General features: G+C 44.9%; 7 protein-coding genes across 12 annotated transcripts in view; 1 reads left to right on the top strand and 6 right to left on the bottom strand.

Moving 5' to 3' along the window:
* The window catches only part of LOC150014834 (vitamin D3 hydroxylase-associated protein-like), a 20,044-nt gene extending 10,606 nt beyond the window's left edge, over positions 1-9,438 (bottom strand). The window contains exons 1-5 of the mRNA XM_090269389.1: positions 8,728-9,438; positions 1,636-1,749; positions 1,222-1,371; positions 754-887; positions 1-68 (exon numbers count right to left, since the gene is read on the bottom strand). The exon at positions 1-68 is cut by the window's left edge and continues 139 nt beyond it. Of these exons, the coding sequence (XP_090125515.1) occupies positions 1-68; positions 754-887; positions 1,222-1,371; positions 1,636-1,749; positions 8,728-8,925 (664 nt within the window). The 5' untranslated portion in view covers positions 8,926-9,438. The remainder of the gene's footprint in view (positions 69-753; positions 888-1,221; positions 1,372-1,635; positions 1,750-8,727) is intronic.
* Positions 9,439-18,186: 8,748 nt separating this feature from the next.
* Positions 18,187-36,537, bottom strand: LOC150014833 (fatty-acid amide hydrolase 1). 2 transcript variants are annotated; one of them, XM_090269398.1, is made up of 15 exons: positions 36,165-36,537; positions 28,054-28,167; positions 26,090-26,224; positions 25,728-25,861; positions 25,443-25,649; positions 25,142-25,182; positions 24,786-24,910; positions 23,126-23,251; positions 22,514-22,611; positions 21,282-21,381; positions 20,944-20,984; positions 20,032-20,071; positions 19,456-19,564; positions 18,846-18,991; positions 18,187-18,593 (listed from the first exon to the last, which is right to left on the bottom strand). In XM_090269398.1, the coding sequence occupies exons 1-15, from the start codon at positions 36,357-36,359 to the stop codon at positions 18,465-18,467; spliced, it is 1,740 nt and encodes a 579-aa protein (XP_090125524.1). In that variant the 5' UTR covers positions 36,360-36,537; the 3' UTR covers positions 18,187-18,464. The 2 variants fall into 2 exon arrangements, with proteins under 2 accessions (XP_090125524.1, XP_090125525.1); XM_090269399.1 differs by lacking the exon at positions 23,126-23,251.
* Positions 36,538-48,248: 11,711 nt separating this feature from the next.
* On the bottom strand, positions 48,249-80,642 carry NSUN4 (NOP2/Sun RNA methyltransferase 4). 3 transcript variants are annotated; one of them, XM_090269386.1, is made up of 6 exons: positions 80,430-80,642; positions 76,029-76,372; positions 68,955-69,109; positions 63,736-63,896; positions 49,481-49,605; positions 48,249-48,887 (listed from the first exon to the last, which is right to left on the bottom strand). In XM_090269386.1, the coding sequence occupies exons 1-6, from the start codon at positions 80,520-80,522 to the stop codon at positions 48,611-48,613; spliced, it is 1,155 nt and encodes a 384-aa protein (XP_090125512.1). In that variant the 5' UTR covers positions 80,523-80,642; the 3' UTR covers positions 48,249-48,610. The 3 variants fall into 3 exon arrangements, with proteins under 3 accessions (XP_090125512.1, XP_090125514.1, XP_090125513.1); XM_090269388.1 differs by having other exon boundaries at positions 49,495-49,605; XM_090269387.1 differs by having other exon boundaries at positions 63,736-63,857.
* On the bottom strand, positions 77,404-80,036 carry LOC150014832 (sperm head and tail associated protein-like; the record flags this gene model as incomplete). The annotated part of the gene is made up of 2 exons (XM_090271412.1): positions 77,404-79,307; positions 79,353-80,036. Coding segments are annotated over 2 exons (2,511 nt in total), but the record flags the coding sequence as incomplete, so codon positions are not given.
* Positions 80,643-90,862: 10,220 nt separating the features above from the next.
* Positions 90,863-97,960, bottom strand: UQCRH (ubiquinol-cytochrome c reductase hinge protein). Of its 2 annotated transcripts, XM_090269385.1 has the most exons (4): positions 97,781-97,958; positions 94,428-94,451; positions 93,544-93,705; positions 90,863-91,079 (listed from the first exon to the last, which is right to left on the bottom strand). In XM_090269385.1, the coding sequence occupies exons 1-4, from the start codon at positions 97,832-97,834 to the stop codon at positions 91,047-91,049; spliced, it is 273 nt and encodes a 90-aa protein (XP_090125511.1). In that variant the 5' UTR covers positions 97,835-97,958; the 3' UTR covers positions 90,863-91,046. The 2 variants fall into 2 exon arrangements, with proteins under 2 accessions (XP_090125511.1, XP_090125510.1); XM_090269384.1 differs by lacking the exon at positions 90,863-91,079 and having other exon boundaries at positions 93,466-93,705; positions 97,781-97,960.
* Positions 97,961-98,239: 279 nt separating this feature from the next.
* On the top strand, positions 98,240-116,140 carry LRRC41 (leucine rich repeat containing 41). Its single transcript, XM_090269381.1, has 10 exons — positions 98,240-98,476; positions 102,325-102,411; positions 103,553-103,623; positions 109,372-110,515; positions 113,241-113,501; positions 114,051-114,215; positions 114,312-114,410; positions 114,940-115,062; positions 115,251-115,326; positions 115,438-116,140. The coding sequence occupies exons 1-10, from the start codon at positions 98,278-98,280 to the stop codon at positions 115,655-115,657; spliced, it is 2,445 nt and encodes an 814-aa protein (XP_090125507.1). The 5' UTR covers positions 98,240-98,277; the 3' UTR covers positions 115,658-116,140.
* RAD54L (RAD54 like) lies at positions 116,063-140,577 on the bottom strand. 2 transcript variants are annotated; one of them, XM_090269383.1, is made up of 18 exons: positions 139,966-140,577; positions 139,783-139,869; positions 138,169-138,288; positions 132,500-132,560; positions 131,656-131,791; positions 131,171-131,240; positions 130,761-131,049; positions 130,409-130,533; positions 129,949-130,099; positions 122,855-122,981; positions 121,555-121,629; positions 121,310-121,440; positions 120,660-120,770; positions 120,376-120,499; positions 119,932-120,010; positions 119,435-119,614; positions 116,549-116,712; positions 116,063-116,454 (listed from the first exon to the last, which is right to left on the bottom strand). In XM_090269383.1, the coding sequence occupies exons 1-18, from the start codon at positions 139,987-139,989 to the stop codon at positions 116,244-116,246; spliced, it is 2,265 nt and encodes a 754-aa protein (XP_090125509.1). In that variant the 5' UTR covers positions 139,990-140,577; the 3' UTR covers positions 116,063-116,243. The 2 variants fall into 2 exon arrangements, with proteins under 2 accessions (XP_090125509.1, XP_090125508.1); XM_090269382.1 differs by lacking the exons at positions 131,656-131,791; positions 132,500-132,560; positions 139,783-139,869; positions 139,966-140,577 and having other exon boundaries at positions 138,169-138,230.
* Positions 140,578-141,424: the final 847 nt, after the last annotated feature.

Raw genomic sequence — 141,424 nt, 5'->3', positions numbered from 1 at the left:
CTCCAGGGCTCTTCTTAAGGTTCAAAGGGTTCAGAGTCTGTCCGTAGATGGGGTTGCTGCAGCCAAAGCTGAAGGAAGCAGGAGGAAAGGGGTTGGGAGGTGTAGGTTTAACTGGGGAAGATTGCCCCTTCTCCACATAGAGGCTGACTACCCTCAGGAGTCAACCCAGGGCTACTTCCACTCATGAGCTCCTCCCAGGGGCCAAGATCTCCTGGCTTCCCTTTTGGCTGAGGCGAGAAACCGCTGCTGCAGGGAAGACTCAGAGCAGACACCAATCACACCTCCTAAAATAAGGAGCAAGGAGCCCACAGCCGTGCTGTCAGAACTGGCAACAGGTTCCTCACAAAAATGGTTACGCTAAAGGCTAAGTGGGAGGAGAGAGAATAGGGGAGGAGAAGACCAATTAGAGAGAGAAGCTGGAAGAGAAACAGAGATGCAGCTCTTTAATAACTCCAAGCCTGAGGGCCCTTAGAAAGCAGGGAGCACGCACACAAGGGGGAAACTGAGACTCAGAGGGCACAACGATTTGCCCAAGAACCTCAGACCTTGAGGTCTGCATGACTGGCTCCCACCTCACCTTCTGCTCTGCATTAGGACCTTAAGTTGCTGTTTCAGCCCTGGGCCCAGCCCCAGCCACAGCCACAGCCACAGCCACAGCCACAGCCACAGCCCCAGCCACAGCCCCAGCCCCAGCCACAGCCCCAGCCCCAGCCCCAGCCCCGGCCCCAGTTCCAGCCCACCCATTTCAGAGACCTGAGCAGTGTCTGGGGGATGTTGGTCTTAACGAAGGGAATAGCTCCCTGGGCCTTCAGAACTTCCACAATGACCCCATCCTTGGCTGCTGGCTTCTCCAGGTACTGGGCAATGCCACACGTAGAATCATGGCCCTGCATAGAAGTGACATTAACTCCAGTCCATGCGGGTCAGGTAGAATCACCCAGTGAACAGACTCTCATCCTCACTCCATGCCCATTCACATCCATTCTCACACCCTCTGAGATACAAGAGCTGAACCTTAGAGGGATTCACAGAACATGGCAGTTGAGAGTTTGGGTTTGGGTTTGAAACCAACTGTTGGGTTCAGTGACAGTTGGCCACTTTCTAGCTACGCATCCTGGATTAAGTGACTTGCGCCATGTCACACATTCAGATGCTCATAGGCTCAGTAGCATGCATGCACCACATACATGTATACCTGTGCATGTAAACCCCAGGGCTCACCATGCAGTCATAGGGATCCTTGAGGCTGATGGGGACCCCATAGAGAAGGCCTCTCTCACTCTTCTTGAGCTTCTTCAATGCCTGCAGTTGGTCCTCACATTCCCCCAGGAAATCTGTCAGGCAGTTCACCTCCTCGTGAGCCCTCAATGCCTGAGCAACATTGAGAGAAACCAGATAAAGGGTCAGGGTGAGGTCAGGGAGGGGACATTCAGTCACCCCTGCCTCTCCCCCAACCCTGACTTAGAGAAGAATGGAAGTGACAGATGACTATGGCATGAGCATCCTTTCAAGCTACCTGCAGCACCAGTGTTACATCTACCCCCAAACTCCTCTGAGTAGGACAATGACAGGTGACATACCCAACTCCAGCCCAGAGTCAGGTTTGAATCCTGACCCATGACCCCTGATCCCCACCTCCTCTAAGTAGCTACAGAGGACACTCTCCAGACTCAGCTCTTCTGCCTGCAATTTCTGGGCCAGCTTCACCAGGGGCAGTTCCAGGATGGGCTTGGGGTCCAGGTCTGGCTCCTGCAGAGATAGGGTGGGGCAGGTAGATATCAAAGACTGATTCATTCAGGCCCACTCCCACATACTCAACATCACACTCCATTGTACACACATTTGCACACATATCATATGTTCAATACATATCCATCCCTGTGCTCACCCTTAACATTAAAAATGTTTCTTGGTCTGTCTCCATGTTGGCATGAAAGCCCTACAGGGAACAGAAATTCCCTCTGTCTCTCTCTCCCCAGTGCCCAGCACAGGACCTAGCACAAAGGAGAGCCTGCTCCCTAGTATTGTTATTCAGAAGGGGCATGTTTGGAGTTGGAGTGACTTTATATGTATATCTTGGGACTCAGGGGTTATGGAAATGATGTTCAGTTCTGTGTAGTTTGCCTTCAGGAGGCAACTGGCATCCCACATTCCTTTCTTATCCAGCGCCCCCTGTCTCTGTTGATCTGACCTTGGGAAAGGACAAGAGTCTAGCATGGGTGGCAGGAGAGCTGGGACTCAGTCTTGACCACATCATGGGTCAACTGGGTAACCCAGGGCTGTCCCTTCCCTTTCCATGTCCTAAGTGTGCTCAGAGAGGAAAGGACTAGAGGTCAATCATTAGTAAGACATGTAGGGTGACCACAGACAGGCTCGCCAGCTGCTCTGAGCCAGGTCCTTCAGGGAAATAGGAAAAATATGACATGAGGTCCTCAGGACTCCTGTCAGGGGCAAGCATGACATGACAAGGACTTAGCGCACAATATGCACTCAGGAAGGTGAAGTTGTCTTCCTTTAGTCCTCCTCAGCCTCTTTGGGACCCTGAGGCACAGAGAGAGAGCTGTTTGCCAAGGATACACCCCTAGTAAGTGCCAGAGCCTGGATCCACACCAGGCAGTTGGGCCCCAGTGACCACTCTCTTAGCCATAAATACTGCCAATAGGTGGTTTTGCCTCCTTCATATCTCCCACCCTTGACTCCCCAGTCTCTTTCTTGCCTGGAACTTCTCTGTTTATCAGTTTTCTCAACAGCCTCCTCACTAGACTCCCTGCCCATAGTCTTTTCCCCTCCAGCTCAACCTCTTCACTACAACCTAGGTGATCCTTTTAAAATCTTATAAAATCTAAATCTAACCATAGGTCCCAATTGCCCTGAGAATAAAGTTGCAACACCTTTCTCCTTAGTATGGTTTATAAGGTTTTCAATATAAGCATATAACATGTGTTCATCTTTAGATAAACCAATGCATGTCAATACTTTCCCTAGACCAATTCATTAAATTCTCACAAAAACTCTTGGATAGGTATTCTTATTATTATTTCCATCTCAGCAATGAAAGCAACTGACTCACAGAGAGGTTAACTCTCTTGCACAGATCATAAAGGTAGGGGAGCCTGGACTTAAACCCAGGTCATCTAAACCTTCACTATTACCCTCTAATGGTTCTTGAGGAAGGAAGCTTTTTTGATGAAGCATTTACTGGGTGCCAGGCACTACACTAAGGCCTTCTCCTGCCTGGGTCCCTGAGAGCCCATCTCGCCAGCCTCCTCTTTCTCTGCCCCCTCCCATGTACTGCTGCTCCAGCTGCACTGCACAATCCCTCTACTCACTGTGCTGTTTTGCCATCTTAAAGTCTTGACTCAAAACTCCCTGGCCTGACAAACAGGGAGAAATTGAATTGAAACCAGAACAGAAACAGACTTATAGATACAGAAATATTTTGATGATTGTCGAAGGCGAGGGGCATTGGGGGCTGGGTGAAAAAGGTGAAGGGATTAAGAAGTACAGATTGATCATTACAAAATCATCATAGGGATGCAAAGTACAGCATGGGGAATACAGTCAATAGTATTGTAATAACTATGTTTGGTGTCAGACAGGTACCAGATTTGTTAAGTAGGAAAGATAGTAAACCAAGGCAGGGAGGAGGAGGGAGACCTGTCTTACCCACTAACTCAGCAATCCTGAACCTGGTCCAATAAGATTGCAGGTATTCCAACACCACAAGAAACATCATGCTAGCACAAGAGGAGGAGATCCACAGTGCCCAAAGAAGAAGTTCATAAAACAACTTCAGTTAATTGCCTATCTCTGGTCACTGTTTTACAAGGGGGTCCCTAATGCTTACAGAATGAGCCCATAAGTAACTTTGGGTAACTGCCTCAACTTTAATTAACTGCCTCCTGTCACATATCTGTTTTACAAGATGACCAAATGTGATCTGGAACAAGATATGACTTTGGGCTAACAGACCCCCATGCATACCTACGTTTGGGTAGTCACATCCCCTGGGGGAAGCTGACACCACCTTTATCCACCAGTCAATTTGTAACTTCTTCACCCCATCACATAACTATGTAAGTCCCCAAGACAAAGGACCTGGCCTTTTGCCGCCTTTACCTTGCTCTACCCTGTTCGCTGCTTGCACACTAATAGACTTGCTGATCTATAATTCTTGACTGTGTCAGCAAAAAGAACCAAGTTTTTTCCATAACAGATTTATTGGGGTAGTCACTTCATAAGTTATATAAATGTTTAATCACTGGGTTGTACACCTGAAACGAATATAATACTGTGTGTCAACTATAATTGAAAAATGAAAAAAATATTTTTTCAAAAAATAACTCCCCAGCCTGTGTACCACAAGAACTTTCAGGGGGCCCAGATATGGACCCCTAGTACAGGGAGGGCAGTCAGTTAGAATGCAGCAGCTGAACTGTGGATAAAATATTGAAATCCTTCTGAGTCACTTAGCAAAGTTATTCCCTGAGCATACCACCCCCCTAGTTGCTCCAGCCCCTCCCCTGAGACTCCTCACAGTCCAGCAGTAAAGGGTTAATGTTCAGCCCATGGGGACCCTCCAGGTACAGCCTCTGATTCCCTCAGAAACTGTGGAGGACCAGGCTGTGCTCACCCTTTGCCCTGCCCCCCAGCCCTAAGGATCCTCAATAGGCCTCACCAGGGAACACTTCCGCGCCAGGCTCCCCACCAACATTGCATGTGAGCCCTGATTCCTACATATCTACCTGGTGGTACCCCAGTGGCAAAGTACCCAGTGTCCAACTAAACCCCTGAGACTAGAGCTCCCCGAATTGTCCTTGCATGGCTACTCATGAAAATGGCAACTTTTCAGGGAGCTAGGGAGAGGTGGAGACAGCAAGGCACAGGGCGCTAACAGCGGTCCCTGCAGGCATCTGCTGGGACTGCTCTTCTGCTCCCTGGGCAAGCAATGGGTGGCCTGGATGGGAGTGGGGAGACCCAACCACACCTTCCCACCAAGCTGTTGAGTGAGTGTTGCTTCCTTCTGATAGAGCACATTTACTGAAACTCCTTAAATGTCCACCCATCAAGGACATTAGTTTTACTGCACAAGTAAGAACTATCACATAGATAGTGCCTGTTTACCCAGGCACTACTGTAAACATTTATTAACTTGAGCATTATAATTATAATCATCACCCCACTGTAGAGTTGAGGAAGTTAAGACACAGAGAAGTTATTTGAAATATATACGGGTGGGCAAAAGTCAGTTTACAGTTTTTCATATGAAAAATAGTACAATAATTAATTCTTTCATGTACTCACAACTGTAAACCTACTTTTACCAACCCCTGTAAGAGTCAGAGTCAGGATTCAAACACAGCCAGTACAGCACTCTTTTGTAACTAATTTATTTATTTATTTGCTTTAGATCCTCACCCAAGAATATGTTTATTGATTTGCGAGAGAGAGGAAGGGAGACCGAGAGAGAAACACTGATGTGACAGAGAAACTCAACCAGTTGCCTCCCTGATGCGCTATGACTAGAGATCAAACCCACAACCTAAGTATGTGCCCTGACCAGAATCAAACCTGCAACCTTTTTGGTGTACAAGACAATACGCCAACCACCTGAGCCACCTGGCCAGGTCTAACCCAGCACTCTTAACTACCATGTTATACAACCTCTCACCAAGGCCTGTAAGGTTAGAATAAAGCAATTTATTATGACCCTCATAACAAAGTAATTTATTATGAGTTCATTGTCAACAGGGATGCTTGATTATGTAAAAATCTCAGAGGGCATTAAAAGAGCTAGCGAATTGCAAGTGTAATTGCCACTGTTCAGCAGAAGCTGAGCAAAGACTCAACTTGAGGAATGGATCATTGATGTTGAAAGTCTCTGCTTAATGAGATTGCAAGTCACCTAATGACTCTTAGTTTACTGGGAGAGCTTTAAAAGAGAGGGATATCTTCAAAAGATGATAGCTACATCAAAAGATCCACATAAGTTTCCTAAAAAATCAACAGATTATTTGAAAATGGTTAGAATCATTTGATGAAAGAACTGAGCCTCAACTTATATCACTTTTATATTGCTTTAATATATAGTTTAGTTTATAACAAATCACACCCTCCTGCCAAGTCCCACAGCCCTGTGGATATCTGGCCTTCTCCACACTCACCTGGTGCTGCCTTCTATTCTGGTTTGAAAATCAAAGAAAATATATTTTAAAGTTTTTAGTATACTTATTTTTTATTAAATTTCCAAAGAGGTGAATAAATTTGTTTAACATCATAAAAATCCTCAAGGCAACCAGTTTCCCCCTGAGGTGACCAGAGCCTCCTGATAAGCAGCCTTCAGCCATGAGCAGCTTGTCTGTTTACCCCAGTGAACCCTGCAAATATTTTCTGTGCCCTGGTCAGCATGGCTCAGTTGGTTGGAGTGTTGTCCAGTGGACCGAAAGATGTGGGTTCCATTCCTGGTCAGGGTGCATACCCAGGATGTTGGTTTGATCCCCAATCAGGGCACCTACAAGAGGGTCACCAGTAGATGATGTTTCTCTCTCACATCGATGCCTCTCTGTGCTTATTCTCTTCCCCCTCCCTCTGTCTCCTTTCCTCTCTCTGTTAAGAGCAATGAAAAAACATCCTTGGGTGAAGATTAAAATTTTTTTTTCTATGCGTTCTACAGAAATACTGCTTTATCATAGGCTTTTCTCTGTCTGGTACCACCTATCCTGTTCTTTCTCTTTTTGGGAGACTATACAGCTTACAAGGCTCAGCTCTTTGAAGCCTTCCCCACATGACTTGCAGCAGACAGAGCAAGTCATCCCTCCTGCCAAGTCTTGCAGCTCCATAAACATCTGGCCAAAGCCACCATGGCTGACATAGCTCTGTTTCCACTACACCCCTCCCAGAGTGAGAACATCTTTAAGGCAAATATGAGTCAAATGTTAGATTCATCTTGTTAAAGAATCTGTCTCCAAGGTTCAGGAGAAGGCAAGACCCACAGGAGCATTCTGTGAAATTTTGCTAAACTGAACTGAATTGGATTTGTTTGAACTCCACAAGGGTTTGATCTAACTCTCAGCCTCCCACTTCCCAGGGACCTAGAGCTAGGCACTTGAGGCCTTGAGAGTACTCCTGGCAGAGGGGTGACCTGACTGAGAAGGTGCCCAGAACAGACCTGTATAGCTTTGTTGGGGAGAGACTAGGTGCTGAGAGTCAAGAGGCCCCCAGCCTTGAGGGGAAGCTGGAGACAAGTGGCTGACCTCACCCCAAACCCTTTCCACTCCCCCAACCAACCAGACACACTCAGCACCACCAGGTACCCAGCCCAATAGCTACATATTCCAGATGCCCCACACATATACCATCCAGATGCCCAGACACATACAGAACTAGATGTCCTTACACATTGGACCCATGACCACCCACATACACACTCAACCAAACATTCAGACCCAAACATATGTAGATGTATACACTCCGACCAGTAACATGACACATACACATCAAGCTAGGCACACATACCACAGGCACAGAACCAAACACAAGCCGCACACAGCCTGATGCATACCCAACCAGCACACAATAACATGCCAGCAGGAGGCACCCACAGGCAGACCTTGGTGTTGGCAGTAAAGGAACCTAAACCCACCACTGCACACAGATGGGGCCGCCACACGCACACAGAAATCCTCTCCATCATGCTGATTTGCCACAGCAACCCCATTAGCCCAGATTTCCTCCCCATCAACCAAGAAGGGGCAGCGGCTCTCTGGGGGCAGATTGATTTATCCAACTAATTAGCCCCAATTAATATTAATACACATTCTCAGGAACTGCAGCAGCTCAGACAGAGAAGCTGCCCATTGGGGCCATCAATCACCATCTTGGGGGCAGCAGAGGACACTCAGGAACTCCAGATCACAGGGACAGCACCTCAGGCACTCTCTCCAACGCCCCTGTCCCAGGGCTGCCAGAGGAAAACCACCACCATAACCAAAGTTGGGAATCCTAAGATACCATGAGCCCACCCTTCCTAGAGCCGTCAGGAAGCCCAAGGCCCAGAACGGGGCTGTCATCCTCCAGGCCATACAGCAAATCCAAGGCCCAGTGTGAGGTTGTCTCCGCGGCCCTCCTTCCCACCCTTCTCTCTGCCACTCTAGGCTGGCCTAGCTGACAGTGCTCAGTCACAGTGCTGACTCAATGCCTTGAAATATCCTCATCCGTGCTGTCAAAGCCCTCTTTTAAGTCACATAGCTTCCTGGGAGGACCCCATCTCCAGTGACCCCGGTGCTTTGCATCTGTCAGCTCAGCAAACAGCTGCAGAACCCAGTGGGGTGGAGGATGGGAGGGAGACTATATAGACTAGGGTTCCTGTCTCAGTGGGGTTTCGGGGTGGTCAGGGGCTGAAAGAAGCCTGGCCACCTGCCTCCAATTCCTCCATCAGTTTATTTTATTTCAACAAATAGCCCAAGTGAATACCACCATGTTACTGAGTCATGTGCCAGGCACTAGGAGAACAGAAAACACTATCCCCAACCTGAAAGGACTCAAAGGACATAGATGGAAAGAAACTAACAACACAAAGATCTAGTGTGGGGACCGCTGGGGTGGGGAACTTTCCCTCTGGGCTCCCTGTTCCCTGAAGGGGATGAGGCAATGGGAAGGGTGTGTCCTGAGGTGAGACCCACATGTTGGGGTTGAGGCTGGGGGCTTCAGGGATTGATGTCCACTCACCTGCTGCCGGAGACGCTGTGCCAGGGCTGTCATCTGCTGCAGGGCTACCTCCCTACGCTTCTGTGCCCTGGGGATCTTTCTCCGCGCTGGGACACGATGCCGAAAAAGCAGGGCAGCCACCAGCAGGGCAGCCCCCAGCAGGGTCAGCAGGAGTAGCACCAGCAGAAGCGAAGACTGCAAAGCCATCCCAGGCATCATGGGGCCTGTGCAGATGCAACTCCTGCTCCCTCAGGATCACTTCCTACTTATCTGTCAGCTACCCTACTGGAGCACCCTCCCACATCTGGGAGGGTGTGTGACAGGCCCTGGGGGTGGCAAAACACAACTTCTCCCAACTGATTCTTATCCACACCTGGACTTCCAGGGGACAAAGGCCCCTGTCCCTCAGGCCACTCAGTGCAGGAGGCTTTGGCAGAGACAAGCCGGCAGGTAGGCAGGTGACCAGGCTCTCATGACACCTCCTTCCCATCCTCCTCCCTCATACCACCCATCAGACCGCAGCACTTTAGTCTGACTGCTGCCAGTTTCCAGTATAGTTTCCTGGTGCTTTTAGGATAATTGCCAAGCCCCTTAACATGGCTCACAGGACAGGCAGACCAAACAAGCCAGGTGTGCCCAAGGTTAGCAGCTCACCCCGGGTGCGGTGAGGCTGTCTGGGGCCCAGGCAGAGAAGAAAGGAGGGACACCTGGAGGATCAGGCAGGGCTCAGAAGGCCTCCACCCTAGGGGAAATGATGCAAGGAAGTGAGGCGTGCATAGCCCTCATTCCTGCCCCTGTCATCCAACGTGAGTGTCCATTCCCAACTCCAAAGCAAGGCCGCACTGTTGATCCTGGGATACCAGCTTCCCAGCCTATAGGTTCTCTCTTCTAGACTCATCCGTTTTTCTCCTTGGACCAGGGAGGGCAGTAGAGAGTAGTCTGGGGTGGGGGGAGGTGAGGAGGTGGAGGTGGCTTCCTGGAGGAGGGGCAGAAAGGATGGGGAAGCTGTATAGAAGTAGGGCAGGAGGAACTTGGTATGTGAGCACTTCCACTCTTAAGATATTTCAGCCCAGGTCTCTGTCTCAGAGGGGAAAAGAGGAGCACACTGTCAAAACTGAGGCTGCCAGTCATTGGGACTGGGAGCATGGTGACCCCTCTCTCAAGACTGCTGAGTCAGAAGCAGCAGATTTGGTGGGATGAGGGTCAGTTTGTGGTTGGTAGCGCTGAGCCTGAGCACCCGAGGGTCACCCAGGGCCAAATGTGGAGGCAGCAGTTGACCTGTTGGTCATGACGTAAAGGGTAACCCCAAGATCATCCACCCTCTGACACTGACTTTGTCACCTCCAAGGGGTCTCTGGAACGAGCCCTCCTGTCGGCACATGCCCCACATCCTCCCCCTTCTTTTCTGACATTTCCCCCCACACCCCAACCCCCTCACTGAGCCCTGGAACACACTCTGTGACTCAGCTCCCTTGGCTCACTTGGCCCCTGCCTCACTCCCACAGCACCCTGGGGCTTGTTACCTCACCTTTTCCTGAGTTGTTTCCGTTCATTACCACATCACCCGTTTTATATCTTCGTCACACTTCTTAGGACCTGAAATCACCTTATGTGTTTACTTATCTCTTGCCTCCCTCCTTAAAAAAATAAATCCCCAAAAAGCAAGGACCTCGTCAGCCTTTTTCAAAGTGCCTGACACATGGCAGGTGCTCAATAATGTGTCTTAGGCGGAGGAGTGATGTGCGGGTTGAGCCCTCCATTCCTGCCTTTACCTCTGTGTATCTCTGTTGGCTCCTTCCCAGCAGCATCTATCATGCTTAAGTCCCCACATCTTAAAAAAAAAATTCTCTCAGATCTACTTTCTTCATAGCTACTCTCCATACCTCTTTCCTCCCCTCTTCCAGCCAAGCTTCTCTAGTTATCTACACTTACTGCCCTTACTTCTTGTCTTTCACCTGCTCCTCCACCCAATCCAGTCTGCTTATACCCAAATCATCCCGTGGATCTCCTTTCAGTTAAATCAGCAGCATTTAAAGTTCATCTCCACCCTTCATATAATACATGAGTTCCTTGGCTTCTGTGACAATGCAGATCTTGGTTTAAATGTCACTTCCTTCAGAAGCACTCCCTGACACCCCAGGCCAGATCAGGTCCTGCTTGGTTTACTCTTCAAAAATAAATAAAGTAGTGCTTCTGCTTTATTGCTCTTCTGACAAGTGTTTTTGGGTAATTACACATTTGATGTCTGTTTGCACAGACATCAGGCAGGGACTGTTTCTGCTTGTTTTCCCTGAGCACACCGTGAGAGGAATTCAGTAGATCTGTTGGAGGGATGGGGGGATGGAAGCGGTAAGGAGTTGAGGGCAGTGGCTGGGTGAAGACTCACAGACCACGGGAAAGCCATAGGTTGAATATAAACTGGGAGTTATTTGTCCTTATGGGCACTAATCAAGATGATGTTAGTAAATAGATACATATGAAGAGAAAAGGGCTGACAGCAGGGACAGACTGGGAAATGTCCTGTTGGTGACAATAGAAGGAAGTAATCAGAAGAGGCCAAAATGGGTTCACTAATAACAAGTCACCTATTCCTTTATTCAACAAGCCTTGTTTAGAGTCAGCCATGTGGGTTCAAGTCTTCTCTGTTCAAGTCTTTTGTCTTAGATAAATCTGCAATCCTCTCTCAACTTCAGTTTCCCTCTCTATAAAGTAGAAATAATGATGCCCATTTTTTCCCAATGAGATAATAAATTATTAATTCCATTGCCTAATAGATGTTGAGCCCTATTATTAAGACACAGTGCCTGTTTTCAAACATGTACAGAAGCACATATAAGCCCTTTCAACACACCTGATAGTTGTAAGAGGACAACTATACCCTTGCCTCAGGTAAGTGGGAATTCTTGAGGTAGAGACATAGGAAGAGCATTCCAGGCAGAGCAAGCATGGTGAGTTTAGAGGTGGGAGGTGTTCACAGTGTTCCAAGCAACACCCAAGGGCCACGTGGCAGGATGTGGGCACTCAGGAAGGGGAGGAGACCAGAATGGCCAACAGCACACACGTCAAGCATGGCCTTGTAGGTCATCGTCAAGAGTCTGGACTGAGAGTGATACTAAAGGTCTTAGGTGTGATCAAATTTACATTTGCCAAGGTCATCCATTTCCTGAATATGGTTTCTTGTATCTAAGAGGGCCACCATCAATTCTTTCAACTCCTTGTATGCACATGCCATTCCCCCTTTGAGAGATACAGTCCCATTCCTCACTCTCCTCGAACCTAGACAGGCCTTAATGACTTGTTGGCTCAGTAGTATATGTTAGAAAGAATGTTTTGAACTTCTGAAGTTAGATCACAGGAAGACTCGCGGCTTCTGGGAAGGTTCCTTAGAAAGTTCACTCTTGGAGCCCTGAGCTGCCATGCCAAAAGCTTGAGTACCTTGGTTCGGTGACCATGTGGAGAGGCCCTCAGTCTGCATGGAGATGGTGAAGGCCCAGATGAGCCTACCTACCAGCTGTGCCCACCAAAACATCAGACATGTAAGTGAAGTCATTTTAGTAATTTCAGAGGAAATAATCTGTCAGCTGAGTATCACTGAAGAATGACTCCAGTTAATGTCACATAGAGCAGAAGAATTAAATCTCCAAGTTCTGCCTGAATTCTGGACTTAAGGAATTTTAATTTTTTTTCAAGCTGCTACTTTTTGTTTTGTTTTTACATTGCAATAGATAATCAGGGCACTGAACAATAACACAAGGGAACAATTTTTAACATAATTCCTGTTGAGTTTGACTTTTCAGCTGTTTTAGACTTAAATAGGCATGCTGGTTTCAAAACTGCAGTTAGTTTTCTTCTATCATGTCAAGTTTTTTCTGTACAGCTTATCATAATGTGACCACTCTAGGCTGAATCGAGCCTGGTTAGAGGGAAACACTATTGCTCCCCTATTGGCTGAGAGCAAAGTTCCCTTGAGTGGGGAGGGATGGGAGACAACCTTGGAGATCAGCAACAGATTCATAGTTGTCTAGGCTATTCAGTTACACATGAGACAGTGTGGTGAGAGGTTGTTTTCCACTCTATATAGTGAATCGTATTCCAAAGTGTAGTCCAAGTTCTTGTCTGTATACAAGGAGTTAGCAGAATTTACTTTTTTATTTACATACATACTTATTTCCTTTCCTTCACATCATGTCTGCCTCTGCTATTTCTTGTCATAAGTGCCTGAACAACCCTGATTCATTTTGTTATATCTGTGGCAGTTTCACCATTCCCAAAGGACAAATATCAGCACATTTGTCAGGCAAGCCTATTTTGCATATTTTAAAGTAAAACTTGGTGATCAAGATAAATTTTGGGCCTCTCACAAGGTATGCAAGCAGTGTGTCAAGAGTTTACGGATGTGGACAAAGGGAACACATGATAAGTTGCCATTTGGTATACCTATGGTTTGGCGAGAGCCCAGAGATCATTCAAGTGACTGTTACTTTTGTATAGTGAAAACGTCAGAATAGAACAAGAAAAATAAATGTAAAATAGAGTATCCTAGTCTACCATCAGCTATACATCCAGTGCCTCATTCAGCTGAAATCCCAGTGTCAGTTTTCATTGAACTACGCTCTTTCGAAAAACAGGAGTATGGTGAAGAACTAAGTGGCAGCAACGATGAAGATTTTGAAATTGAAGATGACTCAGTTCGTAAGGGATTGATCAGCATGAGTTGAATGATTTGGCATGGGATTTGGGACTATCCAAAAAGTTTCAGAACTCCTAGCATCAAGACTGCATGAGAAAAACTTGCTTGGAAAAGGAGTGAAGGCATCCTACTTTCGATCAAGAGAAAGTGCATTTCTGCAGTACTTCCAAAGTGATAGTGGCTTTGTGTATTGCTACAACATACATGGTTTAATGGAGGAATTGGGAATTCCAATCTATAACGCAACTGAATGGCAACTGTTCATCAATAGCTCAAAGCGGAGCTTGAAATGTGTCCTCCTTCAACAATGGTAATTTATTTGATGTAGTCGCAACTGTCCATTCAGTTTGTTTTTATGAAGAATATGAAGACTTTAATAAAGAGAGTCATTGATCTGTTGCAATATCACAAGCACAATTGGATCATCTGTGTTGACCTTAAAATGGTCTGCTTCCTTCTTGGTCAGCAGCGCAGATACACCAAGTAGCCCTGTTTTCTGTGTATGTGGGACAGCAGAGCTCGTGAGTAGCATTGGGTGGAGTTGAATTGGCTTCCAAGATCTGACCTCAAACCTGGTGATCCAAACATTCTACAGGAGCCACTTGTTGACAGAAAGAACATTATATTCTCACCTGTGCACATAAAACTGGGCCTCATGAAGCAATTTGTTAAAGCTTTGCCAACTGAAGGAGACTGTTTCAAGTATCTCTTTTTGGCATTTCCTAGCCTATCGTTTGAAAAGATAAAATACCTTAATATGTATGTTTGGTAGCAGAACTTACTACTTGTACACAATTTGACTTACAGTAACAATATATAGCCTTTATATGAACAAAATGACTCTAAATAAGCAGTATATTCAGGTAATTTTTTCTTTATTTTCCTTTGTATGTATATTTTGTATGATTTGGGGGACAAAGGGAGGGTATCCTGTACCTTGAAAAGTTGATGTAATAGAGAAAAACTGGGGCCACTTTTGGATTCAGATGCCAAAAATTAGTCAAAAACAAATGTCAGATATAACTCAACAAAAATTGTGTTCCCCAGTGTAAGAAGATGAACTATTAGAAAGCTATTACCACTACCACTCATCTATCTTGTGAATCAGGCAACAGAAATAGAAAATACACGATACAGAAATAAGCTGAACATCCTGATTTTTAAACATTTTTTAAAAAAGGTCATTCAACTGCCATATAAAGGAAAATTGGTTACTGATCTGGAGATGGGGAAAGCCAGGCAAGAAGCCGTGGCAGTGGATCCAGAAAAGTAGGAAAAGCTGAAAACAGACAGTAGCCACATGACTTAGAGGGTCTTGGTGCCACCGGGGCAGTGGTCAGAAGGGAAGAAGTAGCAGCTGGCTGTGCTGTCACTCCTCTGTGCCTCACCATCATGGGATAGCAGCAAGAGCTCACTGCATAGGCTCTGAATAGACTGACCCAGTTTTCAATCCTAATTCTCTCACTCCCAGCAGCAGGACCTTAGGCAAGGTATGTCGTCTTTCCATAAAATGGGGAGATGCCTACAATTCAGTTAGTAAGTGGATTAAATGACATGACTATTAAGTGCCCAGACAGGTCAGTACTTGGTGTTAGGTCTGTGCCCAGAAGGAAGGAGTCAAGTGGACCAGTTCAAAGCCTTTATTGAGGGATGTTCAAGCAGGCGGGCTGAGTCTGAGCGGAAAACAGCAGCAAGGGGAGGGGGAGGAGGATTTTTAAGGGTGTGGAGCAGACCCCCAGGGGGGTGAATCACCCCTCTGGTCAGCTACAGAGTCCAGGATGTGGGTGAAACAACAATGTCCTCTGGTTAGGGAGGGTTGCTGTGGGAACAGAAAGTCCAGATTTATGGCCCTCGTTCCTAGGAAATGCTCAAGAGGAGAGAGATCAGGATGCCAGCAACTGTGCCTCAGCTGCCTCTGACAATTGGGAACTTCCTGGTTGGGTATATGGCCAGTGACAGACCCTTGTCTCTGACAGGTGTTGGCTCGGGTCCTGCAAGACTGCAGGCCATGGTTCCCAAGAACACAGTGACCACTGACCATAGCCTGATTTGCAAGTCCCAACACAGGTGGCAGGCTTTGAGGCAGGCAACATGGGGTCTCTGGCCCTAACACTTGGTAACTGTCATTCAACATACCCATCCCCCTTTTACCTGATCAAAAGTCACCTCATTATTCCATGGATTAGTTAGGGTTTTCACTAACACAAGCCACCTTCCTTCCTCCTGCCATTGAGCAAATATCCTCCAGAATGTATGCTCCAAAAGAACAAGAACATAGTCTGTCTCATTCATCACTGCGGTCCCAGAACCCAGTACAGAGCCTGGTCCCTAGTAGATGCTCACTTAATGCTCATAGAATTGAGCACCTTATAAACACCATTCCACGTGCGAAGAATAGAGAAGAACAAGACAAAGCTCAGCTCTTAAGAAGCTTGAGTCAAGACAAAAAAGGAAATCATATGATTCCAGATAGTGTATTACAAAGTGTCAGGGAAGCCATTTAACCAGTGGGTGATCAGGAGAGGTAACACTGGAGCCTGGTCTTCCAAGCACAGCAGCTAACACCAACGCTGCGATGCACAGACCAGCTTCAGTGCTCGTGTAGCTGAAGCACAATGAATGAGAGGAAGACACCCCCAAGGAGAGGCTGCACAGGTGGGCAACGCCACTGCACACAGGGCCTTGGAGGACATAAAGACACTGGATTTTATTCTTGGTAGGATGAGAAGCCACAGGAAGAGTTTAAGGAGAGAAGTGACTCAATCTGATATATACTTCTAAGGGATCACTCTGGCTACTATGTGGAAAATAGGTTGGGAGACAGGTGATGATGGAAGCGGGGAGCCAAACTGGGTTATTGCAGTGTCCAGGAGAGGCAGGTGACTTGGATTAGAGCATATCAGTGGAAACAGTACTTGCACAACGACCAACTCCCCCACTTTTCAGCAGCATTTGACCCCTTGATTGCCTTTCCCCCCAGCCCTGTCCACCTGGGGAACAGATGTGTTATGTCAATGTCTACCACCCCCACAAGCCCAGGGACCCAAGGATGGGAGCCAGGCCTGGTTGAGCTCCAGCACCACTAAGCACAGGGTGGGTGTGACCATGGTGAGGCTCCAAGTGTGAATCAATGAACCAGTGAAGGAATGAAGGAGAGGCACCCTCCATTGAAGCCTTGTGTCTAAACACACAAGGATATCCGTAACCAGAAAGAGAAAACTGGGCAGACTGCAGGTAGTTTCATGAAATTATATGAGGCAAAATAACACAGCAGTTACGAGGAGTCAGGGCAAAGTGCAGCAACTACCGGGTCATCCCAATCTAGGTGTTCATGTGGATGAGGCCCTCTAGTCAGCGCCGGTGTGGGGCCTCATGCCAGCACTGAGACTGGCACCACCAAGGCAGGGATGCCTTTGACAGAGAATGTAGGCGCCACCGGCTCTGCAACCTGGAGGGAAAGCCCCTTCGGAGGAGCAGAAAAATTAATATGGAGAAAGACGCCTTCCTTGGGAAGGCAGCTGACCCAGAGAAGAATTTGAAGTAGGTCAGGCAGGAAACTGGGGCCCACCCGCTGGAGGGCTCAGGCTCAGAAACACCTTCTACAGCAAGCAGGGGAGTTAGGGCTGGGACCAGGGAGGAGTGAGGGGGCTCTGCTGGTAGGACCAAGAAGTGTGTCACCAGGAAGCCAACCTTCCACCTCCCAGGCAATGCAGTGCAGTTGAGAGTTGACCTGGCAGACTGAGCTGAGACAACTCGCATCTCAACTGCCAATTCCCAAACCACTCTCTCTCTCTGCTCCTGGACCCCCTCCCTAGCTCAGGCCTCAGGGCCCCTTCCCCAGATTAGGATAATGGAACCACCTCCTCCTCCCTGTCCCACCTCTGTCCATCCAGTCTACTCTCCTAGTTGTACTTGTGTGATCATTCAAGAGTTCTCCATTGCCCTCAAGACAGGATTCAAGTTCTTAAACTGGTCCTGCAAGTCCACCTTGATCTAGCCCCACCTATATCTTCGCTGCTCCTCCCGTGCCCATTTAACATGCCTCCCTCTACCAAACTCCTCCTGGTCTTTGCGCACATTGTTATTCCTTCTCCCTGGGATGTCCTCATCCCCTATCTCGGCCTCTGGACTCAGCGGAGGTCCTCTTCATTCAGGACGCCTTTTCTGATCAATACAGTCCTTGGCCGGCCCTGTGAGCACTCTACCAGATTGCCTGGTCTGGTACTCACCTCCCCGGGCCTCTGGATTCCTCTTCCCAACAGCACCAGCTCATGGTGAGCACTCCAGACTCCCTGCCATTTTGTGCCCAGCCCTGTGCTATCCACTAAGGATAATGATACACAGTAGTGTCTCTGCCATCAAGGAGAGCCAGTGTGCTGAGAGGCAGCCCCCACCCCCACCACCCCCACAGGTACCCAACACGTGGGGCAAGCTGACCACCTACTCCAAGGCTTAGAGGAAGGAGGGAAAGCCTTCTGGAAAAAGAGGAATTTAAGCTGGCCTCCAAGTATTTAAAGGTAGAGGAGCAGAAAGGGCATTCTCAGCAGAAGGAAGAAGCAAAAAGAGGAAGAATTGAAAGGACAATGTCTCTAACAAACTAGGACTCAGTCTAAGGAGAGGTGTGTTGGGGGGTGTGAAGCGCTGGGTCTGCAGGGCCCGCTGAGCAGCCTGTGCCCATCCTGTGTGTGATGGGAACCAGAGGAGGTCTGGGAGCAGGGCACTGACATGCTGGAGTCAGGCTCTGAAGGTCGAGGCTCCAACCCCATGCCCTAACAATGATGGCCAGAAAGTGCACAGAATAGAAACCATTTTTTGACTGTTAGTGGGCCTTACCCATGTGCTACCCACGGGCTGCCACATGGGGAGGGGGTCAGGGCAGAGACTGGGGACGAGACGAGGGAGCAAGGTCCAGACTCAGGGGGTCTTGGCTTCTTGGAGAGGTGAAGGGAAGGAAGCCTCTGCCCCAAGGTGAACATCTCCTCACAGGGTGGCAGCTGTGCCCTGACCAGGCTGGGTGCAGATTGAGTGGGTCCCTCCAGAGCCAGCTGGGAGGCTGGGCAGACAGCATTCAGAATGGCCGCTTTTCAGGGTTCATCAGTCGCTCCACCTCCCGCATCAACCGCAGACACAGCTCTTCTTGCCAGGGCAGAGCTACACACTGCACAGCCACAGGCAGCCCCACGCTCTTCTTCATGGCCTGGAAGGGACACAGGGAGGAGGATGGGAGGTGGTGAGGCAGGATCCCACTCTGGGTCCAGGAAGCACCCCAGCTAGAGAGGAAAGGCAGCACAGTGGGGCCAGGCTGCAGCCTTGCCAGGTCTTGCATTAAAAGGAGAGGCAAGGACTGCATGTGCTTATACCGTTTCCTCCATGGCAGCTTGAGTTAGGCTATGGTGAGTCCAGCGGAAGAGAGACCCAGAGGTGGCCAGGCCAGTGCCCATGACCTCACCTTCCACAGCGCCTTGTCCCAGATATCTCCAAAGTAGCCCCTGCAGTGCTCCATCTGGGCCTCATCTTCAGCGGTCACTGTGGTGACAGGAAGCACCCCCGCTGGGAAGTCCAGGCAGTTGTAGAGCATAGTGTAGCTGACGGCCCCTGAGACATAGCACAAGTGGCTGGAGCAGGCCCGGTGACTTTCAGTGCCAACTGTCCTGTCTGCACTTCTGTCTCCCACCCTGTGAAATGGCACCTGGTCTCCACAGATGGGGATAGGCTCTCTCCCAGGGCTGAGGCTTTTGTGAGGGACAAAACCCCCACCTGGAATTTTGTTCCTATTTTCTCGGCTTATCTAAATCCCACCTAGACTTCAAATACCACCTCCCAAAACCATAGACTCTGTAACTCAAGGTCTCCACCTTGAATAGTGGGGAGGAAAGGGAGCTCGTTCTCTCCCAGGGCACGCCACAAGACTCCCATCTCTCCAGCCAGGCAGACTGTGAGCTCCCCAAAAGCCAGATCCTATTCTACTTCCCAGCAGCCCCACCAGGCACAGGGCTGAATTCACAGAAGAGGAGGGATGGGTGGGGGCAGCAGGGGCATGGTAGGGCAGCAGGCCTCACCTGAGGCCCTGCCTGGGGCGTTCAAGTCCATAGCAGGGCCCAGCATGGGGGTGAGCAGCACATCCAGGTCCAGGGCTCTCCACTGGGCAATCACAGAGTTGCGGTACACCTGGGGAGGGCACCAGCAAGGGTGAAGCACTCAGACCCAGCCCTTAATGTGAACTCTCCAAAGCCAGCACCGTGTGTGTGGGGCTAGAGCCACCCCATCACCTGCCCAGGGGTCTAAACCGAGCCACAATGAGATGGAGGTCCTCAGGGCCCGTAGGCATGGCTGCTTTCAGGGCGAATCAATTTCTCCTCCTCCTGCATGAACTGTAGACACCATTCTTCCTGCCAGGGTGGCGAAGAGCATTGAGAGTAGGAGCCCCGGGCTGACCAAGCCCCCAAGGATGTACATTTGGGGAACTGAGGGTCAGAGAGCAGGGCCCAAGCAGGCCAGTCCAAGGAGGGGAAGCGGGAATGACAGGACGTTCCAGGAGACCAGTGGGACCGGTGCCCAAGAGACCCCACTGGCAGGTGCCCTCTCCACCCCCACCCCCACCCCACCCTCATCCAGACTAGGAGCTCTGGCCTCACCTCAATCTCGTGCTGCAGTTCCCAGAGCTTTCCAGTGGACCTGGCAGAGGGAGTGAGGTCACCAGCCATCATGGTCATAGCCATGGAGATTAGCAGTGTCAGAACCCTACTCTGAACACCTCCCAGATCTCATTCCTGCAGGGACCCTCCTCAACATTATGGAGGCTCTGAGAGGGAAGTAGTGCAGGGCCGAAGGTCAAGGCTCTACTGTCCCGTTGAGAAAATCAGGCCCCAAAAGGGACTTAGGCTGGGTCACTTAGTGACTCCACAGCAGAGCCAGGACCAGAGCCGGCCTGATTCCCAGTTACCCTTACGAGAGCACAGTGCTGTCAAAGGTCTGACATGCCTGGTGATGACAGAAGGAGCCAGTCCACAGGATGTCAGGCCTGAAAATGGGGCAACTTATGCTCTGCTTTTCCTGCTCGAGCCACTAAGGGGCAGGTAAGACTCAGTGCAGCTCAGTTCAGATCGCTAAGAGCAGCATCTCTCATGGGGTACCCCGTAACCCCCTCCCCCAGCCCCACAGAAACTCCTTCCTGGTCCTTGCCACCCATGCCCCAGTCAGGTCACCCTGCTACTCTCCACCACTCCCACACTGTTATCTCCCTCAGGCCCTTGCTTTCCAGCCAGACCTGGACTTTGCTAAGACAACTTCAAGGTCCCATCTGAAGGCCGCAGAGGGACCACATAATAGGCTCTAACTCGAGATCTCCAACTTGAATAGTGTTGGGGACAAAGAGCCCCCGTCCTCAGTACTAATCGAGTTGGAAATGTTAAGTAACAGAGTCGCCAGCCTGTCTGGGCCACTTCCAGCCTCAGAAGCTACTTCCCACCTCTTTTCCTGTCAGAAACCACTTAAATCCAGGTCAGGGGAAGAGAGAGGCAGGCAGCTGGGCAGGAAAATATTCTTACCGAGACTTCATGCCGCTGAGAAAGGCTGCCAGCCTTGGGAGCTGCAGAAGGACAGACACAGAGTCAGTGACTCAGCTTTGGGCCAAGTGCTGACAACAGTCCTCTGCAGGCCAAGCCACCATGCCTCCTCCCTCAGTCGCTCCCCTTACATCCCCAGCTGGCACCCCTTCCAGGATGCAGGCTGACTAAAGGGTAAAGGGCATGCGAGGAGCGGAAGAGTCTGGGTACGAGCTGAAGAGACCATGCCTGCCCAAACCATGAGAGGCTAAGGAGAAGCGGGAAGAGCCCCAGACACTCCCTCTCACCCACCCCACCCCTTCCACTCGCTATGCCCTCACCAGAGGCTTCAGCAGGAAAGCCAGCAGTCCTTTAAACCACCTAGGTAGCTTCAGAACCAGTATCAGGTCTCCCAAGCAGGGGTCCACAAAATCACCTTTGCTGGGAGACAAAGGGTCCAGTCTAGGCACTCCCACCCCAGACATCCCTCCCAGCTTACCCCTGCCCACTGCATCCCCCCATTTTCTACTCAGCAACCTTTGTCCACCTCCCTCCTCACCAGACTCCAGTAACCCCTGGTCTCTAATCCCTTCACCTGCCTCCTTTCAAATGTGTGGTTTGCTTCTGCTACTCCTTCAGAATGCCTGGGCTCTACCCCACCCCCAGTGGAGCTCCCCAAGGCAGGACTCCATGTCGCACTCGCTGGCAAACTCCACTCGGGGCAGTAAGGACTGAGGGCAACATTTCCCTGGCCAGAGCTTAATGCTGAGGGCACCCTATTGATGACACCAGCCCAGAGGCACCAGTGGGGCTATCCAGAGTGGGCCACCTATGATGCTTGTCTTGGGAGCTGTCCCTGGTTCTAGATCTCAGGAAAAGGTCCTGGACAGCCAGCCTGGGCCAGAGTGAGGTGTAGCACCTTCTACTGAAGCCTAGACCACACTCGGCTACTGGGGGAAGTCTAGTCAGCCCAGGCATGTCACCATGAGGCACCTGCACAGCCCTGTCCTCTGTCTCTCTCAATCTTTAAGGTCTGAAAACATTCAAGTGGAATGAGCTTCTCTAATTGTGAGCTCTGCAAAGTCCCTTAAAGCAGATCTGGTCCAACCCACCAACCTTACAAAAGAGAAAACTGAGGTCCTGCTTGAAAGGGAAAGACGTGGCTCAAGTCAGAAGAACCTGGAGTCGCAGCATGATGTCTAGACCCCTGCCCTCCTGCTTGATCCTGCCGTTGTCTCTCAATCTTTCCCAAACAAACAGGTAGTGCCCTTCCCATCTCCTACCTCCCAAAAAGCTCAGCTCAGGGCCAGGCCACAGATGCTCAATCCAGCCTCCCCTTGCACTGGCACCTTTCCAAAGTCTCCCTGGTAAGGTCTGTCCAGGCTCAACCTGCAGTTGGAGATGCAGCGTGGTCCTTGCCCAGGATGCTTAGTCCTATTTTGTGTTTAGCTGAGGCCTGTCCCCCATCTTCCCCCAGGTGGCCCGCCCTTGGGGGTCAAAGCACCCTGCTGCTTTCCCTGGGTCTACCCATGTCCTGCTCCCACCACAGACCCCAAAGCCCATCAATACTCACAAATTCTGTAGGAAGCTGCTGCCGCCATCACTGAATATCCCACCCATCGACAGGGTCTCCAGAGCATAGGGTATGTTCCTTGGCAGGAAGGGAATCAGCTGCAGAGATGGAAAGGTATAAGACTTCCATACCTAGGAACCCTGGGTCCCACCACCCCCATGCTGCCCACGTGGCCTTGAGAATGGGCTGGACCAACTCTGCCACAGAGTAGCTCTCACTAGAGCCACAAAGTTAGCCTTACTGGCCCATGAAAACTCCGTGGAGCCACACATAAACTTGTCTGAGATGAGCAGACCAAAACCTGCTCTCCTACCCCCTCAGGGCCCCGGGAACCTGTGGATAGGGGCACACCATTGTCTGTGGTTGAGGAAGCCCTCCAGCGCCACGCTCACACATCCCTAGCACAGGCTGAGTTCACCATCAATCATTTACCCCAATGCTCCTGATTAGCCCTCTATATTCTGACGCCACAGGGACACAGTTTCCATCCCCAACCACAAAGCAATCAGGGTGCAAGGATGCCAGGAGGGGATGGCGGCTATGGGTGCCAGGAAGGTTTCCCTAAAGGAAGGGCCATGCCACGCCACAACTTCTGGGCTCCTGCAGCCATACCGTGTGGCCTGCAGCCTCAAGCCTCTGCTTGGTCTCCAGCACGGCCCGCTTCATGGCTGGGGTGGGCATGGTATAGTTGTCCGTCTCATAATACCCCACACGCAGGGGCCGAGAGCTTGCATAGACCTGGGGACAAAACCCAAGAGTCAGAGTCTGGTCAGGAGAGGAGGCGAGTCAGGTCAGGAGCCAAGGCAGGGCTCCCAGAGTTTGGAAGCTACTCAGCTTCCACAGCTGCCAGGCTGCAGCCAGGATCCCCTGAAATTTGACTGCCAGCAAAGCTAGCCACTTTCACAATATGCCTTCATGATGGCCCCACAGGGCGGCAGAGCAGGTATGAAGATTTCTGTAAGAGGAAAGTAAGGCTTCAGATCTAGATAGGGAGATAGGCACACAGTGGGCTGAAACTGGCCCAAGGCCACCCAACGCAGAGTGACAATACTAGGACTCGAACCCATGCATCCTGTCTCCTGAGCCAAGGCTCTGCACTGCCTGTTTCAAGAATACGAGTCCTAAGTCCATGATAATTTGTCCCAGACCTCAGGACAAGGACCTCATTTCCACCTGTTCAATTAGAACATCCTCCTCTGCTGGGGCTGGGAAGCTCACCCCATCAGCCCAGATTTCCCACCTGCCAAGAAACACTGAGGCTGACTCTCCTGTCCAGGGGCCTTCAGGCTCTCCTAGGCAGCTGGGGCTGGGTGAGGGAGAAATGGAGCTTACTGTCTACATTAATGTGACTTTACTATCCACTGTCTGCGTCCATCTAACTTGATTAACCCTGACTGCTTTGTACATAAAGTACAAATAATTTTATTTTTCATTCTTTAAAAACCCATCAACTCTTCAATAGAAGTTATCAATTGAGTTTATACTCCAAGATTCCTTAAGTCTCTCACTTTAAAATCCTCACCTTGCTGTGTCCACCAATCCTAAACTATTATTACATCATGATCCTTACAAACCCCCAGGTTGAAATACCTGCCTTAAACCAGACTTTAAAATCTCAACAATATCTCTACTTTGCCCCGGTTCCTCCCATCCTCCACCACCACCCCTCCCCACCCTGGTGCTACTAAGGCTCTGTTGAGGCAGCATTCTCTCTTGACACAGAAATTAATAAACTCAGCTTGGTCTGATCAACAGGCTGTTCGGGTGGTATTCCGGGGAGCCAGCACTCAATTCTGTCCACAGATCCCAGCTTTCTCTGGCAAGGAGATAGCTCTGCCTTTAACTGTCCTAACTTACTCAGCCTACATGCCAAGCACCACAGTGAAGACTGGGGCTATGGGCACAAACATTGAAGAAAGGCTCCTATTTGCTGAGGGTCAAACACAGAGCAGGTGCAGAAGTTCTCTCTCAAGTTGTTCTCAGGGCTGGGAAGCAGTTCCTTGGTCATAGCAGCAGAGGCCAGAGCTAGAAGGCAGGGCCTGTCCTCAGCAGAGATTCCCAGCTGCCAGTCTGAGATTTCTAAGTGCAGGTAAGGGTTCCATCTGGTGGTTGTCTTGGGAGCAGCAGCTGATCCTGGTCTCAGGGCGCTGGGGGTGGTTTTCAGGAGACGGGGCCTCCAAGGCCTGCCCACACTGCCTGGGGGCTGCTTTCTGGGCTCAGGAGCACCAGTCATACTGAACCACCCCCCATGCCCACTCCTACTCCTGCTCACCTCCTCCTTGAAGGGCAGTGGGGGCACGGTGGGGTCCAAGCGGAACATGTCCTCACACAGCAGTGCTCGCAGGCACAGTGCCAGGCTCTCGACGTCCCGGGCCATGGGGCCAACTGAGAGCTGTACTGTCGGGGTGGGAAGGGAGGCAAGAGAGGTCACTCGGCCCCAGTGGGCTCTGGGGTTGTGTCCAAGCAAGGGCTGGGCCAAGGAGTGTGGGCAGAGACAAGGAGGTCAGAACTCAGACCTAGAGTGGATGGGGGGCCAAACTCTTCCCCCAGGAGAGGCAGGGGAGAAGTGGATCAGGCAGAACCCATCCCCCACCAGGGGAGGGACACTAAGGGAACCGCAAACCTCACCTGCCACTTGTCCATAGATACAGCCCTTCAAGCCAATCTTGCTGAATAAGAAACACAAAATGTTGGAAACAGGAAATAGCCAACCTCTCCCCTACTCCACACCCATATAGCAGCTTGGAATCCTTGCCACTTGGAAACTAGGAACCAGGACTAGTGGTGCTGTGACACATCCTCCCAGTGAGGGAACCCCTGCCTGCAGCCCAGAGAGGTGGAAAGCTAGGCCCAGGTCACACAGCAAGGGGCCCAGGAGCTTCCCCCACCCATCTCCTACACCATACCCCACTCACTTCCTACACCATACCTGAGGCGGTTCGCTGTGGGCTTGAGACCGCAGATGCCACAGAATGAGGAAGGAAAGCGGATGCTGCCCCCAATGTCAGTGCCTAAGCCCAGGAGAGAGCCTCCAGCTCCAATGAGGGCCCCTTCACCCCCCGAGGAGCCACCTGGGCTCTTGGAGGGGCTCCATGGGTTTGTCGTCTGGCCAAAGAGGGGGTTACTGCAGTCATAGCTGGAGGAAGCAGGAACGGGTCAGCCATGTCACAGCGGCACGGGTGACCCTGCCTCTGCCCCACACAGGAGACCCAACCTGAACATGGACTGGGGGACGTTGGTATGCACGAAGGGCACAGCACCCTGCAGCTTCAGCACCTGCACCACCACGCTGTCACACTCCGCTGGCACACCCTCATTGATGCTCAAGCCCAGGGTCGAGTCCTGGCCCTAGAAGGATAGACGGCCACCGAGGAGGACATGACTGATGAGTCGGGGCCCTTCAGCAGTGCAGGGTCCGTTCCCACTACCCTCGCACAGGCCAAGGCAAGGCACCCCACGGTGCCTACTCAAGGCCTCTGAGACCTGATTCTTCCAGGGAGCCAAGGGTAACCCGGGCCACAGAGCTGGCTGGCAGAGATGGGGGATGCTGAGGCCTGATACTGAGGCAGAGCTCACCTTGTAGCTGAAGCACTCCTTGAGGCTCACAGGGACACCATACAGCAGGCCCTGCCTTGGGGCCTGGGACAGCTGAGTCTCACAGTCTGCCAGGTAGGTGGTCACACAGTTGGTCCCTTTGTTCACTTCCCAGGCCTAGGGGAGGGAGAAATGAACATGAGGCAGAGTGAATCTGGCCTTTTTTATACAAAAAACAAATTGTGGTAAAATATACATAACATAAAACTAGTCTTTTGAAGTATACGCAGGGAAAGGGTAGTCAGCAGCATGGCCCAATGCACAGAGGATAATCCAGGGCTCAGCACCCACCTCACTGGGGACATCTGGTCCCCACCTCAGCCTGGCTGTCTGTGACCTTCAACCCCAAGATGAAGAGAGAGTGTAGTCACAAAGCCAAGGCACAAGAGGCACTCAAAGGAGTGAGATACTGGCACCAGAAGCCCCCCGGGAGGGAATGAGTTGGGAGGAGGATGACCCTTGGCCACTCTCCTCCTCCTTCAAGCCACATCTCTTCCCAGTGAGGCAGACAAGAACCAGACAGGGGCAGATCACTGTCTCAGATCACACTGTCAGCAAAGAGCAGGAGTAGACCCAAGCTCCAGCCTCCTGGAGCCCAGCCCACTCTCGTCTGGCTCAGGCCCGACGCACATCTGCCCCAAGAACTGTACCCTCTCCCAGGAACTCTTGAATCTGATAATTAAGTGGCGTGGAGGAGTGACCAACTCACAGTAAAGGGGGTGGGGCTTGACTGAAAGTAATGACCCACTCATAGTGGCTGCATGCCACTAGGCCTTGCTAAAACCCTCACACCACTAAAACCCTCACACCACATTCAACAGGACCCTACAGGAAGGGAAGACCAGGGAAGAATGAAGTACAGCTTTCAGTAAACACTCCTTTTCCTGTGAAACCCCTGAGATGAGTGTAGGTCTTGTTGTCACACTCAGGCTTATGAAATCTCTCTCCACGCTACCTAAGGCAGGAAGGTAGGAGGCCAGTTTATAACCAGAATGCTTTCCTGTGAACTCTTTCAAGAAATCATACACAAGTCACACTCATAACGTATTTCAAACATATTTCTTGGGCCCTTACAATATAAAAGATACAGTGTCAAGCACTAAGGTGCAAAGATTAATAAGACAAGTTCTGTCCCCCCAAAAGCTCACATTTGACATGGGAAAGAGAAAGACAAGGCAGGCCCTATAATGCGATGAAAAATGTACTAACTCAGGCTGGGAGGGGAGGAGGATGAGGGAGAAGAGGGGGTTTCTTCTCTGAGCCCTGAAGGCTCAGCTGGGGGGAGGGGGGGAGGACTATAGTACCAAGCAGGGCAAAGAAGAGGGAGAAGAGCCTTCCAGAATAAAAGAACCTCACCCGAGCCAGCACAGAGCATGGCAGGCCCTGGGTGCCAGGGAACTGCCAACAGCTGAGCTACTACTGAAGCCCCAAGCTCCCAAAGGCCTTGGCCAGAGAGGATGCTGGAGACGGAGGAGAAACAGATGGGTAGAGACCTGAAAAGGATGTGGCCAGGAGGCTGGCTCTTGATCATGAAGGGAGATAGTGGTGGAGGACCAAAGGAGATGAAGAGGGGTGAGGATGAGGGGACGGACTAAAGAGAGCCATAGAAACAGAACAGACTAGACTTGGTGACCAATGGGGTGGAGGCAGGAGGGAGAGGGAAATCTGGGCTGAAAGCCAGGTTTCCGCCTAAGACAACATGCTCAGTGTCCTCCTCCCACCCCTACACACAGACTCAATCTCTCTCTCTTCTCTCTCTCTCACATCCAGACACACACACAAACAACACGCACCTCTGCAGCTCTGGCTTCTTTCCTTCCTGGTAGCCCCTGGCACTGTGGTCCCACCATGGCCCTCAGCAGGATGAACTCCAGGCCAGGTTTTCCCCACAGCCTGTGCAGGAGAGCACATAGGAAGACGCTGCCAAGATCAGTGTCTGGCCTTACCTTTCCCATATAGGTGAAGAGGGCAGCCTCCGGGGACAGCTCCCCACTGTGTAACTTGTGCACCAGTTGAGGCAGGGTCAGGGCCAGCAACGCCTCTGAGTCCAGGTCAGGGTTCTGGGGAGACATCTCAGATCAGTCCCCCCCACTCCTGCAGCAGACACCTGTGGCCCATGTTCTTTGCGTCCCCACACCTACTACGCAGATGCTCACTGTCATATGCCAATCCATGATAGACATGCCCATCTGCAAACCTGACACTGTGACCGAGTCAGGGCAAGCCCTTGCCACCTTAGACAGTGCAGATATCTCTTCAAGAAGCTTCCTAGAGGGGACACCCAGGGAGAAGCCATGTTCAGGATGATTTTTAAAAAATAAATTAGAATTTATTAAAATTAAAAAGCTAGGCTCTGTGAAAGATGAAATGACAAAGTGTACACTGGAGAGAAATATTTGCAAACCACATATTCAAACAAGGGGTAGTGTCTGAATGTACAGAAACCCTCAAAATGAAACAGTGAAAACAACCCAATTACAAAATAGGCAAAAGACACAAACAGGCATTTCATTGAAGAGAATATATAGATGGCAAATAAACAGATGAAAAAATAAAAATCACTGAGATATTAAGACACACATACCAGAACACCTTAAACTAAATATGTAAGAACAGTCCCAAGTGCTGGTGAGGCTGTGAAGACACCAGTCACTCGTGCACCAATGGCGGTGAGAGGAAAAGGTACAGGCGCTCTAGAAAACAGCATGGTGACTTCAAAAACCAAACAACAATAACAAAAACCTGCGATTATTACACATCCCAGCAACTCAACCCCAGGATATTCATCCCAGAGAAATGAAAACTTGTGCCTGAAAGGGTATTCAGAAATTGCATATTACAAAGAAAGGTCTGACTGGCCTGGCTCCAGGAGACTTCTGAACCTTTGGAATGTTCTGGCCCAGGCTGATGATTACACCATTACAGACCACCACCATCAACGGCTGCCTACGTGTGCCAGGCACCATGCTGGTGTGCTCTGTGGTTGGTAGAAATCTATTACCATTCTCCTTGTACAGTGAAGAAAGTAAGGTCCAGAGAGGGGAAGTGCCTTGCTTGAGACCATGTAGGCAAACTCTAGTTCTCTGCCCACTCAGCACAGGCTGCCCACTGGCTGTCCACCTGCACCTGACCACCCAACCACTAACAAGGGAGGGGGGCAACAAGAAGATCCCACCCTGGGTGGTTAGGCTGCAGCTGAAGGCCACCTACAAAGGAGGATTTTTTTTCATTATTCCACAGATATGGTGCCTATTCTGTAGCAGGTACCACACAATAATCATGGGGCTTTACAGCTGTGAACAAAAAAGACATACCTTCTTGGGGAGGTTTACACAGGTACAGATTAGTAGTGAGCAGATAATAAGTAAACAAATAAGAATTTTAGATGGTGATAAATAACGTAAGGAAAATAAAACTGGGTAAGGGAAATGGGCAGCATACAGGTAAAGGGTGGTCAGGGAAGAGCTCTCTGAAAGAGAGACATTTGATCAGACACCACCGCCAGGTCTCAAAGGCACCCAGAGTCCCTGGGATCAGCCCCTACCTGCAAATACCCATTGGCTTCCTCCTCGGGATACTGGGCTGATTAGTAAACTGGGCCAGAGGCGATCTGAGTCACAGCCACCAGTTCGCCAGGTGCCTCCTTGTTGCCAAATCCAACAGAAACTTGACTTTGTTTCTTTTGCTCCATGTCTCACTGACCCTACATCAGCTTTCTTCAATTTCCTCCTGGGCCTGGAAATACCACCCTCCCTGACTTTCCTCCTGCCTTTCAGCTACTTCTGTCATCCACTCATTCAGTCAGTCAAACATTTCCTGAGCATCCACTATGTGTCAAGGACTATGTTAGGGACTACGAATTTAGAAGTAACCAAGACATGCAAGTCCCTGCTTTCAGAGAGCTTACATTCAAGAAAACAAACACATCAATAAATAATGAACAGACCATGGTAAGTGTGAGAAAGCAAACAAAGAGTGTTGTGGTAGAAATAAACAGAGAACTGACCCAGATGCTATGGGCAGACCTCTCCTAGGAGGTGACATTTCAGCTGTAATTTGAAGGATGAGAAGGAGCCAGACAGTAGAGAGAGACAGAGGTTCTTTGAGTTTCCCTCTGGGCACCTCTTCTTCCCTCTCTGATGCTGGGAGAAGTCATTCTTTCTGGCGGCCTCCCCTCCAGGTTCTCCACCTACCCAATGGCCTCCTGACCCTCCAACCAGCCTGACCCAACTGAGCTTAACTTCATTCCAAAGGCTTAACTTCTTTGTTGGTAAACAGCTTTATTAGTTCAAATCAAGACACCACACTAGCACATCATGATGATGCAGCACTTACCTCTTCCCTGGATATTTCTTTAAAAATATACAAAATGAGCCCTGGCTGGTGTGGCTCAGTAGATTACCAACCTGCAAACCAAAGGGTCGCTGGTTCAATTCCCAGTCAGGGCACATGCCTGGGTTACTGGCCAGGTCCCTAGTTGGGGGCACACGAGGCAACCACACATTGATGTTTCTCTCCCTCTCTTTCTCCCTCCCTTCCAGTCTCTCTAAAAATAAATAATCTTTAAAATATATACATACAAAATGAGAAGTGAACATTCCCCCAACTCTGTGACCAGACTGCCCAGTCCCTCTTCGGAAAAAAAAAAAAAAGTTAACAGTTTCTGATGAAATCTTAACAGAAAAAAAAAGTTTGTGAAAAACCCACAATGTATATAATTGTTGACATATATTCTACTTTTTCACAAATGGATTATACTATATACACAGTATTACACCTTGCCTTTCTCACCTCACAATGAAAATAGCAAGATTGTTTTTCCCCGATTATGTAAATATGTGGTCCTTTTTTTTTTTTTAAATGCCTAACAGTATGGAAAGAGTAAAAATCACCAGAGGGCCCACCACACTGGACAATTACCACTGACAGTCTGGTCACCACCATTTCCTGCCTGGCTACAAGGTGCCCACAAACCCATAAAGGTCCTGTGCATCTCAACTAGAAGCTATCAGCAAGCTCTCCTCCATTCTCGGCATAAATTTTTAATTCTTTCCTAATGTTCTTCCATGTTGAAAGTTGATGACACCGCTGTTAGCGGCTATTTTAAAGTCTTCAACTAGTTATCAGGAAGCTGAGACATTTTCTCCTTCATAACACACCAAAAGGAAGTCTGCACCTCCAGGAGACTTGGGGAAAATTAACTTTGTACAGAGAATGCAGGAAAGGGTACAGATAACTTCAAAATGAGTGTGTGGCCACTCTGTATGCATACTTTTTCAAGGGAAGGATACTATAGCTATGATTGAATCTGTGGACCAAAAAAAGGGTTCTATGGAACAGAACCTCAGAGGGTGAGCTAATCATAAATTCCTAACTGGGCAGGTCATGGTGGGTAGTCATTCCCTAGGCCTATATAATTTCTTTAGTGAAAGGTTTTAAGCCAGTCTGTCCACAGTTCTTCTGCATCTAGGTTAACACACCTTTGAAATGCCGAAAGTAATACCACTGGAAGGGAGTATTAACTCTCAAGAGAGCATATAATCTTATTAACTGTCCTGTAATCCAATCCCTGCCTTGCTTTCTCCAACCATCCTATGTCCCTCCTTAATTTCAAATGCATAAAAGGAGCTACAAACCTTTTAGTCTCTGGAGCAGCCATTTTCAACTGCTGTGTCGCAAGAATTTTTTAAAATCTGAAATAATTGACTGTTTAGTCAGGAGCACTAACTCTTTTCCCTTAGATTGTCAAATTAAAAAATGACAACAGCCAACAAATAATAGCCATCCAGTGTGAATGCCCTGTCTTGAACCATAAATATATAGGTCATGTGATAGAATTGCATCTTACTGGTCACATCACATAATAAGAGTGTGTCTGATTGGTTAATTCTCGGTACCAGAAATTTTTATAGCCCTGGCCTGGTAGCTCATTTGGTTAGAGCATCCTCTGATTCACCAAGTTTGCAGGTTTGATCCCCAGTGTGGGCACATACAAGAATCAACCAATGATTGCATAAATAAGTGAAACAACAAATCGATGTTTCTCTCTCAAATCAATAAATTTTAAAAATATATTTATTGATTATGCTATTACAATTGTCCCAATTTTTCCCCTTTGCTCCCCTCCACCTGGTACCCTCATTCCCTCCAGGAATCCCCCACTCTTAGTTCATGTCCATGGTCATGCATGTAAGTTCTTTGGCTACTCCACTGCCTATACTGTTCTTAGCGCCCCCCTGTCTATTCCATACCCACCAATTTGTGTTTCTTAATCTCTGTACCTTTCCCCCCGATTTTCCCCCTTTGCCCTCCCAATTGATAACCCTCCAAATGATCTCCATATCTATGGTTCTGTTCCTGTTCTGCTTGTTTGCTTAGTTTGTTATTGGATTTAATTATTGATAGCTGTGATTTTATTGCCATTTTAATGTTAATCTTTTTTATCTTCTTTTTCTTATATAATTCCCTTTAGCGTTTCATATAATAATGGCTTGGTGCTGATGAACTCCTTTAGTTTTTTCTTGTCTGGGAAGCACTTTATCTGCCCTTCAATTCTAATTGATGGCTTTGCTGGATACAGTAATCTAGGTTATAGGTCCTTGCTTTTCATCACATTGAATACTTCTTGCCAGTCTCTTCTAGCCTGCAAAGTTTCTTTTGAGAAATCAGCTGATAGTCTTATGGAAATTCTTTTGTAGGTAACTCTCTGCTTTTCTCTTGCTGCTTTTAAGATTCTCTCTTTATCTTTAATCTTTGGCATTTTCTTTTTTTTTTTTAAAGATTTTATTTATTTATTTTTAGAGAGGGAGAGAAACATCAATGTGTGGTTGCCTCTCATGCGCCCCCAACTGGGGACCTGGACAGCAACCCAGGCATGTGCCCTGACTGAGCCAAGCAGAGGGGGTCTTAGAGTCAGGGAGGTTCAGGCTGGGGCTAAGTTCAGCCTATCTCCTACCTGCCCTTAAGACCTACAAAACTATTGTCATCAAGATCCCAACCCTTTGCTCCTAGACTCCTGAGGTAACTCTCCCTTTCTTCTTCAGTCTTGGCAAAACCAAACGATAATTTCCTGGCTTCCCCTCCTGGAAGAGCCAAGCTTTGGGGTTCTGAGGCCAAGCTCTCTTGCCCCAGGGAGGATGTGTAAACAGCTCTTTGTATTTCAGAGCCAAAGTTTCTGCCCTGGAGGATCCCATTCTTAAAATTAATGAAAGGTGGTAGTTCCAGAGGGAAACTAGATACTGATTTTCATGTCAGGGTGACCGAGGCCAGGATCCTCACCTCCACGCACATGTATTTTCATTTGCCTAGGTCACCCTTATCTGAGAGAATTCTTTCTGCATAACCATTACACAGCTCAGACTGGCCGGGTGCCACCTTTGTTAACTTCATGTATATATACGAGCCCCATGCAGTTCAAGCTACGCAGATGATTTTAGCTCCCATGGCTACCATCCTTGCCTGCCACCGCAGGATGAGAGTGAAGGGGGATGATCCCTTGGCCCCTGTTCTCATTCGCCACCACAAGAATTGAAAGGCAGATCCTGTTGTTCCTGTTCTCGCCCCCAGAAGCCAGATTAAACTGGTATTAATTCCCTCTCCAATGCTCCACTGTCATTTTTCCGTCTCACCAAATCCAAAGTAAACCTGGCTGGAGATGAACTCCTGTGCTTGCCACACTGATGCTTGCAGCTGAAGTGAGAGAAGACCCGCCTTTCTTCCACCCACACTCCTGCCAGAAGGTGGGTTTCTTGCAACTGGGAGTTCTACAGGCAGAAACTGTGGGTGGATTCCTGCAGCTGTCCCACACAGTGTTTGGAGCTGGCAGAACTCTACTGGCTACCTTGGGAGCAGTTGAGTAGATCCCTAAGTGGGGCACCTATGAGTTCAGGCAGAGAAGGACTGCACTGTGAAGAACCTGTGCTCAAGTAGGGGAAGTAACCAGTTTGGATTCAACAGCAGGGCCTCCCAATCTGGGCAGAGGGAACCCTAAAAATTGACTGACTGTAGACTTTTTAGCCAGCTTTATGAGGGAAGGCTGGAACCAAATACATTTTGATTTAATAAATAAATACATATATATGCTGGCCCAAGAATGGTATAGGAGTAAATTCATCCCATTACATCTAGCCATCCCCCTGGCTGGTTTGGCTCAGTGGATTGAGTGTCGGCCTGCGAGCTAAGTGTCGCTGGTTCGATCTTCCAGTCAGGGCACATCAGAGAAGGAAAACTCTGACTCCAAAAAACCTCCGCTGCCTTGCGGCATACCTCTTCAGGGGAAAGGCTAGGGGAGTAAACCCCGACAGAAAATCCGGAGCCGGAGTCCCTAAGGCGGTTTGACGTTGTAGTCAACACCGGCAACTCCTGCAGCGCACCTGAAGCCAAGCTGTATTGACTCCGTCTTTCCCTTGGACCCTTCAGCTGCGAAGAGAGGGGGGGTCTGCTGCATGGGCAACAGCAGACCCTCCATATCACCCTGCCCAGGCTCTGTAGCTTCAGCTTCACTGGAGAGGACACTCCAGCGTCATCGCAAGATGTCGATTCAACACGGGAGGAGACAGATACCGTGTCACTCCTGAGTCGGACTGCACAGCCATTCTCGGCGATGCAGATAGACTCTTAAGAAGCTACACCATCGTCTCTCGAGACGGACGGCTGCCGACGACATCTAGCCAAAACCTCACCACAATCAAGGCCACACCCTGGGCCTGGCTGGCATCCAAGGTCTAGTCTCCTTTCCTAATATATCTCCACTGCTCCTCTCCACTGGAATGAGGCTGGACAGTCCCACTGGGTATCTAGGTTGTAGTTCCAGCTCAACCCCAACTCAAAAATCACTTGCTGCATCTGAGCATCTGTTAGGAGAAATTTTCTGTGACTCCCTCCCAGTCTCCCACCTAGGCACACCCTCCTGCCTCCCGTTGTCTCCATCACCTGGACCACCTTCTTACCTGTCAGATAGAGTCCTATCAAAACACATACCCTCACAAACACTTGTGGCAATTCATTTCTCCCTCAGCACATAAAACAACTACCACAGTTCAGCATTTTGACTTCTGACTAGGGCTGGCATCTCATATACCTGGAGAGAAAGTCCCCTCTTTTAGGTCCCTCCTCTGCCCACTACACACATTGAGCTGATCTAGAAGGAGAAACCCTTGTTGACAGATCACCGAGGGAAGGTCTGTAACTAAACCTGCTCATAAAAGAGGATTGTCAGGAGTTGGCCATGACACCCTGAGCTGGTGAGACTCCCTTTTCAGCCTAGCTCTGCCAGTAACTCCCTGTGCATTTGGGCAAGTCTCTCTCTGGCCCCTCTTAGGCTCCTCGCACACAAACCAATGAGTTTGAACTGTAAGCTCTCCAGATTACCTTGGACATCACTTGGTGAATCCAAAGTCCTAACCCTAAGCATCCTATTAGTTCTCACGCCTGCGTTTTAGTGTTCTAATAGTCAGTGATCTTGAGATTCATTGGCATGGAGCAGAGCTCCTCTTTTCTTTCTCTTTCCTTTTTTTTTTTTAAATAGTCACCTGAGGATATGTTTTCACTGATTTTTAGCAGAAGAGGGAGGGAGAGAGTGAGAAAGAGAGCGAGAGCAAGGAGAGAGAGAGAGAGAGAGAGAGAGAGAGAGAGAGAGAGAGAGAGAGAGAGAGAGAGAGAGAAATCGATGTTGCCTCCTATATGCGCCCCCACCGGGGATAGAACCTGCATCTTAGGCATGTGCCCTGACCAGAATCGAACCTGCAACCTTTTGGTGCACTGGACGACGCTCCAGCCAACTGAACCACACGGCCAGGGCCAAAGGTCCTCTTCTGAGCCAGTGCCCATGGCCTTCTAAGACCTAACCTGTCTCTTTCGTTTCCCTTCCTCCTCTTGGCCCCACCTGGCTCAGAAAGAGTACCGAATGCCTTTGGGCAAGAAGGGATTCCGAAAGTTACAAACCTGCGCTGCCCACACACCTGCGCTGCCCGTCACATGACCCCCTGCGTCCTGCAGCGGGAAGTGCTGCTGGGGGTACTCCCCGCCGGTGTCCCTATATCCCGACCCCAACCGTCACCTGGAGCCGGAAGCGCTGCACTGCCTTGTCCATGCTTTCCAGGGCCACTTGCTGTTTCTGTCGCGCCCGGGCTGCCGCACCCCGCGCCTTCCGACGACCAGACCAGCGCAAGGCCACAGCCGCAGCCACGAAGCAGCAGGCCAGGGCAGCTCCGGAGGCACCGGAGAGCGTAGCCCACAGTTCGTTCAGCACCATGATCTCCTGCTGCCGAGAGCTGCTGAGACCCAAGAAGAACCAGCCCTCGTGGATTCTGCCGCAAAACCCGGCCTGGATCTGCCTGCGCCGGAGGAGCGGGAGGAGAGCTGCGCTGCTGCAGGCCTGCCAGGGAGCGCGCTGTTGCCAGGCAGCAGGCCGGCGGTGCGCAACGGTCAAGGTCTGGCCCAGGTGCACGGCTGCCTTGCTGGAGTCGCTCCCCGAGTCCTCGTGCGCTGGGTCAGGCTGAGCTGGAGGACCGGGAGGGGCAACCGCTTCCTGTGGGCGTCCTCAGAAGCACGAGCGTTAGCAGCGGCAGCGCCGAGGCTCTGCCCGGCCTCAGCCCCGCGCACCCCAGAGGCCCAACTCCCGGAAGACGAGGACAGCCGGTGACCCTGCGGGAAAGGCCAGACAAGAGGACCGGGAGGAGACACAGACTGGGCTCGCGGACCTGATCAGTCGCCGCAAACGGTTTAGCAGCATCTTTCCTGGAGAATCTTGCGTCAGGGCCGGTACCACAGGACACCCCCCCCGACCCCCCGCGCGCGCGAGGCTTGGAGGGTGGGCAGCCCTGGGACCCGCTCTGAAAGTTCCTCTGGGATGCCCACCTGCGGGCCCCTCCCCTTTATCCAACCCTGGGATCCCATGTTTCTGGCCCTGGGCTCTTCATGGACAAACCAACCATCACTTGTCCTTCTGCTTAGCCACCCCGCAAACTGACTTTCCCGTCATCTTTTTCCAGTCCTGGGCCCTCTTGGAGTTCTCACGCAGCAAGCAGAAAGAATGCCTGACCAGGAGTCTGGGGACCTGGTGCCCTTCATTAGGAGGGTGGAGAGTTCTCACGCAGCAAGCAGAAAGAATGCCTGACCAGGAGTCTGGGGACCTGGTGCCCTTCATTAGGAGGGTGGAGGATGACACACACATACACACAGGTGCACACACTTCTCCCATCTAGGCCTCTCTCACAGGACTTTATGTGCTTTATTTCATTTGTCCTCCCAACAGACCTGTAAGGAAGGCATTTTTATTATCAATTTACAGATAAGGTACCTAAGGACAAGAGGGGTTAAGTGACTTATGTGGGTCACACAGGTGGCTGAGTAGGGTTTCCAACTCATGTCTAATCCTAAACCACTGCTCTTACCCATGAAGTACCACCATTACCACCCCTGGAAGTAAGGCCATGTAGAATAGGGAATAGGAAAGTGCCTTGTGACTGGTAACTCTATTTGCTGAAACATTGCAGTAGATCCAGTTCTCTCTTCACCTCCGTGAACCTGTGCCTTTACCTTTAAAAGGGGAATGGTTATAATGCCTACCTTACAGGATTTGCTAGAAGGGGTCTGTAAGGTCCTTTACAAGTGGTGCCTGGCACACAGTAGACCCTCCATAAATGTTTGGTGACTGAATGAAAGGCCTACTGTGGATAGCCTTGAGTGTTATTCAAAGAATCCAGACCTGAGGGCCTTTAGAGTCACTGTAAGGCCCTTGAGCAAATTCCAGAGGGGTCCAAGGTCTTGTGTTTCTAAGTCTTCAATCCCTTTTGAATGCTGCTGAGTTCCAACTCAACACTGATGGTCCTTTATAAGTTTCAAATCCCTGAACCTCAGTTTCCCTAGGAGAGCTGACAGATGCAGGGTGATGGAAACTCGAATGTGAAACTCTTGCAAGGTCACCTCATCTAATCTGATGAAGAAAGGGATTCTGGCCCTTCATTCACCCATCACTTGAGGGTGACCTTGGGTATCTCAATTTTCCCTTTTGTAAATGAAAAGCATTCTTTCTGACCCCCTCTCCCACTCAAGAAGGAGAAAAGATTATGCTTATGGGGATACTGACCATTCTTGAGGCTTAATCACCAAGTTGGGCCAAAATTTGTTAATTTAGGAACTCCATTAATAAAATATTCACTTGTTTGTTTCCTGTGATGGTTTCTCTAATCAGTAGCTTCCTGGGGGCATATTAAACAGGATTTAATTTTACAAAAAGGATCTGGAGGATCTTGATGGAGTATTGAGGTCAAGGCAGCAAGTCCTGGGCTTGCAAGGGAATGAAAAGCTCACTCTCTCTGATTATTAATTCTAGCCTGCATTTCTCCCATGGCCTTTGGTGAATAGTTCCTGCCATAGATATACTAATTATTAGAAAACTTTGAGCTTCTGGCAGAGATTTTCAGAAGCCTTGAGACAGGACTCAGATCAGCAGGGATCAGGACCAGGGCACAAAGAGATTTAGAGATGTCTCTCTTGTTTGGATCCCTGTTGGCACCTAAGTGTCACACACCTCTTGCCCTACTCATTCTCCTTTCCCTTGACATAAAAGCCTGAATTGTGAGCGCTGTTAATATGGATTTGCAGAAGCTTTGAGGGCCCCCCATCTTCTTGAGCTGGCACCTTCTCCTTCAATAAATCTTTACTCCAAACTCTGATGTTGTGAATATTGGCCTTTTGAAGCATCAGGCACACACACCTTGAATCAGTAACAGACTGAGTCTAATGTTCAGGTTACAGTGAGTGGTCACTCCATTCCTCTGAGAGAGGGTCGCAAGACAGTTCACATCTGGCATTCTGTAGTTTAATTCAACGGATATATATTGACTCCTGCTGTGAGCTGGAGAAATTGAGGCATGTGCCAGGTCTCAAACCTGGCCTTGTGGAGTTTAAGGTCTGGTTGGGAAGAAAGAAAAAAAAAATGTATAGACCAAGAAACAAAAGACATGTTTTGGTGGAAATGCAGAGATCATGCTGCATGAACCCAAAGGGGCTTGGATACTGGGACCTTGGGCCAAAGAGCCTTGGGGAAGCCAGATAGCACAGTTTAAATAAAACTTGGCTCTGAAGCTGGAGTGTCTGTTAACCCATCTTTGTTATGTGACTGTGCCCCAAATTCCTTAACTATAAAATGAAGATAATTACCATGTATTAATAATATTACACCCCAAGTCTCTAAAAATCAAATGACTTAACACATGTAACACTGCCAGAACAGGACCTAGCATACAGTAAGCAATCCATACATGTTAATCATTATATTATTATTAGAAAAATAGAAATCTACATAGAGAGGCTTTCTGGCCTGAGAAGCCTAGCTCAGGAGCCAGACTGAGTTCAGATACTAATTTTGCCATGTAATTACTGTGTAACCTTGAGTAATTCACTTTAACTTCTTGTGTCTCAATTTCTTCATCTGCAAAATGGAGACTAATAATAGTGACTATCTCAGAGAATTGTAAAGGTTTTTAAAAGTTTGGAACAGCACCTGGCGCATGATAAAGGCTCAATAAACATTAGCTCATTATTTTAAGCAGAGATGTGATGCAATCCTACCAGCCTTTTGGGAAGGCAATGGGGAGAGGACTGGGAGAGGCAAGCTAGAGGCAGAGGCTATGCAAAAGCAGGATGATACACAGATCCAGTGGGAATGGCTTTCCAGGCTCCTGTATAATCAAGGAAAGTATCTGTGAGTCAATACCACATGATACCACAAGCCTGAACAGCATGTACCTACACTCAGGTGGTATGTGGAAGGGAGAGCTACTTTTTACCTGTAGTCCCTTCAAGCAGGCCTGGTGGGTTCCTTGAGCAGGATGGGGTACTCCCCCCATTAGCTGGTGATTCTAAGCAAGTCGTCCTAATGTGCCCTCAAATGGAAAGACAGGGGTACTACCTTGCCAAGTTCCCTTAGAAGTGGGGGCAGGGCTGTAAGGAATGGGAAGAAAACGCAGAAGGGAGCGTCTCAGATTCCACAGGGTTTGAAGTCTGTCTTTGTTCTGACAATGAGAGAACAATGTGTGTGCCTCTGTTCTCATTACTTGCTCTGTTTCTCTGTTTCTTTTCACTTCTGTGAGCCTCTTCTTAGCACTGAAAGGGAAGTCAGGAGGGGGACACAGCCCTGCTCCAAGGAACTCACAGTCCCACAGGTGAGGACCTTTGCCACATTCAGAACGACTATCTGTGGGGCACTTTATAATTTTCAAAGCACTGTCAGGTCTTTGACCTCGGTTGTCTGATTCCCACTACCACCTCAGAGACTACCTACTACCTCTGAATTAGGGGGAAGTTTGTCTCCTGTGGTAAATTAATTATAGAGATAATCCCAATACTCCACCTCTTCCTGCATCTGTGCTCTTTGCAAAATAATTTTGGCCCTTGCTAGTGCGGTTCAGTTGGTTGGAGCATTGTTCCATACACCAGAGTTGTGGGTTCGATCCGATGTATAGGAGGCAACCAATCAATGTTTCTCCCTTCCTCTCTCTAAAATCAATAAACATATTTTAAAAATAACTTTGAAGGTTCTCCCTTCAGAAGGTAGTCTATTTTCCCACCCCTGTAAGTCTGGGCTGAACTTTGTGACTTGCTTTCACTAGCAGAAAGCAGTGCAAGGAATGTTGTGCTAGTTCCGAGCCTAAGCTGCGAGAGAATCGTTTTCTCTCTCTTCTGGAACCTGCCTCAGCCATGAGGCCAAGTCTAAACTAGGCTGTCTGAGGATGAGGACAGCCCAGGTGTCCCTGCTCAGACTCTTCCTTACATGGGTGAGAGAGCCCAGCCAAGATGAGCAGAGCCCCCTGATTGCAGATACATAAGTGAGCCTAGCCAAGCCCAATTTAACTCAGAACTGCCAGTCAAACCAATAGACTCAGAGAATAATAAACCGTTTCAAGGTGAGAGTGGAAGCTGCAATACCTTTTAAGGCCTAAACTTAGAACTTGCAAAACGTTAGTTCCACTAAGTTTAACTGGAAAGAGAGAGGGCCAGAGTCCCCTGAAGGAAATCTACCCAGGGCAGGCAGATTTCGACACAAAGAATTTTAAGTCCATCTCTAGTCAAAACTTGAATGCCCTCAGAGGGATACTGATTTGCTTTACAAAAGTCTTCATTTTGCAAAACAGTTCCTCAGATGAGTTCTTTAAATAACATAGATATACTCTGGCCGCTGGCTCAGTTAGTTGGAGCACTGTCTCCTAAACCTATAGTTGCAGGTTCAATCCCAGGGTCAGAGCATATACCTAGATTGTAGGTTCAGTCCCTGGCTGGGGTGTGTACAGGAGGCAACTGATCGATGTCTCTCTCTTACATTGATGTTTCTCTTTCCCTCTCTCTTCCTCTCTAAAAAATAAACACATCCCCAGGTGAAGATTAAAAGAATTTTTTAAAATAAATAAATAGCATAAATATATGTTAGGATTTGATATATACACAACCTACCATGAATATATTCTCTGTGAAATATGAGGTAAATGTGTGATAATATCCTACTAGTGCTTCTCAAGAAGGGAAGCATGTGCTTTTCTGCACATCAGTTTCCAAAACTGGTTTGCCATCTACAAGATGTTGTCTCTTACACCTTTTTAGATAGAAGAGCTTATGGCATATAAGCTGACTCCACACTCACACTCATGTCACCAGATCCAAGTGAAAAATAAGGATCAAAATAAAAATGTTTCCCTAATAAAATTGCTATTGCCATGGCTCATTTTTAGTAACATAATTTTATCTTATTTTATTTTATATAGTTCATGCTGTGTCAGGTACTGTTCTAAACACTTTACTAACATTAACTCATTTAATTCTCGCTTAATAACCAATGGGGTAATACAATATCCCCATTTTACAGATGAGGACATTTAGGTGTAGAATGGTGAAGAAACTTATCCCACAGTTTCAAATAAATTTAGTGAAGAGAGAACCTAGCATTTTGTGTACAATATACCCAAAAATGGTCTGGGTTGAAACAGGTTGAAGAAAGAGTTTAAGGTGAAGTGTGGTTGGTGTATTTCCAAGCTAATAACCAGGAACTTTTTAACTGGTCAAAGCAAATCGTAAGGTCAGCCCAGATTTAAGGGGTGGGGAAATCAACTCTGTTTCTTGATGTGGGAAGTGGCAAAGTCTCATTGCATTGGGACAGGATGCAAAGAATTATGGTCAGCTACCATACAACAGGAAAGAGGTAGCTTGAGAATGTGGGAGAGGATGGAAGGATTTAGGATTGGTTAAAGTCAGAGAAATCAGTTTCAAGGCTATCGTCATTGTTCAGTGAAAAATAAGGCCTGACCTAAGATACAAGAGATACTTCAAGAAAGAAATTTCAGATTATAATTTTTTTAATTACTTAAGTGCCAAGCTTATCTCATCTATCAAATGGAACTAAAGAGTACCTATCTCCGGGGTTAGGGGGGTTGTGAGGATAAGAAACAATACAATGTCTGTAAAACAATGCTTAGCATGGACCTGGCTTAGGTAAGTCTTCAATATGCAATAATAATTACTGTCACTGCTATTATTAATTAGGCATAAAGGGTAACAGCGGTTTCTGGCTTGGGCAGAAGGGTGGATGGTGGTGCTATGTTTGGAGATGAAGAATGCAGAAGGGAAAAAGTTTGGAAGGGGGAGAGAATGGGTGATTTGAGTTGGCTGTGGGGCTCTGCTTGACCCCCTTGCCTTCCACTAAAGACCCTGAAATTCTGAGACATTCTAATTTAAAGGTTTTTAACTTGGGGTTTACAGATGGATCTTAAGAAGTGCCCAAACCAGAGACCAAGTGTTTTGTGTGTGCATTTTTCTGAGAAGGACCAAAGCTTTTATAAGTCTGTCAAACATATTTGTGACTCCCAAAAAATGAGAACCACAAATCCAAGCTCTCTCTCTCTACTGTGACCCATGGCTGGTCTTCTGCTAAGGATGGGCCACTGTATGTCACAACAAAGAGAAACTCAAGAGCAAGACTAAAGCAACTTTGCTAAGCTTCCAGGCCTCTAGACACTGCTCCTCCTGTTACAGAACCCTTGGGCTGCTTTGATTGAAACAGAACCCACGGGCTGTTTAGTTAGGGGCCCGATTGCCCGCTGCCAGAATTATAACTCTGAATACCAGAGTTTGGTGAAAAGAAAAAGAATTGTTTATTTACACATAGTCCTGCCTCCCCCTCCCAGACCTGGCCAGTCTTAGGAAAGTCACAAACACCGTTTCCCTAATTCCTAGGCACAGTTCAGCTTTACCAGTAGCTGCCAATCACTCAGTTCTGATTGGGGAGGTCCTTTCTGTGCTGTGGTGCCCTCCAGCTCTCAATGCAGGACCACCTGGATTCTCAGCCTCCTTGTAAACTGCCTTCTTCCTGCAAACCGCATGGATCTCCTCTCCTTCTCAAAGCAGCCTGGCAAAAGCCTCTTCTTAAAGCAGCCTGGAGACCCCTGCCCCTCCAAGCCATATGGAGGGAGCCCACAAGAGCTAGAGAGTGAGAGCGTGAGGGCCAGAGAGAGCCTGAGAGAGAGAGCCTCCTAGAGCCAGAGCCCGCCCAAAAATATGTCCACAGCTGCTTCTCTTCCTCCCTGCCTCCTCTCTCCCCCTCACTGCGTTCCTGTTACGCAGTGGGTGTTGCAAACAGTTCTGACCATTCACCAAACCCTATGTAGGCTCTGTCTGCTTCTTCTGTACCAGCCCACAGTCCAAGATCCCTCCCATCTTCCTGAGTCTTAGAAGTAAAGCGGATCTTTGCAACAATGTTTCCAGCCACTAGCTCCAGGCATGCAAGGGCATCCTGAAAGCTGCTTCCTGCTTCCTGCTCCCTATCTCCCAGCCGCAAACTCTGGGGTTTGTTTTTGGACTCCCCTGTTTCTGTAACACTCCTACATTTGGTTCTCTACCACCCCCTCTTTTTGGACATCAGGTGCACAAAATTGGATTACGCATAATTTTTGTTCATGACATTCTTTTACCCCCTTTATCACGCATAATGCACTTTTATGCATGTTCTTACTATTTTAGTTGTTTTGGTAATGTAATAAGTACCAAATATGAAAGCAGAATCTTGACAATAAACTAAAGATATGATCCTTCCAGACCACCCTATCCCCTTGCCTGAGGGAACCATTATCCTGAATCCCACAATGAGATCAAATTTTTTTCCTTTTTACATAGTTTTACTGCATATATGTTCTTTAAAAAATGTTTTTCAATTTTAGTTGTATTTAACTTGATAACATCATTAGTCATCAGAGAAATGCAAAGTAAAACCACAATGAGACACCAAGAAACACCTTCTAGAATTCAAGTTTAAAACTTAAAATGCCAAGTTTTAGGCAAGGATATGAAGTAAAGCACTCTGTCTTTGGACTGAATCACTGATCTGTGATTCTTGGCTTTGGGAGAGCTCAAATTAGAAGCTCTCAACAGGGCTTTATGCTACTCTCGCCATGTAATCAAGCCAGACGCATGTAACCAGTTAGGCCAGTGTCCTTACCTTGGTCAAGAGTTAAAAACCAGACAAGAGCTCTGCAATTCAGCTGTAAATCAACTGTCTTTTACAATACGAAATTCTAGAACAGGTGTAACTTGTGCAGGAACCTTATTTTCTTTAATCTGCCCTTTTATTTATTTATCTTTTCTTTGACTCAAACTGACCTCACCTAGTGTCCAGTCTCACCCACCTCCCTTCTCCCTTGCTTAATCATTAAGCACTCAGGACAATGAGGTTCCGGTCAGCATCCAGTAGTCTTAGAAACAAAGCCTTGGGTCTTTTGGCCACAGAGAGAGTTTTGGTCAAACTAGAGAGAACATCTAGCCCTCAGTTGTGTTTCAGCCCCAGAATGACCCCGCCACCCCTGCCCCAACCACAACCTTGAGAAACCAAATAAAGCAATGCCATGCCATGGCTGATGTCAGGACTAGATGCAATGGTCACTTACTCCCTACCCTAGCGCTGACCAATCAGTAGAAATCATGACCCTGACTCTGACCCTGACTGTGTCTTTAACTCCCTTAGTCACCATGATTAATGATTTTTCCCCTATATAACCCATCCCTTAGAAGCCATCAAAGAGCCAGGTCTTTGAGCATGAGCTACCTGTGACTCCAGGAGCGACATCCTCTCCTTAATAAATTCTTACTTTCTTGGCTACAAATTGCTGTTTGTGTCTTATTGGGCTTTGATGCATACAGGCAAATTGGATCCCGTCAGTCCAGTAACACAGGCGAAACTATAGTGACGGAAAGCTGATAAGTGATTACCTGGGACCAGGGATGGTGGAAGGGAATTCAGTGTAAAGGAGCACAAGGTAAGTTTTTAGGAGGTGAAATTATTTTCTATATTTTGATGGTGGTGGTGGTTATACTATTATATACAATTACCAAGAGTCATTAAGCAGCACATTTAAAATTAATATATTGTATAAAAATAACTTAAATAAGGGCATCATGTTACATTTAATCTTTTGGGACTAAACTTTTTAATATTTTATTGCTAAGATTCATCCATATTGTTATGTGTCATTATAGTTCATTTGTTTTGACAGCTGTATAATATTCCATTGTGTGAATATTCCAGTTTATTTGTACACTCTTGCTCTTGGGCATTTGGGTTTGCTTCTGAGATCTGAGCTGCTATGAACATTCTTGTACATGTCTCCCAGTGTACATATATGAATTTCTCTTGGATTTATCCTGAGTACTGGACTAACTGGATTGTAGAGTAGGCAAATATTCCATTACAGGAGACAAACTTCTTTCAAAGTACTTTTCTGTTTTTCTTACCTGGGTCTGTCTGTCCCCAATAAGACTGGGACCCCAGGAGCAGAAGGCCCTCTCCTCTTCGATTATCACCGCTTAGTATTCAATTAGCACCAGCCTGCACACCCAGGAGGCCAAAGGCAGAAGCCCAGCACCTGAGTAAACAGCAGGAAGAGAGCACCTACCATACAAGAAGCTAATTATGTTCCTACCCGCCCTGGAACTCCATCTTACTAGCTTCACTAGGATTTTGAGTCTAGAAGGTGTTCCAGGGACTTGTTATAATGCAAATCCCCCAAAAGGAGAAGGTTTAACCTCATCTAAAATCCTTCTCAGCTGACACTTCTAATAGCCAAATAAGGATTAGCAGGAAAGGCATAAAGAACAAAGGGAGAGACAGAAGAGGAAGAGAAGGGATGAAGAAAGTAGGAAGAACCAAGAATACCAGTATTCTAAAATTATGCAGCCTTTTCTACACAAGGACAAGTTTTTCAGAAAAAATATTTTAATTAAAAAAGCAATATCTTGCAAGTGACCCCAAACAATTTTTCATATCCCTGCCACTCAGGGATTGCCTTATTTGTGCTGCAGTTACAAAAACAACATAATTAGCATGTAAATAGTAATTAATGTAATGTTGCTCCAAAAAACAAGTGTGTGAGGTAAGGCCCTATAGTGCTGGAGAACGGCTCTGGGTGATTTGGTGTGTGTCAAACAACTGGCACCAGAGTTCAGCCACAGACCAGAAAACAAAAACAAAAACAAAATAAAAACAGAATATAACAAGGCATTAGGCGATTCCTAGGTGCTCAGTAAGCAAAGAAGGAGAACTGCCATTCCCAAGGATGAGGCCTCATTAACCTCCGCAATCACAATTGCTACATCTCCAGCAGCTCCCTGGCTACCTGTCATATATGAGCTCAAGGAATACTTGCTAGAGGAATAAACAATAGAAGAAACACACAAAAGGTTATCGCAGCCCTGTGGCAGAGCAGCTTCCCCAGCTGCAATGGACAGCAATACTGTTACAGAACCCCTGGGCTACTCCAGTTGAAAACAAACCCACGCGCTCTTTAGTCAGGGGCCCGATTGCCCGCCGCCAAAATTATAACTCTCAATACCAGAGTTTGGTGAAAAGAAAAAGAATTGTTTATTTAACAGTTATATAGATTTAGTTATTTGCGGATTTCTGTTATTAAGTCTTATGCTCTTTAAAACACCCACAAACACATATCCTTGCCTCCCCCCCTTCCAAACCAGGCTAGTTTTAGGAAAGTCACAGAAACCGTTTCCCTACTTTCCAAACACAGTTCAGCTTTACCAGCAGCTGCCAATCATTCAATCCTGATTGGGGAGGTCCTTTCTGTGCTGTGGCGCCCTCCAGCTCTCAATGCAGGACCGCCTGGATTCTCAGCCTCCTTGCAAACTGCCTTCTTCCTGCAAAACCGCGTGGATCTTCTCTCCTTCTCAAAACTGCATGGCGAGAGCCTCTTAAAGCAGCCTGGAGACCCCTTCTCCAAGCCACATGGAGAAGGCTCCTTCACCAAGCCACGTGGAGGGAGCACACGAGAGAGCGAGAGCGAGCGCGAGCGCGCGAGTGAGAGTCAGAGCGCCAGAGCCCGAGTGAGAGCCCGAGCGTGCCAGAGAGAGTCAGAGCGCCAGAGCCAGAGCGTGAGTGAGAACCCGAGTCAGAGAGCGAGAGAGAGTCAGAGTGAGAGCACGAGCGAGAGCCAGAGAGAGTCTGAGCTAAAATGTCTGCAGCTGCTTATAGATCCCTGACTGCGTCATCTGACGCAGTGGGCGTTGCAAACAGTTCTGACCATTCACAGAACCTTACGTAGGCTCTGTGTGCTTTCCATACCGTCCCCTGGTTCAAGACTCCTCCCATCTGCCTGAGGCTTTGGATTCATTAAAGCCATTTTGCATAAGAAAGACAGTAGCCACCAGCCTCAGGCATGTGGAAGCATTTGAAAAGCTGCTTACTTCTCCCCATCCCCCAGCAGCAAACTCTGGGGATTTTTGGACTCCCCTGTTTCTGTAACAGTACTGTTGACAGCAGGAGGAATAGCTAGAATTATTCAGCTCAGGAGAGCTTTCTCAATTTAAGTAAGCAGATTATTATGCAATGGCTTAACATTTTTAGTTACTTGTTCCTTAAATTAGATCACAGGCCATATGGAGTAACTAGGTAGGCTTGTTTGGGCCCATTGGCTGCTCAAGACTGATCATGCAGAAGTCACCTCAAGTGATAAGAGGGGCTCTGTAACCAGAGGCTTGTAACCAGGCTGAGGTCCTAAGCATTGACACCTGGGAGCTAGTGCTCAGTAGCAGCAGGTAGAAGTAGAACTAAGTACTCAGACTAACATGAGGCCTCCAACCACAGCCTTACATCTATGGAGCTTCAACAATTTTATTGGCTAAATGCTTCTTCCCAAGTTTACAGTTTCAAGTGTGGGCCTGCTTACTGGCTCCTTCTTCTAAGACTCCCATTGGGCAGGAACCTTTAGTACAGCCTTAGAGATGAGAAGTGGGAAGGGGGGATGTAATAAGCAAGTTAGAAACCTGCAGATGCTCCACAATTGGACATCAGGACAGGAAAACTCCTACATCCTAGTGCTAAAAAGTATCTACAGAAAGACTTGAACAGCGTGAAGACAGGACCCAGAGTACACCTTTGCCACTGGTCTGTTTCTGGTGCCTCCGTGGGAGTACACCTTTGTCTTCCTCTACCAGGGCTTCAGGAACAAGGTGAAGCTATGTCAGTCTACACATTTTGCAAAAGTACATAGGCCCAAAATTAGCCATGAGGTTTGGGATTACCAGCTCCCCAACCTGGCAAGATGGAAAAAAAGAGAATGTGTCCATGAAAAGCTTTCGGAAGTGAGTCAGGTCTTCCACCCGAACTTCGATGCTGTATTGATTGGCCAGGAGTTCGATGGTGCCTTGCACCACATATTCGTTCTGTAAGTGTGACAGTGAGCAGGTGGAATAGACAACGTGGCCTCCTGGTTTGGTGGCAAGGAGTCCAGCCCTGAAACCAGAAAGAGACAGAAACAGTGACTAGTGAGCTTCCCAGAAGAAGGAGGGTAACAAAGGTGCTAGAAACATAAAGGTATCTCCTATGGGATGGGCAGCTGTGTTAAAAGGCTCTGAAGTCCCTTCCACAATGAAAAGTCATTCTCAAGGCAGAGAGCAACGCAACCTTACTCCAAGGGCTCTCCTTAGAAGCCTTCTCAAAATGATCCCCTGAGCTCTGGCTCCAGTTTTGAACCAAACCCTGATGCTGGCTATGGATTAAGTCCTTACCCCAGCCCTACAGAACCTTGACCTCAGCAACTATTTTTCAAACTTGTGCTACTTACTGGGACTGGACTGGGATTAGCCTGGAGGTAAGTTAACATAAGTGAATCTGAGCAGCCCACCCTGCTGTGCATGTCTTAGCACATAGGGTTTTTTATGTTCCAGAGAAGGACCATCCTATGATGTCTATCTCATCCAGGCAGATCCTCTGCCAGAAGACCCTTCTATGGGTGATGGTTTTGGCAAGAGCTTCCAGTCCTCAGGTGACCAGACCCCCAGAGTACTCTGGCCATAAAGTCCTGTTTTTGTAAATCTATCACTCACGCAAGAAGCTGCACCTGCAGCATAGGTAGCTTCTGCCGCTCCTTCTTCCTTGAACGCTGAAAAATGTTGTTCTCCTCCTCATGAAGGGAGTGGCGGTCTGTGGTACAGGGTACATCCACCAGCACCTGTCCAGAAGTGTTAGAGGGTAAAGTGTCAGAACTCCTTACAGGCTCCTCTTCCTTAGGCCAGGGCTGTTTTAGGCCCCTGACCTGGGAATTCTGTAGAATTCTCTCTGCCCATCCTTCCATTATAGAGTACCCGATAAAGCTTCTCATCTGAACCTGGTAGAGAATTGTGAAATAATGAGTGGGAAAATAGTATGTTTAGATATACCCATGGCTGATCAAAAAACTAAAACCAACATATGAATAACTATAATTAAGTAATCGATATCAACCTAGGAAGAAATCTTCAGTGCTTCAGAGCTTTGTCCTTGGTTTGGTCCTTAGCTGTTTGAATAAAAACATCTAATTTACAGATCATATAGTGCCCAGAGGATAGCTAATATACTGATTGACAGGATCAGGATTTAAAATAATCTTACACAAAGACAATGCCATATCCAATTTGATAAAGTTTTAAAGTGAGAAATGTAAAATCATTCATTTACTAAGAGCTTACTCTGTACTAGGCACTAGAAACAAAAACAAAAAAATTTTTTTAATTGCCCTATGTTTATGTTTCAAAAAAGTAAACTCATCTAAGAAAAGATCTGTGAATTTTTGGTTAAACAAAAACTCCAAGTAAATTAACAAGACCCAAATGTAGGATAGTCTGATGTATTCCTAGGCTGCACAAATTGACACAGAACCTGCAGAGTAAAAGAAATAAAGATTAGCTTGTATTCTGGTCAGGTTTCATATCTCAAGAACTGTGATGGGACTGGCCTTCACAGGAAAAAGAAGCATTAAATAGGGATGCCTAGCAAAGGGCCACTGGAATGTTTAGAAATCACATCATAGAAGAAGAGTAATACTTCTGTTTTCAGCAATGTAGTAAATTAGATGTCCTGGAAACCCTTGTAATGCAAAATATGTAAAGACTGGATAAAATATATCTTTAAAATACTTCTAATGCATAGCTCATAGAAAATCAGAGAAACCCTTAAAAGCAGAAGCACAAATCTAGGGAGGCATGCTGGAGCTGAAGCTGATGGCTTCTGTCTTTCACCAAATCCCTAGTAAATACTCCTCATCCCCCCTCAAAAAAGGACAGAAAACAGGGCGCAGGGCCCACTTGTGGTAGGGAATTGGATTGGAAATCCATAGCAAAGCCAAATCCTCAAAAGGCTACACTGTCAATCAAAGAGTGAACTAGAAGAGAAAAAAAAATCAGCCCACAATAGACAATAGAACTTGTCTGTTTTGGCTTTAATTCTGGCCAAATAGAAAAAAAGAAGAAGAAGAAGAAGAAGAAGAAGTCTCCCTGAGAATTTGTAATCATTAAGGTAGAAGGCTTAAATTCATAATGCCTGCACAATCCAGAAAACCCCATATAGAGCTATTAATGATCCTGGATTGACAGATCCTCCAAACACCTGGAAAAAGCAAATACAGGCTCCTTTATGGAGGAATGCAAATCCTCTATTTAGGGGACTATAATTAACAAGGCAATGATCATAGCTGACAGTAAATAAAATTGGGTTTTTTCACTCCCAGTAAAGGCAAAATAGCTTGTTGCAAACCAGCCCTCCAGCTGAACAACTGAAATGCTTAACAAAATATTTAAAATATATATCTGAAGTCTAAATTAGAGATCTAACTACCAAGGAAGCAAGGACTTCAGGGACTAGTAACCTAGAGAGAAAAAGTACAGGGAGATGAGCCAGAAGCATTCAGTTTTACTGCAAGAAAGAGGTGGAGAGGTTGCACAGAACTTTCAGCAGTCTTATGGGGTTAAGGGATAAAAACTCGAGTTCAGAGTCCACATGAAGAAGCAGAGGGTCTTAATAAGCAAATACCTCATGCCTTGAGTTGGACCCCCAATATTTAATACCATGGGTATAGAGGTAAACTGGAAATAGAACAGAACTCTCAAACTCTATATATGAATCAGCCTCATTTCTGACTGAATTAAGATGATCAGCTATGATGTTAACTGTCATCCTGAAGGAAAACCAAATCCTTTCTACAGGAAAAGATCTAAAGCCTCAGATTATCTCTACAATTTTTCACACAAAATATCTGACATTAAAAAAAAAATTACTGCCCTGGCTGGCGTGGCTCAGTGGATTGAGCGCCGGCCTGTAAACCAAGGGATCGCTGGTTCGATTCCCAGTCAGGGCACATGCCTGGGTTGTAGGCTAGGCCCCCAGCTGGGGTCGTGGGAGAGACAAGCACACATTGATGTTTCTCTCACTCGCTTTCTCCCTTCCTTCCCCTCTCTCTAAAAAAATAAATAAATAAAATCTTTTAAAAAAATACACTAATTGAAATTAAGAACTCAATAGATGCAGTGGGCCCTGCCCCATGTGGCTCAGTTGGTTGGAGCACCATCCCGTACACCAAAAGTATGAAGGTTCAATTCCTAGTCAGGGCATATACCTAGGTTAGGGGGGTTCAATCCCAGGTCAAGGCGCGTATGGTAGGTAAACAATCGATATTTCTCACATCGATGTTTCTCTCTCTCTCTTCCTTCCTTTCTCTACAATCTCTAAAACTTTTTTTTAAATAGATGCAGTGGTAATGTAGATTGGTGCAGCCACTATGGAAAATACTGTGGAAGTTCCTCAGAAATTTAAAAGTAGAGCTATCATATGTCCCAACAATTCTACTTCTGGGTATTTATCTGAAGGAAATGAAACACTATCTTGAAAAGATATTTGTACCCCCATGGTTATTGCAACATTATTTACAATAGCCAAGACACAGATACAACCTAAGTGTCCATCAACCATGAGTGGATTTTAAAAGTGTAATATTACATGTATACATACAATGAAATATAATTCATCCATAAAAAAGAAGAAAAACCTGCTATTTGAGACAACATGAATGGATCTTGAGGGCATTTTGCTAAGTGAAATAAGTCAGGCGAGGGGTGAGAAATGGGTGAAGTAGGGGAAGGAGGTCAAAAGATACAAACTTCCAGAATGTAATGGACAATATGGTGAATAAAATTAACAATACTGTATTGTTTATTTGAAAGTCGCTAAGAGAGAAGACCTTAAGAGTTCTCATCGTAAGGAAAGAAAAAAAGGGAATTCCAGCCAAGATGGAGGTGTAAGTAGACACGCTTTGCCTCCTCCACAACCATAAAAAGGATTACATCTACCTCAAAACAAAAGACAACCAGAACGACCAGAAAATCAAACTGCATGGAAGTCCAACAAACAAGATATAACGAAGCAATACTCATCCAGACAGGTAGGAAGGGCGGTGCTGGGGCAGAGAGGACATGGTGTGGCAACTTTGGCGGCAGTGGTGGTAGCAAGGTAGTGGCTGTGGCTCATCATTGGAAAGAGCAGTCACACATTATAAAAGGCAGGAGGGACACCTGGGGAGTGATCCCAGTCCCAGGCCAGACTGTGCAGCTCATGGTTCTAGCGCTGGGAAAATAAAGCCGAATTACTTCTGGCTGTGAAAACAAGTGGGGGCTGGGGCGGTGGAAGAAATTGCCCATCTCTCATGAGAGTACGTTTAGAGGCCCTCCAATCCCAGAATGTGGGATGGTTCCCACCCACTCTGGGAACCATCACCAGGGCAACAGCTAGAGGAGTGCCAGTTGCATATGGGAAGTGGGTGAAATGATGGGAAAAGGGATGAGTGCTGGGAAAGCAGCATTGTTCCCTCTCAGACCCTTCCCCCACCTACAGAGCCACAACGTGGTGAAACGGGTCGCCTCACACTGACAGATACCTAAGGCTCTGCCCCTTACAACATAACAGGTGCAACAGCTCTACCTAAGACACAGAGGCAAACACAGGAGGCTGTCAAGTACAGGAGACAGAGAAGTATGGCCCAAAAGAGGGAGCAGATCAGGGTTCCAGTGGGAGAACTAAGTGACGAGGAGATAGTGAACCTAACAGATGTAGAGTTCAAAACACTGGGGATAAAGATGTTCACAGACTTGACAGACATGACTGAGTACACCAAACACCTAAGGAAAGAAGTGAAGGCTATGCTAAGTGAAATGAAGAAAAATCCAAATGAAACCAATGCTGAAGGGAAGGAAATCAGGGTTCAGATCAATGATTTGGAACATAAGGAAGAAATATACAGTCAACCAACAGAGAATGAAGAAACAAGAATTGAAAAAAATGAGGAGAAGCTTAGGAACCTCTGGGACAACTTTAAATGTACAAAAATCCAAATCATAGAGGTGCCAGAAGGAGAAGAGGAAGAGCAAGAAGTTGAAAACTTATGTGAATAACAGAGAAAAACTTCCCTAATTTGGTGAATGAAATAGACATACAAGTCCAAGAAGCACAGAGTCCCAAGCAAGCTAGACCCAAAGAGGACCACACCAAAACACATCATAATTAAAATGCCAAAGGTTAAAGATAAAGAGAGAATCTTAAAAGCAGCAAGAGAAAAGAAGAGAGTTACCTATAAAGGAGTTCCCATAACACTGTCAGCTGATTTCTCAAAAGAAACTTTGCAGGCAAGAAGGGACTGGCAAGAAGTATCAAAGTGATAAAAAGCAAGGGCCTACAACCAACATTACTCTATTCAGCAAAGCTGTCATTTAGAATGGAAGGGCAGATAAAGTGTTTCCCAGACAAGGTAATCTAAAGGAATTCATCATCACCAAGCCCTTATTATATGAAATGTTAAAGGGACACATTTAAGAAAAAGAAGATCAAAACTATAAACAGTAAAATTACAACAGACTCATAACTATCAACACATGAATCTAAAAACAAAAACAAAAACAAACTAAGCAAACAACTAGAACAGGCACTGAACCATAGATATGGAGACAATATGGAGAGGTGTCAGTGGGGAAGGGAAAGGGGGAGAATGGGGGAAGAGGTGCAGGGATCAAGAAGCATAACTAGTAGGCACAAAATAGAAGAGACGTTAAGAATAGTATAGGAAATGGAGAAGCCAAAGAACTTATATGCATGAACCAAGGACATGAACTAAGGCAGGGAGGAAACTGCTGGAGGAAAGGGAGGTACCAGGCAGAGGGAAGTGAAGGGGAAATAACTGGGACAACTGTAATAGCATAATCAATAAAATTTACTTCAAAAAATTGTAACTATGTATGGTGATGAATATTAACTAAACATTGTCATAATCATTTCACAATATGTACATATATCAAATATGTCGTCGTCGGCAGCCGTCCGTCTCGAGAGACGATGGTGTAGCTTCTTAAGAGTCTATCTGCACCGCCGAGAATGGCTGTGCAGTCCAACTCGGGAGTGACACGGTATCTGTCTCCTCCTGTGTTGAATCGACATCTTGTGATGACGCTGGAGTGTCCTCTCCAGTGAAGCTGAAGCTACAGAGCCTGGGCAGGGTGATATGGAGGGTCTGCTGTTGCCCATGCAGCAGACCCCCCCTCTCTTCGCAGCTGAAGGATCCAAGGGAAAGACGGAGTCAATACAGCTTGGCTTCAGGTGCGCCGCAGGAGTTGCCGGTGTTGACTACAACGTCAAACCGCCTTAGGGACTCCGGCTCCGGATTTTCTGTCGGGGTTTACTCCCTTAGCCTTTCTCCTGAAGAGGTATGCCGCAAGGCAGCGGAGGTTTTTTGGAATCAGAGTTTTCCTTCTCTGATGTGCCCTGACTGGAAGATCGAACCAGCGACACTTAGCTCGCAGGCCGACGCTCAATCCACTGAGCCAAACCAGCCAGGGTCTATGTTGAACACCTAAAACTAATACAATGTTATATGTCAATTATATCTCAATTTTTAAAAAAGAACTCAATATGATGTATTTAATAGCATATTAGACACAGTTGAAGAAAGGACCAGTGACTCAGGTCAAAATAAAATCTCTAGATTGAATCATGAGGAAAAAAAGGAGAGAAATACAGAAAAAAATATAAAATATATATGCGACACTGTGAAAAACCCTAACATACATGTAATTAGAGTCTCAAAATTATAAGTGAGAAAAAACAAGGCAGAAAAAATACATAGGGACAATGGGTGAGGAGAGGGTAAAGGGGAAATAAATGGTGATGAAAGAAGATTTGACTTGGGTGATGAACTCATACTACAATATATAAATGATGTATTACAGAATTGTATCCTTGAAACCTATGTAATTTCATTAACCAATGTCACCCCAATAAATTCAATAAAAATAAAATTACATTTTTTTAAAAAGAGATAATGGCTGAGAATTTTCTAAAACTGATGAAAAAAATAAAACCGCTGATTCAAGAAGCACTATGAACCCAAAACAATATACTTATTATCTTTAAAGGAATTTTAATAAGATTTATAGCTGGCTTGTCAACAGAAACAATGAATAGCAAAAGAAATGAAATAAGATTTTCAAAATGCTGAAAGAAAAAACTACCAACATAGAATTCTATGTCCACTGAAATTATTTTTCAAATTTGTTCTTTAGATTAAATGTAATCCCTGGCAAAAAGCCCTGAAGATTTTGTTGTACGAATTGAAAAACTGATTCTAAAATTTATGAACATGCAAAGGAGCAAGAATAATTCAAAAAACAATGTTGGAGAATTTACTATACCAGATATCAAGACATTATAAAGCTACCACTGAGACATACATTTTTTTGAAAGGAAAGACCAATTGGCCAATAAACAGAACAGAGTCCAGAAACAAATCCACAAATATATGGATAACTGATTTATGACAAAGGTGACATGGCAGAGCACTGGGAAATGAACAATCTTTTTAATAACTAATGTTGTATCCACTAAAATCACTTTGGTATCCTTACTTTGTTCATTATACATAAAAATCAGTTTCAAATGGATTATAAATCTAAGTGAGGAAGAGGTAAAACAAAAATGTTTCTAGAAGATAATAATATCTTCATTATCTTAGTGTAGGCAAAGGAATCTTAAATAAGACCCAAAAGTACTAACCATAGTGATAAATTTGACATTAAAAATAAGAATTTCTGCCCTGGCTGGCATGGCTCATTGGTCGGAGTGATGTCCCGTAAACCAAAAGGTTGCAAGTTCGATTTCCGATCAAGGCACATACCTAGGTTGCAGGTTTGGTCCCTGGTTGGGATACGTGTGAGAGGCAACAGATTGATGTTTCTCTCCCTCTCTCTCTCCCTCCCTTTCCCTCTCTCTAAAATCAATAAGCAAGTCCTTGGGTGAGGATAAAATAAATAAATAAGAACTTCTGTTTTAACATTAAGAGGGTGAAAAGATAAGTCATAGAGTAGAAGATATTTACGATACATATACATTCAATAAAGGACTCATGTCCAGAATACATTAACAACACTCACACATCAATAAGAAAAAGACAACTCAATAGAAAAAACAGGCAAAAGATGAATGTTCACTTCAAAAAGAATGGCCAATAAACACATGAAAAGATGTCCAAACTCATTAATCATCTATAAAGTGAAACTTAAAACCACAGTGCAAATTACACCATTACAAACACCCACCAAAATGGCTAAAATGGGGGAAATACAGTATACGTTGATGAGGTTATGGAACAACTGGAATTCTCATACACTGTAAGTAGGAAGTAAGATGGCAGAATCACTTGGAAAACTGTTTGACAATATTGACCTAAGTTGAATGTATACATATCTATGACCCAACAAATTCAACAGAAATGTGTACATAAGTGCACCAAGGAAAAACATTTACAAGAATGTTCATAGCAATACTGTTAGTAATCACCCCAAAACGGAAATAACCCAGTTGTCTACTATGAATAGAATGGACAAATAACTTGTTATATATTTTGTTATATATGCATACCATGGAACATAATCCAGCAACCACTGCTACAGGCAACAACATGGATGAATCTCACAACCATAATGTTGAGAGAAAAAGTCAGACAAGAATGCTTACTATATGATTACATTTATATAAAATTCAAAACATCCATGGTTTTAGAAGCCAGAATAGTGATCACCTCTAGGAGGGTAGAAAGGGGCATAAGAGTTTCTAGAATGCTGGTAATTATTTCTTGAAAGGGTAGTAATAATACAGTGTGGAGCAAAAGTAGGTTTACAGTTGCAAGTACATGAAACCCAGAATTTATTCTTGTATTATTATTTATTAATTATTGTATTATTGTCCATACAAACAACTATGTTATACTCCAATAGAAAAGTTATTAGAAAATTATGATAGTTAACAAAAGTAACCACAAAATTTAAAAGGAAACAAGCCTCCTTGAACAGCTGGCAGAAACTACAAGCAGGAGAATTAAACCCCCCAAACAGTTTTGATACTGAAATGACCTAATATTGAACTAAACTATAAAACTTCCTAAATAACGAAAGAAATTAAAAGAAAACTGAAAGAGCAAAGAAAAGAGATCACATAGTGAAAGAAACAGTGAATAAAACAAACACAGTAACTTCTGGCCAAGATGGAGGCGTAGACAGAAACACTGTGTCTCCCTCCACAACTAAGAAGGAATACAACTACCTCAAAACTAGAGACAATCAGAAGTTCCAGAAAATCAAACTGCATGGAAGTCTAAGAAAGATATAAAGAAGGAATACTCATCCAGACAGGTAGGAGGGGCGGAGCCAAGGCGGAGAGGACACGGTGTGGTGGTGGCAGCGGCAGCGGCAGGCCAGCAGAAAGCGCAGTCACACGTTTTAAAGTCTGGAGGGACACCTGGGGAGCATTCCCAGCTCCTCACCGGACCTCACAGCTCACGGTCCCAGCACAGGGGAAAATCAAGCCTCATTGCTTCTGACTGTGCAGACCAGTGGGGGTATGCGCGGAGGCAGAAACTGATGGTCTCAGCAGAGTCCGCTTGTTTAAAGGGCTCCCACGGTCCTAGAACGTCCACAGACCCACCCACTCTGGGAATGACGGCCAGGGCAGCAGCTAGAGGGGCGCCAGTCCAGTGAGGAAGTGGGAGAGGTGCTTGGAAAAGGAGTGCTGGTCAGACGGCATTGTTCCCTCTCAGACCCCTCCCTCACATACAGCGCCACAAAGTGGTGAAACAGGTTGCCCTGTATGACGAATCCCTAAGGCTCCACTCCTTAAAACATAACAGGAGTGACAGCTCTACCTGGGACGTGGAGGCAAACAAACACAGGAGCCTGTCAGAATGAGGAGACAGAGAAGTAGGGCCCAAAAGGGGGAATGGATCAAGGTTCCAGAAGGAGAACTAAGTGACGAGGAGATAGCCAACCTAACAGATGAGGAGACAGACAACCTAACAGAATTCAAAACACTGGTGATAAAGATGCTCACAGGCTTGACAGATATGCTTGAGTATGGCAAATGCATAAGAGAAGTGAAGGCTATGCTAAGTGAAACGAAGGAAAATCCACACAAAACCAATGGTGAAGGGAAGGAAACCGGGGTTCAAATCAATGATTTGGAACATAAGGAAGAAAAAAAGTCAACCAGTGCAGAATGAGGAAACAAGAATTGAAAACAATGAGGAAAACTTCCAAAATTTTGCAAAGGTGATGGACATACAAGTCCGGGAAGTACCAAGGGTCCCGGGTGAGTTGGACCCAGAGGGGACCACACCAGGATGCATCATGACTGAAATGCCAAAGGTGAAATATAAAGAGAGACTCCTGGGGGCAGCAAGAGAGAGGTGGAGAGTTGCCTACAGGGGGGTGCCTATAGGACGATCAGCTGATTTCTCAGAGGACACTTTGCAGGCAGGAAGGGACTGGCAAGAAGTATTCAACGTGAAGAAAAGCAACCTACAACCAAGATTACTGTATCCAGCAAAGTTATCATTTGGAATGGAAGGGCAGATAAAGTGCTTCCCAGACAAGGTAAAGCTAAAGGAGTTCATTATCACCAAGCCATTATTATATGAAATGTCAAAGGGACTTACTTAAGAAAAAGAAGATAAAAACTATCAACACTAAAATGACAACAAACTCACAACTATCAACAACTAAATCTAAAAGAAAAACAAAATCCAACTAAGCAAACCAGAATAGGAACAGAATCATAGGTATGGGGATCATTTGGAGGGTTATCAGCTGGGAGAAACAGTGAAATGGTGCAGGGACTAAGAAGCATAATCGGTTGGTACAAAATAGACAGGGAGAAGTTATGAATAATACAGGAAAGGGTGAAGCCAAAGAACTTATATGCACGACCCATGAACATGAACTAAGGGGGGTGGGATTGCTGGAGGGAAAGGGGGTACTTGACAGAGGGGAGAAAAGGGGGAAAAATTGGGACTACTGTAACAACATAATCAATAAAATATACTTAAAAAATAAAAAATAAAAAAATAAACACAGTAAAATAATTTCACAGAGCTGAGACCAAATTTACCAGTAACATCAGTTGTTTTATTAAATACTTTATTTTTTAAAGATTTTATTTCTTTTTAGAGAGAGGGGAGAGAGGAAGAAAAAGAGAAACATTGATGTGTAATGAAAACGTCAATTAGTTGCCTCTCACACACCCCAACTGGGACCATGCCAGCAATCTAGGCATGTGCCCTGACCAGGAATTGAACCAGAGACCTTTGGCTCTGAGGAACAATGCTCAACCAACTGAGCCATACCAGTCAGGGCTAATTGTTTTAAAATAATAAAATTTACAGATTTATTTACAAAGCTAAGTAATTCTATAAAGTATATGAGATACATCTAAAAGGAAGTGCTTCAACAAAGTTAATACAAAGCAATGGGCAAAGGTATAACTGCAGTGCATATAAAAAGAAAACTGAGTTTGCATACAACTATTTGTTCATCAAGTAAATTAACAAAGACATCTTCAGGACATTAAAACTATTTTCAGTAAAACTAAGGAGTTCATCAGATCCAAACCACTGTTATATGAAACGTTAAAGGGACTTGTTTAGGAGAAAGAGGATCAAAACTATGAACATTAAAATGAAAACTGGATCACAACAACCAACAACAGAAGCTAGAGAATCGAAACAAAGGCAAACTAAGTAGACGACCAGAGTGGGAAAAGAATTTAAGTATGGGGAACATTTTGGGGGGAGGTCAGCAGGGAGGAGGAAGGGGGAAAAGGGAGGAATTAAGAAGCATAGTAGGAGGGAGTGGAGTAGATAGGAAGATGTTGAGAAGAACTATATGCACAACCAATGGGCATGGACTAAAGTGGGGGGACAACTGGAGGGAAGGGGGTCACTGGGTGAAGGGAAACAAAGGGAAAAGAAATTGGGACAACACTAACAGCATAATCAATAAAGCACTTTCAAGAAAAATAGGAGACAGCTCATTCTATATTGTTCCAGAAGGCATAGCTAGGATCAACGAATGGAAATAAGAAGAAGAAGAAGAAGAAGAATTGCGACAATGACAATATTATTAAGTGCTTTCTGTGTGCCAGGAACTGTGTTAAATGCATGCTTATTTAACCTTCACTTATGAAACAAGCACTACTATTATCATCATAATTTAACAGATGAAGAAGCTGAAGTTTAACCAAAAGGTTAACTTGCCCAAATTTTTTTTAGTAACTTGCTGGCAAGTGATGGAGCCAGGATGCCAATCTAGCAGTCTGACTCGAGAATCCTAGTACTCAACCATACATCACAAAATCTACAGATTTTAATTCAATAAGAAGAACTTTCTAACATCAGAGGTGTGCCATCACAGAACCTTAGTGAGTGCCTGTCAATGGAAGCATGCAAGCACAGTGTGAATAACAATGATGGCTACTATCAGCCTAATCTTCAGGGCCAGGTACAGTGCTAAGGACTTTCCCTGGATACTCTCACTGAATCCTCATAACAACAGTACATAGTAGTGTTCCCTATTTTACAAATGAAGAGGCTGAAGTTCAGCAATATCGAGCAGCTTTCCCAAGGTGAATTTGTGGCAGCACTGTGACATATACAGTACACATGTTAGGTTGATGGCAGAAGTCAGAAGTCACGCACTCTCAACTGAGTTCTGCTGCCTCTCTATCAAAAAAGCTGAATAGGGGATTCCTACACAAGTAGGAAGCAGGTCTCTCACAACAATCCAAGATACTATCATCCTTGGTCTTTCTTTCAATTTCTTAGAGTGGTTGAGGCAAGACAATGAGAACATATTAGATAAATGAGTCAGATGACAACAGAAACAAAATTTTTAAAAAAATTTAATTTTTATTTTTAGAGAGAGGGGAAGTGAGAGGGAAAAAAGGGAGAGAAACTTTGATGTGCGAGAGTAACATCGATTAATTGCCATTCTTACACTCCCAACCAGGGACCTGTCCCACAACCCAGGCATGTGCCCTGATCAGGAATTGAACCAGTGACCCTTTGGTTTGCAGGCTGGTGCTCAATCCACTGAGCCACATCAGCCAGGGACTATATATATTTTATATCTTCAGAAGTATATGTTTTCTTTTTTTTCTTGCACAAAAGTTTTTCTTTTTTTTTTAAAGTATATGTTTTCAATAAATATTTGTAGAATCTGCTAATTAAGAGAAAATATAAATAATTTTAAAATAGGAAATTACTTTCAATAGCATTCATAACAGAATGTAAATTAGATGTTATCAGTTTGGCAAAAAACAAAAAGTCTGATAACACCAATAGTGGAAGAATATGAGGAAATGGTATTCTTATTCATTAGTAGAACTGAAACTGATTTAACCTCCACAGAGAGTGACTTAGTAACCTCTGTAAAATCTTTTCTTTTTTAACTATTTTATTTATTTATTTATGCACTTATTTTTAGAGAGAGGGGAAAGGAGAAAGAGAGGGAGAGAAACATCACTGTGTGGTTGCCTCTCACGCACCCCCAACTGGGGACCTGACGTGCAACCTAGTCACGTACCCTGACTGGGAATCGAACCAGCGACATTTGGTTCGCAGGTCGACGCTCAATTCACTGAGCCACAGCAGCCAGGGCTTGTAAAATCTTAAATGCATAGAATTGTTATCTAGCAATTATACTTCAAAAACATAAAACTAAAAAGGACATTATTAAGTGAAAAAATAATGCCAAATTCAGAATAGTGAGTATAATATACTATCATTCCTATTTTTAAAAAAATACACACATTTATATTTGTATATACATAAGGAATATATTTTCAAGGATACAGAAAAATATATAAACAATGGTCATCTGTAGGGAAAGGAAGTAGATGGCTAGGAAACAGGAGTAAGAAGAAAATGTACTTTTCACTGGATACCCTTTTGTGCCTTCTGAATTTTGCACCATGTGCTGTATTAATATTCAAAAATAAATAAAATGAGCTTATTCATATTCATTTTAATGAGGGTTTCTAAGCAACAAAGTGAATTGAGAAATAAAATAAGCTAACAAACTTTTTTTACATTCAGTCCGGTTCAAACTCTGTTGTTGTTTTTTTAATTTATTTTAGAGAGAGTAGGAGGGAGGAAGACAGAGAGAAACATCAATGTATGGCTGCCTCTCACAATTCCCCTAACAGAGCACCTGACCTGCAAACCAGGCATATGCCCTAACTGGGACTCAAACCAGCGACCTTTTGATTTGCAGGTCAGCACTCAATCCACTGAGCCACCCCAGCCACAGCTCAAACTCTTTTTGCTGCTGTCTCTAATGAAGATAGCCAATTGTTAGGGCTAAAGACCACCATTTTGCCTGCCCCTGTGACCTGCCATTTGATGTACTGGGATGTGGAGGACCTGAACCACCGCCAGGGCTGAAACAAAGAGGGTATGTGTCACCGGCCATGGACCAATCACAAGATTCTCTATTATCAGAGGCAACTGAGGTACAGTTGCTGGCATCCTGCTGAAAACCGGTTATTCCCCTATTACCCCTTCCCCTGTCCTTTGAGCATTTCCCAGAAACAAGGACCATAAATCTCCTGGCAGCCATCCCTAATCAGGACGTTGTTGTTTCGCAAACACCTACACCCTTCCCCTGGGGCTGCAGTCACTCCAGACTCAGCCCGCCTGCTTGGACCTCCCCAATAAAGGCTTTGAACTGGTTTACTATCTCCTCCTTTCTTCCTCGCACAAAGCTAACATTTGGTGCCAAAACCTGGAAAAAACTATGACAGTTCTGCAGATGACTGTTTTCTCCAAATCTCCAGGGAGAGCTGGCCAGGTCCAGAAACAGCCCCACAGGCTCAAATATGTAGATTAGTCCTACTGCCCCAGGGCCTGGAGTCAGGAGGAGGAGAGATTTGACTGGCTGGATGTCCCAGGTCAGGAATCACTCACCCTATCATAGGTGTCCCCCTCCAGTTCTCCCCACTTCCTGCCATCCAGTGAGGTGACTCGAACTCGACTCTTATCTCTGATATCTTGAGGTACATAGCTGTGAAGGATCTTCTGAAGTCTGCCTGTTCGGGAAGTGGAGAGATCATTGGCAGCAAGATTGCCTGTGGGAATATAAATTTTAGGACTGTTTTCTTACTTCTGTAAAAAATGCCATTGGTATATTGATAGGGATTGCACTGAATCTATGGATGGCTTTGGGTAGTATGGATATTTTGCGCCTGTGGGAATAAAGAAATTTCAGAGGCCATGGCCTACTGAAATACCCCACAAGCAATGGTTGTAAAAAGAAAGAAGGCGGGACTTCCGGCCAAGATGGAGGCTTAGACGGACACGCTAGGTCTCCCTCAACAACTATAGAGGAATACAACTACTTCAAAACAAAGGATAACTAGAAATTCCAGAAAATAAAACTACACGGAAGCCCAACATATGAAGTTATAAACCAGCGGTGCCATTTGGGCAGGTAAGAGTTAAAGAAGGCAAAGCTGTTTGCGGAGCGGCGGGCGGGCGGCGAAAAATCCCGGAGGCAATCAAGCCCCTGGCGCGTGCGCGACTCCAATCAAGCCCCTGGCGTACGCGACTCCGGGCGCTGGGGAGAGCAGCCGCAGCATCGCCTTGAACAGTGAGGCCCAGGGGGGCGGGAGGACGGATCCCGGTCTCCTAGCTGAATAACTGTGTGAATCCATCTTGGACCCCCGCCCCCACAGAAAGCACCACAGGGCTGCGAAATAGGTCGCAGACAGGCACTGGTCGCTAATTTGTGACGCGTACACAGGCACCGCCCCGGACAGCCAGCCCAGGAAAACAAAACGCATCTGTCAAAATGTGGCAGACAAATATAGAGATCCCGGTGGCACAACTCACCAGACAGCAGATAGAGAACCTGACAGATGAACAGATAAGAAACCTGTCAGAGGCTCAGTTCTGGGCCATTGTTATCAGGTGGCTTACAGAATTCACAAAAGAGCAGGAAAAAGATATGAAAGAAGCGAAAAACTTTCATAACGAAAGGAACAAAACCACATACGAGACAGATGGTGAGGAATCCAGAGTTCATTTCAACAAACTGGAATATGGAGAAGGAACAAGCAGTCAACCAATGCAGCGAGAGGAAATAGGAAGCAACAATGAGAGGATCAGAAACCTCTGGGACAGCTATAAAAGGCCCAACATAAGAATCATTGGTTTGCCAGAGAATGAGGAAGATGAACTAGAACTTGAAAAATTGAGTGAAAATATAATAAAGGAGAACTTCCCAGACTTGGGGAAGGGAATAGACATGCAGGTCCAGGAAGCAAGGAGAGTTCCCAAGAGACTGGACCCAGGGAGAACCACTCCAAGACACATTATAATCAAAATGTCAAAAATTAAGGATAAAGAGAGAATCTTAAAAGCAGCAAGAGAGAAGAAAAGAATTATGTACAAAGGGGTCCCAATTAGACTATCAGCTGACTTCTCAAGGGAAACACTACAGGCAAGAAGGAACTGGCAAGAAATATTCAAAGTAATGAAAATCCAAAACCTACAACCACGAATACTCTATCCAGCGAAATTGTCATTCAGAATAGAAGGACAGAGAAAGTGTTTCCAGGACAAAATAAAACTGAAAGAGTTCATTAGATCCAAACCACTGTTATATGAGATGTTAAAGGGACTGGTTTAAAAAACAGAAGCTAGGGAGATGAAACAAAGGCAAACGAAACAGGCAACGAGAGTGGAAAAGGAACTATGGGTAAGGGAAGCATAGTGGGGGGAGGTCAACAGGGAGGGGGAGTGGGGAGAGGGAGGGAGATGATATAGGAATTGGGGATCATGGTAGGAGGGAATGGAATAGATGGAGAGAGATTGGGAGGAACTGTATGCACAACTAATGGACATAATCTAAAAGGGGGGGACAACTGGAGGGAGGGGGGCCACCGGGTGGAGGGGAGCAGAGGGAAGGGAAATTGGCACAAATGTAATATTTTAATCAATAAAACACATTAAATCTGAAAAAAAAAAAAGAAAGAAGGCGCCCAAGTCCCTGATGACTGTAGAGCCTCCATACCAGCCTTGGACTGCTTATATCCCAGCTTCTCTACTGTAAGAGAGAAATAAACTTTTCTTCTTTAAGCCAGTTAGTCAAGTTTTTTATTGTATATGACAAAAACCTAATCTTTATTGATTCACCATCTTTCCTTTTCCCTTTTGTAACAGATACAAGTTTAAGAAATATCTCACTTTGCCCTGGTTGGTGTGGCTCAGTGGATTGAGCACCAGCCTGTAAACGAAAAGGTCGTCATTCAGTTCCCAGTCAGGGCACATGCCTGGGGTTGCGGGCCGAGTCCCCAGTTGGGGGTGTGCGAAAGGCAACCAACTGATGTATCTCTCACACAATGTTGCTTCTCTCCCTCTCTTTCTCCCTCCCTAAAAGTAAATAAATATTTTTTTTAAATAAAGAAATATCTCACTTTGCTCTTCTACAATTAAAAAATTACTGTAAGCTTTATGATAAATGGCAATTGACAGTAGGCTTCAGATTCAAGGAGCAAAATGGAGGTGAGAAGTGTGCTCTAAAACTAAACAGTACAGAGGGGGACCAAGATGGCCGCGGAGTAGGAACAGTGTTCTCAGCTCGCTCCTGTTAAGGAGACAATCCAGGAGGAACAAACTCGGGGAGGAATGACTGAAACACAACAAGGACACCAGCCTGTTAAACCAAGCACGCCGTTGACCGGAGACAGCCAACTGACCTGGAGTCTGCACGATCCTTCCCCATGTGGGAAGGCCACCCTCCCCTCCACACCCCCACTCTTATTAGGGTTTTCTGGACTCAAGGGTAGGTAGGACGACGACCATGTCCAGCTTGAAGCAGCTAGAGGAGCTTGAGACCTTCGCCCATTGTCCTTTACAAGATTACAAAGGGTCCTAATATTTGAGAGGGGGGGGATAGTTAATTTTTACGAACCAGGGGTATGGACTTGGGGGGGATTGCTGGGGGAGGGGGGTGCTGGGTGGAGGGGAACAAGGGGGAGAAAATTGGAACTGTTGTAACAATATAATCAATAAAAAACATTAAAAAAAATAAATAAAATAAAATAAAACTAAACAGTACATACCTTATTTAATGGAAGTAATTACTATGAATCAGTTTAGTGTTCCTACAAAGAAATATGACCCCAGTTTTTGAGGACACTTAAGGAAGTAAAAATTAGATTCTACATTCAAGAGGAATTTGCAGTTGGATATGAACTGAAATTGATGGGGTACTCAAATGTTGGAAAATTTTAGTTTCAGGTAAGTAACAGCTAATAAGATTAGTAGTCAATGTATATAAAAAGCTATGGTTTCAGAAACTGGAGGTATGACCCACCTTGACTCCAGGAACCCATAAGCAGTCCCACTTTTGTGCCTCAGGAGGATTGCAAGCAATCAAGATGGTATCTGAGCCATTATACTCCAGGGTGACCACCACCCAGGACACAAAGATCACCACCCAGGACACAGATGAAAGAATGTTGCTTTTATCTGATTAACTTTTACCCTGAATTCTAGCCCCTTACCAACACTTTTCTTCTCCTTATAAAAAGGGTCTGTTTATAAAGGAATTTAAGATAGTCTGTTAGGGTGCAAACCTGCCGTCTTCTCAGATCACCAACCATCTGAATAAATTGCCCATAAAGAATCAATCCCTGTCTCTGCTTATTGGGTCTGGTAGATGACAGGCAGCATGAGCACCAGCTTTTCCAGTTTCAAAAACAGAGAAGCTAGGTCCAGTTCTGGCTCTATATCTTCAACTTACATAAAAAATTTAAGTTATTTAATCTCTCCAAGGCTCAACTTCCCACTCCATAAAATATGAGGGCTGGACTAGATAAACTCTTAAGTTCCTTCTTACACTGAAACTCCTATCTCCCTAAAATCAGGGAGTCACTGGGATAAGAGTGAGATGCTGATAATTCAGCACACCTTAGAGGAGCAACTCTCCTTGGCCCTTCTCACTCCTCTTAGTTCTAGTTCCTCCTCTTCCAAGTAACCCTACTCCTTTCATTCCTCTTCTAAAGGATTCCCATATCACTCAGTAAGATCAGCACAGCTCAGCACACAGGGTGGGATCTCTTGCATTGGACTCATTATACCATATCGACATCTTTTCTCCTCTGCCTCTGGACCTCCAGAAGGCTGAGATCAAATGTAGAACCTCTCTAGAATCACCCATGGGGCCTTCCATGAGGCTGGAAGCTAACTCAAACCATACAAGTTGTCTGATGAGAACTGGAAAAAAAGGGTCCAGGCCTAAAAACTGGGGTATATTGCAAGAGAAGACTGAGCACCATGGTGAGTATGAAAATCACAGTCCCCTTGTGGATATTTGTTAGGTCTTTAAGGAGAAAATACTGCCTATGTTAAGGCAAGATGTAGGCCAGTGAATGGATGAAGTGAACACTTATAGTGCACAAGGCCCAGGCTAGACTACATTACTAAAATAATAAGACTTGGGCCTGTTCCTAAGGAATTCATAATCCTGAAGAGGGAGAAGATGCATAGCCAGTAGAGCTCTGATGCAAAGCTAATAATGTGCTAACAGTTACAAGGGATTGATGCCTATGGTTGGGCACATAGGAGACAGTAGAGATCATGAGGGAAGGCTTCCAGGAGGTGGCACTCTTGAGCTAAGGTTTGAAAGTTAGAAGGATGTAGACAGGCCAGTTGGGATTGGGTAGGCATATTCTAGAGAGAAAAGTTAAGATGGACAAAGGGGGAGGCTAATTTGGGCAACAGGGAGTAGCAGGATATGGCTGAAACACATAAAGCCTGGGAAAGAATAACACATAAAGCTATAAAGGGTCGCTGTAGCCAGATCTTATTGCTTTAGCTGGTAGGCTAAGGAAATGGAACTTAATCTTAGAGGCAAAGTAAACAGATGAAAAGGGGTGAGAGTTATCGTGTAGTAGATTGACCAGGGTGCTGCTTTAAGATTGCTCTGCTCAGCAATCTTTCTTGGCCAAGTGACAGAGAAATATAGGAAATAACCACCAACGGAAAAAATACACCAGCTTAGCAAGCAAGCACTATCCCCCCTCTGACCTTAGGGCCACAGAACCCATCATATTCAGGGTGCCCCTGACTGAGTGAGATAGGAAGCCCTCTCTGTCCAAGACACCAGCCCTCTGACTTACGGCAACAGCCAGTCTGAAGCAATGCTAGTGTCTTTCCTCCAGGGGCTGCACATAGGTCAAGCACTATGTCACCAGGCTGCAGGCCAAGGGCCAGGACAGGCAGCAAGGAGGCAGCATCCATCAGGTAGTAGTCCATGACACCCAGGCTGCCAAACCTAGAAGAGAGAAGAGGACCTTATGGTCAAATTCCATATCAGGAGATCCACTGGGAGTCAAGGTCACCAAGTCTGTGCCTTCAGGGGCTACTGAGCTCTACTCAACAAAAACTTCTTTCTCAGACCCACACTCATTTATTTACTCACTTACCCATTCCTCTACACAGCAGCCAGAGTAATCCTTTTAAAACAGATCAATTCACTCTAATCAGCTCTACTAGCCATTTTGCTATTCCTCAATTAAGCCATGCCTGCTCCTGTCTCAGGCTTTTTTTGGTTTGTTTTTGCTGTACCTTTTGCCTGCAACATTCCTTCTCCAAATATTCCTCATTTGTTTCCTCACTTCGTCAGGTTTCTCTTCACAAGTTACCTCATCAGAGAGGCATTCACATTCTCTGACTACTCTATCTAAAAATAGAAGCCACCTACTTCTATCACCATCTATCTCTATCATGCATCACATTTCTTTTCTCTTTAAAGTACTTACTATTCACTTTATATGTATAGGGTTTGTGTGTGTGTGTGTGTGTGTGTGTATTTCCCCCCTATCTATCCCTATTAGAATGAGGCACAGATTTTTCCTGATTTGTTCACCATAATATCCCCAATACCTGTGCCTGGCATATAGTAGGAACCCAGTTTTACTGGGTTACATATCAAGATACAAAGTACTTTGTGGATTCAGAGAAGAGTGCCATCAGTTATGCCTGTCAGGGACCTGAGTTAGGTCTGATGAAGGAGGCCTTCATTAGGTAAAAAAATAAAATAAAATAAAATAAAGAAAAAAGGATGGAAGGAGACTTGACTTGGGGTAGTCAATACACAATACAATACAGTAGTCCTTCTCCATATCGTGGTTCACTAATCGCGGCCTCACGGTATCACGGGATTTTTAAAAATATTATATTTATTTATCACAGGTTTTTCACTATATCACGAGATTTTGCAGTACTGTATACATATGTTGTTAAAGTTACATAGGTTTAAGAGTATAGAATAAATGTAAGGTTCCTACTTCGCAGGGGGGTCTAGAACGTAATACCCATGATAAGTGAGGGAATACTGTATACAGATGATGTATTATAGAATTATACACCTGAAACCTATATAATTTTATTAACCAATGTCACCCCAATAAATTCAATAAAAAACTAAAAAATGGAAAAATAACAATACGTAAAAAAGGAAGAAAGAAAAAAAGAAGAGAAGCATTCCAAGCAGAAGAAAAAAGAAGCAAAAGAAGAGAGGCATGCAAACTCACAGCTTCTTTCAGAAGCAGTGATAATCTGGTGAGGCAGAAATACAAGGTTCATGGCCCTGGCCAGGTAGCTAAGTTGGTTAGAGTGTCATCCCAATATGCTAAGGTTGTGGGTTCCAATCCCCAGTCGGGGTACATACAAGAATCAACCAATGAATGCATAAAACAAGTGGAACAACTCTCTCTCTCTCAAATCAATAAATAAAAAATTATTAAAAAGTAAATATAAGGTAATGAGATTGAGCTGGGAAAGCAATAAAGCCAGGATGGAAATGGTCTTAAACTCTTTGCTAAGAAGTTTGGACTATAACCTGTAGGCACGTACCAAACATTTAAGGAAAATGATGTAATCTGAAGTTTTAGGAAACTAGAGTTAGAAAGAACAAATTAGAGACACTAGTGAGAAGGTTGTTACAAGAATCCAAGTGAGAGTCAACAAAGCATGAAGACAGGCAGCAATAACGTGGGTAGAGAAAAGGACAACAGACAAGAACCTAATGGTCACAAGACTCCTCATTGCCAGGCCAGTTGTCATAAGGGCAACTGGTGGTACCGCCATTCCCCATTCTCCTGCCTGAGTCACAGCTTAACATGGAGAGTCACTGGAGTCAGACTCAAGGAGACAGAAACCTGTTCCTTGTTATCCTGACAGGAAGGCTCCGGAAGAAAGCTATAACAGGACATAAGACATAGATAGCACCACTGTGGGTCAGCTACAAGGGCTACAATCACCAGTTGTAAAGCTGTGGCACCTCTGGCATTTAGAAATGGGATCAGGCTATGATGGAATATTTTCAAAGTTAAATCATGCTGGGACTGTCTGTGAAACTATGTGCCCCATGCCTCACAAAGGAGAATGAGAAGAAAAGCATTAAATTGCCCACATCAGCACTGGCCCACAAAACCCAGTTTTGAGAATGTGCTAAAAGCTACAAAAACACAACTTTTCAGACAATTTCAGGAGGTTCCTGGACTCCCTGAATATAACCTCGAATTCCTCAGAAGTTAAGATCCCCTTGGACTTCCAGCCTCGATGTAGGCGTAGATAGACACACTGCGGCGTCTCCCTCCACTACTAGGAAGGAATCCAACTATCTCAAAACTAGAGACAACCAGAAAGTTCCAGGAAATCGAGCTGCATGGAAGTCCAACAAATAAAGATATAAAAAAGAAATACTCAGCCAGACAGGTAAGAGGGGCAGAGCCTGGGCAGAGAGGAAGCAGTGTGGCCCTGGCAGTAGTGGCAACAGCAGCAGGCCAGTGGAAAGTGCAATGATAGGTTTTAAAAAGTAGGGAGGGACACCTGGGGAGCATTCCCAACACCAGACCAGACCACAGCTCACAGTTCCAGTGCCAGGTATAATAAAACCTCATTGCTTCTGACTGTGAAAACCAGTGGGGGTTGTGGTGGAAGAAGAAACTGCCAGTCTCTCAGCAGAGTTCGCTTATTTAGAGGGCCCACACAGCGCTAGAACATCCACAGACCCACCTACTCTGGGAACAACGGCCAGGGCAACAGCGAGGGGGGGCACCAGTCCCATACGGGATGTGGGAGGAGTGCCTGGAAAAGGGGCTAGTGCTGAGCAAGCCACATTGTTCCCTCTCAGAACACTCCCCAACAAACAGCACCACAACTTGATGAAATGGGTCGTCCATACTGACGAATACCTAAGGCTCCACCCCTTACAACATAACAGGTGCAATAGCTCTACTTAAGACACAGAGGCAAACAAACACAGAAGCCTGTCGAGAAGAGGAGACAGGGAAGTATGCCCAAAACAGGGAACAGATCAAGGTTCCAGTGGGAGAACTAAGGAACAAGAAGACAGCCAACCTAACAGACGCAGAGTTTAAAACACTGGTGATAAAGATGCTCACAGGCTTGATAGATATGCTTGAGTATGGCAAACGCATAAGAAGTGAAGGCTATGCTAAACGAAACGAAGGAAAATCCACACAAAACTAATGGTAAAGGGAAGGAAATCAGGGTTCAAATCAATGACTTGGAACATAGAAAGAAATAAACAGTCAACCAGTACAGAATGAGAAAACGAGAATTGAAAAAAATGAGGAGAGGCTTAGGAACCTCTGGGATAACTTTAAACATGCCAACATCCAAATCATAGGTGTGCCAGAAGGAGAAGAGGAAGAGCAAGAAATTGAAAGCTTATGTGAAAAAATAATGAAGGAAAACTTCCCTAATTTGGTGAAGGAAATAGATATACAAGTCCAAGAAGCACAGGGAGTCCCAAACAAGCTAGACCTAAAGAGGACCACACCAAGACACATCATAATTATAATGCCAGAGGTTCAAGATAAAAAGAGAATATTAAAAGCAGCAAGAGAAAAGCAGAGAGTTACCTACAAGGGGGTGCCTATAAGACTGTCAGCTGATTTGTCAAAAGAAACTTTGCAGGCAAGAAGGGACTGGCAAGAAGTATTCAATGTGATGAAAAGCAAGGACCTACAATCAAGATTACTTTATCCAGCAATGCTATCATTTAGAATGGAAGGGCAGATAAAGTGCTTCCCAGACAAAGTAAAACTAAAGGAGTTCATCATCACCAAGCCCTTATTGTATGAAATGTTCAAGGGACTTATTTAAGAAAAAGAAGATAAAAACTATGAACACTAAAATGACAACAAACTCACAACTATCAACAACAGAATCTAAAAAATAAAAGCAAAATCAAACTAGGTAAACCAAAATAGGAACAGAATCATAGGTATGGGGATCATTTGGAGGGTTATCAGCTGGGAGGGGGAAGGGGGAGAAATGGGGAAATGGTGCAGGGATTAAGAAGCATAATTGGTAGGTACAAAATATACAAGGGGAAGTTAAGAATAATATAGGAAAGGGTGAAGCCAAAGAACTGATATGCACGACCCATGGACATGAACTAAGGGAGGTGGGATTGCTGGAGGGAAGGCTAGTACTGAGCAGAGGGGAGCAAAGGGAAAAGAAATTGGGACAACTGTAACAACATAATCAACAAAATATACTTTAAAAAAGATCCCATTGATTTACAGGGAGCCCAGCAAAATGAGAAGGAAAAAAATCACAGTTGCTTCCCCAACTACTCTCAAAGTGTCCTCCCTGAGTAGCACCCAAGCACCTCAGAAAACTGAGGAAACTACACGGTTCTTACTTAATCCATGGTTCTGCCTAAAGCCAGTTCCTTCAAACTAGTCTCCGAATCAGCTCCAATCTACCCCCACCTCCCCTACATCAACTAAAATCATCTTCCTAAAGCATTGCTTTGATAAGAATAATATCAATAGTAAGATATAATATTTATGAGTAATGAAGTGGAGGTATTTATACTAGGTATTTAACATGCATCACTTCATTTAATCCTCACTACAACCCCATGAGGCAGGAGAACCTGAATTCCAGAGCCAGTGTGTCTGGATCTCAAATCCAGCCCAGTTGCTCATTAGTTATGCAACCTTCAGCAAATTACTCAAATTATGTGCCTGAGTATCCTCATCTGTAAAAACAGTACCCACGAGATTAAAGAAATCAATGTGAGTCGGATGCTTATAACAGTAGCTGGTACATAGTAAGCTATAGTGTCAGCTATTACCACCATTATTTTGCAGATAAGGAAAGCAAGGCCCAATTATCCAATGCCGCATGTCTAATAAGCGATAAAGGCAGGATCCAAATCTAGGTTTTCTCAACTCCAAAGCCCATGCTTATAACCACCGTGCATTATTGTCTTTCCCCTACTCAGAAACCCTTTCTGATAGTTCTCTAAAACAGATCTTGGCAATTTACAGCAATATGTACTAAAGAGCACATGGTATGAAGCCACCCAACTCTGGCAATATTCCAGGTCTTTTTAAGCAACACTGGGCCACCAGAAAAAATCCCCTTCCCCCAACCTACAAGTTCCTAGAATTCAAGATTCCCACATATGAGCCCTGGCTGGTGTGGCCCAGTGGATTGAGCGCCAGCCTGTGAACCCAAAGGTCACCGGTTTGATTCCCAGTCAGGGCACATGCCTGGGTTGCTGGCCAGTTCCCCAGTTAGGGGTATGCAATAGATGTTTCTCTCACACACTGCTGTTTCTCTCCCTCTCTGTCTCCCTCCTACCCCCTCTCTCTAAAAATAAATAAAATGTTTAAAAAAAAAATTCCCACATATGTCCCCCATATACTTTTCCAGCTTCATCTTTTACTACTCTTATTGGCATACAGCCTTCCTTCAAGCCAGTTGCTAGAACTATTGCAAAAGCCTCCTAATTTCTAGCCCATTATCTAGCCTTGCCCCTCTCCAATCTGTTTTCCACACAGCAGCTAGAATGCTATTTTAAAAATTCAAATCTGGTTATATCATTCCCCAGCTTAAAACCTTTCAGGGTTTCCTCCTACCTTTAGAAAAAGAATCTAAAATCCCATATTGCCTATAATACCTTTATAATCAGGCTTCTGCCCTAACTTGTGTGGCTCAGTGGATTGAGCATTAGCCTGTGAACTGAAAGGCTGCTGGTTCGATTCCCGGTCAGGAAACATGCCTGGGTTGTGGGCCAGGGCCTCAGTTTGGGGGCATATGAGAGGCAACCAGTCAATGTTTTTCTCCCTCTCTTTCTCTCTCCCTCCCCTCTCTCTAAAAATAAATAAATAAAATCTTAATCTGGCTCCTGCCTGCTTCTGGAGCCTCATACTTAGCCTCTTACCCCCATCTCATCCCCATGCCACCAGCTTTGATTCTTACTCAGTTTTCAGGTCTTAGCTTAAAGTTCACATCCTCAGAAAAGACTAGGTTATATCCTCTAACTATAAAACTTCATAGCAATTCGCACTTTTCCTTTGTAGTACTTAACAAAGTCATGAATAGTTTTTTAACAGCTGTCTTCCTCACTAAACTATACACTCCATGAGGGCTTGTGCACATGTAACCCAAGCATTTAAGAATGCCTGGCATTTGGTATACAATAAAAATCTGTTGAATGATCAATACTTCAAAGATCAATTCCACATTCTACAACTAACATTGATCTCTCCTATTCTCAATTTGTAAAACACAATTTAGCATTTGATTACAGTGTTTTCTCATTCAACTTCATATACATCTGAGCATTGGATCGCAAAACCAAAAGTTTTTTCTTTTTCCTGGTCTTGTATTAACTCTGTGCCTCTAGGCAAGACCCGTTTCCTAGGCAAGTCCCACTTCTTCTTTAGTACCATGATGTTACTGGTCCTATTCACTTTAATGGGTGTTATGAGGGAAAAATGAGAAAGCAGTTATAAACAATACACATTTTAATTGGAGAGTGTGTTAGTAAATGCTCAAGTAAGAGGTGGCAGTAGATCAGAGTAGCTTCAAAGTCCAGGTTCTGGTATTATACCACCAGAGTCTAAATACTACCTGTACCACTTACCATCTAAGGGACCTAAAGTAAATAAGGACCTTAACTTCTCCAAAGCTCAGTTTCCTCAAATGTAAAGAGAACAACAATATTACCTCTGAGGGCTGTTAACAGAACAAAAGGAGATAAGATATGTATAGCATTTAGAAAAATAGCTAATATGTATAAGTGCTCGGTAAATATTAGCAACGTTACGATCCCTATTAAAGAAGGCAAGAGCTGGGTCTCTTCCTGCCTACTTCCAGCAGACAGTCATGACAGCCCCAGCCATGGCTCCAGATCCTACCTGGCAGGAGGAAAACGGCTGACATCCCCTCTGGTGAAAGTAAAGCATCGAAGGTTTGGACTGCAGGCCCAGGAAGCTGGGGGTGGAGCTGTCCCTTGGCCACTCTCAGGCTCCAGGTCCCCATGAGAGTGGGCATTATTCACAAAGTCCCTGGCATACAGCTGCTCCAGTTCAGCAATCACATGATTGTACGCAGCAAAATTATTGACCAGTGCACCATACTTCTGCTCTGAGAGAAGACTGACCCGGATTGATGGCCAAAGATCCCCAAACTGCACACCATAGGTCATGTCAAAATTCTGCAGAGCCAGTCGAGTGGCAGGAAATTTGGGCTCTGTGGCAGCCTAAAAGGGAAAGAACAGACTTATTGGTCTTCCAGTTTTGCCTCTATCCACTACAGTATAACCTCATCAATACCTCAGATCTCTAGAGCCAACATGGATCCAGTAAGGACCCACTCCTGCCTTTGGACCTTGCCTCTGCCTGTCAAAGAAGTGTGGGAGTGAAAAGTAGTGAAGAGATGATCTATCTCAGGGTTGTAAGAGAAAGGAAGCTGTAGCTCTCATGGTAGCATGTGGGGGTCGCCCAGAAAGGGGGCACCCGAGTCCTTGAAATCAGAGGAACTTATGAGAATGGGAGGTCAAAAAAGGACTCCTGAGGGAAATAAATCTACAGAAGGTTGGAAGAAACTATGGAGGCCATGGGCAAAGCTTCAGGCTAAAACAAAAGACTCTTTCCGGACAGTTCTCCATTTTCTAAAGCACATTCATGTCTCATAGCTTATGTGAGCACCACAATAGATAGTTCAGGGGGATACAAAAATTATCAAACTTCCACATTTGATGGAGATGAGGGTAACTTACCTAAGGTCATACAGTGGCAGACACCATAATGCAATCACAGGGTGGAGGGTCCTTTTGGGAGAGTTTCCAGACCCCAAGAAGGTGGGAAAAGGAGAGCTCACAGAAACCCTGAGCTCTGGCTGGTATGGCTCAGTGGATTGAGTGCGGGCCTGAGAACCAAAGGGTGGCCGATTCAATTCCCAGTCAGGGCACATGACTGGGTTGCAGGCCAGGTCCCCAATTGGGGGCGCGCAAGAGGCAACCACACTTGGATGTTTCTCTCCCTCTCTTTCTCCCTCCCTTTCCCTCTCTCTAAAAGTAAATAAATATTTTTAAAAAATATTTTTAAGACAAAAAAAGAGAAACCTTGAGATATGAACTGAAATGGGAACCTCTTAAGATGACTGCTTATGGGGGTAGCAGAGAGGCACACCAGTCAGGCTTGAAAAGCATAAAATTAGATTAAAAGGAAAATGAAGACGTCAGCTGAGGAGTCCATAAGTTGGTCCTGTTTGCCTCAGCTGGGATGCTTACCATGGCTGACAGTCTTGTTCCTGTGAATTCTGCCCTGGCCTGGATCTCTGGTTTGCCAGAACTTTTGTTCCAGCCCTCATTTTTTACTACGGTGAGGGCTCTTGCTCCGACCATGACTCTTGCCATGGTGAGAACTCTTGATCCGGCTTCTACTGTGGTGGGGGCTCTTGCTCTTGCCTTGCCTTTTGCTATGATGGGGACTCTTGCTTCGATTCCGACCTCTGCTATGGAGGACACTCTTGCTTGGGCCCTGACTTTTGCTATATTGGAGACTCTCACTCTGATCTTCATTTATACTTTGGTGGGGGCTATTGCTTCGGCTCCGATTTCTGTTTTGATGAAGACTCCTGCTCTGGCTCTGACTTCTGCTAACATGGACAATCTTGCTTTTACTCAAACTTCTGCTAAGACGGTGGGGATTATCATACTGGCTCTGACTTCTGTTTTGGAGGGTATTCTTGTTCTGGCTGTCACTACCCTGGCATTCACTGATAACAGTCGAACTACAGCTGGGATCAGTGGTACAGCTGGGACTCATTGATGAAGGCAATGGACAGCTGTAGGGTATCTTGGGGGGCTCTTTGCAAGAGCCTTGAGAAGCCACAGAATAGACATGAAGGCCACAGGGCATAGTATCAGGGTGGCCCCGGGGTTGGGGGACAATGGGTAAACTTTGGGGGTCAAAAGGTGTTCTCAAAGGGATAAAAGAATAGATATGGGTAGAACATGGAGGTCCTACAGGCTGACGATGGGGTTGGGGTGGGCCCCTGGGACTGCCATGGGTACCACAAGGGGGTACCATGGGCTGGTTATGACACTGGGGGGCACCTGTGGAACCAGAGATTGAACAGGGATCAGGAGTGGGGGGAACCACAGAATATATATGGGTACTGCAAGGAGCTCCTAGGTGGGGTACATGGGGGTGGCTCTGAACATAAATATTGGGTAAAACAGGATTACAAGGAAGGCGGAAGGGAAGGGAAGTGGGGATAACAGTTTTGAGAGTTCTAGGGACCAGAGCAGGTAAGACAGTCCCTTGGGGAAGTTTGGGGGGGAAGGAATTTGAACAAGTTGTGATGGATGTCACCATACAAGAAGGATCAGAGAGACCAGAAGGGCGGGGGGGAGGTGGAGGAGAAACACTGACCTTAGGGGGCTTGGGTTGGTCAGAAGGAGAGCACTGGGCAATGGTGACAAGGGAGCAACATCTGTGAGGAGCACATGGCTGTTTCAACTCTGGGGATTTGGGGGACTTCACTTGGGGGCAAACTGGGATATCAAGAGGAGGTTCATTATAGCTTCTACAGGGAGGTGATATAAACTGGTTGCCAACGCGTGAAGGGAAAGAGAAGTCAGAATAAGGACAATGAGAGGCCAGGGGAGGAGGTGGTTCCTGCGGACATGGGGGACCAGATTTTGTGGCGCCAGAAAAGAGGTAAGAGCTCCCATCAGTCTCCCAAGAGAAAACGGACCCAAAGCAAGGCTTCCTGGGAGCCTGGGACTGGGGTGACCAAGACCCAGTAACCCCAGGGGGTAAACGGATGACACAATAAGGGCTCCCAGGGGCAGATATATGGGCCTCTGGAGGAAGATGGGAATCATGATTCAAGCCCTTCTGAGGTGAGCTAGAACAGTCAGGTGCATTTGCCTGAGAAGAAAGTGAGGAGCCACAAAAATTTTTCGCAAGGGGTGAGTCAAGCTGTGGTTTAGGTTCAGAAGAGTCTGGAGGCTTAAGACAGCCTTGGTAAAACCGGCCAGTGGGTGGGGAAGATGGTGAAGAATGAAGGGGATCATTATAACTTCTCCCTGAGGACCTGGGAGGGTACAGAGGGGAGATCTGTGAGATTTCCAAAACCCCGTGAGAAAGGGGTGGGGAAATTACAGGTCTAGATGTCATGGGCCCCTGAGCAAGGGGAGATGGAATCATGGGGCCAGTTTCCAAACGGACATGAGTGAGGGGAGTAGAGGTCACTGGACTGGTTTGTGGGGGCGGAAGGTAGGTCACCGGGCTTGTTACCAAGGCTGAAGAGTATTCAACGCAGTAACTGAGGTAAGTGTTCTGGTCAATATAAGGACTTCGGGGACAAGGAGGCGGTGTTCTCGGGGGATTCATCAAGCTGCTATAAGGGCTCTGTGGATGAAGAGGAGGTGACCCCATAAGTGTGAACCTGTCAAAACAAGGGCTCAGGGGGGGCGAACCCGAGCGGATAGGCTCACAGCAGTATTGCTTTCCAAAGAGTGGAGAACAGGATTCAAAAGTACATCTTGCCGGACGTAGGGTGGGTTGTAGGGGTGGAGAGGAAATCGGTGCGGGTAGGGAACCGGGCGTGCCCGTTTTGGAAGGAATACCAGGGCTACAGGTGAGGCTCGAAAAAGGGTCACTGGAGAACTGGGGAGAACCCAGATGATGAGGAGGGTCAGTGCACCTTTTGCCTGGGTCTGGGGAAGGGCCGGAAGTCTGGGAGGGGTGGTCGCTGTAACCTTTCCTGGACGCCAAAGGCAGCTCGAGGGTGAGGAAGGGGTTGAATCCTTTCCCAGAGGGCGGCGGAGACCCAGAAAGGAAGGGGAAGTCGCTCTGGCATTTTCCGAGGGGTGAGGGCGGCCGAGCTGAAAGTTCCATAGGAAAGGAGGAAAAGAGTTTGGGAGGGGAGGGGGGTAGGGGGAAAAGGAGGAAGGAAAGTGCAAGGGCTGGAGGGGGCCAAGAGGAAGACAACCACGAGCTGGGAACTAGAGGCGGTAACGTAACTGAGGGCGGAGGTGATGACGTAACTTAGGGAGGCGGAGTCAGGAGGGTGCAGACCTGACAAGAGAGTCCAAGACCTGTGGCGAAGTAAAAGGGCGGACTGAGGCGGTGAAGATACAGACGTGAGAGGGAGGGGCCTCGTGACGCTTTCTGAGGGGCGGGGAAAAGAGGCCTAAAGGCGTTCCAAGGGGGCGGGAGTTGCGAACCCACGTGGAGCGCGAAAGGGAAAGGCCGGAGAAGTTTGCCGAGGGGCGGCCACCTGGGCCCCGCGCTGGGCCTTACCCATTTCTTTTTATATCGGTGTCTCCGCGGTACCTTCGCAAAGTCCGCTCGCTTCAGCAGGTCCCGAACACCTCTCACTACTAGCGCAGCCATGTCAGCGTGCTCTGCCGGGTAATTCCGACCGGAACAGCAACGCGAGACTCAGGTTCCGGAGGAGATGGTGTGCGCCAAGCTGGACGAAAGAGGGAGGAATTTACTGCCGACTCCTCTTGGAGCTCCGCGCTTACCGTTACATCACAGGTGCAAACCGTGCCGCTCCACGGCTCTTTTGAGGTTGCTGAAAATAGCAGCCATTTGCACAGAGTAGAATGGTGGCTCCGCCTGGAGCATGGGGAAAGACTGTAAAGATCCCTATCCCAGTTAGGGGAATCAGGGAAGTCTGGGAGCTGGCAGGGTACTGAGTTAGCTAGGCAAATAGGGGCGGGAAAGGCCTCCAAGGCAGAAGCAGTTGCACGGAAAAAGATCCTAAGGTAGAGAAAAATTAGCCAAGTAGACGTGTAGGCAGAGATTTATAGTGAAGCTAACGAAAGCGTAAGTTTGTAGACCTATCATTTGCCCTGCCCCCTTAAAGGCCCTGTTCCTAATGTACTATTTTTCTTAAAGAGGACCTCCCGAATATTGTAAGCTTTGATCTCCACAAAACTTGACTTCACCATAGGGAGCCAGTAGCAAGGAGGGACATGACTAGATCAGTGTTTTTAAAAGTGATCATTAGGAGTAGGTGGGAGATCAGACGAGAGAAGACGATTGTCTGGATTAGTGTGTTGGCAGTGGAGATGGAGAGAAGAGGATAGATCCCACTTATAATTAAAATAGAGAAATTACAGGACTGGCCCTATATAAAATAGTACAAAGTACACCACCAGTCAATATCTGTCCTTTTACCCTGTTTTTATTCTTATAACATCATCTTATATGTACAGTGATACCTTGGCTAACGAGTGACCCTGCTAACGAATTTTTTGGCTAACGATTATTTTCACTGTTTTCGGACTCGGCTAACGAATGTTTTAGTGGATGCGTGTCTTAACATAAAACAGCAAACATGAATGGTGAGGCCATTCCACGAGCTTATCTTTTCCGTCTGTATGTGTGTGACAAATGAGCTGACCACATCATATAGGGGAGACCCACCAACCAGACTGGGTTGTTTACGTTCGAAGCAGTGAGAAGTGAGACGCCTGGTAACATAAACTGCTTCGGATTTGATGACGATGTACTGTAATAGTGTAAAGATCGTCAGTTTTTCATTCTACTTTCTATTCTCCTTCATTTGGGTAGCTGTTCATCTCAATCTTTGGTGAGTTTTTGCCCTTTTATAATGTGCTTTTTACTATTTTATAAAACTTATCTTTAAATAGTGAGCAGCATCCAGAACGATTAAATGATTTTCTATAGAAACCTACAGGAAATCACATTCGGCTAACGAAGATTTTGACTAACGAATGTGATTCTGGAACAAATTATCTTCATTAGCCGAGGTATCACTGTATTTATTTTCTTATAGCCTGCAAAGTTATAATTTTCAAAATGTGAGAAACATGCATCCTGCTATGTTCATTTCAGCATTATATACAATAGTCAAGATTTGGAAGCAACCCAGGTACCCATTAGTAGATGAATGGATAAAAAACTGTGGTACATTTACAGAATGGAATATTACTCATCAATAAAAAATAAGGAAATCTTACCTTTTGCCACAGTATGGATAGACCTGGAAAGCATTATGCTAAGTGAAATAGGTCAAGACAAGCACATATAATTTCACTCACATATGGAATCTAATGAACAAAATAAACTAACAAAATAGAAACAAACTCATAGGGAACAGATTAACAACTGTCAGAGAGGAGGGGAGTTGCAGAGCTGGGTGAAGAATGTGAAGGCATTAAGGGGAAAAAAAGAAAAACCACATAGACACAAACAGTATGGTGATTATCAGAGGAGAAAGGGGAAGGGAGGTAAAAGAGGTATAGGGTGAATACATGGTGATGGAAGGAGACTTGACCTGGGGTGGTGAATACACAATACAATCAATAGATGATGTATTATAGAATTATACACCTGAAACCTATATAATTAACCAGTCTTACCCCAATAAATTCAATTTAAAAAGGTGAAAAACATATACAAATATAAAATGAACACATGCCAAAGATTTTCTTCATCATAATCAACTACTCATCCATTATTATCCTAAATAATGAGGAAACCAGTAAGATGGTAGGACTTGTTCAAATGAGAATTTGAGGTTCAGAGATTTAGATTATCAGCCAAAGGAATGCTGAAATGAATCTTCTAGTAGTTGCAAAATCATTAATATCCTATTAAATAACAAACTAATGTTTAGAATTATCTCTTCTATCAGATAGCGATCAATTCTATTTCTATTGAACAAAATTCGTGTTCATTACTATGAATAGGAATCATTTGCATTGCTCTCAGACAAGAATTATTGACATCATCATTGGCTTTCTACAAGTTAACCTCTACCCCTACAAAGTTGTAAGATAGCCTAGTTGATATAAAGTCAAAGGTGTACACCAACACTACAATGAAAGAGCACCCAGTAATCCTCTTCTGCCCTTTACACATTCCAGACAATTTTTCTGGACATGAATTCCCTCACTAGAATGTAATATTTAAAGATTTTATTTATTTATCTTTAGAAAGAGAGGAAAGAAGGGAGAAAAAGAGGAAGAGAAACATCGTTATGCCTGAGGTAACCTTCATTGGTTACCCCTCGATTGGTTGCCTCTCACATGCCCCCAACTGGGGACCTGACCCGCAACCCAAGTATGTGTCCTGACTGGGAATCAAATCACTGACCTTTTGGTTCACAGGCCTGTACTCAATCCACTGAGCCACACCAGCTAGGACTAGAATGTAATATTTAAAAGGATTTGCCTTGGCCACATGGTTCAGTTGGTTGGAGCATTGTACCATACACCAAAAGGTTGTAGGTTCAATCCCCCTTCCTGGCGCTCATATGAGGCAGCTGATCGATGTTTCTCTTGCATGATGTCTGTCTCTCTTTTTCCCTCCCTCCCTTTTTCTCTGTCAAAAATAAACTTTTAAAAACATATCCTCAGGTGAGGGTTAAACTATAATAAAATAAAAGAGTAAGAAGTTTAATTCATTGCTGAATTATCAGTACCTAGTACTGTATGTGGTACATAGCTGCCTCTCAACAAATATTAATTGAATGAGTGAGTGAAAGATGATAAAGTAGAAATGTGAGTATAAACAAATTTTTCAAGAAGTTTTGGGTGGAGAAGGGCAAAGGGGGAAAACTTGGGACAACTGTAATAACATAAACAGTAAAATATAAATATATAAATAAATAAATCCAGCTAAGGATCCCATGAAGAAAGGTTGAATACACTGGAGAGGAGGTATCTCAGCCACACTGGTTCTCAAAGGTTTAAAGCAAATATGGAGTGTCAGGGCCTCAGCCAAAATCTCCTTGTGAAATGCCCCTTCACTCTCCAAGCCTAAGCTTACCCATCTATAAAATGAGGGAGCAAAGGTTGGACTGGATGATTCTCAAACTTTTTGGTCTCAGAACTCCTTTACACTCTTAAAATGTATTTTTTTAAGATTTTTTTTTCTTTATTTTTAGAGAGAGGGGAAGGGAGGGAGAAAGACAGGGAGAGAAACATCAATGTGTGGTTGCCTCTCATGCACCCCCAACTGGGACCTGACTCGAAACCTAGGTGTGTGCCCTGACTGGAATCGAATTGGCCCCCTTTGGTTCGCAGGCTGGCGCTCAATCAACTGAGCTACGTCAGCCAGGGCTTAAAAATTATTAAGAATTATTGAGCTTTTGTTTGTCTATCAATATTGGCAAAGTTAGAAATTAAAACAATAGAAAAATACCAAAACAAAAGAAAGAAAAAAGAAACAAAGCTGAGCAAAGGAAACCAGAAAAAAAGACTCAAAAAATTTTAATTTTTCATTAGCAATAATAAACTCATTACATGCTAACATAAATAATTTCATGAAAAATAATTAGCCCTGGCTGATGTGGCTCAGTGGTTTGAGTACCAGTCTGTGAACTGAAAGGTTGCCTGTTCGATTCCCAGTCAGGGCACATGCCTGGGTTGTGGGCTAGTTCCCCCGTTTGGGGCATGTGAGAGGCAACCAATTGATGTATATCTCACACACTGATGTTTCTCTCCCTCTATTTCCCCTCTCTTTAATAGTAAATAAACCTTTTTTAAAAAGAAAAGAAAAAATTATATTTTTCTAACTGTATGCCTCCCCCCCCTTGCCTTTTGTTGCTTTATCCTACTAGTTATGACTTAAAATTGAATCCAAGTAGTGACACTATAGACATCCTTGCCTAGTCCCCATTATTAGGGGAAATGTGTTCAGTACTTCACCATTATATGGTAGCAGTGGTTTTTGTTTGTTTGTTTGTTTGTTTAAACAAGTTCCTTTCTGGTCCTGACTGATACATCACAGTTGCAGGTTAAATCCCCAGTCAGGGCACATACCAGAATCAACCAATGAATGCATACATACATGTGTCTCTCTCTGCCTTTCCCTCCCTTCATCTCTCTCTAAAATCTGTTGTAGTACTTTGTGGTTGAGGGTGTGGAAGTAATTCCAGCAGATAGAATGAGAGACTGTCAGAGGGCTGCAGCTCGCTCAGGCAGGATCAGCACTGAGCAGGGCAAGCACCTTCCTTTTATTGGATTTTGAAGATATGCTAATCAACAGGGAGAGTCCAGGAATGAGCTCACAGGCACATTCGAGGAATGATTACAATGTACTTGAAACTTACAACAGAGAAAGCTTAAAGGATTAACTGAAGAGAAAGCTTCCTGATAAACAAGTCTATATATCCTCTATAAGTTCAAAAACAGAAAAACAGAAATCCAATCACTTCTTCTTTTAAGGCTATGGAACAGATGCACTGTTCAGAAAGCAATGAAGGTTAAACACCATTTATACTTAGTTTGATTTCCTTATCAACATCAGGGAAGGTGGAGAACTCAGCAAGATTCTTTTTAAGTCACAGGATGTCTTTAAGATCCTGAGACCTGAGCAGTCAGAGACTGTTGGGGTCAGCGAGTCCAGCTTGCTGCTCGGATCATTAAGGATCATTAAACACCTGGACCGAGAGGCATGTAAACATACCTCAAATCAAAAGTCTTGATTTCCAGCATCAAAAATCAATAAATAAAAGTTTTTAAAAGGAGCTCCATTCTATTCCTCGTTTGCTGAGATTTTTTTTAAAAATCATGAATGGTAGTTGATTTTCTTCAAATGCTTTTCCTGCATCTATTGAGAAGACCATATGTTTTTTTTCTTAATTCTGTTAATATAATGAATTACACTGATTTTCAAATGATGAACCAACTTTGCATTCCTGTAAAATGAGCAAACACTAGTACATGATATATTATTCTTTTTATACATTGTTTTATTCTGGCATCTGTTAATGAGGGATATTGGCCTGAAATTTTCTCTTCCTGTAATGTCTTTGATTTTGATATCAGGGTAATGCTGGCCTCATAAAATTAGTTTGGAAAGTGTCCCTTCACTTCTATTTTCTGAAAGAATCTTTATTCAATTGCTAATATTTCTTTTCTTTTTTTAAAGATTTTATTTATTTACTTTTAGAGAGAGGGGAAGAGAGGGAGAGAAACAGCAATGTGTGAGAGATACATCAATAGGTTGCCTCCTGCATGCCCCCGACCTGGGACCTGGCCCGCAAACCAGGTATGTGCCCTGACCAGGAATCAAACCAGCGACCTTTGGCTCACAGGCTGGCCCTCAATCCACTGAGTCACACCAGCGAGGGTGCTAATATTTCTTTTTTAAATTATTAATAGAATTCAACAGTGAAGCCATCTGAGCCTGAAGTTGGATGTTTCTCTTTTTTTCTTGGTAATGTAGGGTGAGAAGGAAAGGAAGGTTTTTTTGATTATGAATTAAATTTCTTGATATTCTGGTTTTCAGTCAGAGGTGATTTTGCCTCTCACACCCCCCCAAATGGGGAACTGGCCCACAACCTGGCATGTGCCCTGATCAGGAATTGAATGGTCAACTTTAGATTTGCAGGACACCCAACCCACTGAGCCACACGGGTCAGGGCAGAACTTTTTTTAATATTCCTTGTAATCCAGGTCTGCTGACAATGAAGTCTCTCACTTTTCATTAATTTAAGCATCTTTATTTTATTTTTATTTTTAAATTTATTTTAGAGAAACATTGATTTGTTGTTCCATCTGTAACAGAACCCTTGGGCTGCTTCGATTGAAACAGAACCCACGAGCTGTTTAGTTAGGGGCCCAATTGCCCGCCACCAGAATTATAACCCAATACCAGAGTTTGGTGAAAAGAAAAAGAATTGTTTATTTACACATAGTCCTGCCTCCCCCCCCAGACCTGGCCAGTCTTAGGAAAGTCAGAAACACCGTTTCCCTAATTCCTAGGCACAGTTCAGCTTTACCAGTAGCTGCCAATCACTCAGTTCTGATTGGGGAGGTCCTTTCTGTGCTGTGGTGCCCTCCAGCTCTCAATGCAGGACCACCTGGATTCTCAGCCTCCTTGCAAACTGCCTTCTTCCTGCAAACCCCCTGGATCTCCTCTCCTTCTCAAAGCAGCCTGGCAAGAGCCTCTTCTTAAAGCAGCCTGGAGATCCCTTCTCTAAGCCATATGGCGGGAGCCCACAAGAGCCAGAGAGTGAGGGCATGAGGGCCAGAGAGAGCCTGAGAGAGAGAGAAAGCCTCCTAGAGCCAGAGCCAGCCCAAAATATCTGCAGCTGCTTCTCTCTTCTCCCCTGCCTCCTCTCTCTCCCTGCGTGCTCTCACGCAGTGGGTGTTGCGAACAGTTCTGACCATTCACCCAACCCTACCAAGGCTCTGTCTGCTTCTTCCCTACCAGCCCACCGTCCAAGATCCTTCCCATCTTCCTGAGTCTTAGAAGTAAAGCGGATCTTTGCAACAATGTTTCCAGCCACTAGCTCCAGGCATGCAAGGGCATCCTGAAAGCTGCTTCCTGCTCCCTATCTCCCAGCGGCAAACTCTGGGGTTTGTTTTTGGACTCCCCTGTTTCTGTAACACATCCATTCACGCAACATTGAACCCATAACCTTGGCATATCAGGACAATGCTGTAACCAACTGAGCAACCTGGCCAGGGCTAAGCATTTTTATTGTGCTTTAAGGATTTTCTCACTAGATACAGAATTCATTTTTTAAAAAGATTTTATTTATTTATTTATTTTTAGAGAAAGGGGAAGGGAAGGAGAAAGAGAAATATTGATGTGTGAGAGAAACATCAGTCAGTTGCCTCCCGCACACACCCCAACCTGGGACCAGGTCCACAACCCAGGCTTGTGCTTGGGAATCGAACTGATGACCCTTTGCTTTGAGGGATGACACTCAACCAACTGATCCACGCTGGTCAGGGCGGATACAGAATTCTTGAGTCAAAATTTTTTTCTTTCCACCCTTTAAAGATGAGCTCTTTCTTATGAATTGTGTAATCATTCCTTGTGCCTCTGTATGTAATGCATCTTTTTAAGACTTTTTTAATCACTGGTTTTAAAGTTTGAAAATAAGTGAGTTGGTGTAATTTCCTTTGTGTTTATTCTGTTTGGGGTCTGGTGAGCTTCTTGGATCTGAGTTTATTATTTTCATCAAATTTAGAAATTTTCTACCATTACTGCTTCAAATATTTTCTCTCCCCCTTCTGCTTCCCCACTTTCCTTCTCTTCTGGACCATTTGATATTATCCCACAGCTTTTATTTATTTTTCGTGTTTTTTCCTCTTGTGCTTCAGTTTTTATAGTTTCTGTTGCTATGTCTTCAAGAACATTTCAGTACACTGATTTTTTTCCTTCAGTATCTAATCTTTTGTTAATCTTATCCAATGAATTTAATTCAGATATTATATTTTTGTTTCAGAAATTCTATTGTTTTTTTTTTTTTGTTTGTTTTTTTGAGAGAGAGGTAGGAAGGGAGAGGGTGAGAAACATCAATGTGAGAGAGAAACATTGACCAGTTACCTCTTGTATGTGCCCCAACTGGGAACTTGTAACCTAGGCATGTCCCCTGATTGGGAATCGAACCTGTGACCTTTCTGTTTATACGATGATGCTCCAATCAACTGAGCTACATCAGCCAGGGCATATTGCAGAATATTCTGTTGGACAGCACTGACCTAGCCTATCCCTTGAGCAACATACTAGTAATACTGTAAAACCTCATCACTATTTATTGTTATATGGGAAAATATGTCAAGTTCTAACACTAGACATGAGATTGTGATGGCTCACAGTATATGCTGCTAACTTTACATCTGAAGTCATCCTCTGTTCTACATTTCAGATTTACTAGGGGTTTTGGTTTGTAATAATTACCAATTTTAACACGGATGTATCACTGCCATAGTTATTTAGATTCTATTTAAGTTTACCAATTATCCCAGTAATTTCCCTGACAAAAGGATCCAGTTTAGAACCATGTGTTGCATTTAGTTGTCTTGCTTATTTCCCTTTTTCATACTCACTGGAAGACTTTTTTTTTTTTCTCATTGCTTTTAAAGGGAGAGAAACATCAATTGGTTGCCTCCCATACACACCCAGACTGGAAACAAACCTGCAACACAAGTATGTACCTGACCAGGAATCAAACCCATGATTTGTCACTTACAGGATGAGGGTTCAACCACTGGGCTACACCAGCCAGGGCTATCACATTTCTTTAATTTCCAATCTAGAACAGTTCAGTCTTTCCTTGACTATCACAACCTTGATATGTATAATTTTATATAATGTCCACCAATTTATCTGGTTAGATTCAGTTTATCTAATTTGCAGGGATTACAGTAAGGCATTTTTTCCTCTGCTGCCTGTAGGTAGTTGTAATTTGTCCCGTTACTGGTGATGTCAGCTCTAATCCAAGTTATTGTCTGCCAAGCTTCTCCAGTGCACTTTCTCCTTTTGTAATATGCATTCCTTCCTCACCGAACTTTCACTTGATCTATTTATTTATATTAGTATGGACTCATGGATTCCTATTTTATTCAGTGGGCTATAATCTAGACTGTCGTCATATATTTTGATGCTCAAATTGTCCCAAATTTGACTAGTGGTTTTGTGTACTTTTGACGTGTTCCTGTCGTTTTTTGAGCACTTTCTTTCTGGAACAACAAAATATTCCATGCTTACCTTGTATTTTCCCTGCCTAGCCCTGGAATAACCCACTTCTCCAAGGGGCCCTGTTCCTTTTATTGGAGAATGAAGCCCTCCTACTTTGTGAGCTGAGCTAGGGAATATATGTATTCCCTACATGTGCACATATTGGCATCTACGTTTACTTAACACTGAAATATACATTTAATTTATATCAATACCTTAAACTCTAGTTCATTTTTTCCTATTCCATATTTGTAGCTTCATTCTCTGCTAGCTCCCATTATCTTAAACATATTTATTGGATCAATGCCACCTGTATGTATATAACTAATCTGTCATTACCAGCACCATCTACCCAGGTACCTTCTTCTCACCTGCTTAGACTTCAGTACCCTTCCTCCATAAACCTACACCCTTCTCATTCCCCCATTTAAAAAAAAAAAGTTTTTATTTTTTAAACGATTTATTTTTTAGAGAGAAGGGAAGGGAGAAATAGGGAGAAACATTTGGTTGCTTCTCACATGCCCCCAACTGGGGACCTGGCTCAAAACCCAGGCATATGCCTTGACTGGGAATTGAACAAGCTACCTTTTGGTTTGCAGGTTGGCACTCAATCCACTGATCCACGCCAGCCAGGACATAAAAAAAATATATATTTTTTTTTTTTGCAAAAACAAGGAACCTGTTGGACACAGCAATAAAAAACTGTGAAAAGACGCTTTTAAGATAAGCTTTAATATGAACAGGGTATTTAGTTCAGATATTATATTTTTGTTTCAGAAAGTCTTTTTTTTTTTTTTGAGAGAGAGATAGGATGGGAGAGAGGGTGAGAAACATCAATGTAAGAGAGAAACATTGATTGGTTGCCTCTCATATGTTCATTTTATTTTTATTATTTTTAAAAAGATTTTATTTTATTTTTTGAGAGAGGAAAGAAGGAAGAAAGAGAGGGAGAGAAACATTGATGTGTGAGAGAAACTTCAATCATCTACCTCTTGCATGCACCCCAACTGGGGACCGCAACCCAGACATGTGCCCCAACCAGGAATCAAACCAGCAACACTTCACTCTGCAGTGTGACACCCAACCAAATGAACCACGTGAGTCAAGGCTACTGTTCATTTTAAATGTGATAATGGCATCAAAGTAAATGAAAAAAAAAAAAGTCCTCATCATTAAAGAGATACATGCTAGTTGGTGGGTACAGAGGGGCTATTTATTATTCTGTCATTATGTTTGAAAATTTCAAATTAAAGAAAATCGTAATTAAAAGAAAGGTCTATAGATTACTGGACTTTATTAAGATGGAATCACTGCTAATTACATAGAAGCTACTTGCCTAACCCAAATCCATGAGGTTCACATGAACTTAGTTACACAAATAAGAAACAAATGGCGTGTTCAAAACTATGAGGAAATATCCTGATGCCCAGGTGATGACCAAGGGTGAATGAGTCTGCACATTTATTTCAAGCTGTTAAAGAGTTTGTGGGCCACCTAGATGGAGGAAAGAAAAGAAGTAATTAATTGGCAGCTTTAACGTCAGGGCTTACAAAGTTCTTCATGACCTAGAACGGTACTGCCCCTTCTCTTACCACGCCTTCTCACATACCCACACCCCTTCTGAGCCATAGTAAACTCCCCAGTTACCTGAATCTCCTTTCTACCTGGAACTCTCTTTTCCAGTTTTTTCATCTTTTCCTTTAAAATTTAAAATGAAAGGCTTCTCTAAACCAGGCCCATCCCCACACAAACCTGTCCCTCCTCTATCTTCCCCATAGAAACGTATACCTCCCATATCACAGTGCTTACTAACGCCACAAATATTTATATAACCTCTATGTGCCAAGTCCTGTTCTAGGTGCTGAGTTACAACATTAAACACAACAATCTCTCTCTTTTTAAAAAAAGACCTTATTTACTTTTAGAGAGAAGGGGAGGGAGGGAGAAAGAGAGGGAGAGAAACATCAATTGGTTGCATCTCGCACATCCCAAACCGGGGAGCTGGCCTGCAGCCCAGGCATGTGCTCTGACTAGGCATCAAACTGGCAACCTTTTGATTTGTGGGACAATGCCCAACCCACTGAGCCACACCAGTCAGGACACATAAGGTCACTTCTGACAGTGATAAATACCAAGGAAAATAAAATGGGGGAGGGGGACATAGCATCTTTAAATATGGGAGTCAACTCTGACCTGTGTGTCTCAGTTGGTTGGGCATCTTCGAGCAAAGCAAAAGGTCGCCAGTTCAATTCCCAGTCAGGGCACATGCCTGGGTTGCCAGTTTAGTCCCCAGTGGGGGCACAAGAGGTAACCAATCAACATTTCTCTCTCCCATTGATGCATTGATGTTTCTCTCCCTCTCTTACTCCCTCCCTTCCCCTCTGTCTAAAAATAAATAAATAATGTCTATAAATAAATTAATAGAGAGGTAGATAGATAAGTGGTCAGTGAAAGCTATCCTAAAACAGTTACACCCAAAAGACTTAACAGTTTACTAATCATTCTCTGGATCATAACTCAATGAAGGAAGGGACCATGCCCATTTCACTCTCAGACCTTAATCTAGTTCTTTGCTCATGAAAATATTTAAGTAACATAAAACTGACCATTTTAACCATTTTTAACAATACATTGTTGTCGCATTAAGTACATTCATACTGTCCTGCAATAATCAATCTCCAGAATTTTTCCACATTCCTAAACTGAAACTTTGTACCCATGAAATAGTAATTCCCCTCAGCCCTTGGCAATCACCAATCTACTTTGTCTCTATGGATTTGACTACTTAAGGTATCTCATATAATTGGAATGATATTTGTCTTTTTGTGATTTATTTCATTAGTATGTCAAATTTCATTCATGTTATAGCCTGTGTCGGTTTCCTTCCTTTTTAAGGCTGAATAATATCTCATGGTACACATATATCACATTTTGTTCATCCATCCATTAATGGACACTCAGGTTTTTGTGAATGCTGCTATGAACATGCATGCACAAATATCTTCTTTAAGTCCTTGAATAGTCTCAATTCTTTTGGGTATGTAACCAGAAGTGGAATTGCTGTATCAGTATGATAATCTATGTTTAGAGTTTTGGGTTAAGAGCTTGATTTCTTTTTAATGACAAGTAATATTTCATCACATGCATGTATCAGTTCATGGACACTTACACTGTTTCTACTTTTTGGCTATTATAAATGTTTCTATGAATATTTGTGTACAGGTGTTTATGTAGACATGTTTTCATTTCTCTTAGGTATATACCTAGGAGTAGAACTGCTGGGTCATATATTAACTATGTTTAACCCTTTGAAGAACTGCCAGATTGTCTTGCACAGACTGTACCAATTTATATTCTCATCAGCAGTGTATGAGGTTTCCGATTTCTCCACATATCTTTTTGACTGGAGCCAATCAAATGGATATGAAGTGGTATCTCATTGTGGTTTTGATCTGCATTTCCCTGAAAGCTAAGGGAGTTGAACATCTTCTTATATGCTTTTTAACCACACAATTAGTTTTAACATAAGCAACCATATCAAACTTTGCCTTCCCTATAATTTAAAATACCTTAGTATTATACGTAAGAGTTAAACACAAGTTTATTAAAAAACAAACAAACAAAAACACTTTTGGTATCAACTTCTACTTAGACACATTGGAGGATATAAATTATTTTAAAGAATCGCCTATTAGTTAAAAGTACAAAATCCAGCTTCCCCACTGTTTAGCAGTACAAGTTGGAATATCATTTCTCTTCTCTGAGTCTCAAAGAAGGGATACTGATACCTGCCTCCAGTGAAAGTGGAAGGATTAGGTAAAACTACTTACATAAAGTGCTCAGTACTGTACCTGACATACAATGGGCTACAATGAATGCTAGGATGGAATGGTTGTCAGAACCAAGTCATCCCTGGCCACTGTAAGTTTTCCCCCTTCCTGACTTTAGGCTGACTTACACAGTGGTCCCTTGCATGCAGGAAGTCAAAAAGCTCCTCTGTGCAGTCCTCCTCTGTATGTGACCTGGAGGATACACGCTCATCACAGAGCTCTAACCGTTCCCGAGCCTTTACACATTTCTCCAACTGCTCGCATTGCTCTCTCACTGTTGTTAGGGGATCCTGATGGAAAAAACAAACAAAAAAACCAAAATAGGAGTTTTGGGAGGTGATCCACAAACTATATGCTTTGATTAATAGAACCACTAAACCAAGGTGCTGCCTCTGAATAACTGTGCAGAAGGCCAGCTGGCAGAGCCACAATGCTGCCAGAAATGGCAGAATGGGGTCTTCCATTAAATTCTGATGCTAAGTAGTATGGAAAGTTTCATATTTCTGCCTTCCAAAATTGTCAGTATGCAATGAAAGCCTCAGTCCTATCTGAAAAACAAGGTGGTAAAGGAAACCTGGCCAAACTTGAAGTATATCTATAGGAGGCCTTACTTGCTAACACCGCATTTTGGGATATGTAATGCCTGTGAATTAAAATTCCCTTTATCAGACAGCTGCCCAGCTAGAAAGGCAATGTCAACACAGAGAAGAACCATCCAGGAAAAGTTCCTTCCAGAATTATTTATTAAACCACCAAGAGCAGATGACTGAGTGCCAGGCCCTCAAGACGCTGCTCTGCTCTCTGACACAACTAAAGAAGCCCAAAACCCAGAAAAGACTCATCTTCCTAGGCCCACACCCTCAAGTACTCCACTACACAGGAAGGAAGTATTAAAGGCTTTTCCCCATGCTTCTCTCCAAGGTGTCAAACATAAAGACTCCTTAAAATGGCTTCAGCTTCATAAAGCTGAAGCTTCCTTTTACTATGTTTCCAAACCTGAGAGAGCTCTTACCACTAATTCCTCCTCCTCTTCCTCCTAAAAAAAGAAAACAAAATTAATGTCAGCAGCAATTTTATGACATGTAATCCCAATCATATTGATCTTGTAATTACTGAGGATGAACATTATATTAATCATGTTTTTAAATTTCTGTATTTTATGATGCTTTGTGATTTTAGGGGACCTGCCAATCCTGGATAGACTGCCCTTCCCTGAGCAGGCTAATTTTAGAGATAGCAAACAGCTTGCCTTGGGGGGACACCTCTCAATATGCAAAACAACCAATCCAAAACCCTTACCACTAACCACTTTCTTTATCTACCTGTCTTACACTAAACCCATTATTGTACCTGCCCTAATCACCCCAGGGCTAAGAACCAAACAACTGGGAACCACCCCTGTAGCCCAACCACTGAAATGATTCAAACCATCCAATTCTAAGTTTGCTTAAAGCTTCCTTATCCTACCTCACCCATTCCTTCCCTGAGAAACCAAAGGTCTGGTTTCCCTCCGGCTCCTTAATTGAGGTATTTCTCTATGTGGCCCTAGGTGGTGTGGACTTACTACAGCTGGTTAAAACAAATCCTGGGTACATTTCAACAAGGACATAATATCTCACTTTCATTAGCAACAACCTGAAGCATGCACAACACTATAAAGTTTAAAAAGCACTTTCATATCTATAACGATTTGATTAATCACACCAGCCCTAGGGGACTCCCAGTTGAGAGATAACACTAATTAGACATTTTCTGATAATGATTCGAGCTGCCAGATGCTCATATGAAACCTACATAATTTAAAAAAGTATTTTGTTCTAAATTCTGCTGGGTCCCATTACCACCAGTAATAGCTAAACTAAGTCCACAAACCAAATTAGGAAAACTAACTTTTTTTTTTTCCAGATTCTGAATTTGAATTGGGAATATGAAAATGGCTAAATCTAAACTCTTCTTTAGCTACAGTCTAACTAAAGATGGTTACAGCTACTACTTTTTGGCTTACCAAACTCCCAGGGCTCTATTGTAGACTATCAGTATAAGATGTCTATATATCTCCATTTACAATCTTGGAAACACCAGACTCTTCCTATTTATTTCTGATTCTGGCTCACAATCTCAAAATTAGTTTCTTTCCTTCCAAGGGGAGCACTGTAAAAAATATTCCTTGTGGGAACATCAGCATAGGCCTAAATCTGGGGCATAGCAGAGTCTATTTGATCAGTATTTCAACCTGTCATGTGCATGTCCACATTTGGAAGAAGGTACAGAGGAAAATAAAAGAACTAGCTCAGCAATCCCTCATTATGCTTTCAAAATTCCATCACAATCTGGCTCATTCTCTACCATGCCCTTCAGGAAAGAGACCAAAGCCCATGAAAGCTGGGAGGAGAAGGGCAGGTTCAGCTGTAACCCAGGCTATTTATTCCCACAATTGGCAAAGGTCTCTTCTAAACATAAATGTGTTATTTAGTGTGTAAAATTCTAGTTTTTCATTATAAAAGGCTTCTTAACTTTGCTCTTAAAAAAAAAAAAAAATCATACTAAAAAAGTTTTCCAAAAAAAAAACAACAAAAAAAAAAAAAGCAAATCACATTCTGCCTGGGTTAGAAACCAGAGATTAGTTATCCTAGAAGTAAGACCTTTATATATCATTTCCTTATTAGCAATACTACTACATTAATTGTTTTCTGCCCTTGATAATTTTGCATCAAAAGTATCATAGCACCCTGGCTGGTGTGGCTCAGTGGACTGAGTGCCAGCCTACAAACCAGTAAGTCATCGGTTCTATTCCCAGTCAGGTCACATGCCTGGGTTGTGGGCCAGGTCCCCAGTTGGGGGCATGCAAGAGGAGCTGATCGATGTATCTCTCACACATTGCTGTTTCTCTCCCTCTCTTTCTCCCTCCCTTCCCCTCTCTCTAAAAATAAATAAAAATCTTTTTAAAAAAAGTATCATGGCTTGTTTTGGAAAAACAAATTCAAATACAAGTCTGAATATGGACTACTTCATGTCAAATTTCCAGTCAATGAGAAAAACCAATGTCACACTAAATAATAAGACTTAATCTCCAAGAAGTATGGGTTCTTCATAAAAGAGCTCTGTTTTTTAAATTTTAAAATTAACCACTTATCACTATGGCTGGCGTGGCTCAGCAGATTGAGCATAGGCCTAAGAATGGAAAGGTTGCTGATTTGAGTCCCAGTCAGGGCACATGCCTGGGTTGTGGGTCAAGTCCCCAGTTGGTGGCGCACAAGAAGCTATCTCTACCATACATCTATGTTTCTCTTCTCTCCCTCCTTTCCCCTCTCTAAAAATAAATAAATAAAATAAAAATTGACCACTTATTTACTTTTTCTCATCTACTGCTGAGGTGAGCCCTACTGAAATTCCTGGTATACTCCCTTAACTTCCTAAGGCTTGGCTCCATGTCTTTCTGGTCCTCTTTCTGAAAATACTAGGAAAAATTATGGGACAAAAGTTTCCAACGATCCTGAACCCATAAGCGCAAAATAGCTGCCCCAAAGTGAGAGAGGATAGGAAATGTGATTGGAAACAAAAGCTAAGCTGCCTTCTGTAAAGCTGTATAGCATTGCAGCTGAGTCTTAGCTCTTGAACCACAGTGCTTGGTGCGGGGTTCCTGGCTCCATGATTTATTAGCTGTGTGTCCTTAGAGAAGATATTTCATCCCTCTACACTTGTTTCTTCATCTGTAAAATGGCAATAATAGGGCTTAATACCTCTGAGGACTATTGTGTGGCTTAAATGAATTAGCATATATAAAGCACTTGAAATAATGAGCAATCAATAATTCTTATTACATCAGCATTTTTACTCTGGGAAAGAGCTCCCTCTTTCATCACAGAATTACACTACACATTCTTAAACTGTTCCCAAAAGGTATCTCCCTTCAGCCCCCCAACAAAGGAAAAAACAAAAACAAACTTTTTCACAGAAACTAGTGTAAGGCCAGATCTCCGGAACCTCCACAGAAGATGTGGCAGGGATTCTTGACCTGAGCTGAGGCCAGGGTTAGGGTTGGTCGCTTGCTCCCCAAACCTGTCAAATCAGTGACACCTGACTGACTAAAAATATAGGTACTATTCTTACAAAAGTAGTCAACACAGCATTTTAAATTTCGTTAAACCTTCACTGTAGTCACAGAATGGGGAGGTCGAGGCCCAGAGAAAGACCATCTACTTGCCCAAGGTCACTCGAGTTCTGGGGAAGGGTCAAAGTAACCAGCTCTCCCGACCCTGCAAACTCGGGGGCAAGGGAATGGAAGCAGGGCCAAAAGGGCTCCGGCATGTTTTGGCGGGCTACGTCCTGACCCTTGACAGAGTCGAGTGGATCGCCTTATCTTACCTCCTTGGGATCTCCGGACCCGGTCAGCATCATTCGTTCGTCCTCCAGACCCATGTCCGGCTACGGTTCTAGATCCAATACCAGCAGCAAAAGTAACACCTTTCCCACTTCAAAATCAAGAAGGACTTGTAAGGGTCACTCGGCGGATATCCGGCAATCTGGCAGGAAGTGCGGCAGACCCGTCGTAGTCGGGAACACTTGCTCGGATTGGCGTGTACTATCGTCCTTTGACAAGGGATAGGGGTAGCTGGTATTTGCACATGAAATGGATTTACTAAGAATGTCCCCTCAGTCACGCCAGGCCAAAATATGTTGATATGTAAGATTTATTTAAGATGTTACCTTCTAAAGAACTTTGGAAATATGCAGATTTATTCGCTATTCCTTCAGCCCAGTTCCCATTCTTACCCACATCGCTGATGAAACCGTCCTAATTGCTGACCTTTTCAAGATGGCGGTCCGAAGCTGCCACTCTCGGGCTTGCGCACCTCCCCAAGATGGCGGCGCCCGAGGCCTGGCGCGCCCGGAGTTGCTGGTTCTGTGAGGTAGCGGCGGCAACGACCATGGAGGCCACGTCCCGGGAGGCGGCGCCAGCGAAGAGCTCGGCCTCGGGCCCCAGCGCTCCCCCCGCCCTGTTCGAGCTGTGCGGGCGGGCAGTGAGCGCCCATATGGGGGTTCTGGAGAGCGGGGTGTGGGGTAAGTTACGGGGTGAGGGGCTACCTCTGGCAACGAGCGGAGGCGGCCCAGCGGCCGGGGGGCACGGGGGGCGAGGCCGGGAGGCCCAGGGCAAGGCCCAGCCCGGAGCACTGGAAGGCAGACAGTCTGCTCGGAGAATGAATTACGTGACTGACGAGGCTGGGCATAGTAAAGACGGGGACCAAATCGGCAGGTGAACCTGCACCGCGGCCTGGCAGGGGGGCGCAGGGGGCGAGGCCAGGAGGTCCGGGCTAGGGCAGGGCCGGCAGGGCTCGGACGCCAGGGACAGGGCTGACGGGCTGGGCCGAGGGCACCGAACTGACACCCGGGCTGGAGCGAGCTGAGGAACCTCGGATGTCGAGCCGACGGGCAGGGATGGCCCTGCCGTTTGGGGGCGGGGGCCGAAGTTGGGAGGCCCGGCCTAAGGCAAAGAGGCCAGGCCCCGGCCCACCCAACCCGACGGACGGTGCGGGGCCTCTGGTATCTTCCTGACAGATACAGAGACCCCAGAGGCCGAGACTCCGGAGGCCAAGCCGATGACAGAGTGTAGCCCATTGGATTGCGGAGCGAGGGATGGGGCAGGGAGAGACGCCGAAAGGCTCGGGGCGCCGAGGCCTGTGTGATGGCCTGTGTGATGGCCCAGGGCAGGAGGAAGCGAACTGATGAGCGGGGCCTCGGGTGCCAAGCTGATTGAGCGACGGATGGGCGTGCAAGGCAGGGAGCGCCCGAGGCCACTCGTATTGGCCTGAGCGGCGAGGAAGGGCCCGAACGCGGGTGAAGGGAGGCCCGAAGAGGGTCTGCGATCCCGGGAGGCTCGAATGACGGACAGGCGGGAAGGGCCAAAGGAGGCCCCAGGCAGGGCCACGGCCGGGGATCCTGGACTGGGAGGGGGCGCACCGCCGCTAGGAGGCCCTGGTCCGAGTGGGAGCGAACGGAGGCCCCAGGCCTGAGAGCGGCGAGGACCCACGGGCCCGGCTTGAGTGGAGGGCGCCCCGGCTGAGCAGCAAAGGCGGGCAGCCCGGGGCGCCGGGAGGAGGAGCCGGGCAGGACGAAATGGACAGCTTAGGTGGTGGGCCCGCGAACTCGGCGGGCCGGGTGGGCCTAGTGATGAGGAGAGTAGGCCTGCAGCCCGATGGACACGAGGAGGCCGGGCTGTGGGGTGTGTACCCTCAGTCGCTGACTGGCCGCTGGTGAGGAAAACTGGGGTTGGCGTCGTGGGGACTAATAGAGTGCAAAAGAAGAAAGTAAGGGCCTCTGGGGGATAGGCCCGGCCACACGGGGGACAAGGGAAGCCTTGGGCCTGCAGCGCCTGACAGACTGTGGAGTGAGGGGGTGGGGTCCAGAGGCCTGGCCTGGAGTTGGGTGAGGATGTTACAGGCCAGGCCCAGGGCCTAGGGAAGAGCGGGGAGGGGTGGTGAGAGAGGGCGCCCTAGGCCTTGGGCGTGGGGGTGGGGTTCTGGAAAAGGCCTCAGGAGTGGTGGTGGTGTCTTTGCCAGGAGGAAGGACCTGCTAAAGTCCGGAGTGAGGGCTTGAGGTCCTGGGGTGGGGGCTTGGGTTGCACCATGAGGAGGGATGTGGAGAAAAGGCCCAGGAGTTTGGGGGGTCGGGCCACTAGGAATATTCCCAAGGCTGCAGAGAGTGGTTAAGGCGGCCCAGGGATGTGTGGTGGGGATGGGTCACAGATCGTGTAGAGGCCCGAGTCTTTATGTACTGGGGAAAGACTGTCAGAATATGTCTGGCCTGGTGGGGGGAGGGGATTGTGGAGCCTCTGTGCCGACAGCTGAGAAGAGGAGGGTCGGACTGACCCATGGGGAATAGAAGGAAAGTCTCAGTGGAGCTGGGCAGAGGGCTCAGAAAAGTCTCTGGGAATGTGGAAGAAGGAAGACAGGATCTGGCTGTGTCCGCTGGGAGCTTCTAGGGCGCTAAATCTGGCCAGGAGGAAAGAGGACTGGGTGTGGAGTGGCAAGGGAAAGCAATGAAGGTGTAACCTGGAGAGAAGCAAGGAAGACCCTGGCTTAAGAACAGAGAAAGGAGGAGAGGAGTTTGTGGATAATAGGGGATGAGAATCCCTGGGGCTGTGAGAGGGGATGGCTAAACCAAGGAGATCAGATTGGAGGGCCTCACCCAGGTAAACAGTGACACAGGGAAAGCTGAATCAAGTTAGACCTCTGGGAAGAGTCAAGTAAGAGGCCTGCTAAGCAATGCTGTTTTGGAAGAAAGGTTTCAATGTGGGCTAACAGTCAGGAAGGCTTCCTGGAGGTAGTAGACCGATTTTGCTTTGTGTAGGGAGAAGAGGGGAAAGTGAATAGAGGCAGCAGGAAAGCATACAATGAGGAAACATAAGTAGAATAGTAATGTTATACCTTGAATGCCAGTATAGGGAGAGTTGGACTTGATCTTAAATGCAGTAGAGAGACTACATTAGTGTAACAGCATAGGTAATTAGTGCTTTCATTCAGCAAGCACATTGAGTAGCTACTATGTACAAAGAATTGCATTAGACTCTTAGATAGCAAGATTCAATCATTCCACACATAAATATTAAAGGAGATCCTGGAATGGAAGTTCTTAAAGATTTTCCTTAGATGTGGTATATTCCAGGTTCTCAAACTTATTCTTGGATGGACAGAGAGATGCTATTGATAGGGTAAGAATAGTAATCACCAAAATTTAGTGCACTTATAATGGCCAACTATGGTTTTAAAAAGACTATGAGCACAATCTCCTTTAATTTTCACAACAATGTTACGAGGTAGTTATTATTATCTACATTTTAAAATTGAGGGAATTTAGGCTCAAAGATATTAATTTGCCCAAGGATTCACAATTAAGTAGTACAATCAGGATTACACTCAGTTTTCTGCAACTCTAGAGACCAGTCTCTTTAGCTATAATACTGTAATGCCTCTCTGATCTAGGGAAGTTAGCAAGCAGATTTTGTTTTTAAGATATATATATATATATTTTTTAAATTTATTTATTTTCAGAGAGAGGTGAGGGAAGGAGAAAGAGAGGGAGAGAAACATCAGTTTGTGAGAGAAATAGCCTCTGGTTGCCTCTCACATGCCCCTAACTGGCAACCTGACCCACAACCCAGGCATGTGCCCAGACCAGGAATCGAACCAGTCATAGGCTGATGCTCATTCCACTGAGCCACACCAGCCAGGGCTGTTTTTAAGATACATTGAATTTTGAGTATATAGCCTAATTGTTTCTATTCCTCATAGGAAAGTACTAGTTCTGGGTATAGTGGGTGCCTAAAGGATGGAAGTAGCCAACCTGAAAGAGTGGGAAGGGAAATCAGAAAAGGCTTAATAAAGGGCATGTGATACTTGAATGAGCAGTTGTTATGCTGAAAGTGGCAAGGATATTCCTGATGGAGAGAAGAGCATAACAAAGTGAATCTCACGCACAGAGGCAGAAAACAGTGTAACAAGCTAGATAATTGAAAAATGTAGTTAACTGTGGCCGAAGTGTGGGAGGCAAAGCAGGGAGCAGGAGAAGTTAGTAGAGCCCAGATTATACATATTAAATAGGCTTTGTTAAATACAGAATGGTTCATTATGCTTGGGCAGAAGTGAACTGACCAGCTCCTAAATGAGCATATCAACTTGCTTTGTGGGATTATTTCAACCTTGTAGATATGTATGGCCCTGAAATTGCAGCTGCTAACTAAATAGCTGAAGATAAGTGGATCAGAGTTTGAATTAGACATAGGTTAACTTCTACAGGTTGCATTTGTCAAATGAGAAGTCTGCCCTTCCATTTCTTTTTTTTCCCCAATAGGACACAAAATGCTTAGAACCCTGGAAGAAAAAAAAGTAAATTTTGTGTTTTGTTTTTTGTAGCCCTCCCAGGCCCAATACTTCAAAGCATCTTACCTCTGCTCAACATATATTACTTGGAGAGGATTGAGGAAACTGCCCTCAAGAAAGGTGAGTGCCTTTCATTCTTTCTCAGTCAGTGATTGTAAGCAAGGCACTATGTTATTAGGTAAATATGCCTGACCTGCACAGAACTTCATGTTTTTCAAAAAGTACCTTCACACCTACTTTCTTACCTGATTCCTCACACTATTTGTAAAACACAAAACAAATATATGATGCTTATTGTACTAATAAAAGTGAAACCATAGGCACACCACAATTAATAATAGCAAAGCTAGACTAGAACCCAGATCGATTGAATCTTAGTTTTTCTATTTTACCAAGTGGCTTCCCAAACCCCTCATTGGACACATCTGTTAAGAACTAACATTTATCATCCTGGCTGGTGTGGCTCAGGGGATTGAGTGCCAGCCTGTGAACTGAAAGGTTGCCAGTTCATTTCCTGGTCAGGGCACATGCCTGGGTCGTGAGCCCAGGTCCCCAGTTGGGGGCATGCGAGAGGCAACCAATCAGTGTTTCTCTTGGACATCAATGTTTCTCTCCTTCTCTTTCTCCCTCTCTAAAAATGAATAAATAAAATATTCAAAAATAAAAAAAGAAAAAACTAGCATTTATCTAATTTACTCTGATGTGCCAAATATGCTGTCCTAGGCACTTTACTTGAAGAAACTTATTTAATCTTTTCTTTTTTAAAAAAATATTTTATTTATTTATTTTTAAGAGAGAGGGGAAAGGAGGGAGAAAAAGAAGGAGAGAAACATTGATGTGTGAGAGAAACATCAATCAGCTGCCTCTTGCACGCCCCCAACTGAGGACCTGGCCTATAACCCAGGCGTGTGCCCTAACTGGGAATTGAACCAGCAACCTTTCAGTTTGTAGGCCAGCACTCAGTCCACTGAGTCACACCAGCCAGGGCTTACTTAATCTTTTCAACAATTCTATGAAACAGCTATTAGTAACTACATTTTACAGATAAGAAAACCGAGGTACAGAAAAATTAAGTAACTTGCCCAAGGTCATACAGCTAGAGTATGGTTTGCTGATATTTAAACCCAGGCAGTCTGTCTTTTTAGCCAGTGCTCTTTACCTCTTTGCCATATTGATCTTGTGAATATAGAGGAGGACAACATTGTACTTCACTCATGGTGGCCAAGGAGCAGCCAAGTAAATATGGTATTTCTCCCTACAGGCCTCTCCACTCAGGCCATCTGGCGCCGACTATGGGATGAGCTGATGAAGACAAGGCCTTCCAGTCTGGAAGTAAGTTAAGGCACCATGTAGAACTCCGGCCTGACTTTGCACAGTGAATGCAGGAATAGCACACAAACAGAAATTGGGTGTGGGTAAAGTGCAGGGGCAGGGTTGGAGTGAATTTGGGAGGAGGTCTCTGATAGCTTTTCATAAGGTGCTTTACCATTTGGTATTTGTCACTGATTTGCTTGCTCACCATGTTTGCAAATGACACAAAACAAGGGAAGTGATCACAATAGATGGCAGAACCCAGATTCATAGAGATCTTGACAGGGCTGGAGCAATGGCCAAACTTAACAAGATGAAATTTAATAGGATAATCTAACTCTTAAGTCTGAAAGATTCCAGTTGCATGACCTCAGGGTAGCTGGCTTAGCAGCAGTTTATATTTAAAAAAAAGGGTGGGGGGTTTTTTCGTCAACAGTATGTTAAAGCCACTCATATAAAGAAAACCCTGAGCTGTGTGAACTAATATAACTGTAATGTAGGCCAAAGGACAAGAGGGGTGGTAGACCTGCCTAGCTCTGTAGTGGTCAGGCTACTCCTGGAGTATGGAGAAAGAAGTCAAAGCTATATCATGTAAGTCATATTTGGAAGACTGGAGATGTTTTCCCCTGAAAAAAAAAAAAGAACACACTTGGGGAACATGAACTGTTTTGAAATATTTGAATGGTTGTCTCATGACAGAGGGATTAATAGACTTGTTCTGATGGAAGCTAAAGGAGGATAGATTTTTGCTTAACTAAATGTAGAACTTTTAAAATCTGAGCTTAATGGTGATGAAACAAGCTAATATCAGAGATAATAAGCTTCCTGTCTCTAAGTGGTCATATAGATCCTGGATAACTACTTGACACAAGGGTATTGCAGAGGAAATTCAGCATGGTAAGAGAGGTTGAATAAGATGAGTTTTAGGGTTCCTTTTAACCCTGAGATTCTGTTAGTTTTTGGTTCAGATGTAAACACTGGAGCTCTCGTTTAAACAGAATTTATTTTGCTGCTGCATAATTAGGTGACAGGACAGATTGAGTCCTAAAACTTACCACATACCAGGTCTTATGCTAGATATTGGAAGTACAGACACAATTCCTAACCTTGAGGAACTGCCAGTTTAGTGGAAAAAAATCTGTGAACAAATACATCATTTATGTTAAGATAAGTGGTGTGATAGAGAGTAGCAGGGAGGCTGAGGGAAAAGGAAGCAAGAAAATCTTTTCTAGGAAGGAGTATTTGAACTGGGATATATATTGTGAATGAGGCCAAATGACAAGAAAACAAACTCTTACCAGGAATTGGAGATTGCATTTCTGGGATGCAGTGGGTTCAGTAACATTCAGCTCCATATCCTTCAGCTTCCGCACTTCCAGATCTGGACACGACCCCTGGAGTTCAGGCTCAACAGAACCCTCAGGCACTATATTCAGGAGTTAGGCCTTGTTAGGAAGAGAATTGAATGCAAGAATATTAGAAAACAGTAATGGCTTTCTGCAACCTTATAAGAAACATGGGATTCATTTTGTCCCACTTTGTCCCAGTGTTTCCTAAGCAGTATGGTTGACCAGCTGGTGATGGAGATTGTAGCATTTTTCTCTTAGAGAAAGCTTTTTTTCCCCAACATTAGCTCAGGCTTCCTGAAGAAGAATGTCTATTCATTATCTTGTTTTCTTGTCACAGCATTTCAGAAATTTAGGAAACTCCAGGTTTGGTGACAGAGCAGTCACCTAGACAGAGGTTCTAGCTTGGAGCATATTCATTCCAGAGGGTGTCTTCTGCTTTCCACTTTTGCATGACAGTAACCTTCACTTCATTCATGATTCAGAAACACTTAATGAATGCCTGCTCAGCTCCAGGCACTACACTAGGTTCTCAGGTTACAATGGTGAACAAGTTAGACATAGCCCCTTACTGCTTATACTTATAAAGCAATAGTGTTTCTAACTGTGTAGTACTAGTTTGTGTGTATTAAGAGATCTGTAGAATACTATAGATATTATAGAGACAAAGGATTATTCAATAAATGGTTCTCTAGTAATTGGTTAACTATTTAGAAAAAAATAAAGTTAGAGCCTCACTTTACAGTAGATTACATCGTAAAAAGTGAAAGCACAAAACAACTAACAAAAATAAAGTTTACTGGTTATCTAATCTCAGGATGGAGAGTGCTAATTATTAAATGGGCAGGACCAAATAAAATACGGACATATTTGACCATATAAAATGCCAACACTATACATACAGTTTAAAAGGTACATAAACTGGTAAAGAATGTTTGCAACAACATTTGCAAAACAAGGGATACAGAGAATGAGACAAAGGCTCCATTGGAATAAAATGAGTAAAGATTTGGACAAGTTACAAAATATATAAAAATCTCCAATGAAGTGAAAAATGGGAAAGTAAAATTGTACTTCTTATAAAGTCTTGTTTTGATTTGGTTTTGTTTTAAAAGGTAATTCCAGGGGTGAGTAGAACTTGCATCTTAATATGCTATTGGTGAGAGCAGAAATGTTACAACTTTCTTCATGGGCAGTCTGGAGATAACTGTCAAGAGTCAGTCATTTCCAGATGTTCATTACAGCAAAGTTTAATATCAACAAGTTAGAAACAATTTAAATACTCAGTACAGGAATTATTAAATATAGTACATCCATATTTACAAAACATTAATAAAGTCATTCTAAAAATACTTAAATACATGGTGGCAAAAATGTTTAATGATATGGTGCTTTAATGTTAAAAAAACAACAGTCTTTGAAACCTCTGAATTGTCTCTGTTCTAAAAAGTATCTAAAACTATTCACATATACATATATGTATACTCCAAAGCATTGGTTTACACATGATTTTTTATTTGCTTCTTTATAATTCCTCAAGCAATATTTCTATTATGAGAAAAGCTACAGTGGACAATAGTTTATGAACATTTGCTGGCTGTACCAGTTTAGTACAAGAAAATATTTCATCCTCCCTAGCTTGTACACATACATACACACTTCTTCCTCCCCCACCAATGCCTGAGCTGCCAATCCTTTAGCATAGGCCAAGGATTGTGTTGGAGGCAAATGTCATCTCACCTCTTTGGTGGTACCTCGTTTACCCTTCTGTCACTAAAAAGCAAGTATTTAAATCACTTTGTGTTGTCTGAGTTATAGTACACAAAATGAGTAGCTTGGACTAGATCTCTCAGGTATTTTTCAGCTTTGAAGTTTTAGCATAGATTCTTTTAAAAAGTAGTGATGGAATAAAATGCAATGAGTTGCTCTCTGCTCATGCATTAATTCATGAGAAAAAAGCCATTGGGATAGTTGTCATAACTAAATTTATTCCTCATTTAACTCTCACAACTCTATGATGTATAGTTATCTTCCTCACTTGACAGATGAAACTAAAGCAGAAAGAGGTGAAGTGAGTGACTTGCCTAACATTAGTTTGTGAACAGCAGACCCAGGATTCAAGTTGAGGCAGTCTGGCTGAGTGCCTGCTCCTAATCACTATGTCATGCTGCTGTCCACTGCAGTTATCATGGTTGGGGTGTTACAGTTTCAGATATTCTCGCTCATTGTCTTCATCAACTAATAAAATGTCTGAAAAAGCCCAATATTTAGTTATCTAAACTACATATTCTGACCTCATATTCATGCCTCATGTTCAGAAACAGGCACAATATCTTGGTTCACATCTTTGTCCATATGTTAGACCCAGATCTACAATAACCATCTGACTCTCATTTGTAAAACTGAAGCCTTGCTGGGGTTACCTACCAGTGTTTTTCAAGGGTGTGAGTGTGTGCCAGCGAATTGTAGGAAGAGTGCTAGAGTGAGGTAGGATTTGCATTCAGGAATACCCCCTCTGCTTCTATTCAAGGTTGAATAGAGGTTTGGTTGCCAGTTATTTTTTCCTACTCCCCCAATATCCCCACACTGCTGCTGGTGAAAGAGGCCCTTCTCTTGTTGCCATGCAGTTATCTCAAGCATGAAAAAGTCATTCCTAATCATTACAAACTACAGCAGGTAGCCTTGAGGCAGAGTGAAGGCACAGGGAATGACACTTTTGCCTGAGAATAATAGGGGCCCAGCTTCTGCCAAGAACCCAAGATATAGTTTGAGGATCACTCTGGTATGAGGGGAATGCATGGAGACAGGTTAAGTACCAAAGAGTCTTACTTTAGTCTTGGGCCCCCACTACCTTTGCTTCAGGCTGAATAAATACCCTGCTTAACAGGCTCTGCCTCCCTTCAGTCCATTTCGCATTGCCCCATCTCGGCTAATTATCTACAGCAGCAGAAGTAACATTTTGCATTTTACAGTTTACAAAGTACTTTTAACTTTCACTGCCTCATTCTATCTTCACAACAAACCTGTGAAGCAGGTTTTACAGATGAAGAGAGGTTTAGAAAGGTCCAGAGTCTAGTAGCAGAGCTGGCACCTGTATCAAGGTCAGCAGACTTTCTACTGCACCTTAAGAGAGAATGGCAACTTAGGGGAGTCTTTGTCTCAGTGTGTCCTTTTGAGGTAGGTAGCAGTAATTCCTAACCTCTGATAGCTGTCAGAATCATTTGGGGGGGGGGGTGTTGTTATAAAGAATGTTGCACAGACCTTACCTCAGATGTAACTTCATAGAATCTCCAAGTCTGGGTACATCATGTTTGAATTTTGGGGATAAAATGCCATGGTCAATTCTGATGTGCACCAGAGGTTGAAAATCACTCACATTCAAAGCTCTTTTAAATGTATCAGAATAGTCTGATGAAGTCTCATATCCATCAAAGCAAGTAACTATTACCTTGGAGAAGACAAAGAAATCTAAGATTTGGTCCCTGCCTTACAGGAATTTCTAATCTGTTTGGGATAAGACATCCACAGGCGAAGAGACTCAACACCATAAGGCATGTCTATCAAAGTCTTAAGATCTGAGTGGTTCCAACAAGAGAGGCAACGGAAGGGCGAAGGGGGATACAGACAGACAAACACAGACTCAGAGTGAAATGTTAGTAGGTCCTTTCAGGAAATGTTTGGTTTGGCAATGGAGAGCATTTCTGGCAGGTGTAGGAAAGGACATAGAAGGTAGGTTTCGGTCAGTGAGGTGATCAGTTTGGCCAGAGAAAAGCAAGCATTCATGGAGTAAGATGTGGGAAATAAAGCTTCTGAGGCAGGTAGAAGTTATATTGTGGAGGGTTTTTCTTGCCAAGGTGAGGTGCTTCAAATTAATCCTAGGTGTAGTAGAAAGATATTGGGGGTTTTAAAGCAGAATAATGAACAAAAAAGGAAAAACCCAATAAAGTAAATAATGTAATCAGATGTATTTTACAAAGATAAATCCAGTGGACATGTGTAAGTTTGGAATGGGGAAAAGGGGGCAGGGAGAGCAGTCAGGAACGTAATGAAGTCTGGTGAACATAAGTTAGGTAATGTAAGAATGGAAAGTTGGGATCAGGTTCTAGAAATAAATATGGAAGAATTTACAGGAATGAGTGACTTCTGAGAGGCACTTGAGCAAACTGGTCTCTGGAGCCCAATCCCCTGGGCTCAAATCTTACCTTGGTAATCATAGGCAATAACCTTTGGGACTTGGTTTTCTTATGTAAAATGAGGCTTATTGTAATACATGCCCAAAGATGTGAGGATTAAATTAATTTGTGTAAATTATTTAGAATGTTGTCTGACACAATAAATACCTATTGGAAGGGAGGAAACGTATGATACTTCCATGGGTAGCACTCTTACTGTTACAGCTGTCTGGCATCTTCTTTGTTTTCAGAGCGTGACATGTTGGCGAGCCAAGTTTATGGAGGCCTTTTTTTCCCATGTTCTACGTGGAACCATTGATGTGTCTTCTGATAGGCGTCTTTGTGACCAGCGTTTCTCACCTCTTCTGCATAGCTCCCGCCATGTCCGGCAGCTCACCATCTGCAACATGCTGCAGGGTGCAACTGAGCTGGTGGCTGAGCCCAATCGCAGGGTTCTGGAGACCCTGGCCAGTTCCCTGCATACCCTCAAGTTTCGCCACCTGCTGTTCTCTGATGTGGCTGCTCAGCAGTCACTTCGGCAGCTGTTGCATCAGCTTATTCACCATGGGGCTGTCAGCCAGGTGTCGCTCTACTCCTGGCCTGTGCCTGAGTCGGCCCTTTTCATCCTTATCCTCACCATGAGTGCTGGCTTCTGGCAGCCAGGCCCCGGTGGCCCACCCTGCCGCCTCTGTGGAGAGGCCTCCCGAGGGCGGGCCCCATCCCGAGATGAAGGGTCTCTCCTGCTGGGCTCACGTCGGCCTCGCAGGGATGCTGCTGAGCGATGTGCTGCAGCCCTGATGGCTTCCCGTCGTAAGAGTGAAGCCAAGCAGACGGCCAGAGCTGCACCTGCCACTCGGGTAACACGTCGCAGCACACAGGAGAGCCTGAGAGCAGGCGGGATAGACCCTAAGAGGGAGCTGCGCCCTCCAGCCACCTCCCATGAGGCTCCTGGCACCAAGTGGTCACACTCTGCTCCAGCCACCACCTCCTCTGCCTCTCCCTCTTCTTCCACATCCGCATCCAAAAGGGCTCCAGCTAGCTCAGCCCCACAGCCTAAGCCCCTAAAGCGTTTTAAGCGAGCTGCAGGGAAGAAGGGTGCTCGCACTCGTCAGGGGTCTGGTGCAGAGTCTGAGGACCTGTATGACTTTGTTTTCATTGTGGCTGGTGAAAAAGAGGATGGGGAAGAGATGGAGATTGGGGAAGTGGCTTGTGGAGCTTTGGATGGGTCAGATCCTAGCTGCCTAGGGCTTCCAGCCCTGGAGGCCTCCCAAAGATTCCGCAGCATCTCCACCTTGGAGCTATTCACAGTTCCACTCTCCACAGAGGCAGCTCTGACACTGTGCCACCTGCTGAGCTCCTGGGTGTCTCTGGAGAGCCTCACACTATCCTATAATGGTGAGTGCCATAGAGGGGCAGAGATTGGGTCTCCCAGCAGCACCACCTGCAGTCCCATTCCTATGGAATACAGGGGATATGATCAGGAAGCTGGAGAGGTGACCCTGCCCTCCTTACAGGGAGGCAGATGGCATACAGGTTGTGGCAGGCTGTTGATGTTAGGGGAGAGGAACATGAGGTCTGCAGTCTTGCTTTATAGTTGGAAGCAAGGGTTCCTGAGGGGCAATGAGAACCTGAAGCATGAGTACATTTTAGATATGGTAGATAACCCAAGGGCCGATACAAGTACAGTGTAAGCAAGCCCAGCCAGGGCTGAGGCTAGATTCCTACCTGTCATATAAAAGCAGCTGCACAGGCAAGGAGTTGTGGGACATTTTATCAGGCCAGCAACCTGCAAAGCAGTTCTTTCCTACCTGGTCGTGCCCAGCTAAATCTTCGACTCTGGCTAAATCCAGCAATTTGCCTAAGTTGCAGAGCACTGCTAGAGAAAATCAAGCTGTGCAGATTGGTGCTATTACACACTCATAGTTATCAACCTTAGACAAATTCCATCTTTGCAACACAAACTCCCATTCCTACTCTACCATTTCCAAACCCTGTCTTCCTTTCTCAGCAGATGACCTCACCTCCTACTTCAGAGAAAACAGAAGCCATTACACATAAACTTATGAACCAGCCTATAAACTTTCCTGCCTCCTTCATCTTTTCTTCTTCCACCACCGTGAAAGAGATCATTGTCCTATCTAAGGCTTAACTCTTCTGTGTTCTAGGCCCATACCCTCTTACCTTCTTAGGAAAGGTTTCTTAAATGTCTTGGTAGTAAGAGCTCTTATATGCTGCTTAGTATTTGTCAGGCATATTTTAAGTATTCTCATTATGTTAACTAATTTAATCCTTACAGCCACATGAGGTCCAGTGACTTGTCCAGGATACCTAACTAGTAAACTGTAGAGCCAAGATTTAAACCCACAGCCTGGCTCGAGTCCATGCTTTTAAACCACTAAATGTTGCCTCCCTTCTCTCCACTGTCTCTCCCCCACCATTTAAACATTCAGTTGGGTAGCCACCAAAACCTACCACCACCTCTATCTATCCCATATTCTCCTGCCCTTCACAGAGAACCTGTTTTCTCTCATAGCCCGCTCCAGTCTTGCTTACATACCCACTACTGCATTGAAGAGCTAAGTCACCAAGGTCCTCCTTGTTACTAAGTTCAATATATGCTTATTAGTTCTCGGTAGCATTTGCTGTTAAGCAGTCTTCCTCATGAAATACTCATTCCCACTTCCACAAAACCTTTTTCTTCTCTCTGGACATTACTTCTCAATGTTCAGAGTTCCTCAGACCTCTCCCAACTTACACATTTCCTGGACAATTTTGTTCATTCCCTTGGTTTCAAAGGCTAACTGGGAAGACCCCACATTCTATGACATTAGACCAGATATTACTTCTAAACTCCAGACCTTTTTATCCAGTTGATCACAAGATATCACCACTTTATGAATCACAAGCTCCTAATCTGAACATATCTTCTCAATTATATTGCAGGTGACTCAGTTGCCCCAAAGGAAACCTGGATTATTTATTTCAAATATATTTGGTTATCAGGTCTTTACAGTCTGTCTCTCAAATCTTCATTTCTCCACATCCTTAATTCAGGCTGTTACTTCTCGCCTGGATCCTCAGTTCCTCCTGAGTCCATATTCACCATACAATCCACTGTCTACACTGAAGACCAAGCATTTTTTCTCAAAAATGGAAATCTGTCATTTGTTCACCATATACCTTAATTTTATTTACAGGGTTATTCATGTCCTCACCCCTGCTTACCTCTATAGTCTTATCTTGAACATTTTACCCCCTTTTACTTTAAACACCAGCCACTTTGATTTTCATTCTTAGAATCTGCCACTTTCTCCTTCAGGCCTTACTTGTACATGCCAGGTTCTCTGCTGCAATCACTCTTCTACCTCCATTGAGCTTATCTCCTTTATTTAGGACTCAGCTGACAGCCTTTATTGGTGTCAGCTGACTGGGTCTTAAGTACCCATTCTTTGTACTCTACTTACCCAGTTCCCATCACGTTGTTATAGGGCTATGTAGGCAAAACCACATCTGTTGCTCACTATAGTCTAGCAAACACAAACAAACAAAAAAAACCCATTATTTACGAAGTACTGGATAAGGTTTAGTTGAATGAAAGAATCAATTGGAATCTCCTCAGTCCGAGGGGAGATAAGAGAGCAGATTCCAAAGTTATTTGCTTTGTGACATTAAGCAACTTTCCTAACCTCCTGGATCCTACTCCCTTCTGTAGGACGTGATTAGCCTTTTCTGCCCCGTTTCCACTCTGTGACTTTTTAAGTATTCCTCTTGTGTTATTGGCACTCCCCTAGTTTTCAGACATTCCCATGACCTATAGGAAAAGCCCAGAGGCCTTTCCTGCTATGTGGGTCTATCACAGCTGGCAGCTACATGCTGCCCTACCACATCGCATCTTGTTTTGTGACTCTGCCCTGATGACTGAAGGCATAGCCCAGTAGAATAGACATCAGTTTTCTGGTTACCTGAGGGAAAAAGCAAGACAATGGATGAATAATTGAGACAAATGAGTTTAAATAATCTGATCCAAAGCTTGAGATTTGATAGTTATCAATAGAAATATTTGGAGTTGTCTCTGAATGTTCCTGTTGCTGACATTCCCACTTGACTCTTTCCTGCACAGGCCTGGGCTCAAACATCTTCCGCTTGCTGGACAGCCTGCGAGTCCTGTCAGGCCAAGTTGGATGCCGCCTCCGTGCCCTGCATCTCAGTGACCTGTTCTCACCACTGCCCATCCTGGAGCTGACACGTGCCATTGTGCGAGCTCTGCCCCTGCTGCGGGTCCTCTCTATTCGTGTTGACCACCCCAGCCAAAGGGACAACCCTGCTGTGCCAGGGAATGCAGGGCCTCCTAGCCACATAATTGGGGATGAAGAAATACCAGGTGAAGCACTGTGCTTGTGTGTCTGTCTGTACACAAATGTGCAGGTATATTTGTGTGGGGAAAGCAGGAGGATCTCTAATTCAGGCCTGCCACTCCTGGCTTATCTGGAATCTGTTCCCTCTTCATCCTATTCTTTAAGATAACTGTGGGTTGGACAGGGCCCAGACCATAAGCCTTGTAAGGGGTGACCATGGCAGATCAGCCTCCAGAATAGGGATCTGAACCAAGAATGGAACTGTTAGACTAAATTAGGTCCCCTTGCTGTATGTTCCCTGAAATCCTGTCTGTCTCCTCTACCACCACTCCGCATATATTATATTTGCTTGTCCAAGTAGTCTAGTCTTCCTGGACTAAAAACTACATAAAGAACTGAATTTCACATTTATTACTCTATTACCAGAACCTAGCACAGTGTCTACCACATAGTATAGGCACTCAAGAACAAGGAGACATGTCTTTTTTAGTGAATCCCTTAAGGACAGAGTAGGATCTGCTATGGGAGTGAAGTAAAGATGGCCAGCTGGAATCTTCTCTCCTTACCATACCCAGAAAACTGCCTGGAACAGCTGGAGATGGGATTTCCACGGGGAGCCCAGCCAGCCCCACTGCTCTGCTCTGTACTGAAGGCCTCAGGTTCTCTGCAGCAGCTGTCCCTGGATAGCGCCACCTTTGCCTCTCCCCAGGATTTTGGACTTGTGTTACAGACACTCAAAGGTAAGACACAGCTAAAATGGTCAAGGGAGGAAAGAGGGGACTTTGCATTGCTCTTCGGAAAAGCTATTAAGGCCCATGGCCTCTGCCCCCATCCAGACTACAACCTAGCCCTGAAGAGGCTGAGCTTCCATGACATGAATCTGGCTGACTGTCAGAGCGAGGTGCTCTTTTTGCTACAGAACTTGACTCTTCAAGGTAAGTTTTCCACCCAGATTTGCGGCATCCCTGAGTTCTCAGAGCTCTGCCACTGAGTGAGCCACTGTTTTCTCCTTGGTCTTACATTAACTATAAAATGGTTATAGAGCCTGCATAGCCTTCTTCTAGAAGATCCCAACTCAACTCCCCCTATACTACACATGGAAATTACTTTTAGAGCATCTCACCAAAGTTTTCCTTACCTTTCAGTAGCTGACAGAAATCATGGTAGTAGAGAGGGATTAATGTGCTGTTAAAGACTTGTCTTTAATCCCCAGCCCTGCAAAGAGGGCAATTAATGGATGAGGGAAGGTGAACAGAAATGTCCATGCAGAGAAGCTTCCTACAGTGAACATCTAGGATTAATCTCTGGCTTGAATTCTGATTTAGTTCTTGCCTTGGCGTCTTGGACAAAATTCTTTATAGGCCCCTATAAAATGTTCACACCCCTTGCTAAGGTCAACTGGAGCAGGAGGGCAGCACCCATCCTAATGCAGCCATCAGAATTTATTCTAATTTCTCTTGACAGAGATTACCTTCTCCTTCTGCCGTCTGTTTGAGAAGCGCCCAGCCCAATTTCTGCCTGAGATGGTTGCTGCTATGAAGGGCAACTCCACATTGAAGGGTCTCCGGCTGCCAGGGAACCGCCTGGGTAGGGGCAGAGCCCTGGCAATGGAGAGGGAGAGGGGGAAGGAGCCAGTCCTTTGACCTAGAAACTCACAGACCTCCAACTGGGAACACAGGGGTTAGAATGTAGTTGTGTGTTGGGACTTAGTTAGGCTGGGATACCCTTATTCCCTGTTCTTCGGTGGTTACCAACATTTCGCACCTTCTCTCTAGGGAATGCTGGCCTGCTGGCACTGGCAGATGTCTTCTCAGAGGATTCATCCTCCTCTCTGTGTCAGCTGGATATCAGGTACACATTGGGGGCTCAGGGGAGGAGGGAAGGGGACAGGAATAGAGCTACAGGAGCATAGACCAAGGGTAAGTTGCTTCCTGGATGTCTAATCCATCTCACCCCTACCAGTTCCAACTGCATCAAGCCAGATGGACTTCTGGAGTTCGCCAAGCGGCTGGAGCGCTGGGGCCGTGGAGCCTTTGGTCACCTGCGCCTCTTCCAGAACTGGCTGGACCAGGATGCAGTAACAGCCAGAGAAGCTATCCGGCGGCTCCGGGCTACCTGTCACGTGGTTAGCGACTCGTGGGACTCATCCCAGGCCTTTGCAGATTATGTCAGCACCATGTGATGGGGCCCATGTCTCACAGGCCCATGCTCAGTACCATCAGCTTGCAGGGGCTGAGGCATGGGCTGCCCAGAACTCCCAACCAATTCTATCTTTCTCTTTCTGCCACCTTTTTTTCTCTTATTTTCCTTCATCCCTTGCACTGAGGTTCTGGAGGCATTGATGGGGCCCAGCAAAAGCATTCCCAGAACTGGGTTTAGAGCCTTCCGGCTCCTTACTCAGTAACCTGAGAACCCTGGGCCAGGAGGTTACAGTGGTCATTAGTCACTGAGGACAGCTCCCCTTTCCCCTATCCCGGGGTTCCTGCTTTCCCACCTCAAGCAGGTACCTAAGCTTTAGATAAGTGTAGGAGTGCCCACTACCAGACCTCTTCTCTGCTGGGCTCGCCGTGCTGCTCTCAGGCCTCAGTCCCTTTCATACCTTTATTCCTTTCTTTTTTTTAACCAAAAAAGTTTTTCTTATAAAATAAATTTTGGGCAAACATCATGCAGCCCTTCTTGATGATTCTTCTCCCAGAGAACAAAATTCAACAGGGCCCTATGGACCCTGTCTCCTTCTTCTTAACAGCTACACCCAGACTAGCTGGGTATCAGCGGAGGCCCCGCTGCTCCTCATGGGAACGCTGGTGGAAGACGAAGGTAATGGCAGTGGAGGCAGCATCCCAGGCAGCCTGGAGTACCTCATCCCTGAGCCCCCGCTTATCAGTGCTATGGTTCCATTGAGCCAAGTCCGAGGTGCAGTCAGAATCATCAGGGGGTGGCCTGACCTGGTGGTTGTTGACACAGCGGCAGCAGTGCAACCTGGAGGAGGAGGACAAAGCTGTGGTCACTATACATCCCATCTCCATGCTGTGCAGAGTTCATAGATAATGGTTAGCAAGGGCACATCAGCCACCTCTCGTGTGTGTCACTGAGGCTAGCCTCATCCAGGGTAAACAGCTCTTTCAACTCGCCCAGAGAGAAGTGCCGCTCCACATCCTGCTCTGCATCTACCACACAGCTACTCAGTGCCTTCTTGTGGCTCTGACGCTGGAAGATCTTTTCCTCAATGGTCCCTGCCTGAGAGAAAATAGGGGAAGTTAGGGAAGCAGGACTAAGTCATAACCACACCTAGAAGGCCGGAAAACCCAGGGACTGAAACTATAGCCACCCAAGAGAAAGAGAAATGAAAAGTAAGAATCCTACAGCAATACTTATGTTCAACTGAGCTCATTACCCAGTCCACTTCTTGGGAATATGACTTGTGCATGTCTGCCCACCCAGAATATTTTCTGTACCAATGGAGGGTTTCAGGGCCTAGCTACCTTCAGGGGAAGCTGAGGTTTGTCCATAGCAGCTTCATCATACTTTCACACCAAAGCCCAACTCTCACTCAGTGACTATTATTTGGGTATTCTATGTTAGACACTGCTAACACTAGGGTATAAAGAAAAATCAAATATGATCCCTGTTCTGAAACTCAGACTAGTGGAACAAACAGACATAAGCTAATTTGGTACAATAATAGATTTCTGTATAGAATACCTAGGAGCCCACAGGGGATGGTAGAGTGGAATAGCATTGAAAAGAATGAAAGTAAAGATGGTCCTTAGGCTGAATCTTAAAAAATGAATTGATAATTTAGAAGGGAAGGGAGAAGGGAAGGCATTCCCAGCAGAGAAACAAAGGAGTAAGTCTGACCTGCTGGAGGACTGTGAGGTCAGCCTATGTAAGGACAGTGGAAGTGTAGTAAGAGCTGGGACTAAGAAATCAGTAGAGGCCATACTGGAGAAGCTTGGATGCTAGGCTGAAGAGTTTGACCATTCTGTAAGTGATAAAAGCAAAATCAGAATGTTTAGAAAGCTCATTCTGGAAGAAGTATGTGGAAAATGGGTTAGGATAAGACCAAAGATAAAGAATTAGGAAGCTTCCAAATATACGAGTGAGAGATTACTATGACTAGCATGGGATGGAGAGGGAGGTTAGATTACGGAAATATCAAGAAGGTAAAATCAATGGTAATTGGAATATGGTCTAGTAAGATGTCCAAATTGGGGTTGGATAGGTAATGAAGCCATTAAATAACAAACTTCAGAATGGGAGCATGTTTTGTCGTGATGTATCTAAAGTGCTCATAAGATATTCAGGTGGAAATGTACAGTAGGTGATGGATGCATGAGCTAAAAAGTTTGTTAAAGCCTTGTCAATATAATGAGCATATATAATCACAGAAGTAGGAAAACCAAGAGTGGAGCTCCCAAAGAGAAAAATAATTTTAAGGTTAGTAGTCTAATAGTGTCAGATACACAAAGAAGGAAAAATCAAGAGTCTCTCGTTTTGGCAATTAGAAAGCCAAAAATAGTACATTCAAAAGCAAGGGCAATAGCATAAACAGTGTGATAAGTGAGTAAAGATGAAGTAAAGTTAATCTGTAGGCTTTGGAAAATTTGAATAGAAAGTAACCCAAGATAGTGGCTACAATAAGGATTGAGAAGTAGTTTTGTTTCTAAGGCAAGAACTACTTGAGTATTGAGTATATTTGTAGACTTAAGGGACTAAAGGAGAAATTAAGGAAGGAAAGGATGGAAAGGGTTCTAGAGCAGAGCTGGAATGAGCCTCAAGCAGAGAGGACAGGCATGATCTTCCTCTGAGATGAGAAGGGAAGAACGGTGTAGGATTTATGGAGGAGAGGAAGGGGGCGGAGAGAATTCAACCCTAGTGGCCTACATTTTTTTTCTATAAAGTAGAAAGACAAGGTCTCTGCAGAAAAATAGAGACAGTGTTGAAAGCTTGAAGTAGCTGTTGAAGGAAATGAGATACGGCCCAGCCCAAAATGGTGAACATGAATTTGTGGTAGTGCCAATCTGTAAACGCAAATTTATCTGGTGTAAAAGCTGAGAACAGTTGTAATGATTCAAGTGAAATAGGTATTAGGGAAGGAGTATCTGAAAGGATGCATAGTAAGGATCAGGCTGAACAGAAAATGCAGTCAAGCTACATTTGGGGACTGAAGACAGGGTACTAGGGACATTAGGTTGAAACAGATGTAGGAGGTATAAGAAAGCTGGAAGGACAGGAAGTGATAGCTATTACTAATGATAGGTATTAAAGTTTTGGATACTATGTAAAGTATTGGTACTGTTAAAAGTTCCACAGTGTATGTATAGTCTCAGGAGTAATTAAAATAGGGAGAATTAAAATAGGGAGAGGTCAAGGAAACATGAAGGCCAGAGTGCTGGATAACTGCATGGTCCTTGGAAGTCCACCAACATGATAGCTGGATTTGGGGAAGAAATAAAGACTGAGCTGGTGTCCAAAGTAATCAATGAATTAGGAAAATAGCAGGAGGTAGATTACTGTAGAAAGGAAAAGAGGGTATCAAGCCAGATGACATGAGCTTCAAAAGAGGAACTATATGATCAAAAGAGGAACTATATGATGGATGATCTGAGTGATCACTGAGAACCTGGAGAATGCCAATACCACTCTTAGCACTATGGGACATAGAGTACGAGAAGACTATAAGGCCAAGTGGGAGAGCAGAAATCAGTTATGAGGGAAAGCAGATGTCCTGATAAAAAGATGGGGTTACAGGGGAGTTTGTTAACTAGTGAACAGGCATCCAGATGGCATTGTAAGAAGGGTTTTGGGGAATGGGGTGGAGGGAACAGAAGAACAAAAGACTCCAGGCTAAGCCCCTTGGCCACTGTTAGAGGGAGAGGAGCCAAAGAGACACATTGAAAAGCAACCCAATGTGGTCCTGAAGGTCTTGTTCCAGGACCCACCCCTACTCTATCCTTACAGACAGCAGGCGATAGATATAGCAGGTCTTCTTTTGACCATCACGCCAGACCCGAGCCATGGCTTGTTCATCGTTAGCTGGGTTCCAGTCAGGGTCAAACATGACCAGGCGGTTAGCTCCAATGAGATTGAGGCCACAGCCCCCAGCTTTGCTACTCAGCATGAAGACAAAGTCAGGGCTCTGGAAAGAGAAGAGAACCTTTTGCAGCCTGAACTGGAATCCTACTTGGCCCAGCCAACTGCTCTCTCTTACACATTTGTACTCATATGCTCAGACCAATTATGAGGACCACTAGTTTGCCTACCACTCAACTTCCCAGCCCACTAGGTCAGGTCCCAGCCCAGCCATCACCAACAAGCCTAACCCTGCCACACTCACAAGAAAAAAAAAAATTCAGGAAGACCCTGGAAGCCCTCTGATATCTGACAGCTTCTCTTTCAACCCTTAGTTCTGATGTTACTACGTTGATGGTATGGGGACAGGGGCTATGTGTTTACCGATGGACTGTTGAAGCGCTCTACAACCTTGGCTCGCTTCTTAATGGACATGGTGCCATCCAAGCGAACATATAAGTACCTAAAGAGAAATTCAAAGGTCAAAACCCAAGAAAAAAGCAGAGTTCCTTGGAGTCAGAGCTACTGAAGGGACTGAATGAACCATGCTTGAGACTGTTCACGCACAGCCTAAGGCCCCACACTCCCAAAGGGAGGGGCAGGAGCTAGGAGCCAGGGTTCTGTCCTATGGGAGCACCTGAAAGATCAGGGGCTATTCTGCTTGGTAATGAAACTAGGACCATCACATCAATAAGGAAACAGATGTCTTCTGGGAAGTCCCTCCTGCACCCACATCTTGGCCCACATCTACCAATCAGAACACCTATTTTTCCTATGAGGGACAGTAGGGAGGCACCCCTTTGACAGCCTAGTTAAGCTCTTCCCTACCTTCGTGCCCGGCAGAGCTTCTCAAAGAGGTCCAATGTCTGGGTATAATTGGACACCAGCACTACTTTGTCACTGCTGCAGCTTCGGGTCACCGCCAGAATGTAATCAAGGACGAGCATCTTACCTGGGGATATCAGCAGCTATTAGCCCCCAGTGGGTCATCCCAATGGCCCACAACTCTTACTCTTGATATCCTACCTTGAGTCAAGATAGGTCTAGAAAAAAGAGACAATTTCCCATTCTTCCTCCCAGAGAAACCAAAAAACAGGTTGGAAAGGCTTCACCTGACAGCTGGGGCTCTAGAGCCTTGGAGCTATAACCAGGAGGGAATATGTCCAAGGCACCTTCGAAGCCATCCTCCTCTTGTACACACTTGTCATAGATTAGAGCTGGATCTGGGGGAAAAATAAAAACCAAAATGCCAGCTACATGGCTTTTGAAAGTTTCCACTTCAAACTCATTAGAAGACCCTCTAGAAGCCTACCCAAAAGACCTCCCTCAGTACCAGATTTGCTTGGTCCCAAAGGCCAGTGTGCAGTTAGTGTCATCTGGGACCATGAATGGACAATCTTGCTCACTAGCGTGTTCTCCCAACAAGAAGGGAGTTATACCAGAGGTGTTAAGGTTTGTTATTTTTTTCTCCTGTCCAACATTTTATATGTACATGTGTACATGAACACACACACACAGTCCTGTATACCCCAAGCATCAAGTATGGGCTGGGCAGAGGATAAGCTAAATTTTTCAAAGCAAAGGATCTTGTTTAGAGAGTACACACTGCAGGGCTCATGCCTTGCTTGGGGAGGGCTGGAATCACATGTGGCTTCTATGAGGACTCTGGACAAGTATTAATAAAGGTGGCTGGATCACCTGCGGGAGCCTACTCCTCGTTGCTCACTCTCAAAGAGGACCTCAGAGCGCGGACCCAACTCACGGTTACAAAGCTTCTTTAATGAGGTGATGGAAGAAAGGGAAGACACACTCATCTTGCCCTCACGCAACTCTTCTGCTGGCTTGGCCTGTCTCAGAAACCTCTGGTATAATTCAGTCTGAAGGGCTGTCAACCTGAAAAAAAGGCAGCTGGGTCAGTGGGAAAGGCTGAACCACACTTTGGGCCTCTGAGGACAACTGGAGAGCTGAGCTTTTCCTCACTCCACACCCCTTAGTTGAGTTCAGTACCTACAACAAACCACCTGCTCGATCTTCACAGGCAGATATTTAGAAAGGATATCAGATGTCCTCCGTATCAGACACCTAGAGAGAACAGCATAAAAAGGTAAGGGGCTGGTATGGTAAAACCACCATGCAAACTACTAGAATAAAAGTTACCACCCAAAGGACCAAGATCAACTCTTTCGTAGTATCAAATGTCAGAGACCCATCAGTCCTATGGCAAAGATACCTATATCAGGGTCTCAGTCATAGAAACAGAGACCCTTTCAAGCAGTCTAGATTTGACTGACAACTTTTTCTCTTCCCCTTCAAAAGGTTAGCGGATCTTCAAGAAGCCAAGGTCTCCCATTGAGGCTGGTGCTCTGACTAGGAAAGCAAGCAATACACCACTAAGTCCTCAGGGGAGTTTCTGCATTTGCCCAATGCCTATTGTCATATGGCCCAAGACTCAATGAAATGAAGCCCATACCTCCTGGCAGACCAGGAAGAACAAGGATCGGGCACCTAAGCAGCAGCTTCTAACACTCTCCTTCAAGCCATCTAAAATTGGGAGTGAGAGAGCCCTGGCCTGGTAGTTGTTGATTAGAGCGTCGTCTTGATACACCAAGGTTGCAGGTTTGATTCCTCGTCAGGGTATATACAAGAATCAACCAATGAATGCATAAATAAGTGGGACAACAAATGGATGTTTCTCTCTTGTCAATAAATAATAATAATAATAAATTAATTAAATTGAGAGTGAGGTGGCAATTGAGAAGGGCAGGGCTCTTCAGGATGTAAATCATCAAGCGTATCTTGTATATACCTATAACAGAGGAGTCTGGAGTATACCTGCCCTCCTGACTATGTGGCTCCCATGGAAAATGCCCTCTCAGCCTGGGAGCCACAACCATCAGATATGCTCCTATCTGTCAAAGAAGGCTGTGAAGCCTGGGAAGGGAAGCCTGGTTCTTTAGGACTAAGACCAAATGATAGGAAGCTTCTGAAATATTAACAATGCTCCAAGGGATATTTTGCTCAGGAAGTCCAACAGTGTCAGAAAACAGCTTCCTCAGCAGGTTACTAAGCAACCCAAAAACAGAGCACAGGGCCCAGCCAGGAAGAAAGCAGGAACTTGGTCCGCAAAACCCCTTCATTTATTTAGTGGCTACAGTCAGGGCACAGATCCCACTCCCTTCCTAGAATCCCAGCCCTCATAGGCCAAGGCCCTAAAAGATCAGCCTTGGATGGCTTAGTTGACAATTCTGATGAGCTCAGCTGGGGAACACAAAGACAGGTGCTGCCTTTAGCCCAACCCTGCCATTACCTATTGACAATGCTGGTGAGCTCCCGAAGTCGCTCCTCGCCTAGCTGCCTATCTGCCTCACTGGCAGCTGCATCTCTACTTTTCAAAATTGGCAACTCAAAATGCTTCTTGAATTCATGGACAGTTCCTAAACAAAGGAGAGAAGGGAAAATTAAAGAATGTAGAAAAAGAATGATTTCCCACTGCCAGTAATGGCAGACTACTTTGTTACAGACCAACCTTCCTGCCAAAACCAACAAAGCTGAACGAATTACAGGCAACTTGTTTGAATGAATCAGAGAGCTACCAAAGTGTTGAAGACTGAAAGGCCAAATAGTGAGACAGTTTTTTAAAATCGAAATATATAACTAATTATATTAACTATAAATGGACCAAACTGTCAAAAAATAGACAATCCAATTGTCAGGTTGGATTTTTTTTTTTTAAAAGAGCCCACCTATATGCTGCTTGTAAGAAATGAAATAGCATGTATCAGTGTAATGAGGTTCATGTGACAGTGTAGATGAACCTTAAAAACACTACGCCAAGTAAAAGATGCTGAATACAGAAGGTCACATATGACAGGATTCCACTGTTATGAAATATCCTGAATAGGTAAATCCACTGACACAGAAAGCAGATTGGAGGTTGTCAGGGCTTAGGAACAAAGGGGAATAGGGCGTGACTGCTTAATGGATATAGGGTTTTCTTTTGGCCAGAAATTAAAGAGAAGACCAGGTCCCTCACAAAAGACCATATTAAAATGGTATTCAACTTTATTCAATATTAGACAAATACAATGAGATATCACTAAACAAAAAATGACTAAAATATTCTTTAAACATTTAAAAATAAATATTGGTGATGATATACAGCCAAGGTCAACAAACTACAGCCATGGGCAAGCCACCTAGCTGTTGTGGCTCAGTGGGTTGGGTATCCTCCCACAAACTGAGGGGTTGCCAGTTCAATTCCCAGTCAGGGCACATGCCTGGGTTGCAAGCCAGGTCCCCAGCTGGGGGCGTGCAAGAGGCAACTAATTGATGTTTCTCTCCCTCCCTACCCCTCTCTCTAAAAATAAATAAATAAATTCTTTAAAAAACAAGAAAAGGAAAAACTGGAAACAACTCAATTGTCTATCAACAGAACAGATAAATCATAGTACAAGATATATTCATTAAGAGGAATAGTATACAAAAATGAAAAACTACAGCTATAGGCAATGACATGAATGATTTCTCATAAATATAAAAACAAAACAAACAAACAAAAAAAACAGATGCAAAGGGATATATACTGTATGATTCCATTTATATAAAGTCTAAAAATAGGCAAAAACCAATAGTGAATGTAAGAAGAGTGTTTACTTCTGGAGGAAAAGAAGAAAATAATGATTAGAAGCGGGTGGGAGAGTGCTGCTGAGACAGTGGTAATAACTGATCTGGTGGTGGTGACTCAAATGTAGTCTTTGTGAAAGTCTTGCTGCTCAGACGGTTCTCGCCTAAAGTGATTTTCATGAGCACTGTCAAGTTGGGGCGGCACTAACAAACTGTTCCACAGATATCTATGTGCAAGAACGGCCCAAACTGTGGTTACCAGAGACTAGGGGAATGGAAAATAAGGAGTTATTGTTTTAATAGGTAGAGTTTCAGTTTTGCAAGATAAAGTTCTGGAGATGGATGTACTTAATGACACTTAATTGTACACTAAAATATTATTTAAAAAAAAACAAACAAACTGCCCAAGACAGTCTGCACTGAGGTCAAAGCTCTTGTGAGGCAGCTAGGATGTGATGAGCAAAAAGGTTTGGAGGTAGCACAGTATTTTGATCCACAGATCACAGTGACCCCATGCCCTATAGATAGCCTGCCACCTCTGCAGTGGAAAAATGGCCAGAGTGGGGAAATCCTAGCCATAGCAATCAGACAAGTGGAAGAAATAAAAGGCATCCAAACTGGAAAGGAGGAAGTAAAACTATCATTATTTACAGATGACACAAAACTATATATGGAAAACCCTAAGGATTCTACAAAAAAAAAAAGAAAAAATACTATTAGAACTGATAAATGAATTCAGTAAAATAGATGATACAAAATAAATATTCAGAAATTGGTTGCATTTTTATACACCAATAATGAACAATCGGAAAAAGAAACTAAGAAAACAATCCCATTTACAAGTGCACCAAAAAAAACAAAACAAAACAAAACAAAACCTAGGAATACACTGAACCAAGGAAGTAAAAGACCTACTTGGAAAATTATAAGACATTAAAGAAACTGAAGAAGATATGAACAAATGGAAGCATATACCGTTCACATGGGTAGGAAATATTAACATCATTAAAATGTCCACACTACCCAAAGCCATCTACAGATTCAACACAATCCCTATCAAAATACAGTAGTCCCTCTCTATATCGCAGTTCACTTATCGCGACCTCACTGTATCACAGTATTTTTTAAAATATTATATTTAATTATTTATCGCAGATTTTTTGCTATATCGCGAGATTTTGCAGTACTGTATACGTATGTTGTTAAAGTTACATAGGTTTAAGAGTGTTGAATATGTTTAAGAACATAAGCAGTGTTTATAAAAGTGTGGAAAAAGTTAATTAGGGAGTGGGAATGGTTAATAAGGGACTGGGAATGGTTTATAAGTGTGTGGGAAGGGTTTATAAAGCCTTAAAATATATATAAATACTAAAATAAATGTAAGGTTCCTACTTTGCGGATTTTCACCTATCGTGTGGGGGGGATCTAGAACGTAATATCAGCGATAAGTGAGGGAATACTGTACTAATGGTGTTTTTCACAGAAGTAGAACAAATAATGCAAAAATTTATATGGAACCACAAAAGACCCTGAATAGCCACAGCAATGAAAAAAGAACAAAGTTGGAAGGATCACACTACCTGATATCAAGCTATACTACAAGGCTATAGTAATAAAAACATGGTTTTGGCATAAAAAACAAACAAACAAACAAACACATACATCTATGGAACAGAACAGAGTCTGGAAATAAACTCACACCTACATGGTCAGTTAACATACAACAAAGGATGCAAGAATATATAACAGGGTAAAGACAGCCTATTCAATAAATGGGGTTGGGAATATTGGACAGACACATGCAAAAAAAATTAAATTGGACCATTTTCTTACACCATATATAAGAATAAACTCAAAATGGATTAAAGACTTAAATGTTAGGTTCAAAACCATAAAACACCTAGAAGAAAACATAGGCAGTAAACTCTCTGACATTTCTCTTAGCAATACTTTTTCTAATATACCTCCTTAGGCAAGGGAAACAAAAGAAAAAACAAAAGGAACTACTTCAAACTAAAAAGTTTTGCACAGCAAAGAAAACTATCAACAAAACAAAAAGACCACCTACTAAATGGGAGAAGATACATCAGATAAAGAATCAATATCCAAAATTTATAAAGAACAAACCAAAGAAACAATTCAATTAAAAAATGGGTACAGGACCTGAATAGACACATCTCCAAAGATGATACAGAGGGCCCATAAACATATGAAAAAAAGCTCAACATCACTAGTCATCAGAGAGATGCAAATTAAAACCATGATGAGAGACTTCCGGCCAAGATGGAGGCGTAGACAGACACACTGCGTCTCCCTCCACAACCAAGAAGGAATACAACTACCTCAAAACTAAAACAACCAAAAGTTCCAGAAAATCAAACCGCAAGGAAGTCCAGCAAACAAAGATATAAAGAAGAAATACTCCAGACAGAAAGGAATACAACTATTTCAAAACCAAAAATAACCACAAGTTCCAGAAAATAAATGTAAGTCCAACGTATGAAGTTATAAAGAAGTGGTGCTCATCCAGACAGGTAGGAGGGGCGAAGCTAGGGAGGAGAGGTCAAGCTGTTCTGGTGGCAGTGGCAGCAGCAGCAGCAGCAATGGCAGTAAGCATAAACACCTGTACTTAAGGGGAGGCGAGAAGCGCCTGGGGAGCACCCCCGGTTGCAGATCATACCCATCAGCTTGCGATTCCAAAGCTGGGTAAGGCAGACCTCCATTGCCTTGGACTGTGAGGCCTGGAAGGGGTGGAGATGGAGGAGGAGGCTCCCAGTCTCTCAGCGGAGAGTGAACGGCAGGAATCCACCTTGGACCCCCACCCCCGCAGAAAACACCACAGTGTGGTGACAATGGTCACTCGGTTGTGATGAGTGCACGGGGCTCTGCCCCCTATAGCATAGGAGGTGTGACAGCCCTGCCCAGGAAGCAAAGGTAAACACAAACCATTCAGGATGGCACAGATCATGATAGAGATCCCGGTGACGCAGCTGACCAGACAGCAAATATCTAATCTAACAAAGAAGCAGATAGGAAATCTTTCTGAGGCTCACTCAGTTCAGAGCCTTGGTTATAAAAATGCTTACGGACCTGACAGCAGATCTTAAACAAGACGGGGAAGGAATGAAGGCTAGTCCTGCTGAAATGAATGAAAACACATACGAAACTAGTGATGAGGGAAAGAAAACCAGGTATAAAATCAACAAATCGGAACGTAGGGAAGGAACAGTCAACCAGTGCAGAAAGAGGAAATGAAAAGTGAAGAAAATGAGGAGAGCCTCAGAAACCTATGGGACAGCTATAAGCGGGCCAACATCCCAATCATAGGGTTGCCAGAAGGTGAAGAACTAGAAATTGAAAAATTATGTGAAAAAATAATGAAGCAGAACTTCCCTAACTTGGGGAAGGAAACAGACTTACAGGTCCAGGAAGCACAGAGTTCCGAAACAAATGGACCCAGGGAGAACCACACCAAGACACATTATAATCAAAATGTCAAAAATTAAGGATAAAGAGAGAATCTTAAAAGCAGCAAGAGAGAAGAGAATTACGTACAAAGAGGTCCCAATAAGACTATCAGCTGATTTCTTAAGAGAATCTCCTGTGCAGGCAAGAAGGGACTGGCAAGAAATATTCAAAGTAATGAAAAGCAAAAACCTACAACCACAATTACTCTATCCAGTGAAGCTGCCATTCAGAATAGAAGGGCAGAGAAAGTGCTTCCAGGACAAAGTAAAACTGAAGGAGTTCATCAGATCCAAACCACTGTTATATGAAATGTTAAAGGGACCTTTTTAGGAGAAAGAGGATCAAAACTATGAACATTAAAATGAAAACTGTATCACAACAACCAACAACAGAATCTCGGGAACCGAAACAAAGGCAAACTAAGTAGGCAATGAGAGTGGGAAAGAACTATAGGTATGGGGAACATTATGGGGGGAGGTCAGCAGGGAGGGGGAAGGGGGAAAGGGAGGGAGATGGTACAGGAATTAAGAAGCATAGTAGAAGGGAGTGGAGTAGACAGGAAGATGTTGAGAAGAACTATATGCACAACCAATGGGCATGGACTAAGGTGGGGGACAACTAGAGGAAAGGAGGTCACTGGGTAGAGGGGAACAAAGGGAAAAGAAATTGGGACAACTGTAACAGCATAATCAATAAAGCATATTTAAAAAAAAAACTATGAAGAGATATCACCTCACACATGTCAGAATGGCTATCATCAATAAATCAACAAATAAGTGTTGCCAAGGAAAGCAGCCTGGTGCAGCCACTGTGGGAAATAGTATGGAATTTCCTCAAAAAATAAAAAATGGCCCTGATTGCTGCGGCTTAGTAGATTGAGTGCCAGCCTGCGAACCAAAGGGTTGCCGGGTCAATTTCAGTCAGGACGCATGCCTGGGTTGCAGGCCAGGTCCCAGTTGGGGGTGCGCGAAAGGTAACCACACATTAATGTTTCTCTCCCTTTCTCCCTCCCTTCTCCTCTTTCTAAAAATAAATAAGTAAAAACTTAAAAAAAAAATTAAAAATGGAACTGTTTTAAAACCCAGCAATTCCACTTCTGGGTATATATCCAAAGAAACCAAAAAAACTAATTTGATGTTTACTGCAGCATTATGTACAATAGATAAGATATGGAAGCAATCTAAGTGCCCATCAATGGTCGAGTAGATAAAAAAGTGGTGGTACATATACATAATGGAATATTACTCGGCCATAAAAAAGAATGAAATCTTAATATTTATGACAAAATGGATGGACCTAGAGGGTAGTAGGCAGACAGAGAAAGGCAAATCCACAGATTTCATTTCTAAGTGAAATCTAAAGAAATAAACAAAACAGAAATAGACTCATGGATACAGAAACAAACTGATGGCTGCCAGAGGGGAAGCAGGGGTAAAAGACTGGGTAAAAAAGGGGAAGGAATTAAAGAAGTACAAATTGATAGTTACAAAATAGTCATGGGGATGTAAAATTCAACATAGAGAATATAGTTAATAATATTGTAATAACTATGCATGTTACCAGGTGGGTGCTTGAATTATCGTGGGGGAATCACTTTATAAATTATATAATTGTCTAACCATTATGCTTTTTACCTGAAACTAATATTGAAAAATATTACGCCCTGACTGCTGTGGCTCAGTGGGTTAGGCGCTGTCCCGCAGAACCAAAGGTTGCCAGTTCAATTCCCAGTCAGGGCACATGCCTGGGCTGTGAGCCACGTCTTGGGTTGGGGGTATGTGAGAGGCAGTCAACTGATGTTTCTCTCACACATCATTGTTTCTCTCCCCCTCTTTCTCCTTCCCTTCCCCTCTCTGTAAAAGTAAATAAAATCTTTAGCCCTGACCAGTGTGGCTCAGTTGGGTGGGTGTCATTCTACAAAGTGAAAGGCTGCTGGTTGGTTCCCGGTCAGGGCACATGCCTGGCTTGTGGATTCAATCCCAGGTGGGGCACTGATCACTGTTTCTGTCTCACATCGATGTTTCTCTCCCTCTTTCCCTCCCTTCTCCTCTCTCTAAAAATAGATAAAACATTTTTTAAAAATCTTTAAAAATGTAATACTGGATGGCAACTGTAATTTGAAAGCAAAAATTTTTTGTTTCTCTCCCTCTCTTCCCCACAGTGGACTTTGCTGAGTTGCTTGATCTCCCAATGGCTCTTACTGACAAGAGAAGTCTTCCCACAAGTACAACTAGCATTTTCTCCTTTCTTTCCTCAGTTAGTTACAGGTAAGGCTCCCCTCTAATGTAGTAAACAAGTCTGGATTCTTACCTAGGATGCCTGAATTAACAAAATGTACCAAGCTGAAATACTCAAGGAGATCATTCTGGATGGGAGTCCCAGAGATGAGCACCCGCCGGTTGGTGTTCAAGCTGTCCAGGGCCTGGTAAGTCTGATTCTCAGAGTTCTTGAGCCTGTGTCCCTGAAAAGAAATTAATTCTCACTTAGGCCTGGGCACAATGTGACATCTCTAATGATAGCAATGCCTTGTGTAAAAGATCTGACCTCTGGGCATCAGCCCATAGCACCTCGCCCTCATCCGCGTTCCAAACACTGCTTACTCCCTCTTTTGGCAGATTGACATCAAGGGCTCTCCTCCCACTTGCCTCCTCCACAGCAGCTTGCTCGGTACTCAGCATTCCCCAGTGATGGACACAACTCTTGGATGGCAGTTAGTGAGGAGGCTCTGACACACTTTCTCCTACTACCAAGACCTTTGAGAGTCTAGTACCTCGTCACATATGACCAGTCCAATACTGCCCTTCTGGAGGACTCCAACATGAAGGCGGAATGTCTCATAGGAAATGATGAGAATGGGAGAAGGCACTCTGGTTCCACGTTGGTGCATGAATCCTTCTACAACAGAAACGGTATCAAGGGAAAAAATTTTAGAATACCTTATAGAAATAAAGTTTGACAGTTCTTTAATTAAGCCTGGAGAAAACCATTTCAATCATTTCCCATGGGAATTCTCTTCTGCCCACCCCCCTCGTTGCCCTCAACCCTGGCCATCAGTGGGCACACACATAAGAAAAGAGCAGGTTGTGTAGAAAAGTGCAGCCATTTTTGTTAAGGTTCCATACCCAGCTTTTGATCTATCTCATCCTTAGAGCCTCCATCGATGGCTAGAGGTTGAATCCTCCCTCCAAGCCATTTCCCAACTTCATTGTACCAGTTCTTCACCAGGCTGGAGGGCGACACCACCACTGCCTTGTCAATTTCTGGCTTGCACTCTGGACTCTGGCGCAAAAGCGTCCACATCAATGTGATGCACTGCAGCGTCTTGCCCAGGCCCATTTCATCAGCCATAATGCAGCCGTGGCTGCCCGGGATGCGCCGACTGGTGACACACTCCCACAAGAACTTCACTCCCTAGGAAAGAACAACACCCAGCCCACGCTGGCAACCACACAGCTGCTTTCCCAGAGATGGCAGCCTCCCAGGCTCAGACCTGAGCCCATACCTCATCCCCACCACCACCACCACCAGTCACCTCTCTCTGATGAGGCCGCAAGACCTTACTGAGAATAGGATCAACGACCACATGGACAGGAAGTTGTTCCCTGAGAAAATACAGCAAAGAAAACATGGAGCTCAGACATAGGCAAGGGCATGTCCTCAGCAAATTGTGTCCTGCTGCAGAAGCCAAGAGGCAGCTGCCTAAGAAGGGACCTTCTTGGCCCAGTAACCAAACCACAATAAAACCCTGCTCCGGGGAAATTTAGGACAGAGGGATGGGTTTCCTATGTCATCACCTCAACCCCTCCTGCTCCTGAGCTTGGCAGGAAAGGATGAGAAACCTCTACCAAATGAACATGTCCACATGCTCTTTCCCAGGTCCTGTCCTTCCCCACCTCCCCACTCTCTGAAAACATATGCCAGTCCTAAGGATAAATCACACCAAAATGCCCTCTGCCCTCCCAGGTATGTGCATTTACAGAGGACCAGAACTGCTCAAAAAAATAGCAATGCACATACTTGTCAAGCTTCAGCTGGTCATGGGCACTCAGTGGGGGAGGCTCATACAAAACCAAGGCACCTTCTTCCAGGGGGTCATGGAGGGCCCGGCGGATCCCAGCCCTTTTGAGGCCCAACGCCCGAGAGCCCAGAGGACCTAGAAACCAACAATCTGTTACATAAGCCTCTAAATTGAGGAGTTCCAGCAAGCCCAGCTCAAATGCCTATTCTTCGCATAACCTTTCCTAAGCTTCCATATGACCTACTTCTTGCAAAAACCACTCCAAACCCAGTTTGGGCACCTCTACCTGACCATGATCTCATTCTGCCTCAAATGAGAGTTTTTACTATTTTACTTCCTATTCAGCTACAAACTTCTGAAGGGCTGGGTCTTATTCATCTCAATTCAGGTCAATCCTGGAAAGGTCTAAAACCCTAAAAGGGCCTTTTAAGACTTAGAGCTCTTGAGAGTTGGCCTCCTTCCTACCAGCCCCAGTTTTAGCACAATGCTATGCTCTACAAAGGATAGGAAAACTCTGTAGAACCTAAGTCTCCAAGAGTCAGCATCATAAAGGAGATGCCACTGAACTCGGACTAAATGAAACCTTACCCTGGCCCACCAAGAGCTTCCCCAGCACTAGCACATCCCCATCAAGAAGATGATGGGCAGTCACTCTTGGCAGCCCTTGCTGATACTATCAAACAAAGCTTTCATGAGGGCTCAGGGGAGTCACCCCATACAGTCACCACTGGACTGGCATCTTCAATTCCAAGGTAAGCTTGTATGCACAAAAGCTAAGGTTTTCATCTATTCAGGCACATTTTCATGTGACTGAGTCAAAAAGAAAAAAGTCTCCATTTTTACCTTGATAATTTGGAATGGGGATTTTGAAAGGCTTTGACAAAATGCTTCGAATAAACGCTTCCTAAAATGAGAAGAGCAGAAACAGGGATTCAGGACTGTTTGGATATGTTATGGGATACTATTTCTACAAATGCAGCCTAAAACGTCTATTTAAGCATCGTAATACAGTGAGAGCATTGTATTTTGATCACAACTCATTCAGATGCATCTAGAACATAAAGAGATACGCTCTGTATTAGGATTGTACAAAGCTCTCATCTTTGTGGCTTTATGTAAGGTTCTACAAATACCCAGGGAGGCCACTGGCCAGTGCCTAGCCTCAGTCAACCACAAGGCTCATATCCATTAGCTCACAAAAGATCATGCCATTGTGGATACCTAACTATTCCTTAGGGTGCAACACCTTAAGAAGAAAGTACCAAAAACTTACCCAACCCCAGTACTAATAAGGAATTCCAATGTCTGGATTCAACCACTGTCTTACTGGGTTAATCTTCCCAAGCATACCTCACATTTCTTTTTTTGTCACATCAATTCTGCCTACTGCATTAATTCCCACATCTGCCTCCTTGAGAACTAAACAGCCCTTCAAAGAGCAGGAGTAACAGGAGTAGTATTAGTAATCAATAATAGTAAAAATTACAACAATGATGACTAACAATGCATGCCAGATGCAGTACTAAGCCCCTTGTATTCATGTCACCATTTAACCCTCACTAACAGCTCTATGAAGTCCATATATTACTGCCATACCCAGTCTGCAGATGAACAAAGTTAGGCTGAGTCGTTGAGACTTTCACACAGCCATGAAAGATACAAAACTTTCCTGATGCCAAGGCCCTTACTTGTAACCAGGAGGCAGGTGATGTCGCCTCCTAACCTAATCTGTTTGAGTATAGCCATGTGGATCAGCCCAGTCAGCAGCTTCTTGCCATGGGAAAGCACAAGAAAGGCAATAACATAAGAAAAGGGACATAAGAGACAGGGCAAGCCAATCTCCAAGAAAAAGCAGTGGGAAAAGGGTGACAGGAAGTAAATATATGTAGGTCCTATAGAAGGGTGGCTTTGGTGCTTCCACCTCAGTGTCTGTAGGAAGCCCCTGTGCCATCACTTCGGCCTGGAATCAGCACTGAGCAGCTATGCAGCTGGGGCAGAAGAGGAGGCAGGGAGCCCACAGCACTACCTCCTGAGCAAACTTTGACAATACCCATGGAAGTTCTGGTCTGAACACAGCAGAGCCCTCCGGGGAATTACAGTAGCCTATGAACCTCAACAAAATAAGAGCTGGAACCCAAGAAAGCAAGGAGAAAACAAGAGCAAAAATCCTAAAGGTAGTTTTAATGAAAACACATTAGTGGAAAAAGTAATAAAAAATACTCCTTCTAGCAAAAAGACATTTTAATAGGAAAAAAGCAAGTCTGCCTGTCCTGAAATTTATACCTTTTTATAGTGAACCATTTCTATACAGATCATTATATTGTCTACAAATTCAATGTACTTTAAATAGGAAAAATGTAATGACTGTATTTGGCAATCTATTAGAAGACAGAAAAGAAATGTAGGATAACTGAACTTCATTATCACGCTGAATAACACCACTAGGGCAGGGTTAGAGAAAGGCCCAAAGTCATTGTTTATTTGCATATTCCTTTGCAACTGAATAGTTTCTTACTATTTTTAATTATCACGGTTATGGTAATTATAAACAGCAAAAATAATGGGAAATTCATATATAAAAGATGTTAAAAAAAAACTACCCTTGCCCTGATTGGTGTGGCTCAGTGGGTTGGGCGTGGTCCCACAAACCAAATGAAAGTTCACCAGTTTGATTCCTGGTCAGGGCACATGCTTAGGTTATGAACCAGGTCCCTGGTTGGGGACACGTGAGAGGCAACGGATTGATATTTCTCTCGCACATTGATGTTTCTCTCCTTTTCTCCCTCCCTTCCCCTCTAAATAAATAAATAAAGTCTTTTTTAAAAAAGCTACCCTTAAGTCAAAGGAGAGTAAAAGAAAGAAAATTGACTCAAATTTCCTTTTTAATTTGGTTTCAATTCTAAAACTGAAATATTATTTTCAAGATTATCAATAGGCTAGATTTGAGGCTCTGAGTAGCCAAAATTTATGCTCCAAATTTTGTAAAATCAGGAGCCACAGGTTCTGTAGGGAGAACTGTAGGCTAGTGCAACTAGCATAGGAGACTGTGAGCACCCCTGGTCAAAAACATCTGTGGGCAGAGCACGTAAAACTTGCAATGGCCAGCCTCTGGGAATCTGGTCTGGTAAAACTCACCAGACTCTAGCAGAGGCAGGGGAGAAAGTATGCACTTACTTTGTTCATTTAGTTACTGAAAATTCATATGATCCTTTCCTTTTGATAGAAGAGGGAGAGTATCCCTCCTTCCCACCAAGGTCAAAGCTTCCCTCTTCCAAAGAGATTCACTCTTACCAGTTTTGCCTAACCTCTCCTTCATTTCAACCTCTCCCTCTCAGCTAGCTTTCTCACCAGCATTCTAAAAACGCTTAACTCCCCTGGCTGGTGTGGCTCAGTGGATTGAGCACTAGCCTGTGAACTGAAAGGTTGCTGGTCAGGGCACATGCCTGGGTGGCAGGCCAGGTCGCAGGTTTCATTTATTTATTTTCAGAGAAATGGGAACGGAGGGAGAAAGAGAGGGAGAGAAACATCAATGTGTGGTTGCCTCTTGCACACCCCCAATTTCAGTCACAGGCCTGCACGTTCAATCCATGGAGCTGCACCAGCCAGGAGTAGCCTGGTTATTTTTAACAGACAGCAGACTTGGGAGAAGCTCAGAAAACCAAATAGAAGTTACCTTTTGTAAAAGGACATTTACATTTGTAAGAGTATCTCCCTGGAAGAACCAGGCCTGCTTCCGGTATCAATGGAAAAGGCTTGGACTTAAACCTGCACACACTCATTTACTGTGCTTTTCCTGGTCATTTCTCATAACTGATTCCACCCTCATAATTTTTTGTCTTCATCTGAAGGTGGTATTTAAGGTGATGGCTTCCACCAAAATGGCGAGTTACTTAGCTTTCCTGGGTCTCTCCCATGTATACATGAAGTATACATGTTAGTACATGTTATTAAGCTTTTTTTTTCCTCCTGCTAATCTGTCTCATGACTATTTGATTATCAGTCCAGCCAGAAGAACCTAGGATAGAGGAAAAATTTTCCTCCCTGACAAGTCCCTTCCTCCACAGCTTTCAGACAGGCTGTTCCCTCCATCTGGATCATGTCCCACTCGCTTCAACCTTCTGACTCCTCATATCCTTCAGGACTCAACCTAATCAGTACGTCCCTCAGATTCTGCTGTTCAGCAACCTCCAGACTGTTAGGCCCGTTTCATACTCTCAGCACACCTGCTCTCATGTCACATAGTTATTGCACATAGAATGACTTGAATGAAGCCTGAATGAAAAGTCCCAGAGGACTGCATGTAACCACGTAGAAACTTCATTTCATTAACATAACCTTCTCTCCTTCCTTTCTTTCTTTCTCATTCATCCTGGCCTCATCCAGCATCTTGACTTACCTGCCTCCTTCTGCCTTACATGTCCACTCCCTTAATCATTAAGCCCTAAGGACAATGAGGTTCTTCTGATCAGCATCAGAAAATCTTAGGAACAACAAAAAAACCCCTTAGGAACAAAGCTTTCAGTCTGCTAACCAGAGACAGAGTTTCAGTCAAACTAGAGATAACATGTAAGCCTGTTGTGTTTCAGCTCCAGGCCCCAAAAAGCAAGGAAACCAAATTGATGCCAGAGCTGACATCAGGACCAGATGCACTGATCAACTACGCCCTACCCTCACACCAATCAATCACTGGAGACCACGACCCTCACTCCCTTAGTCACCATGATTAATGATTTTTCCCCTATATAAACCATCCCCTGGGAGCCACTGGGAGCCAGGTCTTTGAGCATTGGCTCACCTGTGACTCCAGGTGTGTGCCACTTCCTGAACTAATAAATCCTTACTTTCTTTGCTGCAAGATTCTGTTTGTGTCTTATTAGGCTTTGATGCACACAGGCAAACAGACCCTTTTAGTTTAGTAACATACATGCCATTTTTTATAGCTCAATAAACAATTAAACTTAGTGAATTATATATATATGGTAAAATTATCACAAAAAACAAGGAATGAAGAAAATAATTCAAGACAGTGGTTACTTCTGGGGCAGCTAAAGGGATTATGACTTTGATAATGTTCTAGTTCTGAATGGTGGGTTCATAGGCATTTATGTTTTATATGTTACATGTTATATATGTATTCTTTTGCACTTATCAAGTATTATGTGAAAATGTTTCTAAATGTTTGCTGAGTGCACAAATAACCTTCATTACATATTACCATCAACAGATTCCCATTTTTTTCCTTCAAAACCTCCCTGTAAAGGAAAAACATACTTCTATGTGTCCTCTACTCTCAATATTACACTACGTCACTTCTGACACCACACATGTGAGTTTTCCACACATCAAGCAATTCTTTGGCACCACTTGGGTGCCCTATACTTAACTCAATTCTGACATTATCTATATGGAGAAAGCATCAGATTCTACAGATTAAGGCTTCACAAGACGTCTCCCTCCCACCACTTCAGATGCAATTCCAAGTCCAGTTTATCTGTGTTTCTGCCTGACAGGCTATACATTGGAGGTTCCTACAACTCCCTCTTCCTTGGGTTTGATTAAATTGCTAGGGAAGCTCACAGAACTCAGAAAAAGTTGACTTACTAAATTACGGTTTACCTCAAAGGATATTAAAGGATATGAATGAACTGCCAGATGAAGAAATACAGCGAAGTCTGGAAGGGTCCTGAGCACAAGCACTTCTGTACCTATTGAGTTTGGGGTATGCCACTTTCCAGCACATGGATGAGGTTCTGTTCACCAACCCAAAAGCTCTGGGACTTGGAAACTCTCCAAACCCCAACCTTTTGGGATTTTATGGAGGTTGCATTACATAGGCATGATTGATTATTACACTAGCCATTCATTGGTGGGTTGGTTCTCCTGGCAACCAGCCCCAAGGTTAGATGCTTTACAAAAGTCATGGTATTAACATAAATTCAGGTGTGGTTGAAAGGGGTTACTGAAAGGCATCCTTATGGCCCCATGTCACTTAAATTTCGAGATTTCAACATCTCTGTCCCTCAAAAAGCTTGGTGGAAAAAGATTTGGATGGACTACTCTGTAACTTTGGACAAGTTAACCCTCCAAGACTCAGCTTCTTCATTTTAAATAATGAGTTACATGAGATAATGCACAGACCCTGCCATGGTGATGATTATATTTGATTTCACTACAGGCAACACGTGAAAGCTATAAGACTCTGGTACTTCTTAAAGCCATGTGCAGAGTCAGGACAAAGGAGATCCTGGTTCTAATACCCTGCCATAGCCTTCCCTCTCCTATACCCTCATGTCCTCAGGAATCTGAGTCACCTGAGATCTGGTACCCAACTACTTATAAAAGAAGGGAACTCCAAATCAGCACACATCTCTAAGGAAAGATGGGACCTCTGAGCAGGCCCCAAGTCCCCACCAAAGTCTGTCTGCTGGCTATTCTGTAGTCTTCAAGAGTGAGAACCTGCCTAGGGAAAGCAGGGCATGTACATATATCGGCAGGTTGTAGCTCTGACTTACATGCTGATTACTGTCCAGACAGGGTGGTCGATTCGTTAGTTGGGTCAAAGGTTTCCGAAAAGGAGACAAGAAACACTCCTGGCTCCGGGTCTCACTGCTGGATTTCTGTTTCTTAGGGGTCTAGGAGAGAGTAATGGGAAAGGTGAAGTCTAGAAGATCACAATGGCAACTAATATTTAAAATGTTTAATGTGGGGGGGGGGTGGAAGAAAGTATAGGGGTGAGGATAAATGGTAATGGAAAAAAATACAATGAAACAGTGCAAAAAGACAAGATAAAACACTTAAGTGCCCGGCAATGTGTTAAAAACTCTTCACACATATTACCATCTATCATTTTCACAGTGACCCTATGTTAAGTGTTTAGTATCCTTATTTAACAGGTGAAAACTGGAACTTAATGAGTTTAAAGAACATGCCTAATCTGAGATGGGGCGCTGGAAGAAGTGAATGAAGTGGGCCTCTGAAAGGCAAGTCCCCCAGTAGCATGGAGTCATGCTGCCCAAGTTCTTCACTCCAAAAGCTCCAAAGAATAATTGCGCAATTGTTTGCTTCCCTCCCTGAGTTTCCCAAAGGAGGGACAAGAGTACAGCTGCCCTCAACTCCCAGGTCACTGAGGCCACTCTTCAGTCAGTTCCTAACATGGCAGTGAGGATCCCAGCACCAAAACATTTCCAGGAGCAACCAGCAGCAGACAGCACCATCTGTGACTCAGCTGCACCAAGTTCAAGTCTGAGACCCATGTAAGTGGCAAGGGGTAGTCAATATGTCTCCCTCACAGATAGAGGAGCCCCCTGTATACCAGTAGTGTAACTACAGAGCAAGCCCACTGAGCCAGTACCACTTGTACCAGCTTGCCAAGGTATCTGAAGCTTCAATGATCCTATAAGGCACACCTGAAACAGAAACACCAGGCCCCCTCCCTCTTTCAACACGCTTTTACACACATGCTACCGCTGCTCAAAATTGCCTTCTAGACCCTCTTTAGCTAATCTCTTCCTCCAAAGTTCCAATGGTCAAGCCCTTGCTTCTCGAACTGCTTTCTCTAAAGTAAATGCTACATCGTCCTATTGATTTTGGTTTACACAGGTTCTACCTACAGCCAGCCCCAGAAAATCTCGGAGGAGGAAGCAGAGCACAGGGCCCACTCAAAGTTGAGCATACTGAGTATTAGCAGAAACTGAAAGAGCACCAGCGCCCCTCACATCTAGGCCTAAGTGAGCTCTGGACTCTAAGGTAAGCCCAGCATATTCTGCTATTTTGTGACATTAGGTACGGGGACAAAAAGCAAGAGTAGGCTGCTAGTTGCTGTTGGGGAGTACTTTTTATCCAAGGTAGCCAAAGGGCCCAACCCAATGTGCTCTTTCATTTCAGAATACCCTTTCCCACCAGGAAAATTGAGCCTATATTAGCTTCTAGTGGGCACCTTGGGGACAAATATTTTATCTTGTTCAATGCCTGACACATAACAAGTACTCATTAAGTTCACTGAAAGAGACTTCTGGAGGTGATTGGGTTCATTCCATATAACACCAGAAACTAAGTCCAGGACTCCTTTTTGCCCAAACGCTCCTGCATCCTCACCTTTCCTATCCCCTTGACGGCAGAGTACTCACCATTGCCCCCGGATGCCAATCTTCATCATCAGAGGTTCTACCTTCCGGTTTTCTCTTGGCCAGCTGGCTGGGAGCTAAGCTCCTCCTCTGAAACAGAATAGAAACTGAGCACCCACAGGAATCCTGTAGCTTGATCATCAGATCCAGGCACAGACTACCCAGTCTCCTCTAGGCTACACTTACCATCTTAGCTGTAATCAGGAGCATAAAATATCAAGTACCCATCAGCAAGAGTCAAAGGCACCCAGCAGCTGAAAATGCAGAACCAGGACCTGGCAAAGAGCGGGCTGCTATATTAGCGAGAGCACAACTAATGAAAGAGGGAGCATGGATGGAGGGAATTCCGCCAGTGGCTGAGGTTTGGGCCCAAATTTCAGAGTGGCCGGTTAGCTGAGGCCGGAGAGCAGGCCAAGAGGAAATATCCAAGCAGAGTCTGGGACGGGAGGCGATGGATGGAGTGTCAAGCTGGGCAGAGTGGAATCGGTATAATGGTCCCAGGTGGGCGTGAAGAAAGGGGTAATCACAGGCCAGGAGAGAGAGGCGAGGATGAAAATCCGAGGCCTGGGGAGGAAGAGGCGCCCGAGCCCGGAGGAGGGGACTTTCCCACGTCTGGAGTGTAGATGCGAGGCCCGGACGAAGAGAGGTCGAGCAGGGATCCAGACAGGACAATCAAAAGACCCGGGCTTGGGAAGGGAACCCCAGGCAGGGCTGGAAAAAAAAACCGGCAAAGATGAATTCGGTCCCAGCACTCCGACTTCACCTTCGTCTTCCCAAAGCGCGCGTTAACAGCCACCACAGCACTCCCGTCCCGCCAGGCCCGGTCAATCGAACCTCCCGCGGAACTGCCGTCACACCGCTCATTGGCTGCGTTCAATGCGATCGGCGCTCGCAGGCCCAAGGAAGGGGCGGGCCTAATGATGCGGCCTCTAAAGTGCTCTGGGATCTGAAGCTGAAGAGGCCAAACGGCTGTTCTGGGAGGTACGATTTAGGTGGAAGGGCGGGGCCAACAGCGGCGGGAGCCGTTGAGCGAGGTGGGCGGGGCGAGCAGCGGGGCGGATTTTTGAGCCTGGGGGCTGTTCTTCAACTGTGGTACCCGGGCGTGTTTGTCTTTTTTTTTTTTTTAATTGTTTTTCTGTTGCAGTTGTCCCACTTTTTCCCCCGGGCGTGTTTGTCTTAAACGGTTGAGCTGCCCAGCAGCAACTCAAGTGGCAGTTTGCAATAGGCTGGACCGCGAAGGATTTGACACCTGTCTGCAGAAGGCTGGAGATTATAAAAAGCAGCACGGGTCTCCTCCTCCCCTGAGCCCGACCTGGAGCGGAGGTCTGGGTTTGGAGTCAGACCTCGCGTCCCGAGGGTGGGCGTTGTCATTAGGTCTGCTCCGGCAGGGAGAGCCCCCCAGTGGACGTGTTCTTTTTGGTCTGAATGTCTTGGAGAAGCTGTCTTTTGCTTGGCAAAAACGGTTTTTTGAGTTTTTTGGAGACTTAAATGACTCGGTCTCTCAAACCTTCAGTCTCTCAAACCTTCAGTTTCTTCATATCTAAAATGTGCATTATATTAAGTACCTTCCCCACAGATTTATTCTGAGGGTAAATAAATGCGTTTAAATAGAGCCAGGTCCAACTCAGGTGCTCAGTAATAATAA

This window comes from Furipterus horrens, unplaced genomic scaffold (assembly GCF_987537825.1).
Source record: "Furipterus horrens unplaced genomic scaffold, mFurHor1.1.pri manual_scaffold_3, whole genome shotgun sequence".
NCBI classification, from domain to species: domain Eukaryota; kingdom Metazoa; phylum Chordata; class Mammalia; order Chiroptera; family Furipteridae; genus Furipterus; species Furipterus horrens.
The sequence above is the reverse complement of the archived record's forward strand: the minus strand, read 5'-3'. Positions and strand labels throughout refer to the sequence as shown.

Coding starts and splice junctions, on each gene's coding strand:
- UQCRH (XM_090269384.1), bottom strand. CDS start 97,834: ATGGGTCTGGAGGACGAACGAATGATGCTGACCGGGTCCGGAGATCCC. Junction 94,452..97,780: donor GGTCCGGAGATCCCAAGGAG/GTAAGATAAGGC, acceptor TTCTTTTTTTAG/GAGGAAGAGGAGGAGGAATT. Junction 93,706..94,427: donor AAGAGGAGGAGGAATTAGTG/GTAAGAGCTCTC, acceptor TTTTTCCATCAG/GATCCCCTAACAACAGTGAG.
- RAD54L (XM_090269383.1), bottom strand. CDS start 139,989: ATGCTCCTGATTACAGCTAAGATG. Junction 139,870..139,965: donor TCCTGATTACAGCTAAGATG/GTAAGTGTAGCC, acceptor ATTCTGTTTCAG/AGGAGGAGCTTAGCTCCCAG. Junction 121,630..122,854: donor CTCACCAGCATTGTCAATAG/GTAATGGCAGGG, acceptor TGTTCTCTCTAG/GTGTCTGATACGGAGGACAT.
- LOC150014833 (XM_090269398.1), bottom strand. CDS start 36,359: ATGGTGCTGAACGAACTGTGGGCTACGCTCTCCGGTGCCTCCGGAGCT. Junction 28,168..36,164: donor TGCAGCGCTTCCGGCTCCAG/GTGACGGTTGGG, acceptor ATGTCTCCCCAG/AACCCTGACCTGGACTCAGA. Junction 19,565..20,031: donor AACTGCAGCACGAGATTGAG/GTGAGGCCAGAG, acceptor TGCCCTCCCCAG/GTGTACCGCAACTCTGTGAT.
- LRRC41 (XM_090269381.1), top strand. CDS start 98,278: ATGGCGGCGCCCGAGGCCTGGCGCGCCCGGAGTTGCTGGTTCTGTGAG. Junction 98,477..102,324: donor TCTGGAGAGCGGGGTGTGGG/GTAAGTTACGGG, acceptor TGTTTTTTGTAG/CCCTCCCAGGCCCAATACTT. Junction 103,624..109,371: donor CAAGGCCTTCCAGTCTGGAA/GTAAGTTAAGGC, acceptor CTTTGTTTTCAG/AGCGTGACATGTTGGCGAGC.
- NSUN4 (XM_090269386.1), bottom strand. CDS start 80,522: ATGGCTGCGCTAGTAGTGAGAGGTGTTCGGGACCTGCTGAAGCGAGCG. Junction 69,110..76,028: donor AGCCGTTTTCCTCCTGCCAG/GTAGGATCTGGA, acceptor TCTCTCTTCTAG/GTTTGGCAGCCTGGGTGTCA. Junction 48,888..49,480: donor CTGCAGGTGCAGCTTCTTGC/GTGAGTGATAGA, acceptor TTCTGGTTTCAG/GGCTGGACTCCTTGCCACCA.